Source organism: Peromyscus maniculatus, chromosome 8 (assembly GCF_049852395.1).
Source record: "Peromyscus maniculatus bairdii isolate BWxNUB_F1_BW_parent chromosome 8, HU_Pman_BW_mat_3.1, whole genome shotgun sequence".
Lineage (NCBI taxonomy): Eukaryota > Metazoa > Chordata > Mammalia > Rodentia > Cricetidae > Peromyscus > Peromyscus maniculatus.
Genome location: NC_134859.1, coordinates 49,707,103 through 49,851,281, shown reverse-complemented (window position 1 = coordinate 49,851,281; position 144,179 = coordinate 49,707,103). Strand labels below are relative to the sequence as shown.

Here is a 144,179-nt window from a genome sequence, read left to right as displayed (position 1 = left end):
TGTGTTTGTAAATTCTCCTACTCAATACACTGATTTACCGCAGGCAAAGCAGAACTTCCAGTGAGTTCTTGATCATGACTGAACATGCAAAGTAGCAGAAAATGGAAAAAAAATCATTCAGTGTGCATGTTCCCAGCTGGTATTGAAGAAGGGCACATAAAGAGACAGTGAACAAGTGTCCTTTTTCACCATCTATTTAGTGTTGTGGCATTTGCATTTTCATGCTTTTGAGAACCCCCCCTCCCCATGTGCATATAAATATATGTTCCTATGTCTATGTGTATGCATGTGTACGGTGGCCACAGCTATGAAGTTTGTGTGGGCGTCAGAGAACAACCTCAAGTATGGATCCTCTACTTGCCCCTTGTTAGAGGCAGCTACTATTTGCTGCCTGCTGCTGTGTATGTCATGCCAGATGAGGGTCAGCAGGAGCCTCCAGAGCAGTAGTTCTCAACCTGTGTGGTCATGACCCCCTTGGAGTCACATATCAGACATCCTGCATATCAGATATTTACATTACGATTCATAATAGTAGCAAAAGTACAGTTATGAAATAGCAACAAAATAATTTTATGGTTGAAGGGGATCACCAGAACATGAGGAACTGTATTAAAGGGTCACAGCCTTAGGAAGGTTGAGAACCACTGCCCTAGAACCTAGTGAGTCCTCTGACTCTGGCTCCTATTCTAACAATTACCTCCTAGTCAGAACTTTACACAGGTCCTTGGGATACAAACTCGGGTCCTAGACCTTAGGAGACAAATGCTTCAGCTACTAAACTGTCTCCCAGCTCTTTGGAAGGCTTTTATTTATTTATTTATTTATTTATTTTTGGTGTGGATTTTTACCTTTACAACACTCCCCAAATATTCTGAAGACCCATCTCAATGTTCCTCTACACAAGGAGGTGTTGATCTGACTCACAGAGAAACTTCACTCGGGCATTAGTGACAGGCCTGGTGCCTGTGATCAGAATTCTGCATTAATGGATTATGTGATAAGATATTTTCAATGGAAGCATATAGAAAACAGGGCTGTGCTCTGTTCAGCTGGCAGCTCCTAGGAATCTCACCATAGGACAGACGATTGAATGTCCACCAATCAATTGTTCACAGAAAACATTTAAGAACATATCTACTGTAGCATAGATAAAATACAAGACTGAAATGCGCTATAAAAGAACAGGGGTGGCTGGGGGTTGGAATGTAAATGACACAGATTGGTCACAGTGACACTGTGATGAGGGTCTGGTTGTTCACTGTATTATTCCCTCAATCTTCGTATACATTTGAGAGTTCCCATAGAAGAAAGGTTTGATGATTGAAAGGGAGAGAGCAGAGAGAGGGGATAATATAGCAGAAACTCAAGCTTGGATTTTCTACAGGCATTAAAAAAACCCATTCGATGCATTATATAAAGAAATATAATTATTTAGAAGTTGGATGAATTAAATTTCATGCTAAGTATAAATTATCCAGTGCCATGAAAAGTCAGTATATACAAATCCACAAAAGCAGAAGACAGGGAGTGAGTGTGGGCTTTATAAATTGTAAGGTAATATAGAAACGTCGATGTTGTTTTAGAAAGAGAAAGGAAAAAGGCAAGAGCTATTTAAATAAAAGACTTTGCTCAGCCGTTCAGCTATAATAGAACTCAACTTCCAACCTTTGGGCTTGTTTATCTCTTATAAACCTACCTCAGACCTTGGGACAGCCTCACTTTGAGAGCATGTGACAGGTCAAATCAAGGGCAAATGCCCTCTTTTAACCCTACCTGTCTTTCCTGGGGTGCCTCGACTTACCCTCCAGCTGTGGGACAGTTTTGCCAATCTAAAGCCTCCCTCTCCTGGCCACTACATTCCAAGTGCTGCTGAGGACCCTGACACTCCACAAGTTCTCAGTGTGATGGACAGGCCTGGTAGGAAGGAGGCTATTCTAATACTCTAGACACTGTGTCCCTGACTCTGGTTATATGGACTGTTGAAATGAAGCCCCCCATGTAACCGGAACTTCTACCAGGAACTTCCTCATGGGAGAAGGGAAAGGATGATGCCTGGCACCAACTAGAGGGACAGCTAGTCACACTGAACAATTTGTCAGGCCATCTTACAGGGAAGGCCATTGCCAATACAGTGATGGGCTAATGATGAGCAAGACCACACTTCGATCATGACTGCTATATTAAGCATGTCACTTGCTTTCTATTTCAATTAAGTAATTAATTTTGTGTGGCTGTGTGTGTCATGGTGAGCATGCAGAGGTCAGAGGACAACTTTCAGGAGTCAGTTCTTAGCCTTCCACCCGGTTAAGACAGTGTCTCTCTTGTTTCTTCGGCAACACAGCTTGCTCCAGAACTGGCCCAAGAGTTTCTAACCAATTCTCTTGGCTCTCCCTTCTGTCTCCTATAAGAGCTCTGGATTTACCAGGTAGAAACCACTGCATCCGGCTGTTTACGTAGGTTCCTGGCATGTAATTCAGGTCCTCAGGCTTGCACGGTAAACATTATTACCCACTGAACTATCTCCTGAGACCTTGCTTTATATTTCAACTCTGCTCTGATTGTCAGTATCCCAAAAGCAGATGGGGAGAGTAGAAGGTGCCTATGAATATCTTTGTCCCTGCTGCTGCCTAGGCTATACTGGATACATCTCCTTTTTCTGCCTTCCACTATTAATTTTGCTCTCTAGATTGGTTTATGGAGGAGGGATGCTGAGGCTGGCCTGTTAGGGCTGCCAGGGATGCAGACTCTGACACTAACTGCAGTAATATCAAGAGCACAGAGGGAGGGCTGGCCGCAGAGTCCAGGGCTGGAGGGAGGGCTGCAGGGTCCAGGGCTAGAGGGAGGGCTGGCCGCAGGGTCCAGGGCTAGAGGGAGGGCTGCAGGGTCCAGGGCTGGAGGGAGGGCTGGTTGCAGGGTCCAGGGCTGGAGGGAGGGGGCTGGCTGCAGGGTCCAGGGCTGGAGGGAGGGGGGAGGGCTGCAGGGTCCAGGGCTGGAGGGAGGGCTGGCTGCAGGGTCCAGGGCTGGAGGGAGGGGGCTGGCTGCAGGGTCCAGGGTTGGAGGGAGGGCTGGCTACAGGGTCCAGGGCTGGAGGGAGGGAGGAGGGCTGCAGGGTCCAGGGCTGGAGGGAGGGCAAGCTGGCTGCAGGGTCCAGGGCTGGAGGGAGGGCAAGCTGACTGCAGGGTCCAGGGCTGGAGGGAGGGTGAGCTGGCTGCAGGGTCCAGGGCTGGAGGGAGGGCAAGCTGGCTGCAGGGTCCAGGACTGGAGGGAGGGGGCTGGCTGCAGGGTCCAGGGCTGGAGGGAGGGCTGGCTGCAGGGTCCAGGGCTGGAGGGAGGGGGGAGGGCTGCAGGGTCCAGGACTGGAGGGAGGGCGAGCTGGCTGCAGGGTCCAGGGCTGGAGGGAGGGTGAGCTGGCTGCAGCATCTAGGACTTCAGCTGCTGCATAGCACAGCTCCACTCTTGGGTTTCATATTAGGGGTTTTGCAAAAGATTTCACAAGAGGGAAAAAAATGTTCTGCTTCTTAGGGGGAACACAGAACAAGCTGAGCTTCTGGGACTCATTTTATGATGTGGGCATGGAAAAGCCTAATGTATATATCTGCTGGCAGCTTCTGGTGGCTCCTGGCTGACTGACTTCTAGCTCATTCCAGGTGAGTCACTCACCCTTAGTCAGCATCCGCTGTTCTCTGTTTGACAGAAAATGACAATAACCAAAGCAAATGCTCGACACGAATGCAAATTAATGTGGCTTCTAGTTCCTTTGAAAAAGAGATGTGATTTCTTGGTCACTCCGGAGGAACTTGCTTTTTCCTATGGTCGGGGCATGTTTCCCCAAAGTTCCTGTGTCAGAAACCTAACTCCTCAAGGCAGCAGTGTTGAGAGGTGAGCCTTGGAGGAAGTTCTTTGTCACAGTAGCAGCGTCCACGAGTGGACCAGTGCCTGTCTTTTGTGAGTTTTCAAAGAACTGGGTTACAAGCAAAGACAACCTCGAGTTTTGCACGCTCTGTCTGCACAGCTCCATTTCTGGTTTTGTATGTTTGCTTGTTTCATTGAGGCAGGTCTCACTCTGTAGCTCAGGCTGACCCCAGGCTCATGATGTTGTGGCCTCAGCCTCCCTGGTTCTGGATTGGAAATGCGGGCCACCTCACCCTGCCAGTTTCCTTCTACTTTCTACCATGAATTGAAGCAGCCCAGGGCCTTCCTCATACATAGCCACCAGATATTAGCTGTCTTAATCCTTAGAATGTGGCAATATAAACCTCTTCACTTTATAAACTGTGGGTCTCTGGTGTTATATAATAGCAACGGAAAATGGAAAGGCTCTTCTTCACTGCAGTAGTAGTGTATAGAGGTAGTTGTGTAGTCCCAAGGGCTGTAATACTATTTGCACGTGGAAGACATTCAAAATGAATGAGAGGTAAACATGAAGGTGTGGAGTAGGTTTTTATAAGTCTTGGAGCTCTATTCATACCCAGAAAGTGTCAGCTCCTGGCTTATCGTGTACCATGAGGGATTTTGAGCAAATGATGACCAAGTCTGCCTTAGTCCAGTCAGCCTTCTAGTGGCTACTATCTGTAGATTATTACATGTTATTCTCACGTCTTAGTTATCCCAAATAGTTCTTTTTAAAAAGTTAATGAAAACCTAGAAATAAAACAAGATCAGCACAGTGTCTTTCCACACATCACATGGGCAGGATGAATACACATCTTCTCTTGGCTCTGGATGACACAGAGGCCATTGCCATTTACTCAGGGGAAATCTCTTTGAGTGGCAGTCCATGGGGTACTTTTGCTATGCTTCTGTAACTTTAATTTGGAAAATAGACATCTGTACATGGAATGGATCCTGAGAATCAAGTTCTTAACCTCAGATATCTAGGATGGTGAAAGGTTCGAACAAAATGCTAAAGAAGGAAAGCCCCATGATTCATCCATTACACCTCTGTCTGGTTCTGATCAATATTGGTTCACTTTTTGAGACAATACCCTTATATTTTCTCCACTGGGGATCCTAAGAGGATGTTTGTTTTACTTCTTCAAAGTAAGTTTTTAGGGGGGCTTAAGAGATGACTCAGCAGTTAAGAGCACTGACTGCTCTTCCAGAAAACCCAGGGTCAATTCCCAGCATTCACATGGAAGCTCACAACTGTCTGTAACTCCAGGGTCCAACACCCTCTCACAGACATACATGCAGGCAAAACATCAATGCACACAAAATAAAAATAAATAAATTATAAAAAATTTTGAGAAGATATCCCAGAATTATTAAGAAAATAATATTTTGGGGACTGGAGAGATGGCTCAGCAGTTAAGAGCACTGGGTACTCTTCCAGAGGACTGGGGTTGGATTCCCAGCACCCACATGGCAGCTCACAACTATCTGTGATTTCAGTATCAGGGGATCTGGTTCCCTTTGCACACACCCACATGGTTCACAGACACATGCAATTAAAACACTCTCATAAAAAAATAAAAATATTTTTAAAGAAAATATTAACACTTGGGAGGCTAGGGCAGGATAATTGGAAGTTCTAGAAATATTCCAGCAAGACCATCTTGGGGCAGGGCAAAAAGTAGAAAAAGAAGAGAAAAGAAAATAGAAAACCTTTGCAGACTATCTGGAATGAAAGCAAATACAGATTATTTATAATATATAATATAGGAGTCATTAAAATATACAGTTCAGTATTGAGAAGGTAAATATACAGAGCCATGGTTCCAAAAAAAAGTTTTTAATTCTTCGGTGTTGTGTAAGAGAAAGGGTGAAATTAATTTATTTGAATGTTTTATACAACTAAACTTATCCAAGATGTGGTGATGTCAACACCATTAACAGGATGAGCATAAACATTAAGGAGATTGCTTACATTTTTTTTCCATACTGAGCCTTAACAATCCTTGAGATTAGGATGGTGAGAAATCTCAGTCAGGAAAGTGTCGTTGTACAAGCATGAGGTGTCTGGCTTGACCCCAGCACCACATAAAAAGCTGGGTGTGGTGATGAGAGGGTGTTCTTGTAAATCCAAGCATTGAGAAGGCAGAGATGGGAGGATCACCCTGGGGCTCACTGGCCACACCCATCCTAGCCTAACAGAGAGGAGGTCCCAGTGAGAGGCCCTGTCTCAAAAGATACAGTGATGATTCTGAGGATGACAACCAAGGTTGACCTCTGGTCCCCACAGGCATACATATGTGTGTGCACACACACACTACAAATTTAAAAAGAAACTCTTAACTTCAGCACTTCTGAGTTTGGGTGTTAAATAGTCAAAGACCTCTCAAATGATCAAGTCTGCTTTGCACATTTTTGGTTTGAACATTTGTATGGACTGCAGTTTAATACCTTTCAGATTTCACTCCCTCGCTTGCATGGCACTGGTCATTATCAGTGCTCAGCAGCTCACAGGTCCAGTGGGTAGCACACTGGACAGCAGGAGTTTGTGGTGGGAAATAAGTAAAGATGTTAGGGAGATTCTGGGTGAATGGAATGGGGGGGGGGAGGCAGAGCCTGCCAATATATGGGGTACGAACTTCCAGGAAAAGAAAAAAAATCAAAAGGTGCCAGCGGTTCTGGAAGTAAGACTGCAAACTAGGATGAACATGTGATCTTCCAAGGAGTGACCTTGGGAAGGACTACTTACTCAAGGAGTGGTATCAGGGTACGTATGTATGGCACAAAGTTTCTAAAATATATATTGTTGTCCTTCTCTGGGGCTCATTAGCACACAACAAGATTCATCTCCTTTATGAGAAATAAGGAAAAGAGAAAAAAGTAGTCAAACTCTCTGAATGTGAACTCAGAATAAACCTGTAGGTCCTTCTGGCTTTGTAACAGCAACACCCAAGAGAAAAAAGTACAGAACAGGGTGGATTTCTGGATACCGCATGAGAGCAGAGGGTATTGCATCCTCTCACCCACTCTCCCTAGCAGGGTTCACGGTGGCCCTGTGCATTTAGCTAATCTCAATGTTATTTTCTGCTCGCAGTTTTCTGGACAGCTGACACCCTTGACAGTGATAGCAGAAGTAGGCTCCCAAATGGTGTGGTGCAGTCCACTCCGAGCCAAGCAAATGCAACGAAAGCCTGCCTTATCTCTCCTGTTTCTCAGGGGAAGTGAGACAGAGGCGTGGGAGCTGCTGAACAATCTCAACCAGGGACAGAGCGTCTGGCGGGACCAAAGGGCAGCTGGCTAGATGGCATCTCAAGTGGGCCCTATGCGCCCCAGATCAAGAAGGACCTGGAATGCACGTGAGGAGATTGAGGGACAAATACCCCTAACTCAGTGCATATGGAAGACCCCTTGTATCCACACTGTGCAGAGAAAACAAACTGCCTACTGTGAGTGAATATTGCTGAAATGAATGGATCGACAGGTAGAGAAAGCAAAAACAGGCTCGTTGGGGTGATTAGCTGAGATTTTGAAATTTCCTTTAAGCAAATTTCCTTTATTAATTTGCATTCGTTAGAAGCTGTGAAGCAGAGGGCAAGCAGGATGGTTCAGGGGGTAAGGGCACTGGCCACTGCTGTGGCAGAGGACCTGCATCACACCCTCAAGACCCTCAGAGTCGGGGGACAGAACTCCTGAAAGTTGGCCTCTGACCTCCACAGGCATGTGGCAGCACACGTGCATGGCTACCCACAGATGAGAGTTGTGAAAAGAAAAAGTTGATACTTTTTAAAGTTTCATCCTATCTAGGCTTTAAGACCAGGCCCCTGCCTCAGCTGGTCCCCCTGAACTGAACCCAAATAAGAAAGCCTTGAAAGAGAAAGAAATCCTTTTATGTGCAACCATGTGGATGAACCTGGAGCCCCCAGTTCAGTGAATTCAACCTGATTCGATTTGACGAAACAAACCCTGCATGAGCCCATGGCTATGTGGAATCTGCAGATGTCAGACTCACAGAAACAGTGAATGGTGGGAAGCTGGGGCTGGTGTCAAGAGATTTGGGGAGATGTCAGTGAAAGGGAAGAAAACTGTGGGAAGAATCGGTCCAAGACGTTTACTGTACACAAGATAGAGAATGGTGCATCGTCCCTAAGATCACTTAGCATAGGTTTACAATGTGCTCTCCACAAAAACCAAAGCATGCTCTGAGAGGAATTAGGCCATCCTACATGTATAAGTGTTTCAAAATATCATGTGTATAATTTTTGTCAATTAAAAAATTCTACAAGGGTGAGAGTGTGCCTTCCTTCTCCATCAGCTGCCCCGGAAACCTCACTCAGAACATACACTCAGAAAATATGTGCGGAATGAAGAGCCACGGTCATGTCATAAGCCACAACTGCAAGGCAGAACACGTGAGAGAAGAGCAGCTATCTGCTTCAGGTGGAGACCTTGAAGCTCTTTCCAGACTCACCTTAGGAAAGAAGCTATCAGCAGGGCAGGAAGCTATTTTGCAGTTCATCAGCTGGCTCTAGATTTTTCCAGCCAAGTGTATGTGTGCGTGTGAGTGTGAGTGTGAGTGTGTGTGTGTGTGTGTGTGTGTGTGTGTGTGTGTGTGTGTACTTGCCTACAGCCACTCTTTTTTTTTTTTCAATGTTTTTGAGACAGGGTTTCTCTATGTAGCCCTGGCTGTCTTGGAACTTCCTCTGTAGCCCAGGCTGGCCTCCAACCCAAAGATCTGCCTGCCTCTGCCTTCCAAGTGCTGGGATTAAAGGTGTGTGCCACCACTCCCCTGTGTCTGCCTTGAGATTTATCAGTGCAGCCCTGTCCTTCCTGAAATGCTAACCTTGAGTACTAAGGTTACCCAAACCAGCAGCTGGTGGTTATAGAGAGAGAGCTGAGCTTGGGCTCTTCTCTGTCCTAAAGATGGGTCTCTTGACCATCTAGTCACACCTCATCTCTGCATCTCCTGGCCCTCCCTATTAACATCCACAATGTCGTCAGGTAGAAAGCAGAGCCAGCTGCATCTTTTCCTTCAGGTGGAAGGTTTCAGCTGAGTCCCATGACGGCTCTCTAGCCATCAGCCCTACCTGAGGACTGGGGCTGCCTCTAGAAGCTAGGGTTCTGCTCCAACTTGAGGGACCACTGCTGGTAGGGTAAAAGGAACTTCTCCACTGTGTGTGTGTAGGGGGGGCAGTAATCTTGAATCCAATCTTTACCTCACTAACAGCAGGACACCACTGTGAACGGAGCTAACACCTCTGGCCAGTGCTGTCTGGCTGGTCCCACCAATGGCCCCACTCCAAACTCTGGACCACCAACCCAGGTGGTCCCTGTCCCTTACGTATAGGATGGCCTTACCAACTTATATCTTGGATCACGTCGGCCTGTGAAAAGGAAGAGCGACGTAACAGTAAAACTCAAGCCAAACCTCGAGGATCTACCAGGGTGCTTCATTTAATGCCATTTGGAATCTTTGAAAGATGAGGCTGCTCCATTAAGGGCTGGAAAGTAGTCATGCCTTCAGGCATGAGTTAGCACACATGTGGAAGAGCTTGCCTGCTTAAACAGGATTAGAATCCTCTGCTTCCTTATTCTCTTCTGCTGGTTTTTTTCCCCCCTTCTGTCTGGGGCTCCTGAAGTCAGAATGACCCTGGAAGCGCTTGTAGTGTAGCTTCCTGTCTTTTCTGATTGGGTCCCCTACCAGCGTCTTTGCAAATGGCATTTCCATTAACATTTCTATTTCTGGCCATTCGGGGCACCTAAAGATTTCCCACCAAGATTGACAGCCACTATTTTAAGAAAGTGCTTTTAAAAAGCCAATGCGTTTGCTAAGTTTAAATCTGACTTTCTCAAGGGATGCTTAAAAGAAATACACAAGAGTTTTTTTTTTTTTTTTTAAGAACCTTTGCAAGTTCAAAATAACATTCCAGAAGGAGTCACTAGAAAAACATTCAAGGAAAGAGAGAAAAAAATCTTCGTTTCATTTGTAGCAGACCTAGCTTCGTCCTAATCTTCTATTTGTTTTTCACTACAGAAAAGTCTAATAGTCATAAGAGTCGGATGATAACCGAAAGAAAAATGTGGGAATGCTTCTCATAGCTAGAATATTTACAGCAGAGGGAGGAGCCAAGGCTTTCCGCAGCCATTATCCAGTAAGCCAGGTAGAAACCGGTTGATTGACAAAGTGGGGCTCAAAAGCAAGCTTTAGGGGTCTCCCGGACCTTGCAGAAGCAGTGCCAGCCCTGCTCTTAAACTCTGCCGACTGGAACTTTCCACCAAGCTGATGACCTGTGATTTACCAATGCCATACCCTGCCTGGAATGCCTGATATGCTTGGGCAGCTGCCCTACAGGAAGATAAGCCCTGATGACAATTTCAATACAGCCTTGGAGTCCAAGGGATCTGCCTAAGCAAGGCAAGAGCCAGACCTCTGCAGGTATGGCCAAAGAACAGTGTATTTGTTAGAATTAGGGTGTTATTGTTGTTGAACTAAAACACACTGATAAAATAGTAGAATAACCATAAACAGAGTCCAGAGGGAGGCAGTTGACTGCTAGCATGGTGGAGCCAGGGTGCCCTAAGTGATCCAGGCCCTTAACTTTCTCCTCTATCACTTTCAATATGTGGCTTCCATTTGCAAGGTTATCTCACCATCCTAGATAGTTACTATCAGTCAGGTTTTAAGTCTAAGTGCCCTGGTCCCTCAGGAACCCCCACCGACACCAAGATCCACAGATACTCCTGTCTGTCAAATAAAATAGTACAGACATTCATTAAAGTTATGTGCATCCTTACATCTACTTTAAATTACCTATATATTACCTTTAATAACTAGAAACTGCCTGGACTGAGTCTATCAGGTTGATCTCAGTCCTCGGGGGTGGCCTTGATCTGGAGGTGGTGGGAAAGGGGGGTGGGCTGGGGGGAAGGGGAGGAGGGCAGGAAGGGGCAGAACAAGGAAATCTGTGGCTGTTATGTAGAACTGAATAGTATTGTAAAATAAAATAAAAAAAAATAAAAAAATAACTAGAAATGTAAATATGCTAATCAATGTTTAGTACAGAAGCAAATATTTTCAGATTTTGCCTTTGTTTTAGTTTGATTTGATTCTTTATTTGTTTGTTTGCGTTTCACTCTGTAACTCTGGCTAATGTGGAAATATCTTTGTGTACCAGGCTGGCCCCCAACTTGAAGCAATCACTCTGCCCCTATCCTGAGTACTATGAGGACACTCTTGCACCATCACACCCAGCCAGAAGCAGTGTGTGTGTGTGTGTGTGTGTGTGTGTGTGTGTGTGTGTGTGTGTGTTTGCTATATGGCTGGTTAAATCTGTGGATACAGAACCTACAGTCTCAGAGTACCGACTATAGAGGAATAAAATGGTTCCCTGCCTTTTAAGAAGGATTCACAGAAGTCAAACACAACCCATCAAGTATGCGTTACTCTCCAGAGCTTGGTAACAGAGCAACTACTAGCTAAGCAAGAGGCTTGGGGTAGCTATTTTAAGAACGTGCCGACAGCCTGTCTCACTGATAGTAACTATAGGGAACATTGCTGAATCTTCCAAAGCTACCAGTTTGCTAGATTCCCTATCTGAGATATAAGAGCCTTTATGAAAGTTCACTTACCAATGGACATACAAAACAACCCAGATTTAGAAAAGAATGTTGGTTTCCATGAACGAAAATAAACTGCAAGTTTTTACCCTTACAGTAGTAGGCAAATGTGCTATCCTCAGACATGAGGAGGAAAAGGAAGGCCAATCTCTACATTCAATAATGGTACGGTGTCTTAAACTCACTTTTGAAGGGAACTGAGTGTCCTAGAGAAAAAAAAAACAACAACTTCTGTCTGCCCCCGCCCACATGCTTTTGGTTCTCACACTCAAAGATCCCAAGGGCTCTGTGATTCTGCACAGGAAAGAATTTAAGGCACACACACCTGCCTGGACCGGTGGGTGCTAAGAGGAATCTGGGAATGGCTACATTTGGTTATAAATGTATCCCCAGAACAAAGCATGGCCCCATGATGCACTTAAAAGCCCTCAATTTGGGGCAGAGTTCCAGTGCAGTGGTGCCGACCCCCAGAACAGACAATCATTCAAGGCAGCCCTGCACAAGGAACCCATTCAGTATGTCTATTGGTAAGGACTCACAAAGAAAGGGCTAGCCTCAGAACTAAGCTGGGTTCCGAAAGGGAGAGGAAAGAATTACTGTCTCTCGGTCCTGAGTTTGCCTGTCTCCTGTGACATTTGGATGAGTCTCATTATTTGTGGAAATGGTGTGCTCCTTAGGCAAAAATAACATTTTATAAAAAGAAACTTCTCCATCCTCTCCTGGAGTCCTCTCAGAATGAATGAAAGATTTCTCATAAAATGGAACCCTTTACTCCGCCTGAGTGGTTCTTTGTACATGTAGCTATGCCGTGTCTAATCGAGGTGACTTTAGGGCCCAGAGAAAACTGACTGAGATGTAACGATGAGGTAGTGAGAAGAGAAGCCAAGCTTAGAACCATGTTTTCTATTTGAAGCTACACAGCCATGGGAAAATCTCACTGGCGGGTCATAAACAAGCAAAGGGAAACAATTGAAGGAGAATATAGAACACTTCTCTGACCCGATCGTAAGTTACACACAAAGGAAGCTGTGTTGTAAATCATACGTTAAGACGTTGTCTGTCAACTTTCATGTATTATTTAACTTTTGAGTGAGCAGCCACTGAAGAAAAGAGAAGGAAGAACAAAGAATGAGAGACAGAAAGGGACGAGGCAAATGGGGGGGGTGGGGGGGCACACGTGGGACAGGGGAAGCATCTGAAAGAAATAAGTGCATTTGTGTGGGCAAGGCTCTAAACCTACCTGCTAACGCTTTCAGTCGAAGGACCAATGCAGTCCATGTTATTCCCTCTGAAGAAGTGGGTCACGCAGGAGTTAAAAGCTCATCAATACCCAGTGCACTAACAGGAGAAGGAAATGAGACTAGAACCAATGCAGTCAGGCTCAGAAGCCTGTGACCTTGGTAACAGATGTGGCAGAGGGGTGCGGAAGATGGACCTGTCCCTTCAGCAATGCCGCCCCATACACTGTTTGGAGGGAATCCAGACCGCTGCCTCCATCCCCATTGTCCACATTCCCGCTCTACACTGTTTATCCATTCCTCGTGTCTATAGACACATGATGGGCCATTTTGAATACCCAGGGAGGTCCGTCTCTATGACCCAGACCTCAAAACTGTGAGTTATGAGATCTTAGATCCTGCCTCTCTTGTACCTGACACCTTCAGTGACTGAGTCACCAACAGCACCATCACAGAGACTTCATGGCGACTTCATGGCCATCCCTGATACACGAGAAGGAAGCTGGGGGCCTGCTTCTCCTCACTGGTTTTGGTTTGAGCTGAGAAGTTTTGAGAGCAATGTAGCCCCCTATGAGACAACATGGAGAAAATCTAATATACGGGGTTTGCTACCCATGGGGATCTATATGGTGAAACTGGAGGCTGCGGCTGATGGATTCGGACACTTTCGTTTGTTGGTTTGTCTTCCCTTATTTATTTTGTGTGAGTGAAGTTTTCACAGTGTAGTCCAGACTGGCCTTGAACTCTCAATCCTCCCACCTCAGCCTTCCACGTGTTGGGATGACAGGTACACACCACATGGCCAGCTGATTTCAGACACTTTAATCTCAGTGCTATTGAAAACTGGGTGTTTCAGCTAAGCCAGAAGATTCTAGCTTCATCAGCGGTGCCCTTTGCAGAGGGGAAGAACTACCCATGGTAACACCAATGTTCTATAACTTCAGCATCATCCTTGCCAGGACCATGTGATGAAGGAATTGTGGGTACTGTAGGCACTTCACTCTCTGTAGGTGTCCATCCACAAGAGTTCTGACCCCCAGTTCAGAGTAAGGCACAGCTGGCAAACTCCTGGACTCAAGGTCATTCTGTTGGGGAATGTGGTGGATATCGCATTGTGATTCTCAAAGCCCCCGGCTGATGGGAGTACTCGGGGCCATTGCACTGGGCTGTACCCAACCCAGAATTGACAGCTTCCCTCAGGAACATGGACCTCTGGTCTGGTCTTAGAAAATAGAGAATAAAGGAGTCCAGCCTCCCTGCTTAGAACAGGGCAACTCTGCAGGATGCTCCCTGCTCCAGGGCTCCTTAGGCTCAGGCCGGGGACTAGGATGAGGTCAGTGGTGTGTTCTTCTGATGCAAAATGTTAAGTGGGCACCTAAAATCCTAGGGAAAAGATGGCTAATATTCTAATGGAATGCTTGAAGTTTTTCATGCAAAAACCTTAATGATAAATTATTAAAATGTTTTATAAAGACAGATTGGCATGAAGCCAGGATTATCATGACGTGAATGAATTGAACAAATAGTGCATTGGAGTTTGTCTTTATAGTATTTAAGTTTATTAATTTTTTTTGCTAACATGGATTCTTTTTACATTAGCTTAAAAACTTGTGTTGCATTACAGTATATATCTTTTGGTTTTTGGTTTTGGTATATTACAGTATATATCTTGATAACTGAGTGTTTAGGAAACCTACAAAAGTTGTCCCAAGGCAAGCTGCTGGAACCTGTTAAGGCTATTGGGATCATATCACAATTAAATCCTTCAACTTAGGCTCCTGTTTCAGTCACTCCTAAAGGAATTATTCCTCAGCCATTCCCAGTAAACCTTTTATGTCTGAACCCAACATGGTCTTTGTGAAGAATGGCAGCCAGAAATAGGGAGACAGCATGGTGATTTAGAACATTTATACAATAGACAAATTGAGTTTGAAGCTCAGTCCTATAATTCACTAAAAGTATGAGAGACCCATGCCTCTGGGTCTCTGCCTTTGCTGCAAGATGACAACCATGTCTCCTCTCTCTGGGTTACTGTGAGGGGTAAGTACGTTATTCAGGTGAAACTCAGCCTAGTGGCCATCAAATAGCCCTCCTTTAGGTGACATTCTTAGTCCCACACTCCTTGAGGCTCCCCATTCGTGACACCTTCCAACAGACTGATGGTGGTTATCGCCTTTCAGATACATCAACGCCCTGTATCTTTTGACAGATAAAGGTCCACTAGCCACTTCCTGGTAGCACTGTAATGTGTGAGGTCTTCTCAGTTAGTTGTTTCCAAACAACTGTGATTAGGCACAATTAGGAGGGGGAGCCTGCCATGCTTCTCCCTTCAGCCCAGGAGGAAGCCCTGGGGGGAGTTATCAGTAGCCAGGCGTCATCTGTCAGCCGAGGTCTCCGGAATCCAGGACTTACTCAGACACAACATCTCAATATCAGCTTCAAGGGCTTTATCTGTGCTGCCCAAGTGACTCCAACTGTTTGTGTCCCATTGGCATCTCATTTTCTCAGAGTCCAGAGGCTCATAAATAGTAGGAAACTAAGATAAGTATTATGGAATGTGGGTACATCAAGAAATAAAAGGTTACAAGCCCTCCAAGCTGCTTCCTACAGTTCAGAGAGTAAGGGCATACATGAGGGACAAGTGGCCCTACAGAGTTAATCATGGGATGTACCCAGCTCCCCTCTGACCACCTGTCAAAGCCATTTAGAGCTCCTAGGCTACCAGCAACAAGCATTCTCTCCCTGCCCCTGCCCCTCTCTGCCCCAGCTTTCAAGATGGACACTTGTGTCTGAGTTATATTTTATATTCATTCTCTTCTATGGTATTTTCCACATGGCAGGTGCTTTAGTAATTGGTCTGGAAGAGTGGCTGTGCCTGAAAAATCCAGGTACCATGACAAAAGATGACAACGTTCTGTTTCCCAGGCAAGAGATTTTCAAGGCAGAAACAGATGCCTCCAGAGCAGAGTTACACACACTGGTGTCCCAGAGCCTCATGCAGCCCAGATCCACATTCACTGGACTGGTGTTCTGAAAGGTTTAAATGGAGGTGCTTGTGTATCTCCCATTCATATTGACACTGAGCTCTACCTCCTCATTCACTGGCTGCTCTCTGCATCCATGCTACACAGGCAAACAGAAGCTCACTGCCCTGATCACTTCTCTCTCTCTGGCTTTGCAATCCCTAGACAAAGCATGCTAAAAGTTGAGGCAAATCTGTACACATTTTCCTCATTTCTTTAGATACCTCCTTAAACATGACTTAAGATACTAGTTTTTGAGGGGCCAAAACATACCCGGAAAGGAAAGGGACATGGCAATTATTTTATTTAATCCTGATCAACACCTTGAAATTAGTTGTTACTTCACCCCATTTCCCACATATTCAATCTGAAGCTCCAGGAAAGTTAATTATCTTCCCCCAGAGCTACAGAACTGGAGAGCCAGAATCTAGGCCTGGATCTACAATGGATACAGTCTGAAGTTGCCAGGGAAGAGCGGCCACACAGAGCCCCCACAAGCACACACAGACTTGTGGAGTAAGGTGTGACCTATGTGCAGCACAGCACACAGGTCTGCATACATGTAATTGCTATTTATTTGAAGCAAGGCAGATGAGTCATGTGTAGATAATCCAAAAAGAGTTTCTAGTTTTTCTTGGGATAAATATAAAGTTTTGGCACCAGACACTCCTTTCAAAGTGTGTTTGGATTAACAGCTACACAGAAAGGCGTTTGTGTTCTGAGGACTTGCCAGCTAATGGACAGAAGGGAACTAAGGATGGTGTCCGTCCCTTCTTCCTCTCCAGAAGACTATGTCCATCCACAGAGCTGCAATGATGTGCTGGGACTGCCCTGCATCTCCACCACCTTGAGCATGAAACCCATTTAATCATGCTCTCACCTCCTGCAGGAAGAAACCAAGATAGTGTTAGGATGTTCTAGCCCAGGCCATGTGGCAAATCAATAGAAAATGGGATAGGAATCTAAGCCTTTAATCTCATCTCTTTCCAAGGCCCACCTCCTCTTTGAGGGCAGACTGCCCCGGGGGTAAGGAGATGCTGACGTGTGGTTCAAAGTCTGGGCCCCAAACAGAAGAAGATGGTGGGTGCCGAAAGTATTCCCACTCCAGAAGCTGAGCTCCTGTGGACAGTTCTCCTCTGTTCACTAAGTAGGAGCCCAGAGACAGTGGTAAGACAGACACATGCACAGAGCAAACAGAGCTGAACCACGCAGTCAAGCAGACCTGGGGAACTTGGAACAGGTTGCTGCACCTCTCCTGGCCTTTGCTCAATTGAGAAGTTCAGTAACTATGAGAACTCAGCATGCTTCCCACAGAAGCACCTGGCACACACAAGAGCCTCCAACAGATAGAGGGTCTTGTGGAAGGTAATAGATTGTTTCTGCTCCAAACTCTTCCAGTGAATCTAATTCTCTTGAGGCAATCACTGACTAAAAGTATCCATTTGGTGATTTCCTGAGTGGATCTTTGTATTAGCCAGCTTGTTGTTACCAAAATAAAATGCCTGAAATAATTAACTTACAAAGGTAAATCTAATTCTGACTCACCCAGACTTAAGAGGTTCTAGCCCATGATCAGCTAGACCTATACTTTGGACTTCGAGTGATCACAGTGGGGTAACTATTCATTTCTTGACCAGGAAGTGAAAGAACAGAAAAGGAAGTTATCTAGATCCCATACTTTTTAAGGGCAGACCTTCCAGTGATCTAAGGAGTTTCCCACTGAACTCCATCTTCTCAAAAGTTCCCCAGTCTCCTGAAGTCATCACCTTGGGGTTCTTTAACATGTGGACCTTTGGGAGACACTCAACACTCTGACCACAGTGTTCCCTAAAGTGTCTTTCTTCCAAACATTTGCAGTGGGTGGAACTAACCTAATAAATCAGCACAAACAGACAAACAGGATCTACCCTCCTTGCTCCTGTGACTCAGAGTTTAGATCTCCTTTCCCACCATCACAGTCGAAGAGGGAAGCCCCAACAGAGCTGGGCAGGAGTGTGAGAAAGGAGAGAAGCAGGAACTGAGGCTTCCCTAGAGCGCATCCTCAGGTAGAAGGTAGACCAAAGATGCCCAGCACTAAGAGATCCCTTCTGGCTGTAAGAGTCAGACCAAGGAGTGGCCATGTTGTCATGGTAACAGACCTGGGACTTTTGATTAGCATGCTTTTCATAGTCCCTTTCTGGGCTCTTAGGTGAGACTTGGGAATAGTCAGGCAGGGTTTAGTAATCTTAATTTATAGGCATGGAGACTGAGGCTCAAGGAAGAAAAGTAACTTCTCCAGGCTCATACCACCTGCTTGAGGGCAGAGGCTGTACTTCATTACCTTTATCTCTTCAGTGTCCAAGTGACAGAGGCTTCTGTAAGCCTGTGTTCAGGGAAGGACACCCTGCCTATAATGCTAGCACTTTGCTTGTATTTGAATAAGCCAGTGTTATCCATCACCTTATCTCACACAGTGTGGCCTCAGAAAATGTCTGTGATCACAAACAGAGCCAAGTGTAAGTCAGAGACGCAAATACTAAAGGCAGACTTTTGCTACAAATGTTCTCACATAACTGTAACTCACCAGTCACTTAAGATCAATTGTTTGCCCAATTTTAAACATAATCAAGAGGTCTGCCTGAGTTATAATTCTTTGGGGAAAACTTAAGTAGCACTACCTAGTGGCCCTTTTGATTTAGTAAGATAAATTGTATGCAATTAGGAAGGAACAGAATGGACAGTTGAACCAACTGTGGCTGTCAGAGGAATTAAAGATGCTGGTTTTGCGATTCTGTGAAGAGCCCCAGGCTCACACTTTCACAGCTCTCTAAGATGGTGTCATTTGGGACAAAGGCAATATTCTGTGGGGAGCAGACAGAGTGCTTTGTTCCTTATGTGAAGATGTCTGTATGTTCTTGTCTGAAGGCTTGGTCCCCTGTCTCTGATCTTCATGCTCATCTGCACAGGATTCTTCTTCCTGCTCCATTCTCTCATTCAGTCTTTGTATGGACAAAGCTTGAGGGACAAATGTCTGAAGACACAGCCATAGGGTGGATCAGTCATTTTGCACTATGAAATTATACTGACTAGCCCTGGAACACAGAACCTTTCATACAAACCACCCATGCAAGCTGACAAGTAAGAAGCAATTTCACTTGCAGACTCCACACTATGCTATGAAGACTTAGAAAAGTCCCTGGTTGGCATTCTTGCACATGATTCTGTCATCTGCCAGGAGGGCCTCACCAGAGCCAAATGATATGGCTCTTGATTCTCCAGAACTCTGAGCTATATAGACCACCCTCCTTTATAATGTCAACCTGCCTGGGAATTTGTCATTTTAGTAATGAAAAAAAACAAAAAACAATGAAGAATACATCTCATCCCTCAATGCCGGACAAGTAATTTATTTGTAAGAATGATCATGGGTGAGGCAGAAAACATGAGAAAATACTCAACCATCTTCAAAAAGGAACCTGATCTATTAATGGAAGGGAATGGCCCATTATTTCAATAGCAGTTATTAGAACAATTGTAGGCAACCTGATCTCTCTGAAACATACTCAAGACAATTAAGGAAGAGTCCACATTTATAAAATATGTCCCATAAAGGCGGGAATGGCTTCAGAAAATGTTTACTAGCAATTTTAAAATGGCAGATACCTTTTAAAATGAAATGAATGTTGTACAGAGCAAACGGATTTCAAATAAAATAGAATAATTTAATTATGGTACAAGACGTCTTCCCATAACTGGGAGTATAAGAGACAAACATGATAAAGGATTAAGAAGATGAGAAATACAGAGAGAATGACCCAGATGTCAGTGTTATATGTAACAAGAATTCCTGAGAGGTTAGAGTATTAAAAAAAAAAATTGCCAAAGAAATGAAAGAAAGTTATCCTTAACTGGGAAAAAGATGGGAGCCTTTAGTTTGAAAGCATTCACCAAGTATTATATAATATAAGCCGAGACATACCAATATATCTTACTTATGTTTATATATACATATATATGTATACATATACATGCACACACACGTATTTTTGTATATGAATGTTCCAATTTTAGGGGAAATTTTTTAATCACAAAAAGAATCTAAGTCTACATCTGCCTTAGTCACTGTACTATTGCTATGAAGAGACACCATGACCAAGACAACTCTTATAAAAGAAAGCTTTTAATTGGAGTCTTGCTTATAGTTTCGGAGAGTCAGTTGATTGTCCAGGTTGGTGGGAGAGCATGGCAGCATTCAGGCAGGCACAGTACTAGAGCAGCAGCTGAGAGCTTTACATCTTGATCTGTAGGGCAGCAGCCAGAGATAGGGACACTGGATCTAGCACAAGCTTTTCAAAGCCCACCTCCAGGGACACACTCCCTCCAACATGGCCACACTTCCTAATCTTTCTCAAACAGTTCATCAACTGGGAACTGAGCATGCAAATATATGCGCCTAAGGGAAGCATTCTCATTTAAACCACCACAACATCTAACTTCTCTGCAACACTGAAAATCCCAGAATCACATCTATAATTTTTTGGATAAACATAAAAAAGTGATAGAGACTAGACTCAAGAGATAGATAACAGACTCAAGAAGATTAAGTCCCCTTCCTGTTCACCTGCAAAGCAGACCAGGGAGAAAGAAAGAAAACACTCATAAATCTAGATGGGTAAATCTAGAGAATGTACAAGAATGAATAAGGCCACATGTTAATCTATAGTGCTGAGAGATAAGAGCAATATTCAGACAGTTATATTTCATATTTTGAAAAATTAATTTGAGGGCTGGATAGATGGCTCAGTAGGTAAGAAACTGTTTTTCTGAAAATAATATTCTTGATCCTTTTAACAAAAACTTACAAGACAGGGCTAGAGAGTTGGTTCCGCGGTTAAGAGCATGCACCATTCTAGCAGGCCAGAGTTCAGTTCCCAGCATCCATACTGGATAATTCACAATCACCTATAACTCCAGCTCCTGTGAACCTAATGCCTCTGGCCTCAGAGGGCACATGACCACACACAGATATGCATACATGCATGTAGTTAAAACTTTAAACATATAAGTGAACTTAAAAGATGTCAAAACCAATGCCTTGAAATCCTCCCACTTTCCTCGTTCTCACACTCCCCAGGTGCAACCCTTCTCTCTGTGTCTGCTGGGTGATGAAGAAATCCCTAACTGCAAGCCCTGCCTCCAGTGCCATACACCTCAAACTTCCCAAGCACAGATGAAGTTTCTCAAAAATGTTATTTTTAGCTTGCTGTTGCTTTAGTTTACTCAGGGTATGTATACATGTTGAAATCCACGTGCCAGCTTGCTATCAAAATCCTTCTGAAATCTGAATGATCCCAACTTTATTACAGGCATGCCCTATGGTGCTTCACACAGCCACACAACCATTCCAACAAAATTTACATCACTGATATCTCTGAAATATGTATCATTTCTACATCTATGCCTTTCTCAGCTAACATCTGAAAACTCCTGGCATCTATTTCTACTGTACTTCCTCTCCTAAAGCAATCCATACCCTTCTCCTTAAATGCTGTCTAGCCTGGTCTATAAGATACGTCTTTTGTAAAAAAATTTTATTCATTTATTTATTATTTTAATTATGTGTATATTTGTATGTCTGTTTGCGGATATGTGTGAGTACAGGTGTCTATAGTGGTCAGATAAAATGGAGTGTCAGAACGCCTGGAGCTGGAGTTACAGGTGTTGTGAACTACCCAATGTGGGTGCTGGGAGCCAAACTCAGGTTCTCTGCAAGAGCAGTGCATGGCACTTAACTGTGGAGCCATCTCTCTAGTCCCAGAAATTGCTTCTAAATGTCCAGGTAAGCTGTGCTGTGGACTGCTCTTTGACAAACAAATCTTACCTCTAATGATTTACCACGTACCTCTGTTGATCGTAATATCAACCATCATTTTACATTCTACTAAAAAAAAAAAATCTCTGCCATTTCCAGAGTGATACTCCACCAATTTTGAAAGGCATTACTTTTTCAGTAACAGAAAAAAAATGTTCATGTTAGGTTTCATGAGATATGGTAAGTAGTTCGCCCATTCATATTAATATGTGTGAATACATCTCCAGATGAAAGCATTTTCTTATTTGCCTTCATACACCCAGCACTGTGTGAACTGTGCCTGTCAACAAGGCTTACCATCCCTCCACACTCACTGCTCTGCATTAGTTTCCTATTAGGCTGTGTCTTTGGTAGCAAGTCACGTTTCTCCACTTTGCATGAATGTTTAGTGCATGCAGCGACGAATGGAAATGCTCATGCGGCAGAGCCCACTCAGGTGCAGGAGAATGTACAGAATAGTAAGAGTAATTAGGTTAGAGGTCTCTGAGCATCATGAACACTTTTACACTGATTCATAAAACAGGAGGAAAGAAAAGATTTGCAAAGTGGAAACTATGCAAGACTATTCTGAGGCTGTGACTATGTGTGGATGGTGGTTGCCCCTGAGTGACACAGATGAATGGCAGACTAATTAATGCACTACTCACACCCAATTTTCAAAAGTACTTTCTTCTCTGTTAATTAACTCAGTGGGTCCTTAACATGGATTGATTTAATTTTCTTTTATTTTACTGTTTCTGAGTCTGGAGAGCATAATAGCTATAATGTGGCTTTCTTCATGGGGATTATATCACCAGAGATGAGGTGGCGAGCCAGGAGGGGCACACACTTCTACCCAATGACATTTCAATAGCCTCCTTTCAGTGGGATTTGGGAATTCTGAGAGTCTCAAAACAGCAAACGCAGGCTTTGAAAACACCAAGAATTTCTATCCTCAGTGCCCAGCCCCTATATAGTAAATGAAAATAAAAGCAATAAAGAAGACACTAAGAAACCATTGTGAACGGATTGAAGCCAGCTCTTCACTCTGGAAGTTCATCCCCTCTGACTGAATGCTTGGCAGAAGAATACTGACGATGGGAAACCTCTGAGGCTGCCATGGAGGCTCACTCATTCAATCAACAAACATCAAAGGAGGCTTGAATATGCCGGGCTGGCTAGATAACTGGTCACCTACAAAGAGGTACAAACTCCTGGCCATTATCTCTGGGACTGGAACTTGAATGCTTTCCACTGTTCTATCTCTTTCAGATCTTGATCCTCACAATCACCCAGGGTAACAGCAAGAACATATCTTTGCACGTGTGAAAATTTACATCTTGTCATTTTTAGAGTTGGCAAGAATTCCCACATTACTGTCATGTTATTTATTGTTAATAGATGTGGCTGTTAGTGCTGCCAATCTGACAGGATGGAGAATAACCGTGATACTAAGAAACTAAGACTATGAGGTTCAGATTCATGCACCAAAGAAACACTGTGCTTGCCTCCCGTCTTCCTGTTACCTCAAAGGAGTGGACCCGTGTGACTGTCAGCTGGACGTGCTCTTCCGCTCACCTTGCTGAAGCCAAAGTGTGCTTCTGATCGAGTTGTAATTAGGATTCATCCAAGGTGCAGCAGACTCCTGTGCAGCATGGGTGAGGTCGGAAAACTACCCACCCTTCTCAGAGGCCCTGCAGACAGGTTCATGGGCTGTTGAGAAAGAGCACCCTGTCTAGTCAACACAGTGCTTAGCGTTTTCATCCTCAGTCCCCGCTGGATTCAAAACTGGAGGAGGCTGTAAGGCCAGCAGCAAGGCATCCGTGGATTTGATGTCTGCTGAGGGTTTGTGTTCTCGTAGACTGTGCCCATGACTCGCCCCTCACACAGAAGGATGAGGCACATTATGTTGTGTTTGTCCCTTGTTACAGGTGACACATAAACCAAGGCTGGGAGACTAGGAAAGGGCTGTGCAAGTGTGGGGGACTGAGTTTGGGTCCTCAGACCCATGTCAAAAGCTGATGTGTGAGATACTTCTGTAACTCCAATGCCAGAAAGCAAAGACAGGTGGATGCCAGAGTCAGACTAGCCAGAATGGCAAACTTCAGTTTCAGTGAGGGACCTTGTCAGTAAAAGTGGAGAAGTGATTGGGGAAAACATCTCATCATCAACCTTTGGCCTCCACATCTGCCTGCAGAGGTTCTCTCTCTCTCTCTCTCTCTCTCTCTCTCTCTCTCTCTCTCTCTCTCTCTCTCTCTCTCTCTCTCTCTCTCTCTCACACACACACACACACACACACACACACACACACACACACACACACACACACACGAGCAGAAATGTAAAAGGCCTCCCAGATTCTCCCTTGGTTGTAACATGAGTCCTAATCACAGAATTCAGTGTGTGGAGAGAGGGGAAGACAATGTGTTGGATGGAATTTCAGAGTAAATCCAATTACATCCTCCATCGTGCTCCAGAAATACCATCTAGCTCCCCACCCTAAATGCAAAAGTCAAACACACACGTCAAAGAGTCCCAGCCAAACCGAGCATCCCCAGGTCTAACAGCAGTTCAACAGAGGGTTGACTGGCCATCTTTTCGTCTCAGCCCTCAGGAGGTGGAGGCAGGAGGATCTTGAGTCTGAGACTTTATCTCAAAAAGCCAAGGACTGGGTGTATGGTTCAGAGGGAGAAACCTTGCCTGGCATGGAAGGCTCTATGTAGGAAACAGAGAAAATTTGGTCCAAAATCAAATAAGAGAAAATTCTCTGTCTGCAAGGGCTCCATTTAACCCTCTGCTCTTGTCTGTGGCTAAATCCTGGCCAAAGGGCTCCAGATGGGACAGATAGCTTCTGGGTTCAGCCACGGGGTGTTCTGTGATAGGAAATGGGCCTACTGCCGGGCTGGCCTTCCTTCTGTCCTCCTGAGTGACCGGAGCCCACTTGGGCTGGATGAGTTATTTAAATGTTGTACATTACTAGTTAACAGACACAACATATTGAAAGTTTTACAATCAAATATTTATGCTGCTAGAAAACATTGTACATTATCTTTAAACAGCCATGTCATCTATTTATTTTCATTCTCTGATCTTTCTGTTTTGTATCAGAATTGGAGAATTTAGCCTATTTACCCAGAAGTAAATATTATGATGAAAACATTGGGCGGCTCAAAAGTAGACCTAGGAAAATGCAGAAGTAGTTTTTGTTATTATCAGTTGCACAACAGCCTCTGCATACTAATAAATTAAGCAATTTCTTTGGAACACTTACAGGATGGAGATTAAGTACTTTACAGTTACTTCCCCGCTACTCACCTGCCTGGTCCCTGGTTGAGCAGCCCAGCTATTCCTTCTGGCCTTCTATTCATTTTCTGCAATCGAGAGAGAAATTCACTGGGACAAAAAAGATGTCATGTGCAGGTGACACCAGTCAAAAGAACACACTGAACACTAAACCTTGGTCTGCAAGTAAGAGATTCCTATCAAGGGCCTAAATACTTTGATTGACAGCCAATGATGACCAAGGCCTTAGCTTGGCTCCCTCTTTCTGAGTCAGACACTACTGACTTCCACAAACTTCTCCCCAACTCTGTCCCGATTCACTGCTTACAGGATCTCCAGATCCAGTCACCTTGCTTCAGGATAACTTCAAGAAAACCAAGTCAGTATTTTGTCCTGCTACTGAGTTAAGGGGGAAGATTCTGCTTACCTACTAGATCCCCTTGCCAAAAGTATTTCCAAAGACCTTCGAAAATATGGAGAAGGGGTCAGAAAGTTACAGTGACCCTCCATCCCAAACTCAGACTTAAAGTGCTTGCTATGGCTTGGATGTTGTTGGACCATGTACTAGAATGTGCTAGAGGCTTAGTCCTCCATATGGTTATAGCAGAGCTCATGGGACATTAAAGAATGGAGTCTAGTGGGAGGGTCTGAGGTCATGGGGGAGCTGTTCTCCAGTCTCACTCTACTCTTGCGTGGATTCCTGTCATTGTCATGAGGTCTTCCCCAAGATCGGGCCAGTCTGGCCATCGTTCTCTAAATGCCCACAATGGTGAGCTAAGAAAACCTCATTCTTATATATATAGTTAACCTGCTATGGGTACCCTATTGAAGCAATGTGAGGCAGATAAACCCAAGATATGAGGCCCACTTTCTGCTTCTTAGCTTTAAATTGGTTCTTTTATGGACTCTGGTCCTTGGACTCCCTCTCCACCCACATTCAGTTGTCCAAGCTCAAGCTGAACTGCTCACTAGAGTCTGTTTTCAGTCCCTGCCTTCACTTTGATGTTGGATCAACTATATCTCTTGCCTTGACTTAGCAGAGTCTTCAATAAACTTGAGGAACATAGGAGGTGAGTTTGAGGTGACACCCATATCAATATCCATGACATCCTCTCAATAGCCCAAGCAATCCCCCAGCCTCCATGAATGTCAGTTCTTCCTCTATAACAGGAGAACACCTAGACCATAGTGTTGGTATGGAGAATACAGAGCTAAAGCACCGCCCACCGAGCATGACCTCAGAGTGCACTCGCCAATGAAGGACTGTTAACGCCTGTTGCTACGATTTATGCTCTTCCTCGAGTCTCCTCCTGCTTTGATTTCCTCTGTCTGAGAGCGAGTATTAACTCTTAATCAATGACTCATTGCTACAATGAAATGGGAAGACAGGAGGAAGAAAAGAGGGGGTTGATGATAGAGAGAAAAATAGATTGGGACCATATGAATTAGAAAATCCATGCCATGGGTTAAATTGTTCAGTGTGGTAAAATACATACTCAGTGAAGAAGATAGCCCTAGTTCTACAAAAAAGACAAGACACAAATTAATGGCACATTTAGGAGGTACTGATGGAACACCCCAGTTCTATCCCAATGTGAGTTCCTGAGAAATTCAACCCAGCTTCACCACTCTTAACTTCCTCACCTATAAACGAGATGATGCAACTAGATTCATCCAATAAACACTTAGCCAAGACTTCCTAGCCGCTGCCATGTGCAAGGCTCATTTCTAGGCACTGAGGTTACAAATTCGCAGGGCAGACACAGGATCCTGCTCATATTCCAGTACTGGGACTAGGAAAACAGGGACTTGAGTAGATAACTAAATAAGACAGTTCCAGTTAATCCTGAGGCTTAAAGGGAGTCAGAGTCTGGCAGTGGGAAGCAGATTAATTAAGACAGGGATGTCAGAGAAGACCTTTCTGAGATGCTCAGGGGAGTGGAGTTCTGGCAGGTGAAGACCTGAAGGGTTCCATTAGCACCTCCTAAATGTCCCATTAATTTGTGTCTTGTCTTTTCTGTAGAACTAGGGCTATCTTCTTCACTGAGTATGTATTTTACCACGCTGAACAATTTAACCCATGGCATGGGTTTTCTAATTCATATGGTCCCAATCTATTTTTCTCTCTATCATCAACCCCCTCTTTTCTTCCTCCTGTCTTCCCATTTCATTGTAGCAATGAGTCATTGATTAAGAGTTAATACTCACTATTAGACAGAGGAAATCAAAGGGGCTGGGGACTGTGTTCTGCATGTAGCATGATAAGTGCTTTAGAATGTACGTGGAAGGAGAGCCCACAAGGTGACTGGCAGACAGCAGGCAAGCTTAGAGCAAGGTTGGGAGTTTAGGCAGGTGCCACACAGCAGGGACTTTAAGGCCCGTTAGGAGCAGTAGTCATGTTGAAAACTGGAGGCAATTTGGATAAAGGGAATAACTGCAAAGATGTAGGTGGGATGAGGGCCCCACAGAGCCACATGGAAAACTCCCAGGGGCCGGATTGGCAGGACATCCTGACCATGCTGAGGACAGCAAGAAGAGGAGGGAACTGGTATCAGGAAGGCTGCGGCTGGACTGGGGACCTCACTCTGCACTTCCTTCCAGTTCCTGCCAGAGCCTCCCATTAATTGGGCACATCCAGAAAGCAAAGGGCAAATGAGCCTGCAAATGAGCCTGCTAATGAGGTCATCGTATTTGGCCACCCTTCCGCAGTAGCTGCTGAGAAGAAGAGCTGAATGGAAGAAGAAGAAGCTGGAAGAACCAGAAGCAACAAGAGGAACTGGCTGAAGATGGTCTGAGGGGCAATGAGAGGTGCTGGGTTCGATCCTAGGGACATTGTGGGGGAGTTAGAAAGCTCTGAGGAACATGAGCTAGTTTCCACTGAGTAGGTCACTATGGTGGCTGTATGGAGAATTGATTTCAAAGGGATAAGGTGAGATGCCAGCAGAATATTTAGGCAGGGATTTTAGCACCCACATGAGAAGAGCATGCTGAGGTCCGCAGTCTAATACGGGGGTCAAAGAGAAAGAGAGAGAAAGGGATTTCGCATATGCATCCCAAAATTTTTTTTCCTACCATGGCTCTAAGCTAAAAGAACAAGTAATGGAAAAATAAGAACATATGCATGCCATCCACACTCGGACTGAAAGCCTCGATGCCAAGGCCAACTCATGTTGATTTTACAGTACAGAATGCATTAAGATAAATTTATCAGCTCTATGCTGTTTTTATTTATAAGAAGGAGACAGAAAATAAAAGAATTTTCCAAGCCTGGCATGTAGAAAAATGATTTGTCCGGTTGACCCAATAAATAACAAAGAGTAAAGTCTTCTCGTTTTATGGTCGCACTATCATAAAGAACAAGCCGTGCTTATTATCTGCTTAAAGGGGGTTAGCTGCGTGTGATGTTCGAATGAGTTATCATCTTAATAAACAAATAGCATCGTTCATTTCTTAATTCCTAGTCATGAATGCCTCTCTCCCCCCTCTCTCCTCCTTCTCCTCCTCCTCCTCACCCCTGCCATCTCTCTGCTTTGTCAGACATCAGAATTCCCCCCAGATGTGTTTCCAACCTGAGATCTGTGGAGTGGTTTTTGAATGCCATTGGTGCCACCATAGTGGCTGGTGTCCTCACATCAACCTAAATCATGAATCCACTTCTGAGAAGTTCCGGTGACCCAGGAGCAAACCTGCACAAAGTATGACATTCCTATTCTTACATAAGGTGAGCCAAAAGCAGACCATAGTCAAAAAGCAAAGGAAGTTTGATCCCCGGCACATAAAAGATTTGAAAACCCGAGGCAGATTGAGGAAACTGTCCATTTTTGTAAAATTCACATATAAGGACAACAACCAGTGGTATCTTTAAAAATAAAGGAAAAATTTGTATTTCAAATATATCTGGGCCCAGGGTCCAGCCTTGTCTCTTAACAACCAGATGATCCTAGTCACACTGTCACTTCTCTAGACAGGGCTATCCCTTGACAGTTTGAGGGCTTTGGGCACATAGTTTTTGCAGGACTCATATCTATATAAAACTTTGAGTTATTGAAACAACATGCTGGGTTCAGGGATCATGGAGTTAGTCTGATCTAGCTGCCTTGAGAGGCATGTGTCATAGGTTTTTCAGGTTAGAGTCCATGGCTCTGGGGACATTGCATGCCTTTCAGTTTCTGAGAAATGGAGGCACCCCTTCAGGCAGCAAAGCATTCAGACTGCCTTCTGTTTCTCTGTGTTCCCCAGACGTCAGAGAATCTTATGGAAGGAAGCCTGATAGGACAAGGGTCTTGGGATATTAACTGCCATTATATTTGGTTTCTGATATGGGTCTAAAAATTCTGATTGCTGACAATAAACTTGTCTCAGCCTCAGTCTTTTTGTTGTTGTTCTTGTTGTTTGTTTTTGTATTTTGTTTCTTGTTTTTTTTCCCTTTTAATTTTTATTATTAAGAAATTTTCTATTCGGCCGGGCGTTGGTGGCGCACGCCTTTAATCCCAGCACTCGGGAGGCAGAGCCAGGCGGATCTCTGTGAGTTCGAGGCCAGCCTGGGCTACCAAGTGAGCTCCAGGAAAGGCGCAAAGCTACACAGAGAAACCCTGTCTCGAAAAACCAAAAAAAAAAAAAAAAAAAAAAAAAAAGAAATTTTCTATTCATTTTACATATCAACCACAGATCCCCCTCCCCACCCTCCTCCTGACCCCCAGCCTTCCACCCCAACCCACTCCCCATTCCCACCTCCTCCAAGGCAAAGCCTCCCATGGGGAGTCAGCAGAGCCTGGTACATTCAGATGAGACAGGTCCAAGCCCCTCCTTCCTGCACCAAGGCTGTGCAAGGTGTCCCACAATAGGCACTGGGCTCCAAAAAGCCCCCTCGTGAATCAGGGACAGATCCCAACCCCACTGCCTAGGGGCCCTCTAAACAGTTCAAGATAAATAGCTGTCTCGCCTATCTAGAGGGCTTAGTCCAGTCCCATAAGGGCTCCACAGCTAATGGTCCACAGTTCATGAATTTCCACTAGTTTGCTCAGCCTCAATCTTGCTGAGACCCTTCCATCATGGCCTGGTTTTCATTTCTCACCAACTTACCCTGGCCTGGTAAGTAAGTGCTTTCAGTTGGGTACCATTATGTGAGCCCACCAAATAAACAACACCCCCGCCAGGGAACTGTATCAACACCAGGAAGCCTCCTGAAACGATGCAGGCCAGACAGCCAACAAGACTTTAGTCCTGACATGTCTAAGTATCTGGTAGACCCACTGCAGGGACAGTTCATGGCCATCAGGCCAAACAGAGAAATGGAGCAAAGAATGGGGCCCATTCTGCCACCTACCCTCACATACCACCTCTGGTCTCCTCAGATGCTAGGTTCCACATGGAAAATGCCAAGAGAGGTTAGGCCTTCCAAGCTCCATGGATGACCCTGAGATGTGATGTTAGTATAGACACCCTGGTGGTCTTATTTTAAGGTCAATTCTCGCCCTGAGCCTCAGTTTCCCCATCTGTAGGAGAATAAAAATTGTACCCACTTCCAAAAATTGTGAGCATTAAATGAGATACTACAACCATTCAAATATCTAGCACAGGAGACCGCTCAGTGGCAGCTAATGGTTCGACATGTATGAATGCATAAGTGCATGCTCACAATACAGGTGCTGTAGGTGAAATTGAAGAAGCTGTTTTGGGGCAGTGCTGAGGATGAAACCCAGGGCCCCACATGGTGGGCCATCATTCTGTCACTGAGCTACACTCCCAACCTCAGAAAACTTGGATGACATATGTGTCTACTAGCTTTTAATACCTGTCTCTGTCCCCTAGAAGGTGTCATGGCATGTCTGCCTTCAAACTTACTCACCAACAAGACCAAATTATAGAGAGAGGGGGAAGGGGACTTCGGAGTTTTTAATTCCAGATTTATTGACTTCTACCCTGGCAAATATTTCAGTGGGACTTTTCTTCCCAAATAGGACAAAACTCAAACCTTTGTGACTGCCATTGCTTTGGTTATTACAATTTACATCCAGGCATTTCATGACATTATATTCCTCAGGGAATCATCATTCAAATAAAATAAGATAAAGACTCAGCTGGGCTGTGTGCAGCCTCCCTGGCCACACGCCTTCTCACGCAGCTGCAGGAAGACCACAGCAGCCATAGGCAGAGTTCCTTTCAAAGACTTGTCGCTGTGTTGGTAGAACACTCTAAAATGCATAAGGTGCTTCTGTGTACTGGAGCTCGGCCTGGAGATGAGCTCATAGGTTCTGGCACTAGGACTCGGTGTCTCACCACCATCTTCCTGCTCGTCAGCACTCTGCCTCCCATTTGCCACATGCCAGCCTCTGGGGGTACTTTTCACATTCGTATCCCTTGAATTCTCTCCATACAGATAAGGCAACTGAGATGCAAAGAATACAGAGGTCAAGTAACTTACCCCACCGCCATACAGGCCATAGAAGATACAATCAAAGGAACTGTGTTTGAACCTTTAGTTCCAAAACTCACAACCTTTGCTCTAACCAGCCTCCGCGACAGTACAGCTACTCTGCAAGATGAAGGACCATAACATCACCAGAGTGGTTGGGTAGGTTGGATGTCTCAACCCTCCTTTTAAACCCAGCCCAACTTCAGTCACGTAAATCTCCTCTGACCATTTTAAACAATGTTCCTGTCAAACACATCAGGATTTCCTAGACTCCTGTCTTGAAAGTCTCATATATACAGTTACTGTTCTTTAGTTTTACATGATAATGTAACAAAATCTCTGAGTTTTTTTTTTTTTCATTGAATGGGTTAGTACCAAGGTCAGTTCATAATAAAGAACTTTCCAGAAGCCCCCACCACTACCAAAGCCAACAGGAATTGGCAATGAACGCTTAAGAAAAGGCTACACGAGCCAGGAAACAACTCAGAGATGTTTAATTTTCCTGACATGAGCGCTGGCCACCCAGGGGGATAAAGGAAACACCTGTCCCCGGTGGGCAGTGGTTCTGTGGGGCATGTGGATGTCCAGAGAGCTGCTGATGTGTCTCTATCGCCTGTCAAGTTGGAGACAAACCAATCTGTGGAAAGAGTGGCTTCACAGAAAGACCTCAGACCCCAGCCTGGGACTTAGCTCTGCCCCTGACTAGGAAGGGGCCGCTAGAATCAACTACCCTGCCTCCTGTGTCATCTTCTTCCACTTTAAAAAAAAAAAAAAAAAAAAGCATCTTAAATGTCTCGAAGGCTTTTTGGCAAGAGTCAAAAAGGAGGCTGTGAGGGTTTGAAAGTGAAAAAAGAAAAAAAGTAGGAATGAGTTTGGGAAAAAGTATGAAAACAGAGCAATTACAAGACAGGAAAATCCTCGAGAAGAGAGGCATGATGGAACAGCCTGAATGCGGAGGTTCAGGGGAGGGTGCCTGGTGAATTCCCGTAATGCAGGACACGTCCAAGCCAGGTTCATAAAAAGTCATTCCACTGCACAGGGGTAGGCTCAGTGTGAACATCCCTTGGCTGTTTGCTCAGTTCAGTCACTTTAAAAGTTTCCTTTGACTGAACACTGGGTTCCAGAGACCAGCTTCCTGAGGGTATCTTGGTAAACAAGCCTCCCACCACGAATTTCCTCGCTGTTACTGTAGCTGGTTTTAATTGCACTTGGGATTTTTCCGTTTCAGACAATCACACTTAAAATGTACTAATTTCTTAATGGTCAGATGTAGGTTTGAGAGAATGTGTTTGAACTCCCTCAGTGAACCATGTTGTTCCTGAGGTAGATCTCTTTCCCAGACATCATCCCTTAGGACAGCAAGACCCCTCTTTGATTCACACACAGCCTTGGAGAAGTGGGGTGGTGTGAAGAAGAGGTTTGGCAAGTCTTGACTGACTGCCACATCTGCAGCTTGATCCGTCATCCTCTCACCCCTCCCAGTTCTGCAGGCACTGTGGGAGGTGCTCAGTCATGTTTTAGGCAATACCAAGCATCCTGGATTAATGAGAATGTTCACATGATTTGTAAGGTCACCTGATTCAGGGCAGAGATTTATGGGACGCCGTTCTGTTATCTGGGGAGTAGAGAAGATGGCAGGCTAGTGAAACTCAGAGACACAATGTGACCAATGGCACACACACAGAAATGTTGAAGGAAATAGCAAACTCCCATGTCACACTTTATGAACCAGAAGTTGTTTCGTCAATTCTGGGAAGTACAGACTGCTATAGCATGTCCAGGGTGATTCAGACAAACAAAATTATCCCTCTGCTGCATCCACTAACCAACCCAAGCTGAGCAACACTTTGTGAAAGCAAACCACCGCCTGAGATTTCTCTGGAGACTCAAAGAAAGTCATATCCTTATCAGCCTCAAGTTTATAAACTAATTTTAGAAGGAGGGGAAAACAAGAAACACTGCTCAATATATAATAATGAAAATACAAATATATCAAAGGGTAGTTTATTATGAGAAGAGAGACAGAAAATTAATGATATTAAAAGGGAAAGCTAGACCATGAGTTACTGATGAACGTGGCAGCATTATTCCTGTCCTTCAATCTCCCACAGATGACTGATAAATCTTTGTGTTGGAAATAATTGATACTCTGGCATGCTCACACAGGCCTGCCATCCCAGATACTTAGTTTCCATTTCCATCTATCTATCTATCTATCTATCTATCTATCTATCTATCTATCTATCTATCTATCTATGTATGTACCTTCTGTAAGTAAAGGGTGTTGAACCAAGGGCAACATGTAGGTTAAGCAAATGCTCTACTGCTGCGCTACAGTCCCAACACTCTTCCTAGCTACCTAGGAGATGGAGGCAGGAAGATTGGAAGTTCCAGTCCAGCCCGGGTTTCATAGCAAGACCTTGTCTCAAAGCAAAACAACACACTGACTGTCACAATAACACCAACACACGTAAGATAAGCCAGTAGCAAAGCAAGGGGAGTACAATGGCATCTGATTTAGAAGTATGACCTTGATGGCCACATGGAAGCTGAATTGGAGCAGGGGAAGGTCAAGAGACACTTGTAACAAAGCAGGAAAAAGCCAAGACCTGAAGCATAGAAGTACTAAGGCTAAACGAAAGGAGGACTAGGCAAGGAGCCTTTAAGAGTGGGTACAGATGGGGCTCTGAGATAGATGGAATAGCAATGGGAGGAGGCCCAGGGGGCAGCAGTGGGCGCTTCTCCAAGCTAGAGTCAGGCAAGTGGTTTCCCACACACTTGAAAGGGCAGGAAACTACAGCTAAGGAGACACAGGGACGGGAGGAGGCTCATAGGGAACACGGGACAGAGGAAGGTAAGTTTGGTTTTGTACTTGGGGGTTCAAAAAGCTTTGAGGAAATCAAAGTGGAGAAACATGTGATTACATTGGTCTAGAACAAGATTTTTTGGGTTTCTTCCATTCAGTGTCATTTTGCATGGGAAATCTTTACGTGACATGTTATATCAATAAATAAAATATACCTATAAATCAAACACTTACTGAAAATAAGTTTTAAATAGAGACATTTTTAAAGTATTTGGTATATATAATGCTAGCATTTATTAAAAGTGGAAGCACATTTTCATATTAATGAGATAGATTGCTCATTTATTTTTACATACAGAATTAAAGCTTCATTAAGTATTTGATACTGCAGGATGCAGGGAGTCTTCAATGTTATTCAAACTTGATCAGTGTTTTGTTTTTACAGTCATCAATAATGAAAATGCCATTTTTCCATAGATACATAATAAAAAAATCTGGTTGAAGCATGTTTAGGGACATCTCAGAAGGCTACGGAAATTCCATCTTAGTCCAGAGTCAAAATCCACTGAGTAATTTTTAAGGGCACTCAAGTGAGCAACTCAAATATAACTTTAAAATCAAACATTCTAATATAATATAGTCCAAAGATCTACTAATTTAATACATGCTAAGAAACGATGGTAGGGAAAAAAATCAAGTCTGTTTTCTGTATCTAAACCGTTATGCTCTGTAAGAGCAGAAGCCTTTGTATTCAGAGTAAAAATCACTGCAGTTCATAACATACGAAAATCTTGAATGTGAACTGAGACAGTTCAGGCAGTATTCTCCGGAGACCTGTGATGCGGACACATGCGCAGTATAAAGCCCACACATGTGTTCAGAACCGAAGCTGTGAAGATGCAGTATGACACAACACTGGCAAGCTCTTCCTGAAACACCTCAGACGGATCACCAGTCTTATTTGCATGGATTTTCAGTTGTTAAGTGTCCATGTCTTAGTTACTGTTCTGTTGCTGTGAAGAGACACCATGACCTAGGCAACTCTTATTTAAAAAAAAAAAAAAAAGAAGGTTGGCTTACAGTTTTAGCAGTGCCCTGATCATCATGTCAGGAAGCAAACTGTCATAGAGCTTTACATCATTATCCAAAGGCAGAAGGCAGAGAGAGTAACATTGGGCCCAGCATGGGCTTTTGAAACCTCAAAGCCCACGCTCCGTGACACATCCCCTCCTTCAAAGCTGTACCTACTCCAGTAAGACCACACCTCCTAATCCTTCTCAAACAATTCCACTAACTGGGGACCAAGGATTTAAATATATGGGGCTATGGAGGCCCTTCTCCTTCAAACCACGACAGTCTACAAACCTTTTACTATTGCCAAAATATTGGTTCCAAATATTTTGGACCCCCACATTCAATTATGCCATAACACAGTTCAATAAACTGTGGTCCAGCATACAAGAGCAAAACTTCAGAGGGGCATAGGGACATGAGATGGGTTTTATAAGGAAGAGGGAAATCAGCAATGCTCTATCTCCCAAGAAAATCTAGAAAGACAAACATGTACCTGTGCTTGGATAACTAGCAATCTTCAGTCATTGTACTGGGTATTTTTCCCTGTCATCTTGACTGAATCTGGAATCTTATAAGAGATGCACATGTAGGCACATCTGGGAGAAGGTCTCTAGAAAAAGGTAAAGAAAACCCTTTCTAAATGTGGGTGGCACCATCCTACGAACTGGGGACTTGAGAGAAGAAAACAAGCTAAAAAAAAATCAGCATTCATCTCCCTCTGCTTCCCAAATGAGGGTGCAACATGACTATCCTCCTCACCTTCACTCAAGTTGCCCATCAGACCTCCCATGCCATGACAGACTACAGTCACTTCAACTGTGAGACAAAATAAACCCATTCTTAAATTGTTTTTGTAGGTTACTCTGGCACCCTCAAAACCCAAACAAGCAAAAGAGCTTCTCTGAGTTTTGTGGAAACCAACAAACAAAAAAAGAGTTGAATATGTTGTTGCGTGCAACTCACACTTAGCTGATGGTGGCTTAATCACTGTTCTAGGCTTTTCCATCTTCTACATGCTCTAGGACAAAGGGAGCAAAGCAATGAGAGTTGTCCTAGGCCGACCCTGGGCCAGAAGGATATGTCCATTGTAGAGCTGTAATTCAAAGTAGCTTGAACAAAACCTCTGTGCTCTGTAACCTAAACACTAGAAGGGGTTGGAAAATGAGTGGGGCTGATTCAAAAGCTGCCAGCAGACTCTCTGCTGGTGTGTGGTCTCTACTCCTTAAAGGACTAGCAAGGACACTGAAGGACAAAGTAGAGAGGATGCAGGGCCCATGACCTTTCAACCCTGTAACATCATCCTCTCGCCCAATGGCTTCAACTTGGCTTCAAGTTGTATGCCCTTTGAGGAGGAGGCAGGATGGGAAGTGTTTCTGGCAGGCAGGGAAAGAAAGGTTTGTGACAGATTCTTTCAACTGAAACTACTTTTTATTTTAACATTTGTTTAAATTGAAGTCTTTGTTTAAGTTAGGAAAAAGTCCTTTTATATTCAGTTTCACAAAAGAAAGCAGGTTCTATTAGCTGTGCCTGACATGAGTTCCACCTGAGACATGATGACATTAACTAGCACGGTGCAGTAATGACCCCGGACTCAGGTTTGTTGGGAGCCTACGGAAGACCCATCATTGTCGTCTCAGCTCAAGGTCCCAGCCCCTATCTGTTCCATCTTTATATTCCCTTTGCTGCTAGAACACAGTTGGTGCTGAATAAATATTTCTGGAATTGAAATAAGCTAGTGACCAAGGCTGCATTCCTTCAGTCAGTGACTCGACCTATTTCCCCTGCCCAGCTAGAGTTTGAGTGGTTTTTCAGAGGTGAGAAGTTAAATTGCTTTCCTGAGGCATCGAATCGTGGTGTGGAATTACCACTCAGCCTGAGGTCACAGTGGGTGTGCCCTCATGTTCTTTTGACCAGAGGTTAATGCAGCAGAGACGGTACCCACTTCCCCCTGCACAGGCCCCGGGGATGCTGGGAGAAGCTGACAGCTGACAGCATTCTAGATTGAGAAGGGGAGGCAGTTAGCAAGCGTTTGGACTTGGCCGCTTCTGCTGCACTGACTGAAGCTCTCAATCTCCCATGCCTCTGTCAGCAGTGAGCACAGACATGGTATCATTCGGTAGAGGCAGTTGTTCTTACACGACATATCGTATTTACAATGTTACACCCATTTTTTGAATAATCTGCACGTCCCCGCAGACCAACCGGTCATATAGTAGGACACATGTTATTGCTGTTTGCTGCTAATTGTTTGTGTTTTCAAAACCCAGTGTTTTACACCTGGATTTCCGATTCTGTTCAGTTGTTGAACATGGATCTGTATTTCCTCCCCAGTGGCCACAGGCATCTGGGCAAGCTATCAGCTGCCCCATCTGTTGCATGCTACCCTTCACCCCTACACTTTTTTCTCACCTTCCTACCACTCAGCTCATTTGAGTTTGCAAATCTGCCTGACAGGGTACTTGCCATGGGGACTCAGGCACATCCTGGAACGTATTTTCAGAGTATGTGAAGCAAGAGCAAACGGTCCTCTGATTGCTTGTCAATCAGACCCATGAAAGGAAGAAGAAGGACTGTAGGAGGGAAGAGACACCTGAATCACAGACTCTTCAAGATCACCGTGAAAGCTGATGCCAGTGGGAGAAGCAGAGACCAGGCTAAGAAGGAGCCTCCTCCAGGGAGGAACTGCAAGTCCTCAGCCTGTGTAGGTGTGCTGACTGTGCTCACCACACTGCACCTGCCTGTGACCTAACTTTGGGCCTCAGGCTGTACTCAAGGAAGAAGGTCTGGGATCAGAATTCAAGCTGACTTCCCTGAGCCATGCTTTGGGCTCAGGCCCATGAACACCGCCATTGCCATGTTACCTTCAGGCTGAGTACCACAGCTATGACTGATGACTCTAAAGTGAGCCTGCGGTGATTTCCACACCCCCCTTGTATAACAATAGTTCCCCTTCACCATGTGCTGTACTGGTAAAAGTGGTAAGCGGCACTAGACGGAGCAGAGCGCATTTGGTAAAGATGAGGCTTTTTTGGGGGGAAGGAGGTGGATAAAGATGGACCCATCTCTACCTGTAGCACCACAGACCTATGAGCAGTGCACTGCCCTGCAGCCTTTGGGGCAAACCATCAACAAAGGACAGAGAGGATTGCCGTTGTCGTTGCTTGGACTTTTTCTTTGTTTGGTTTTAATTTTTAGACAGGCTCTGCTATAGCCTTGGTCTGAACTCCCTCCTGCCTCTCTCTCCCTTGCGTGTATGTGTGTGTGTGTGTGTGTGTGTGTGTGTGTGCTTTACAAGGAAGCACCTTCACTCTCCATTTAGCAATAGAGATGGTTAATTCTAACTTTTAGTTAGAATTTATTCTTTTCATCTCTATATAAGAACTTACAATCTTTTTTTTTTTCTTTCGAGACAGGGTTTCTCTGTGTAGCTTTGCGCCTTTCCTGGAACTCACTTGGTAGCCCAGGCTGGCCTCAAACTCACAGAGATCCACCTGCCTCTGCCTCCCGAGTGCTGGGATTAAAGGTGTGTGCCACTACCGCCCGGCAAGAACTTACAATCTTAAGGGAGCACCCTTGCATATGGGTTCTACTCGTCCATGGTAGATTGAGCCATCCTTATGTGTCACGTGACTATAATTTCTGACATAGTAAAAAACAAAACAAAAGCAAAAACAATTGACTAACAGCAAAGTAAAAAAAAAAAATCAAAACAAAATTCCATGAGAAAGGGGAAGGACCTTGAAAAACTACCGGTGAGGAGTCAGGCTGCACGGGCAGCCATCGCTGTGCTGTGCGGCTACAGTACATTCTGACAGCAGCTGTCTGAGATTCCATTCTCCTGGGGAACAGCCTGTCCAAATTCCACCCAAAAAGTCATAAAAATATTTGACCGCAGAGGGCAAAGGATGAGCTTCTATAATGCACATATTTATATCCATAGATATGCCAAGCCATAAGGGCTAGAAATCCCAGAGGGCAGAAGTCAGCTGCTCCACACTCTGGTGGGAAAAATGGAAGAGGGTTGTGGTTATCAGGATTTCCCAACTCACACCAGAGTCGGTGGCGGCAGAGGTGGCGGGGGGTGGGGTGGGGTGAGGCCAAGAGACAGAGAGACAGGAGACAGAGGAAGGAAGAAAGGAAGGGGACAAAAGGAAGAAAGGGGGTGTGGTGACACAAAGGTTTAATCCCAGCACTCCAGAGACTGTGGTCACAGAGGCAGGACTGTGGTCAGCCTGAGCAGGCTCCACGCCTGACCTGAGAGTAGTTTAGCATTACAAATCGAACACAATGGTTTTCAATAAAGCAAAAGAGGAAGGAGGAGAGGAGGGAAAACAGGAAAAAGAGGAGGTGACCACAAGGACAACTCAAAGTCGGACGGGTAGGAAGGTAAGGAAGATGGAGAGAGTAGATCTGGATTGGCTTGGGGGAGGGAGCATGAATATGCTCAAAATTCATGATGTGAAATTCTTGAAGAATTAATAAAAACATTATTTTAAAGGTTAATTAATAAACTCCTTTCGAGATGGACACGGAAAGAATTCCAGTGTAGCCTACACTCATTCGGGAGACCTCACCTCATTAAACAACAACAATAAAAGAAAACAAAAGAGGGACTTGGCTCCTGTCTCCAAGCACAAACTCAAACACACTCCCTCCCTCTGGGTCAGGAAGACCCCTGGGTTGGAGCCTTCCCTGGATTTCATCACAACCCCCCACTAAACAAGAATGCCCCATTGGGCTTCTGTGGGCATTATCTCAGCTTCACCGCCCTCAGTGTCAAGACCTGCTTGGTTCTTTTCTTCACTCTTTCTTTTGAAATGTTGTTTTCTCCACGGGATTTTATAATGCTCCTAATACTACTACCTCTTTTCTCTGGAGTAGCCCCTGCCCCACAGCCCCACGCGTCTCAAACCTGCTTAGGGCTCTCCTAGACTCCTGAGCTTGCCCTTCCCAAATCTTCCTGTTTTATTTCTTTTCATTGAAGACCTGGATGGTGGGGTTTCACTACAGCGAAGAGAAGCTGAGAAGACAGCCACTCTGTGTGACCCACAGTATCACACCCTCGCCTTCATGTTCTGTTTCCAGGCATCAGCGACCCTGTTACATTCCATAGCAAATGGGAATTAAGGTCCATCATCAGTTGGCCTAACAGAGCGTTTCCTTAAAGTAAGGTTAACTCACTCAAAGAGAGATACAAAAGGTGTGGGGGGGGGGAGGGGGAGTTGTTAGACTGATAAGATGGAACGAGAACTTGACCCACAATTTCTCTTTTGGAAGATGGAAGAACGGGCCAGAAGCCAAGGAACATGGGTGGCCTCTAGTAGCTGGAGAGGGAAAGGAAATGGATTCTCTTCATGAGCTTCCAGAAGGGAACACAGCTCTGCCAACACCTTGACTTTAACCCAGTGAGGCCCGTTTCTGACTCCCAGCCTTCAAACCTGCATGGTAATGAATCTTGGTGGCTGTAAGCCCTTAACGCGGTGGTGGTGGTTGGTTCCCACAGGAACAGCCCAGTCCTGCACTGCTTGTGGAATGCGGGCTTCCGCAGGAGGCAGCCTCTCACAGGCCTGGGCTGCCAGGAAGCTGGGTAGGGCGGCTCCACCTCCTCTCTGATTAAGTGGCGGGGAGAAAGTTGCCTGTCCCAGAAAACGTAATTCATACCGACGCTGGTGCAGCCCAGGGAGTGAGGAAAAGGAAGGTCTAGTCCGCCTAGCTGGTCTTCAGCGACAGAAGACAGAGGCAGAAGCCCCCTCCCCGCCCCCCGGGATCAGGACAGAGATTAGCCCCAGAAGTTATCGTCACTTCTTCCAGCTGTCGCTGGCTGATCTTTCAAGAATTCAGAGTTTTGAGCCAAAAGTGGAGATGTAAGGAATGGTACCTGGGAGCCTACGTGCACAGAAGGCTGCAAATAATAGCAAATTGTATATTTTTATGTGTGCACTTCGATTTTTTTTATTTGTGCCTTTGTCTTACACAGAATATTTGTTGTACTTAATGACGCACGTGTTACCCCCAAAGGCCCCTAGAAACGTGCATTAGCGCCGCTTTGGGTGCGCGGTGAATTTCCCACTAGAGAAGGCACTGGGAAAGCCTCTGCACCTTTCCAACCTGGCATGTCCAAGCCCCCTGTCCTACCCCCTGTTGAGAACCCAGTAGGGCACTCGACTCTTGCACCTTCCCCCTCTGTGCTCAGTCCCCAGACACCAAGTCTCTTGTGTCCCTAAAGAGGGCATCCATCCACAGCTAAAGGCTTTCGCCACCTTCTCGGACTCTCTTGGGCGGCTATAGCTGCTGCGAGATGTCCGGTCTCCTTGATGCACCACCGCTCGGATGCCAAGAAAATGCGAGCGCTCCCGGGCGTTGTAAGCCCGGCTTCTTGGGCAGGGCTCCAGCGGGTTCTGAGGGTGTCCCTTCCCGAGCCCTGCAGCAGACTGGAGACACCGGGGTCGTGCACAGCCAGCGCCCGGTACGTTCCGAACTCCGGGCGCCACCTGCAGCCTCCAGGCAGCCGACGTAGCAGTGTCAGTTCAGACTCCCGCCCGGGCCAGCAGCCGCTGCTTAATCTTCTGCAAAGAGTTAAGAGCGGGCTGCTGAGGCTCCCGGGGCCTCGCCGGGTCCCCCCAGGCTCCGCCAGCCGCTCCTGATTGGCTAATCTCCTGTCAGTAGTAAAGAGGATCAGATAGCAAACTTGGGACCTTCATAAAGGCGTAGTGGCGATACTCCGCGACCGCTGGCAGCCTATGACATCAGTCAGGAACGCCTAGGATGCGGCAGCTCCTGGCCACCCTGAGAGGAGGAGGGTCCTGCCTGCTGGGAGTTAATTAGCCTCGCGCGCGGCGAGGGGGGAGGTGCCAGTTTTCTGGGGACACTGGCGGCCACTGTGCGTCCTCCTGCCCAAGGGAGCTCCCTGAGAGTTGGATGAATTCTGGGTTGTTAGCTGCTGTCCTCTGGGCTCCCGGGAGCCAGTTTCTGGTGGAAAGCAGGGGGCGCCTGGCCAGCGACCAGCGGCTTGCTGAGACTCACCATGACACTCCTGGGGTCTGAGCACTCTTTGCTGATTAGAAGGAAGTTCCGATCAGGTAGAGTAAGGCGTTCAGTACTCCTTAAACTTTTCGTTTCTACCGCTCTCCACTCAACTGCTTTCCAATGAATGCCTCGGGCCTGCGCTGGCGGCCGCCACTCTGTTCCCCCAAAGTGAACAGCTGTGTTTGACTGAATGAATGCCTTCAAATGTCTTCCCTTTCACCTGTGTCGAGCGTGAGTTTTGTTTATGAATAATCCAATGTCTTTATTTGACTGTATTTCTCCTCTATCGGTGAATAGGAGTTTTCGGGGGGACTATCCAAAGGGAACAGTGTTGAAATGGGCAAATACGGGATCTGAAGTTAAGAGAGCGGCTGCGTTATCAGCTACAACTGCTGAGAAGATGAACCTAGTGTTGTGTGTCAAGTCCAGGGGTCACTTAACATGTAGCTAATCCAAACAAATGTATTTCCCAAAAAAGTCACTTGGAGGAAGTAAAAATAGCGAATTTGGAGCACACTAAGAATTTAAAATGACATCACCATGGGGGAAAAAAAACCCCAGTGCCACAAATATTTTTTCCCAAACCATCTGATATTTATAAATGGACAGTTTTCCCTGAAATTGTTGTATTAGTGGCACACAGAGAAACTTCAGATGGGACAGTCCAGAGAGGTGAGTAGAGAAGGAAAGCGTTTGTCTGGAGGCCTACAGAAGGTTCAGGAGTGTGGGTTCCCGCATCACTATCCCGGCAGGGCCACATAGCTTTGCATGTTATTGCTTTTGTAACGGTGGTAACAGACCATTCATTGATGGCGGAACACAACTTCTAAGAAGGATCCTTTTGATGAGAGTTCTGGAGGGAGCCTTCTGGGTAACAGGTGTCGGCTGGATGCTGGTGTCCTTCCTTCTCAGTCGCTTTCCTTGGTGCTTCTGAACGGGCTGCACAATTATTTGACTTGAGACGGGTGGTTCAAAAGTGACTACAGTGGCTGATGGAGCCTCTGTGACTGCCTTTGTTACTCCTGGTCCTTAGGTGTCTGTGGGACCCACCACAGATTTTCTAAGGCTCTATATAGTGAGGCAAGTTGAAAACTCTAGGGCTTAAGTGGCCACAAGCCAGGGTGCCCCTGCAGCTCTGGGGCGTATCTCCTCGCCACTAGCCATCAGTGTTAGCCATGGATCTCATCTGCCCTCTCCTTTCCATGGTGAGGAGAAGGTGGTTGTTCATCAGAGACCTCACATGCTTGGTAACTTGCTCAAAACCGCAAGGCAACAGTGCCACCTTTCTGAAGAAGCGAGGATGGCCTTTTGTTTTTGCATTAAGCTGAGTTTATTTCAAATGCTCCTGTATGGTTCAATGGGGGTAGAGGGAGAGATAGAGAGAGGCTGGTTCATCTCTAAAAGAATTTGGTGATGCTCTGGAGAGTGGGCTTGCAAAACAGATCTATCAAGGAACCCCTCAGCTCACATAGAGTGGGGAGGAAAGACAATGTTTGCACTATTCCAATCGCCACCTCTGCGGATGTGTGGAGGCCTGAGGCCTCCAGCTGGACCCTGCAGATCTTTATCCTAGAACTTTGGAGAAACCCAACCTTACTTCTTTTCAGGCCGCTGTGTCATAAGGAAGGTAGTTTTGGGAAGCATGATGCAGAAGCAGGAAGTTTAACCCTCCATCTTTGATAAATGGGGAAACTGGAATCTGAGATGGCCAAAGCAAGTTGTGTATTTGAGATGCCGTGGTTGATAATCTCATACAAAATGAAGAAAACATACAGCTTGTAAAATTGTAAATTGTGATGGGTGGGTACTGGGTACCTTTTCTGGACAGCATGACCACAGTGGACAGATGGCCAAGACCTGGCTGGCAAGGGGACTTTGCTTCACTTTGTGACTAACAGTGAATGAGAGGGCTTCCACTTTACCTTAATTTCTGTCTCTCTGTTTCTCTGTCTCTCTCTGTCTCTGTCTGTCTATCTGTCTCTCTGTCTTTGTCTGTCTGTCTCTCTCTCTCTATCTGTCTGTCTGTCTCTCTCTCCCTCTCTCCCATCCTTCCTCCTCCCTCTCAGCCACCCTGTCCTGCTTTTTGTGCCTCTTCTTATTTCTTGAGGGACTCCAGCTGCAAGCTCAGAACCTCCGATGTGGCAGTGAATCGTCACTTCAATAGTAGACTCTGGTATTATGATTTTAAAGTTAATATTTCAAAACTAACTGAAACCCGATTGCTTTGCGATGCTAGCAATGGGCACATTCACAGCCCGCACAGTTCCTTTCATTCTGAAATTGGCATGGATAGCAACAATGTCTTATCAACTTTCCACTGACTCTGTCCAAGTAACCTCGTGATTAAGTGACTGGTCCGCCATAGGAGTTGGGGACTCTGAGTGTTTACATTTGTAACATGTTTGGTGATGTAAATTAATCTTACCTGACAGAGGCAGGGTGTCATAGCCCAGTGCTGGCATCTCAGCCGGAGTAGCTGGGTTTTCAGCCATCACCTCTTCTACCTTTTGGCTATACGACCTCTGACCCAGGCCAGAGTCATAATTCTCCCTGTCTTACTTACCTCACACCTGAATAATGAAGGTGTTGCTAGGGTGCTTATAAGAGCTAAATCTGATACCACAAGCAGATTAGTTAGGACACAGACCAACGCTGGTGTGCCCTCAGGTCTAATGCTCTTTGGCACTGGGATCCTCAATCTGCCATTGCTTCCCTCCAGACCTTGGTTACTTAACTTGTAGATGTCCAAGTGGAAAGAAGTGGTTTCTTAGGCTCTGGTATTATGCATGGCTCTTGGAAGGCATAAAGATTGTATGGGAACAAGCGAGATGATGAGGCTGCATGGCCATGGGGGGTAACTAGGAGGCAGCTTACCTACACTTAATATGGTTATTTTTAAACTGATCACGTTTTTTTTTTACAGTGTTTATTTTCCCACTGTTTATTCAATACTTGTAATTGGTGTCATTTTCTGCAGTTTTTCTTAATATCAGTCTCTGTGTCCGCAAAACACAAGGACACACACAGAAACACAGGGGAATCGAAAATAACGAGGTTCCCACCTGGTTTTCGTTTCAAACAAAAACCATGCGTGTCCAGGTTTTCCCCCCTTTTGTCTCCCGCTTACCCATCTCAAACAGCCCAAACCAAAGCAGTCTCGGGTACCTGGGGTTGCCAGCCTTACCTCCTCATAAATGTAGACTTGTCAGATTCAGCAAACAGAACACCCTGTTCAGTTTTAATTTTGAACAAACAATGATAAGCTTTCAGTATTTATCAATATTTAGGACAAAGTTTTCTCTGAAATGCACATTTCACTGTGCCTGTAATATTTTCCTTGGCAATCACCTACAGTCCCGGGACTGTTTCTCCAATGTTCTGCTGTCCTGTCCAATATCCATGAGCCTCTTGAGATTTTGAGTCCCCCAAATTACAGAATTCATATCTCAGCTAGGACTCAGTCTGAGGTGGGAGCAGCATGAGAGGAAAGCTAGGTGATCAGGGACAGACCTAGGATTCAGAGGGAAGGAAGCCAGCAGGTTTAGCTCTGCCTTCCTGGCAAGGAGGAGGCCTGATAGCACACAGCTGTAGCTAAAAGAATCTTGGGATTATCAAAACAGGCAGTGAAGACCCGGTGCTCAGGATCCGGCCTCCCATGCATGTGAGTAGTTTCTTGTCCTCCAAGAGAAAGCCTGAAGAATTCTGGACCCTTCCTGTCCCTCTGTCCTCCACCCTGCAGACAATGTAGGAGTTTTACTAATTCCCGCATTAATCTAGACCCTTAACAGAGATTGAATTGTGTCTCTTGTGAGCTGAGGCCATTAGATGGAGAGATTGGTCACCGATTTACCATCATAGACACTACTGACGGAATGTCCACTATACACTAGAAAAATCCTTGTGCTGCCTTGGCTGTGAACTAGTCTTATCGCCCTAGACAACACATTTAACCTAAAGGAAGGCCTTTTCCATTACATATAACCTAGATGGATATGGATTTCATTCAGCTTCTTCAGATCTTGTTTTTATCAAATGTGAAGCAGAAAATTAATTAACTGATTCATCTCTGGTTATTCCAGCCTGAAGACTTTACTTCCCCTATACACACCCCCAACTGAATGGCCTTAACTGCTTTTGTAAAATTTTAAACACTATACACATTAGATTTTAAATAATAAGGCATTATCATAAGAGACTATAATTAATTGGACTTTAACTAATGAATTTTATTTCAATTTTTAAATGGGAACCTTAACTCATCTTTCAGTTGTTTATTTACTTTGTTCTTAAACCAGGTCACTCTCTAGGCCAGGCTAGCCTGTAACTCACTATGTAGCCCAGGCTGGCTTAGAGCTGTGGTGATCCTCCTGCTTCAGCCTCCTGGTGCTGGGATTATAGACATGAGCCTCCATGCCCAGTGATACTTTGCATCTTTTGGAAACGGCAAAGACACTTTCAGTGTCTGACCAGGGCCACCTTCTTGAGACCATTGCATTTCCCTGAGTCCGGGAGCAGTGGGTTTTTTCACAGAGCGTGTGCTTCTCTATCCCAGACTGAGTTAGAGGCAAGAGCCCCGCCTAATGCCTTCCCTATTTTTATCCCCTATCCACTCAAAACCTTTGCACAGACTAAACATTTTACTTATTTATTGGTTTATTATTTTCCTACGTGTACAAGAAGAGTTCTTGCCTGCTTTTGGGCCACTGCTTTTATGCTCTACCACCTAGGCCAGGGCTCGGCATGGAAAAGGCACCCATAAAACATGTGCTGAGAACGGGGTGGGGGGGCCGCGGGGGTGTCACTCAGTAATACAATATGTATTCAGCAGACTCAGGGTTTGATTCCCAAGACTTCTGCTAAATAAATACTCGTCTTATTTCTCACAAAGACTGTTCAAAAACAACTAAAGTGAAGGTTATCTGTTTTGTAGGTATGTGGGTAGGTGTTGAAATTAACTTAAAAGGGGGTGCGGAGATATAGGTGAGCACAGCATTGTGAACTGCAGCTTGCTGTTATCTCCTTCACAAGCAATAATTAATGCCCAAAAAGCAGCACAGTGTGTAGGAATTTCAAATCCAGAGAAGTGTCAGAGCAGGGGGGGGGGGAGGCTAGGAGAGATAGGTGGAATCCAAAGTAAGGATGCTCTGGAGTTTGGAAGCCGTGACATGCATAATTACTATAGGCAGATTAATTGAAATTACTTCTTGGCAGATGTTAGAAGTGTGGCTATGTACCACACACCAGGGGCTGTGATAATTGAGTTATGACCTCTGTTCCTTTCAAAGAGGCTGGAGATGGTGCCAGTGTGAGGGGGACTTGCCTAACATGCAGAGGGGTCCAGGTTCATTCCCCAGCCCTGGGAGGGGCATGTGACGGGGTGGGAAGTGGGTGTGCTTTTAAGGCCAGAGCACGTGGCATTCATTTTATCTGCTATAGGGTATGACAGGGATAGTCAGAAAATCTTTATATCGAATGGTATTGAGCTTGTTTCAGTGGTCTCTAACCTAACATAGATTAAATTGAAGAAAAACAGATATAGAGCAGAAGCCAAGTCCTCAGTCCCAGGGTTAGAATTTGACATGTTTAAGAAGAGCCTAACCTGAATGAGAGCAGCTGCAATTTACCCATAACAAGCTACTAACAGATGGTGAGCAGGCACCTACCGTCTCTGTCCAGGTGGGGATGGAGGAGCAGCAGGTGCATTCTGCAGGCACCTGCTTCCCATTACTATTCCCTCTACCCTGTAGGCAGAGCCATGTGGATGACACTATATCTTCCCTGACGGCATGATCTTGGGAAAGCCGGCTCTCCTCTCTGGGCCTCCATTTGCATGTGTGCAAAATGACTCAGGGTCTCTGCAGCTGCAGGACTCTTTGAGGGGACGATCTCTGACAGTTACTAAGGACTTATTTTACAGGGAGAAATCTTACTCTCCCCATGGGAATGGCTTGCTTGACACACTGGCATGTGAGTTCCATAAGAGAGAAACATGAAGTAGTTAAAAGATCTTTAAAAAAAAAGATCTTGATGGATATAAATAGGATTAACAACAATAACAGCCATTAGCCAAATGGTTTTGCAATCTTATACTATAAGTCCTCACATTTTTCTACTTTATTAAGCAGGTAGTGGTTATTTTTCCCCAAAATTGTTAATAAATCAAGCTTTACTTAACTAGATGTGGATCACTATTCTTAGACAAAACAGAGAGTTCGCCAAATTGTGTTCCAACAAGATGTATCGTTTATCCCCAGAAATCTACAATAAATAAGGCTCATTGCTGGCTTGATTTTTCCAGAATGCCCCCCAAATGCCCTCTAGAATATTTGAAGGGAGAACAACATCTTCCTTTTCTCCTGTAGATGAGGGAAGATAAACTCTTCCACTCTTTTCCTGGAGGACTCAAGTGCAGTGGTCTCTCTGGATTGACATTTGCTGTGTTCAGCCATGTTACCTCCCTACCAGGAGCTGTAGATTCAAAGTAAATGAAGTCCTTGTAACATTGTAAAATGTGTTTACTGGGTGATCTCTCACATAGGGACTTGGTGACCCTTGGTATGTGTAGCATTGACAAATGGACACACGTCTCTCAAATATTTACTATGTTAAGAACCAGCACCTCTTGTCTGCTGCCCTCTTGAATGAACCCACAGGTAAGGTTTCCCCAGCTGCAGGGTACAGCTCCCTGCTGGGGCCTTTATTGAGTGGCACAAAGGCATCCACTCTTTCTTAGAGAATGTAAGTGACCTCGTGGGGCATCTCCGTTGCACAGATCACATGTGACACGATGAAAGAAAGTATCCTGTAAACGGTCCTGCCTTCGCCTGTTTCTAGAAACACACTTCCTTTAGGAAGCCAGTGAGCCTTGGAGTCTGCATGGCTGTGGAAAGGGTTTTAGATACAAGGCAAAGTTCCAGAAGTTTCAGTGAAGCTCAAAACAATAAAACAAAACAAAGCAAAACAAAAAAATAGCTAAACACAGAAAGTGTTGTTCAACATGAATGGGACAGAAATCTCCTTGAAACTTGAAGGGAAAGGCCTTCCAGAAATTTGTTATAATAAGAGTGTTAGTGTAAGGCTTTCTATTGTTCAGCATAATGTAGATATTTCCTTCTGGTTACTCAATAGAAGCATAATTCTGTTTTAAGACTCCATATTCCAAAAAGCATGTGTGTGGTAATTTACTAATCACTTGTATTGGAAAATTCAGTTACTTTTGATTTCATGTATGCATACTACTACTCTGAAAAATCATTGTCCATAATTCTCTGAAACCCTTTAAGAGAGTGCTTTGCAGCTTGTGGGTCGTGACCCCTTTGGGGTTGAATGAGCCTTTTGCAGGGGTTTCCTGAGATCATCAGGAAACACAGATGTTTACATTATGATTTGTAACAGTGGCAAAATTAGTTTTGAAGGAGCAAGGAAAATTATTTTATGATTGGGGGTCACCACAGCATGAGAAACTGTATTAAAGGGTTGCAGTATTAGGAAGGTTGGGAACCACTGCCTTAAGAACAAAAAGGGATCTTTACCTTGGCTGCTCTGAGAAGTCCTCATTAAATAAGCACCTGAGTGTGGGAATAATGGAGTTGTTTTGTTACCCACGGTGGTGGCTGGCATTTTCATACCTAGATCAACCCTGACCTACTTCCCCAGGTGACAGATACTTGCCTTCAGTAGAAATGACTCGTCCTGTGTTCTTTTCCAATGGCAAGTGGTCTTCAATGAGACTTGGGTCTTTTCCGGGTTTGTGTAGAAAGCCCTGCATTGTCTACTGTTTAGGAAGCAGAGACTACGAAATATAACAGACAACTTATTGAAGAAGAGGGGTAGGAGTTTCTGAACCTATGATCCATGAGCTTGTCTGTGGTCTCACCTGGGCCTTAAAAAAGACTCGCGGGTGGGAATGATTCTCCCCAGTTACAAGTGAAGAGGGAGAGCCTCAAGATGGCAAATGACTTGGAGACCAGATTTGAATCTGTGTGTCCCACTGCATTGGGGTAATGTCATCTTCCCCTCCTGCCCCTACTGTACACATACACACATGCGTGCAACACAGTCACATATATACACACACACATACATATATACATACATACATACACATACACACAATACATTATATACAACACACATATACAAATATATGAACATCAACACATACAAACACACACACACACACATACACACACACACACACACACACCTAAACCAATGGGTTTAGCAGACCTTCTTGCTACAACTCCAAATATGGCCCCAGTTATTATCATCACCAAATAGTTACTAATGAAGCTACTTGTTTTAGTACTATTTAAGGCATTCATACCACTCCTTATCTCAGGATTTTTATCCAACTTAACTAGTAAATATCATTTTTGTTTTGGAAGATAAAATTTCAAGAAAATTTTGGAAGCTAATTAAATAATGAGAAGAGACCTACTCTAAGACATTATACATAGATGTGTAAGAATTATTTAGTAATTAAGATTCAGAATAAAAGAGCAAAATATTAGCCGTAGGCCAGGATCACATATGTGTGATCCTGCATACACATGTACACATACATATGCACTACCTATGCATATATTTATATATAGAAAAGGGTATAGACTTACTCTTATGTGATAGCAGTTGTTCAGAATCACAGAAAAATATGTAATGAAAGTCTGCTGGAAAAGTTGATATCCATAAACTTTAAATAAATTCCATATAGATTAAAGAGTATGTGAAGTCTGTAAGATATCATAAAGGAAACAGTAGAGAACAATTTTGTAATCTTGGCATGGGGCAGCTTTCCCATGCCTGCCTCCCCAGCCAGAGTAGAAATAAAAATGGATGCATTTGCCACTTAAAATAAAAAACTTCACATGAACAAAAGAACACCCAAAGAAACTTAAGTAGGTTGAAAAAATAATTCTGGAAAGCATATTCAAGACAAATTTTTTGCAAAGATTTCTATTAAAAATAAGATTAAAAGCAAGCAACACGAGAAAGAATTCAGAGGGGAAATGGTCAGCAAACACACAGAACACACCAACCTAGTATCCAACCCACGGCCCAGGGACATGTGGCCCTGGACAGTTAAGGACATGGTCCCACACAAAATTATAAACTTATTTAAAACAGTATGTGTATTTTTGAGTCTTTTTCCTGTTTGTAACTCAATTGCACAGATCTTAAACATGAACTTTATAGATGACAATATTGAAGCCAAAGGTCAGCTATCCCTATCGATTCAAACCAAAAAGTCAGGATGCCGTATGGTTTGCAGGTCAAGTGAGTCAAATTTAAAATCTTGGTAACATTAAGTGCTGTATAAGTGTGAAGACATGGGTACATATATTATATACTATTGGTGAGATATCCATAACTATAAACAATAATTGACATAATTTTGTATGAGTCTCACAAGACAGATTTTTTTGTATGACTCTCATAATTAGCTATGAAACTTCAGGGTATCTAATATAAATTGTAATATATATATACATATACATACACATATACATATATACATATACATATATGCATATATATATATATATATATACACACACAGGTACTTGGGTTTTTGCTCTTGTTGTTTTTGAGATAGAGTATTGCTGTATAACCCATGTTGACCTATGTCTTGAAATCCTGCCTCAGTCTCCTAAGTGGTGGCATACCTGTTACATCATAGTTTATAAGCCAGTGCATACCTATAATTCCCAGCACTCAGGAGGATCAATACTTCAGTTCTAGCTTGGGCTACATAGGAAGACCCTACCTCAAATAAACAGCAACAACATGGTTTCTATTGTTTAACTTAAGAAAGATGGAAGCCACATAAGCATTCACCTACAGAGACATGTTTAATTAAATGATGTTAAATGCATATGATAAAATATAATAGAATATAATGCAAAGTAGAAACTGATTTTAAAAATACCATGTGGACTGATGCAGAAAGATCTCCAAGATTAGCTTCTTTTTTAGCATTTCTTTTAGATTTAATTATTTTATTTTATATGCATTAGTGTTTTATCTGTTCCTAGGTATATGCACCATGTGTATGCCTGGTGCCCAGGGAGGCCAGAATATTGCCTCAGACTCCCCATGCAACTGGGGTTACAGGTGTTTGTGAGACATCAAATGTGTTCTGGAAATCAAACCCAGGTCATCTGGAAGAGCAAAAAGTGCTCTTAACCACTGATCCATCTATCTCTACAGCCTAAGATTTGGAATTTTTAAAAACAGATTATGAAATGACTGGGCAGCATACTTTTATTTACACTTTTAAATTATGCACTTAAAAATATATTAAAAGGAAAAGAGTGTGTCACCTAAGTTAGAAAGACACCTGGACTCAGGCAGAGGAAGGTCTTTTCCATTTGAATCTGTTTAAGATATGAATGGATTTGTGTTTACACAATTTTCAAGTTTGCCTAAAACATGAGAAACTCATGTCTTAGTGGAGGCTGGAAATACCTTATTTCTACAAGTCTTTAATCATGTTGATAAAACTTCAAGTATGAATTAGAAGATATAAATAATGTAATTAATTGGATTATGTATTTTAAGCCTCTGGCCTAACGGAGAATTAGATGACATAGACATAGAATATACATTTAATACACACATACACATGTCAATAAATTCTAATTGTTAGATTCATTTCTTGACCATAAGGCATGAAAAGAAAAAAAAGTAAAGAAGATTATTGTAAAAGCTGAAATACTCTTAACAAGTTAGTAATCAAAACATAACCACAAATATGTCAACGTAACTTGTCCTTCCCGACTCCGTTTATTTTGGTCGATTCTTGAGTGTCTCCTACCCCTTCTGTAACACACAGGAATCACTTGGTCCTGGGGTCTATCTGTTGATTTATTTTTAGGCCTTGGTGTGCTACATGGGGGAGGGCAGGCATATGCTATCTTTCAGGAGCAGTGGGATTGGCTGGATACCTGGGAAATGTATCGGTCCTCAAGTTCCCATCAACCTCACAGGGCAACCGAGAGAGCCTTCTCCCCAGTCAAGAGACTGAAAACACACAGACCCTAATATTAATTGACTGTCCCCCTTTCTCACCCCTTATCCAGCATCTTGCTTTCACAAGTTTTAGTTAGCCACGATCAACCGTGATCTAAAAATATCAAAGAACAAACTCCAGAAATTAAAAAACTGCATACTCTCTAAGTAGCTTTTAGTAAGATATATTATGATTTTTCTATTTTAGTGAGGTGTTATTAATATGCTTCTGTGCCAAACTTGTAACTAAATTTTACCATAGATACATTTGCATAGGGAAAACAGTCAATACAGGATCCAACATTATCAGAGCACTCAAGCTCTGAGGAAGCATAAATGCTATGCATAAGGTAATAGTACTCAATGCTGAAAATTTCTAATTTAAAATGTAAATTTAAGTCATCACTAGAGTCTGTGGGCTTAGATTAAAATTCTAGTGTCACTCTGCATGAACCAGGCTTCATTGCAGCTCCCCTGACGCTCCATGTTCTTTTGTAAATGTGGGGACCAAGATGCCCCCTCGTGGAGAGTTCAGGAGGCTTTAGTGAGCAAGCATGTAAAAAGTGAGAAAGCAAGGCTGTGTTTCTGTACTCAGGGAGCCACAGCGATGTCACATGCATGATTGGCATGTGACATTATATCATTATATCAAGGGGTCATTCTATGATACTGTTAATCGTGTGTTAACTTACAATACTTAAGATTATTAAATGTCATTATAGAGATATTATTATATTAAGTCTGAATAACAAAACATCTGTCACAGACATCTCTTATTACTTCCCAACTGGCCCTTCTTTATCATGTGTAAGTGCAATATAGGTCCTTAGTGTCATCACGGAATTTATCCTTTATTCTGTCAGGCACTTTTGATCACTTGTTCTCTCCCTTTCAAACAAGTGTTTGAAAGAGTTCTTGTCCTTCTTCACTTCCATAGGGAAATGGGTGACTCTATCCTAGATCTGGTTTGTATAGCTGTAGAGAGAGATCCAGGTCTGGTCTGGGTTCTGACAAGGTCACCACCGGCTTATCGGCATTGGCAAAGGCTCTTTCTCAGGCACTGCCTAGAGTCTGAGCCTCTTCTACTATAATTGAAAATACTCTCCTGTCTAAAAATAGAGCCAGAGAGAGGAGCTCTCTCCAGAAAGAATCAAGTTTTCGGCATGGCACCTAATACTTTCTGTTTCTATGATGCATTTTAACCCACCCTTCCTCTACTATGACTAAGTCATGTCAATAAATGTTTATACTCCTACCAACTCTGAGAGCACAAGGCTGGCTATGTAGTTGGGGAGAGTAGTATTCATAGGCATGAAGATAAGTCCAAGGCCATGCAGAAGAAAGGAAAACCACAGCTGCCTTCCAGCTTCCCACAAGGCTGGCCGAGAAACAGCCGTGAGGGAGAAGCAGAGGCAGGGGCAGGTGGTATCTGGTATCCAGACCAGCTTCTCTCTCGACAAAGCGTCCCTGGGCTTAAAGCTTTCACCATATAGCAGCAGTTTGCACTGGGTTCAAGTCTGAGGAGGTGCATTAGAAGGTGGGTGGAGATCCAGAGCATGTAACTCAGTAAGGGCTGTGGCAGAAGAGAATGAGGCGTGACAGTGGCAGAGGGATGCTTGGCTAAGTGGAAGAGCCAGCCTTTGCCAATGGCCCCACTGTTACACGTGGATTAGAAACTGACACCGCAGAATGTTCTAGATAGAAAATGTTCTGAAATCTTCTCTTTGCTTCAAAGCCTGGTGTTTAAACAGTAGAGCCACCATTATTTTCTTCTCTTAAAATATTATCATTAAATATCATAGTATCTATTAAGCATGTTATAATTTTCTACATTAAAATTTTAGTATTCCTATATATTGTGCACATGCATATATATGTATATAGCATACACATACTATGCGTGTAACATATAATAAACTTATCTACAACATGAGAGCATTAAAGATTTATATTTATATATCCTGCATAAAAAAATTATTATGGGAAAAACCTGAACTATCCAATAAAGTGGAAATATCCTGAAAATAATATATAATGACTTATAACTTATATATTAAATGCATGTTTTCAAAGAATAATGAGCTGTAAAAATTGTTATAGTGGTAGGTTATAGATAGAAGATTTCAAAATTGCACACATCATACAACTCCAGTTCTGGTTGGGCACCCACCTCAATCACCCTCCACCTTGCTTTTTGAAGAGGTGTCTCTTCTGGAAGCTGGCCTTGCCTGGCCTTTGACATGGGTGCCGGAGATCAGAGCTCAGGTCCTCGAGTGTGTGCTTTATGGACCAAGTTATCTCCTCAGCTTTATGTATCAGGGTTTTAGAAAAGTTAAATCTGTGTGTTCAAAGACCACAGTCATGGGGGAAAAGGAATCTCCTCTTCATTAAGGAGAATATCTTTGCCCTTACAAACCATACCCTTGTTTCAAATTCTAGTTCCCTCTTATTCCCAGTTTTCTCTTGACTATAAACTATGTTAGTCTTGCTCATGTTTGTTTAGTTATTTGTCATGATTCAAGAGATCTAATGGTCCTTATTACCCTATACTGTGAGTGTGACGATTTAGTCTCCTGGGGGATGGAGGTCCGAAAGGGGTGTGCGATCTGCCCAAATCCACACAAGCACAGCATAGTAGAGCTGGACTTGAACTCTTATCTTCTGGCACCAGATCATGTGACCTCCCCATGAACAAATAGATCTGAAGCATGAATCAGAGTCCCTTTGCGAGAGGACCTCCCTCAGCAATGGCTTTCAAGGAAAGCAGGTCAAATGGGAGGTCCCCCGCTACCCCACCCTTCCTGCTGTCCTCTCTGGGGTGTGTGCATGCTGTCTGCTTAATTCACTCATGGCTCAGCGCCACAGCACACATAAACAAGTGGGGAAAGCCTCTGGGAGGAATCTTGGTGCCCAAATGGAGCAATTTGTCTTCTGAAATTATTGTTTGAAATTGTTTATGTCAGTTGCCGAGTTTCTGTTCTGTACTTCAGGACCTGTTGGCAACGGAAGAAAAAGTGCCCCACAGCTGAGTGGTTTGCCTGGGCAGAGGGTTCAGGTGACAGTGGGACCTGTAGCCTGCATGTCCCCCGTGAGATTCACGACAACCCAACAGAGCACCCTGAGGATTATGGGGTCCTCGGTTAACCTACTTAATCCTCATGCTGTCCTATAAGGAGAGACTGACAGTGTGCTCACCATCTCAGGTGAAACAGAAGCAATGACACAGGACCCCATGACCTGTAAATAGAAAACTTGGACTTGAATGTGAATGTCCTTGGCTTCAGAATCCATGCTTTCCACTTCCCTATGATGCCTCCACAGGCGCCTAAACCACCAGGGGCAGGGAGGGGGCAGAGAGCAGAATCCTAAACCACTGGACTTTTCCTTCTGCACTGAGGACACACATTGCAAATCCTGCCTCCTCCACCTCTGTGACATGCATGCCTCTGAGTCTCTACCGAGGCTCGCCTTCCTCCACCCTCTAATGCCTTGACATATTTTAGCATGAAGGCTCTAAGCCCACAGACCTGGCAGCTTTGTGAGTGAGAGAGAATTCCTTTTGAGGCATGAATTAGTCTTCTTCAAATGTTTTGACAAACCCAGAGTGTGGTGCTTAGAGGAAAGAACAGCTTCGCAGTGTTTGTGTGAACAGACATCTCTCTGAAACAACTTGAGCCTTTGCGTGAGGCGAGGTCATTGAAGGAACTGCTTGGAGATCGAAGGCCACACTCGGTTGGTATTCTGCTTGTGTTGAACCTCCAGATGCCTGAGCTAGAAGTGGGCCTAAATTAATGTCTCGTAGTCTTCTGAAAGGATGCAGAGAGTCAGGACACCCCTGAGGCTGAGGAAAGGGTAGAGGTCACCTGGCTTCATTCTTTCTGTGTGTGCATGCCTGTGCCAGTCACTGAGCCCAGTCCTATGCCCTGATTCTCCCACACCCTTTCCTTTCAAGGGCTATACGAGTAATCTGGTCATCATGTTCTTCTCACAGTCTACCCCTAGCAAGAGGAGTGGACGTTGGGCCCCTGTCATTTGTAGTCACTGTGACAACGTGACTGTGCAACAAGCAGGCAACCCCAAGTCTTTCTGGGAACAATGACAGGTGTCTGGTGCCAGGAAGTGACAAGCCTGGGCTCAGCCATTAGTACTAAACACAAAGATAAATCCCTGACTCTCAGACTTGTGGGTAACCATGTCCAGGATGGAAACAGGCACTCTAACTGTCCATTCCAGTTGCCCAGCTTTGTATCAGCCACCTCACTTTCTCTTTTCTGAGCGATTCGATGATGACATTATGCCCCATGTAGGAACATGGGAGACCCTCAAGTGCCACAGTGGCTTTTTCCCGGAGTTAGATAACGCCAGAGAGAGGGCAAAATTTGATAGGGGGAATCCACCCATAGGACGAGCAATGGAGAGTGTTAGTGTGATATGTGTCTGTGTCAACATCGAAACCACCAATATGTTGCTCCTGCTCAGTCTGCTCAGGGATTCGCCCATCCCTGAGCAGACTGTAGCTTTCCCAAAAGTCTACCCACAGTGCCTTGGAAGGCAGCAGCAATGCCAAGGGCAGGAGAATGTGAAGATGTATCCAGCTTATCCCAGTTCAACATTAGCACAAAGAGAATGGTGAAGGCCTCAGTTAGACATAGTCGTGACTGTCCTTCCAGAGGGAGGGGGGCGGTCTTCAATGGGCTGCCTCCTCGCTGTCATGTTGACGGCTTGTGATTTTCCCATGTGCTGCACAGAGCAGAGGCACTGTCAGCAGTCACCTGAGAGACTTTTGTTCCTGCTTCCTCCAGGCTCCTAAGCATGCCAGTGGCCTTTGAAATAAGATAGTCTTGCCGGTCAGTGGTGGCGCATGCCTTTAATCCCAGCACTGGGGAGGCAGAGCCAGGTGGATCTCTGTGAGTTCGAGGCCAGCCTGGTCTCCAAAGCGAGTTCCAGGAAGGGCGCAAAGCAACACAGAGAAACCCTGTCTCAAAAAAACCAAAAAAGAAAAAAAAAGAAAAAAAGAAAGAAAGAAGATAGTCTGAGGCAGGGGGATCACAAGTTTGAGCCTAGCCTAGCTTGGTTCACACAATGAGACACCATCTCAAAAAAGACAGAAATTAGATTAAATAGAAGGAGATCTCAAAGCAGCCCTTGGTGATATAGATGGTTTCTGCCACCAATGTGTCTCTTTACTACTAACACTGGGGATCTCTGTGGAAAAATAAAAGAAAAATAATAGGAATTTTGAAAAGCTGGCTAGCAACAGAACGCTATCTCAGCTGTGCTGGTGTACCCTGTGAAACTCAGGGGACGTGCCAGGACTTGGGTGAAGATAAGCTGGAACCAGAGGTTGGATCCTTCCACAACTCTGGGAAGTGCTTGTCCACCCGGAGCCCCCCACCCCCACCGGAAGACGGACCAGTTTTAGCATTGCTCAGTTCGTATGGTGGAAGCAGCCATCGGTTCACACGGCCAGCCAGAATCAGTCATCAGACTTCTCCTAGCTACATTCCCAAACTTCCCAGGGAAAGCTAGTCCGGCTGGGTGGCTGGCCAGCCTCAAAACACAAACTATGACCAGGAAGAAAGGCCACCAAGGAAACCATCGGAACTACACAGAGACTGTGTGGACAGCAGAAGAGACAAACATTTCCTAACAAACCTACAGGGAAAATATGCCAGAAAAGAGTTCGAGGAAGGCAACATTCCTCACCATTTTTATTTCCCTTTCTGCCTCTAGCATACCACTCCCCACATACAAATGCACTACAAGAGACAGAGGAAGACTAGAAAATGCTCCCTATTCCCAACTATTCTCAAATTACAGGCAGATCCCCTTACCCAGGGCATTCCTACAACCATGATTTTTCATTTAACATCTTTTCTCCTCTCAAAACTATAATAATCATCACATAAGTGGAGCTTTAATCACAGCTGGATCCCCCTGTCTGAAAGTAACTGGACAAGCAGTGGGTGGTCAGCAAACACTGCATGGATGGATGGATGGATGGATGGATGGATGGATGGATGGGCAGATGGATAGATGGATGGATGGGTAGACGGATGGATGAATGAACGAACAGGAGCTGGAGAAATGACACAGCAATTAAAAGCATGCACTGCAGTTCCCAGCACACACATCTGTGCAACTCACAATCTCCAGTTCCTGAGTAACTTATCAGCTCTCTCCTTTGAGGGCACTGCATGCACTCAGATGTACATACCCACACACATAAACATAATTAAAAACATGGCAATACATCTTTTAAAAGTCTGTGAGAGAGAATATCATGTAAGTTTGGTTTCTGTATGTTTCTGCCTTTTTGTTTCTGTCTCTTTTTCTGCTTCACATTATGTCCACTCCATTCACCAGTCCCTAATTTATTGCTGAAACAAAGTGTGTGTGTGTGTGTGTGTGTGTGTGTGTGTGTGTGTGTGTGTGTGTGTGTGTGTGTTTGCTCTTTTTCCTCACATCCACTCTCTTTTCCATTCCCAAGTGGACTTTCAAGATTTATCCACGGATAGTGAGTCTCCAAATCAGCTTTGTGTCACAGTCATGTCTACATCATATTAGTGTTCCAAAAATATCAATGTTGCCATATTATTCTGCAGGAAAAACTGTAAACACTTAAGAGGAACATCCCTGTTCTTCCTTGGTATCATGTGTCCCACTGCCCATGGGGACTTTCCCTCAATGATGCCAACTAAGAGGCAAGGTTTACTTTGTGGATCTCAATGGAAAATGACAATATTAGGTCTTTGTTCAAAAATGATTAAGAATTTTTAAATGATGGTGGCATGATAATAAGCTGAGACTGGGGCCTTCTAAGAATGGAACCCCATGACAGCGCAGGTCACATACACAGGAAGCTAGCCCTGGCCAGGATATGCCATGTTTATTCCAGAATTCAAGTTTTATACATGCTATTCCATTGGTCAAGAATTCTCTATTCAGAGGGCTAGAGAGATTGTTCAGTGCCTAAGAGCACTTGGTGCTAGTCCAGAGTTCAGTCCCTGTACACACATTGGAAGGTTCACAACCACCTGTAACTCCAGGTCCAGGGGACCTGGCACCCCTTTGTTATCTCTCAGGCACCCATACACACATGACACACACTTAAACAGACACATAAATAAAAAGTAAAAATAAATAATTCCCTCTCTCATGTAAGATCTTCCTCATGAAAGTTTTTAAGGCTCAGACTTTTTGTCCTTGGTAGAGACCCATCTTCAATCACCCATGACCTAACACTTTACTCACCTAACTCCAATGTATATTTCCTCCTCCCCAAGGGAAGATGCAAGCCTTGATTTCTTTGCATCATCCTCAGTATCTAGAGAGAGCAGCCAAGAGCACAGAAGTTTGAAAGACTCTTTGGGGCTGAGTTAAGGTCAGGAATGTATGACCCTCTGCAGGGTCCTTGGGACCTGGCTTTTATAACTGGCCCCTTAGAAGCCAGAATAGAGCCCTGCAGTTGGGTCTCGCAGGCTTATCGTGGGCTTTGAATGTAATGTTAAGAAAAATTACAAGCAATAAGATAATCTCCTGGTGGAAAGTGCTGGAGATGAGGGGAATCTCAGAGCTCCAGATCTGGAGGCTCATAAAGAGAGAGCCTTGTCAAAAGCAAAGCCAAGTGGCATGAAGCACCGGCCCTCCAAGGAGCCTTGGAGCTCACCACAAACTCATCTCTCTCCTTCTACAGGGAAAACCAAAGCTGGTGAGATGAAGCATACTAGCCAAGGTCACATGATGGCTATGCGGGAGGAGGGATGGGAACTGGTCTCCTGAACTCACACATGACTTGCCAGGTGCATCTTGATGACATAGTGAAGCAGACAGAACTTGGAGACTTTTTCTAATCACTACTCATATATATTTTGCTTATTCGCACAGAAGAAATTAAATGTATGTGCAGCTTATTTTTGACAATATTTCAATTGATTCTTTGAGAATTCCATACAAGGTGTTCTGATCATATTCACCCCCTCAAACTCCTATTATAACCACCTGTTCCACTTTCTCATCACTGCCCACTCAATTTTGAGATTGGCTATTATTATTATTATTATTATTATTATTATTATTATTATTGTCATTATTATTTTCTCCACCACATTTGTTTCTATTTGTCCAGGTAATCTTAGGAATGGGGCCTGCCCTGGTGTATAGACAGCCTATCAGGGGTCACATAATTAAAGAAAACTGGTGCAACTCATTTTAAAATATGTAGCCTTCCAAATTCTTCTGTTTTCATTCCATGACATGCTATTTTTCTTCTATGTCAGATTTCAATTAAATAAATATTTTTTAAAGTTTGAAATTGATACAGTAGCACACACCTATGTATTGTCCCAGCATGTGGAAGACTGAGGCAGGAAGACCTGTTTGATGGCGGCCTGGACTACATTTCAGGCTCAGGACCAGTCTGGGTTAGATAGTAAGATTACATCTGCAAAGGAAAGGAAAAAAGATACTGAAAGTCCCAGTCATTACAAGCTCATATGTAAGGAGGCTGGATCCCAGAGAGATATATTTCTCTTATTGCTATTATGAAATATTACTGGAGTGCACAGATTTCCTTAGTAACATTTGGAAAGTTATTTTCCTCTTTCTGTATTTATGAGAAAAAGGCATCCCTCAGACTGCAATTTGTGGAATACTGGGAAGTAAGACTGGGAAATGGCTTTGTGAATGATGGGCTATGGGATTCTTACACATCTTCTATCAGTCAGTCACCCTGTTTCCATAACTTTTATTTTCCTTTGTTCATGAGGTGATATATTACATGGGAGAGAACTTTAAATTATGTTGTGATCTTGATAAGATTTCAGCAAAAATTAATTTGTAAGTCATAAAACGTATCTTGTCAGACCAAGTATTCAAGTGTTTCTCCAGAGAAGATGAGCATTCTCAGAGACCATGGAAGTTGTAATAGGTAGAGTTGCACAAGCCTGCCAAGCAAAGACAAGGGGAACTCACAACAGATAGATCGAGGGCAGACCTGTGGGGCAAAAGTGAACATAACTTGGACAGACATCAGTACTATAATGATGTGGAGGAAGCAGCGTATCCATGGGGACATGGTTGGGCAAAGGTGATGCTGTTGGCAATGATAGCTTATTTGGTGGAAGAAATAGATTCCAGGAGTGTTGGTGATTGCTTCATGATGAAACATTGTGGAAAGAAAATGGACAATAAGTATTAGGGAACACAGAGGCACCTGGTATCATTGTGGAGACACAGAGAGACCTTGTATCCTTGTATGGGGACAAGAGTAAGGGTAAAAAGCCCAGCCACGCTGCATGGAGAAAGACAACTGTCTCTCTCCATCTTGAATGACAACAGAGAGGCTTCCTGGCTTCTGTTAGACCTCCCAGCTCTGTCATCGCAGCCAAAATCGAGGCACGGGTTGCTATTAAACCCATGCTTATATAAGTGATTCTTGTACCGCCTGCCGCTTCCGAATTTGTCTAAACAGTTGACCAAACCGCCAGCCATTCTGAAAACCGTACGACAAACTCTTGCTGTGGAAGCAGAAGTCGGTTTTCTTTTCTTCCTTTTGTCAAAATCAAACAAAATTGTAGGGATGAATTTACAATAAAGGAACTTTGTGAATAAACAATGGTGATCTGGACAGAGAGAGAGAGAGAGAGCAGAGTGGCATCTCCTGGGTCAGATCATAGAGAAAGCTAAGGGTGTATTAGAACAAGAATCTGAGTGGTTCATTTTGAATGAAAACTCATTGGCACTTCAGTGCCTGGGGGATCTGGCAAGCCTCGATTGGCCAGCAAGGTGACAACTGTTAAGTCTTACTGTGGCAGTTGACAGTTCCAAATCATAACTAAGCAACGATCATCTTAGTGGTTGACTTCAGCACTTCATTTTCTTCCTATGGCCCTCGGCTCCATTTCAGTGGTCTGGAGAAGAAAGGACCTATTTTGTATAACGAAGGTCACAAGCTCCCCTCCCCCATCTTTCTCCTTCTTCCCCTACTCTTCTTCCCTTCCTTTCTTCCTTCTTCCCTCCCTCCCTCCCTTCCTTCCTTCCTTCCTTCCTTCCTTCCTTCCTTCCTTCCTCCTTTCCTCTCTCTTTCTATTTTTAAAAGCCCAAGATCTAAGCATGATGGTGCATACCTATAGTCTTGACTACTCCAGAGGCTGAGGCAGGAGGATTGATTGAGCCCGATACGTTAGGACCTGTTAGGCCATGTACAACTCCAAACTCCATTTTTTTTAAAGATTGCTATCCATTCCCTGTTAGAGGGGAATAGCTCCTGACGGGAGTGACAGTGTGGCCTTACAGTTTGGACTACCAGTACCCTTGGTCTGTCTCTCAAGTCCCTCCTGGGGTGGGACTTGGTGTGCTCCTCATTTCTAGTAAGTACACACAAACTCTCTCTCTCTCTCTCTCTCTCTCTCTCTCTCTCTCTCTCTCTCTCTCTCTCTCTCTCTCTTCAGACACACACACACACACACACACACACACATCTTGTTATTATAATTAAAAAGTTAAAACTGTCTCCCTATCCTGTGTGTCCCCTCTCCTCTTGTCCACTTCCTTATTCTTTCCCTTTACACCCTCTTCTCTAAATCCTTAGAATGTTCATAACTAACTCAGATGCAGATTAAGTCCCCCTGAAGCACCTCTACCTGTGTTTGTAAATACTTGAGGCTTACTTCTGTGGATTCATTTGCAGGAATGAGATAGGCTACTCACTATTGTTTGATCCCCGAGATCTTGTTACTGCTAGAAATGGTCCCCAAATGGCTTGGGACATCTAAAGTATAGCTGTGTAACTGGATGAGGGAAAGGGAGGTCTAGTCTATCCCAAAGGAGACTGCCACACTCTAGTGTATAGGATATATTGAAATCAGATCTAAACTCAGCTACCATCAAACAAAACTAGGCATTAAGGCCAGAATATGAAGAAAGTTAAAAAAAAAAAAAGGTTGAAGGTGTAGATGTTGAATAATACGAACCATTTAATATCTAAAATAAAATTAATGTTTGAAAACAGAGCCTTTGGTAACACACTATACTAAAATTAGTTCCAGACAGATTGGAAGTCAAATGCAGAAAACAAAACCATAAAAACAGTCTAAGGTTAGAGTGATGGCACGTCTGTAAAGCGGTTGGCACACAAGCATGAGAACCTGAGTTTGGATCCCCGGCATCCATGGAAAAGCTTCCATGTATAGCAGTGTGTACTTGCCATCCTAGAGCTGGGGAGGCTGAGACAGGGGCATCTCTGGAGCTCAGAGGCCAGCCAGCCTAGATGAACTGGTGATCTCGGGTTCGCTGAGTAAACTTATCTCAAAAAATAAGGCAGGGAGTAATCGAGGAACACACCCAAAGTTGACATCTGGTCTCTACATACAACAAATAAACATGTACATACACACTGTACACACAGACATGTCACACACTGCGCACACATACAAAAATATGTATGAGGAAACTCAAATACATGAAATCTCATGTATACTGAAATGGAGATCTCTCTGAGTCTATAGCAAATGTAGAAAACATCCAAGAATTTCTTAATTTTTAAAAGATTAATTGTATTTTTATTTATGTATCTGCAACTAACTTGTATGTGTGGGTACCCACAGAGGCCAGAAGAGGGCTTTGGATCCCCTGAAGCTGGAGTTACAGGAAGTTGTGAGCAGCCAGGCATGGGCACTGGGTACTGAATGCAGGACCTCTGGAAGAGCAACTAGTGCTTTTAGCTGCTGAGCCATCTTCCCAGTCCTTCATAAAATAATTTTTAAAGGACTGCATGTAGTAATGTTAAATGTCCCAAATCATCGAAAATAAAGTTGAAAGACAAACTGGAAACACAGGAAAATTTACGACACAGGTGACTATGCTTAATTGAACTTTAAATATAAATAGCTTTCCCAAATCTATATAAAAAATATTCCCCAGGCCGAGCAGTTGTGGCGCACACCTTTAATCCCAGCACTCGAGTTGCAGAGGCAGGTGGATCTCTGTGAGTTCGAGGCCAGTCTGGTCTTACAAAGTGAGTTCCAGGAAAGGTGCAAAGCTACACAGAGAAACCCTGTCTTGAAAAACCATATATATATATATATATATATATATATATATATATATATATATATATATATTCCCCAAAGAATATTTGGCCAAGAATGTTACTGGGAAATTTGCCAAAAGGAAAAAAATACTAATGATCAAAAGATACATTAAAAACATACTTGATTCATTAAAAGCCCTTCAATAGGATACCACAATTACTTATTAAGTTAGCAAAGCCATTTTTCATTACAGCATCTTCTGAGACTATAGAATGTTACATCTTTACTTATTAGAGAAAGAAAGTAAACCTAAAATAACAGAGACTAGAAGTGGTGTACAACGAACTTCTAAGTGGTCATTAAAGACAGATGCATACACATAAGAAGTGACACTACATTATAGGTTAAAAAGCAGGACACTAAGTATTTTGAAAACACATCTTAGGTGGAGATGTAGCTCAGGGACAGAGCCCTTGCCAAGCATGCTGGAAACCCTGGATTCCATCTCCAGGATCAACCAATACTCACAACTCCATTTTCATACACTCTATTTTTTTATTTATATATTTATACACTTATGGATGCATGCATGCATGGTGCCAGGCATGGAGGTCAGGGCCTGTGCATGTTAGGTAAGTACCCGACCACTGAACTACATCTCTTACTAGCATTCCCATTTCTATATCTGCCTGTTGCTCAAAGCTTATTCTCGTTTAACCCCAGACCTGCTAAACAATGCTCTACAAGAAGGGACCCAGGGACACTTATGGTTTTTGTCAGGGTCAAAGGTACACTGGAGAAATGTCGATAGGATCTCACCCCGCCTCTTTCTTCAGTGTAGCTGTATCTGGGGTCCAGTGAGGCAGGGAGCTGTTTGAGGCTATAGCAAGAACAGTTTCCAAAGATGCCTGTGCTGTCCTCCAAATGAGCCATCGCCCTCAAGAGCCTCATTTTTATTGGGATATAACCTCCTCCTTCTGTCAGCCAGGTAACAGACTCAAGCCCATTGTTCGGCTTTGGGTAACAATCTTTCTTTGTTGATAGCAAGTGGAAAGTTTTCCGTTCCTTCCCTGTTCCCTAGCAATGTGACATTTTCAAACAGTAGCACAAAGCTCTTTAAATAGCCAAGATCCATTTCCACTCTACCGTGACTCAGTAACAGCCACAGGATTCTTCTCAAACTTTCCTAAAAATGTCATCTTTGGGCTAGGCTCAAGAAGAACATTTCAGCCGTGGAAGCACATTTTCCACTCTGTCAGGAATGAGGGAGAGCCTGGGCTTGGAACACAAAGTGTTTTGCAATCCTCAGAAAAGCAACACTTCTCACCAAAGCCATAGCAACCACTCAGTGTAATGCTGTCACCGCCCAGTCACTCAGCGACTTATCAGCGTGTTCTTATCAGCGACTCTGTGGGGACCATCACCTGTGGTCCTCGGAACAGCTACCTGGCTGACTGTGGGCTCCACAGAGAATGGCACCCCCTGTGACTGTTGCCATGGGGATACTGTAGGCAGTGATTCTAACCAAGCATTCTTGTGCTGAGTTGCCAACCGGGCAGGTAGCATGAAACTTGCCAAATGTCCTAGGGGCACCTGATTCTTTATTTAAGAAGAGTTCTCCCGCCCCCACATGGGAGATATAGTAAAACACCAACTATGGGACTGGAGAGATCTCTGCTCCCACAGAAAACAGGGGGGCAATGGAGTTCAGCTCCCAGCATCCACATCTTTAGCTCCAGGGGCTCTCTCATCCTCTTATGGCCTCTGAAGGTGGGGTGCACATACATACATGCAGGCATTCAAACACACAGATAAAATAAATAAATCTTTAAAAGACACACACATACAAAGTATGGAGTGGTCACAGTTAGTGTTTTCACATCGAAATAGTTCTACTTGAAACTTGCGCCCATGAGGCCAAATCTAAATGTCCCAGAGCTCCCTTGGAATTTGTCCTTTCTGAACTTCCACAGCTTTAGCTAAGCTGTTGATAAGCTCTGGGGCTCAGGAGCTGTGGTGTGGGATGATAATGCCCATTCCTACATGCTGGTGATTGGAGGACTCTTGAGGAGGTAATTTTTATCTAACTCCTTCCTCCAAAACTGAGGTTTTCCCATTCTTGTTGGTGACTAGTCCCTTAGTTTCCTTACCAGAAATAATCAGCATCAGGAAGAAGAAAAAGTGGATGGGAGCCAGCTCCTTCTCTCCACCCACCTCCTGTCTTCCCAGCCCTTTGTGTGAGCCAGGTTACACGTGCCTTCAATTCCTGCTTCTTAGAATGGTGTGTCCTCCTTCTAGACAGAGTAGCCCTTGGCAAGGCCCCTAAGAGACATGCTTCTTTTTGAAAGACCTGTGATTGTTTCCCCCACTGTGGCCTGAGGTGTCTGTTTCTCAGATTTCCTAACCAGAAACAAGCAGGGAGTTTTTCTTCTGTGGCCATTTTTTTTTTTTTTTTTTTTTTTGCTTTGCTTTTTGAGACAAGGTCTCACTATATCCACCAGGCTGGCTTCAAACTTCCTGCCTCAGACCTGTGAGGGCTGGTTTACAAAAATATGCTACCATATCAGTGAAGACAAGTCATTACCATAAGGCTATTATTTGATAACCTTGCAGAGTTCAGGAAAAGGTTAACTTGTCCAATCCTGCCACTACTCTTGATCACATTGCTCTAAAGATGAGAATATTAAAACTTGAAGACACCGTCACTCTGCCTAAGCTCGAGGAGGACAGGCGGAGTCTGTCTTCCACCCCATTGCCCTTGCACCATCACACTGCTTTGCTTTGGCAGCAAGAGAAGCCTGTCCAGCAGCATTTGGCACATAGAAGAGGGGAATGTTTATATGACAGGAGAAATGTCACAATGACCATCGCTCCTGATATTCTCTCTGACTGAGAAATATCTCAGGAGACAGCACAGTGGCACTTGGTCCTCCTTCTTCTTCCTGGGCACAGACAAGTGTCACCTCCCAGGTCACAACTTCAAGCTCATGCAGGTACTTTCACTGTTATTCACAACTTGGATCCACCAGTCCCATCCCCAGATGCATGCAGGAGTCTAGCCCTACATATCTGCTATATTAGACCTGCATGTGTGTATGCATCACTTAATTGTCATTCCACAGGAAACTACTTCTCTGACTGAGTAGGACTATGCCTCTTCTTCGGTGAAAAAAACTATTAAAGAAACGTAGCTCCCCTCCTTTGGGGAGGTAGGTACTTGCAATGCTAGAACCTGCCACTTTGTTCTGAAGATCATTTGGAAACCTTTTTATAAAGTACTTCTCAAAAAAGAAAGTTTAAGGCAATTATGAGATTCTTCCTATCAGACATGAGAAATTTCCCACTCGTCTGGGATAATCTATTAATAACTACTGTAGCCCCTGAATTCTGAATAAAGAGCAATTTGAGCCCTACATGTGACTTCCAATTCTGATGATGATGCAGAAGTAGACAGCAAATTGCTTTAGTTCTGGAAGCTGAGAAAGACTGACTCCCACATGGCAGAACCACACAGCTCAGTCACTAGTAAGCTCTTACCTAGCAAGCACAAGGCCCTGTTTCAAATTCTAGTGAAAACAAGGGCACATGCACATACACACACACATACAAAAAAAAAACACCAACATTTGTTGTTGTTATTATTATTATTTTATTATTTAATGATCTCAGATAAAGCACTGGGGTGAAGTGGGTAAAACCTCAAGAACTGTTCTTTACCCTCAAGCTGCTTGAAACCAGTAGAGCCTGAGAGGAGATGGAGCAGAATTCTATGAACACCTGCTGTTTGCAGGAAGTGGAGAAAAGGATGAGACAAAAAGCAACACTGCTGAGAGTATTTTTAGCTACAGTGCATCACCCAGGGCTTGCCAGGACCTCAAGGGTCACGGGTGGCCACAGCAAGCCAAAGGGAAGGAAAGAAAATAAAAAAAGACTCCCAGGAATAGGGCTAAGCAATGGCTGGGCCCAGAGGGAAAGGCAGCTTCACCAGCTGGCACAGGCAAGGGGTGGCATGGTGTCACCATGAAGCTACAGAGCTCTGCGTAGGCCATGTGAAACAGACATGGGGAGGGATGTAGCCACTGAGGTTTGATCTGCAACCTCCCAGCTTTGGTAAACCTGGAAAAGAAGCAACCCAGGACAGAGAGAATGCCCTGGCAAGCTCACCCTGGGCATGGCTCTAGGCTGGAGCTGTGAGGCAGTGAGCTGCCACTTCTTAACCTTCAGAGGATGGAAGAATCACAGTGGCTCAGTGAGAAAAGACCATCAAGGTGGAAGGACCATGCTCACAACATTGTAGTGGAAAGAAAATCAGAGCCACCTTTAGAGAGACCTAGCACTTAAAGATTTCAAGTTTTGCATTTCCTGTGACCAAATCACTCTACTTCTAGGTTCATTCCTATAAATATTTTAAAGTACTAGGAAAAAAACACATGATCAACAAATAAGACCCTGATTTTAACCCCCAGCATCACCAAAACTGGAAAAGGGAACTTGCAGAAACATAATTCCAAAGAATGCTTACTACTGTCTTTATGGGTGAATGATGTGAATTTTCTTTGCAACATTCATTCAAAAATCTAGAAGCACAGATTGTGAACAAAAATTCAGCAGTTGAAATTCCTCTTCTTTTGTTAATTTTATTGTTAAAGTTATTAATTTTATTTCTGGTAGTTTTTTTTATTCTAACCAGAAATTTTCCTACCAAGTGTTTAAAAAGTGAGATGCCATGATGAAAAGCATTACTTTGTATGCTAAACTAAAAATTAATTTTAAAAACATGAGAAACAATCACAAAACATAAAAGCGTGGAAATGAACTAAATATGCAATGGCCATTCACAACTTAGATGGTAGCCAGAACATAAACCAAGAAGGAAAAAAAAAACTTTTGGAGTAGTGCATTTTAAAGGGTTTTAAATCACATGGGAAAACATTGTGATATCTTACCAATAAAGAGCTGAGAATGCAGGAGAACTCATGATGCTTACCACGTTTATGACACAAAAGCTTAAAGCCTCACAAATCAGATATTAATATGACATATCTAAGCTGAAAATAATGCCTTAGTCTATGAGACTGCTATACCAAAATATCTGGTGTAAACAAGAACATGCCCCTGTGGGAGAGGCCAACCTTCTCCAGTACCTCAACTAGCTGCCCTGTTAGTCTTGGCCAGTCCCATCTTCACAGTGGAGGGTCCTGAGCCCCTGACTTTCCATCATTTGACTTTCTTTTTCATATATCATAGGTTAGTTTCTATGAGTAAGGATTTCTTTGTTTTCCAATATAGATACAGACTTTTCTCTCAATTCTGCTACTTACAAGAGTAAGTGTGTGCTTAGCTTACCACCAGGACACAGAAAAATAGTTAGTGCTTTTGATGCTTAAAACGAGAAGAAATGGTACAAGACATAAATTAACTCACACTAGAACTTAGCTCCTAAAAGCAGATCACGGCTGGTGTTAAAGCTTTCACAAATGAAGAAGACACTGCCAATCAGTGGACACAGGAAAGTGTTTAGTAAACATCAGTTGCATGATTTACTAACCACATGATTCAAATTTTGTGATAAATTAGAGTTATTGTCTCAATGGGCCTTCCCAGCTCCACATGGTATACTATCATAAGGCAGGGCAAGGTCATATCTGTCAGTATTAGTCTTAAGAGGAGACAGCCTGATGCAGAAGAGAGTCAGTATAAGAAATAGAGCTGTGTGAAAGAAAAAATAATCAGATACAAGGAGGAAGAGACTGGTAATGCACTACACAAAGCAATCCTGTACAAATTGAGCTTTGGGGTAACTCTCTTTATGACATTATATGGACACTACTAGTAGGCAGTATGCTGATCACATGAGAAGATGTAAACTAGGTCTGAATTAAAGAATATTGTTAACATTTGAAGACTCTGAAGACTTCCAGAAATCTGACAGAACTCATATACCCATCAATAGAACCATGTACTTGTATGTACGTACACACACACACACACACACACACACACACACACACACACACACACCATGTGCAATTCTTTAGTTTCAGAGCATTTACAGAGCTTTTCAAAACCAGACATCTTTGGGGGGAAATACTCAAAAACAAAAATACTAAAGAAAGCAAAAGAAAAGGATGGGAGATAAAATAATCTTCTATTCAGGGAAATTAAGTTTATCTCTCCACCTAGCATGTTTAAGCCATGAGACTAGTAACCACTGGTCTTATTCATTATGTGCTAACAGTGAACAGTGCCAGTCACTTAGTAGGCAATCAGATACTGTTTAATGAGTCAATGCTTTTCAGTCTTCATGACTAGTAAAAACCTGCAAATGATTTTGAAAATGAATAGCGTCAACTGTCACAACTGTTGCATATTATACGAGATGCATGGAGTTAATTTGCTCCCTAGAATTTTTTAAGCATCTTTACTTTGTTTATAATGCAATTTTATCACTCTTTTTTTCTTATTATCTCTTTCCTTGGATAATATATCCCTATTACTTTAGGAATTCTGCCAAGATGATACCCAAAATCAGTGTCCTAGTTTTGACATCTGAACTTTTTCAAGCCCTGTAAGTGACAGTAAGGTACCTCGTTTATGATTTACAGGGACCTCCAAAATTCAGATGATCTAAAATTAAGCTCATCACCCTTTTCAAACTACTTTGTCAGCTCCATGACTCTAATGCACATTCTAAGAATTCTTGATTTTTTCAGACTCCTGCATTAGTGCTCTCAAACTCCGGAGGCCTTGGCTCTGTTTGGGAATCTGATGAGCACTGTTGTTCATTCCCAAGGGGAGAATGTATATGTAGATCTAGTTCCTTCTGTCAAGGAACCGCTGAGTTCCTACAGCATCGTGAAGGATCTCACATTATCAGTCTTCAGAGAGAGAAAGGTATATTTCTCTCTTTCATGACATCAACTTCTGCCACTCCCTTTTCTAGAGTTTCTCTTTTGTCTCTATTCTGTTGTCTTCATTGAACTCAATCCCAGTCAAAATAGCTTAATGTCTAAAGGATTGAAACAGATTTCAAACCTGCTGACCTTAACAGAGAGTGCTAAATGCTTTTCTTTGTATGGTTAAAATTCATGATGTTGAAAGACTAAATATTCTCATTTACAATTGCGGAAATGAATAGAATGTGGAGGCTGTTCATTGGAGAACTTGAAAGATAAATTACTCTTTTAAAAAGATGCTTATTTAATTTGCCTAAGTGTATATATGTATATCACATGCATGTTGAAGCCTGCAGAAGTCAGAAGAGGGAATCAGATCTCCAAGAACTAGAGTTAGAGATGGTTGTAAGCGACTATCTGGCTTACAAAAGGTTCTGGAAACCAAACCCAGAGTCCCTACAAGAGCAGTAAATGCCCTTAACTGCAAAACTGTCTTTCCAGCTTCCCAAATAATTTATTCTTACAGCAACATTTGGAAAAAAATCACTACCAAAATTACCTAGCCCTAGAGGTGTTTATCAGTATGCAGGGTGGGTAAGGTTCTGGTTATCAATGTTCTTTAATATATGTTATTCAGAATTTCTGCCTATATCTGTTTTGATAAGGTGTAGTTTTTAAGAAATTTGTCCACTTATTTGAGTTGCTAAAATTATTGGCACAAATCTTACCTTTTCAATGTCTATGATATGTATTATATTCCATTATTTTATTCCTAACATAGGTCGATTTTATCCTGCTTTTCTAGATAGAAGTTTGTTTATTTTTATCAGTCCATCTTGGGGAATCCACTATTAGCTTTGTTAGGTTTCTCTACTATGTATATGCTTTCTTTTTTTAAGATTTCTCCTTGTCTAAGTCACTGTTTTATTGCTGAGAAGAGACATCATGACCAAGGAAACTCTTATAAAAGAAAGCACTTAATTGGAGGGCTTACTTACAGTTTCAGAGGATTAGACTATTATCCCCATGGCAGGGAGCATGGCAGCAAGCAGACATGGTGCTAGAGTGCTAGCTGTGAACTTTACATCCTGTTCTACAGGCAGCATGTAGAGAAAGAGACTAGGCTAGTGTGGGCTTTTGAAAAAAACACCAAAGCCCACTCCCAGTGACTCCTCCAACAAGACCACACCTCCTAATCCTTTCCAAACAGTTCTACCAACTGGATACTAAGCACCCAAATATATGAGCCTATGGGGGCCTCTACCAGCTGGTTTTGTACCAACTTGACACAAGCTAGAGTCATAATAGAGGAAAGAGCCTCAGTTGAGGAAATGCCCCTATGAGATCCAGTTGTAAGGCATTTTCTCAGTTGCTGATCAATGGGGAGGGCCCAGTCTATGATAAGTGGTGCCATCCCAGAGCTAGTGGTTTTGGGTTCTATAAGAGAGCAGGTTAAGCAAGCCAGGGGAAGCAAGCCAGTAAGAAGCACCTCTTCATGGTTTCTGCATCAGTTCCTACCTCCAGGATCCTGCCCTGTTTGAGTTCCTGTCCTGACTTCCTTCAATAATGAACAGCAATATGGAAGTGCAAGCCAAATAAACCCTTTCCTCCCCAACTTGCTTTTTGGTCATGGTATTTCATCGCAGCAATAAAAACCCTAAGACAGGGCCATTTTCATTCAAACCACCACACTGTTTTATTCCTATTAATTTTTTATTGTATTGTTTGAGGCATCCTCCTTTTCTATCTTCTTAAGGTAGAATCTTGGGTCACTGATCTTAAGCTTTTCTTCTTTTCATACGAGCATGTAGACCTGACTTTCTCTCTGACGATGGTGGTTGCTGTTTTCCATAAATTACATCTTCTACTCACTGTCATTCAGGCCAAAATACTTTTAATTTCCCTTGTGCTTTCTTCTTTGGCCTGCGAATTATTTAAAGTGTATAGCCAAACATTTTTTTTTAGCAGCTTATCGCTCCTGATTGCTAATTAATTCCAGTCTGATCAGAGGACACGCACTGAGTGACCTAAGCCCTTCTGAAGTTGGGACCATTTGTTGCCTGCGGTGACTCAATGCAGTAGGACCCCACGCCCTTCAAAAGAGTGCCATGCAGTTGATGGGGGCAGTGCTCTGTAACTAAGTCAAGATACAAGCCAATTAGGATAAGATTGCCTAGACTGCTCAACTCCTCTGAGTTGCTGGGGATGTTTTTTTTTTTATTTAGATTAATCAAATGTTGAGAAAAGACACTCATTGCTTGATGAGACACTCATTAGTTGCTATGTCTTATTAATGATTGTCCATTTATAATTCTAAAATGCCACATTTAAGAATGTTTTTTATTTTTTATGTATGTAAGTGTGTGTGTGTGTAGGGGGGGTGTACCTGTGGTACCATATGTATGTACGTGGAGGTCAGAAGATAATTTGCTGGAGTCCTTTCTCATCTTATACTGTGTGAGTCCAAGGGATTGAACTCAGGTGGTCAGGCAGCTTGGTGGCAGGAACCTTCATCTGCTGTGCCATCTCCCCAGCCTCTAAAATGCCTTAGGCATCTAGTAAGCTTTGACTAGATGTCCATTTTGTGTGATAGTCTAACCATCGCTCAGGCTTTTTGACACTTTTTGAGTGGCAGACCTTTTTCAATTTATTTTAATCAGAATCTTTATACATACAGTGTATTTATTGTAGGAAATATAGACTTAACATTCTTTTAAAACCCATTCTAATGATGTCTTTTACTTTGGGTGTTTTACTAGCAAATTTTGATCTAATGACTGATTCAGTGAGGTCTAAAGCTTTCACTCACCGTATTATTTGTTCTCTGGTTGCCCCTCTTTCTTTATTCCAATATTTCCTCTTTTTTTCTTCCTTTGGGTTATTTTTCATAATTTAGCATTCTTTTTTGTTTGTTTTTTGTCTTAAAAAAAAAAAAAAACAAGGATTCTCTGCATAGCTCTGACTGTCCGAGAACTCACTCTGTTACCAGGCTGGCCTCGAACTTGGAGCTCCACCTGCCTCTGCCTCCCAAGTGCTGGGATTAAAGGCCTGTGCCATCACCACCAGGCAAGAATGTGCAGCCCAGGCTGTCCCCGAACTCATGGTCCTCTTGCCTCCACCTCTTTCAGCAAATCCTAGTGGTATACACCAACACAACCAGCCAGCCTTCCTTTTACTGGCTGTTAAGGTGTATTTCTGTTTTGGGAGTGGATGCTCTAGGGTTTATAAAATGCAGTGTTAACTTTTATCAATGAAATCATACCACCGCATGTGAATTATAGAAAGTGTATAGTCAATGGCCCATTTTAGTAAGAAGTATTGTTGCCAAGTACCTGAGATAACCAACATGTAAACAAGAGAAGATTGTCTTGGCCTGAGTCCTTGATCCATTGGCGCTGTTGCTTTGGGCCTGTAGCAAGGCAGCATAGCATGATCGGAGCATGCGGCAGAGGAGCATGCGGCAGAGGAGGAAGCGCATCTGAAACAGCAGGAAGAAAAAGAGAAAGAAGGGGCCAGAGCCCAATATTTCATCCGAGCACAACACCCCCCCCCCCCAGTGACCTAACTTCCTTACTAGGTTCTACCTTCTGAATACTCCACCTCTTCCGGAGCACTCAGGCCACAGACCAAACCTGGGCCACGAGGACCTTTGTGGGAAGCTCAAGACTCAAAAAAGTCTGCTTTGCATTCATGCGCCTTGGAAACAACACCAGGTGGTGCTCCGTCTTTCTTCCAACAGTCACATGCTCTTTAAATTAATAGGAAAGGAATAAATCTGAAATGTTTTCTAGATAGTGTTGCTAATATTCTTATTCCTGAATATCCAGGTTTCCTTTCAGCCTTAATTTCCATAATCAATTCTTGAAATGACACGAGCTAGCATAATGCTATTTTCCTTTATCTGAACATCACTCGATTCCACCTTTGTTCCTGCAGGGTGCTTCTGTTTGGGCTGGGGGCCTCTGGCTTTGTTTTGATCGTCCATCTTCCTGGGGTTCTGGTGAGAAGCCTGTGGCTATTCACTCTGACATGACCCCCCGAAACATGCTATTTGGCCACCGTTTCTCCCACTGCTCACCCTTTGGCACTCTTAATTCCTCAGAGTCAGATGTTTGGATATTGTTTTATACACCCCTGAGAATCTGCTCACTTAATCCCCTCTGTTTTTCTTTCAGTGTGATGGGCCTCTGAGTTTACAGATCTAGTAAACCCATTTTCCACAAAATAGTGTTTTTCAGATATTCTAGTTACATTGTTAGTATTCCCGTGCTGTTTCTTTTTACGTGTTGTAGTCTGATTGCCCATCCTGTCTTGCATTTTGACCATTGCTTCTTTGACTTTACTGAACAAGGTTGAAAATCACCCCTTTAAAGTCCTAGTCTGATAACCCAGCACTAGGATCATCCCAAGTCCAGCATTTGGGTTTGTTTTATTTTGCCGTTTGCACTTAGCATGTGTTCCCACGACTGGTTTCTTTGTGTATAGAGTAATCTTAAATTGTTCCCCGGACACTGGACCCAAACCCCGAAGCCTGTCACTGTCCTCTGGAAATGCAGATTGTTCTGTGTTTATCATAGCACACAATTCGCCCACCAAACACAAACTAAGCTGACTCTTGCCCAGGTGTCTAGAGTCTGTTCCATGGAAACAGTAGGAATCAGTGAGAATCTGGGGGACCCTGATGAGCTAGGGGCCCCCACTCTTACTGTCCTCTTGTTTGATTTCCTCAGCTCACCCTGGCAGAACCTCACTCCCTGACACCTCTGACCGGAAGTTTGAGTTTGGTTCGCTTCTGGAGTTCTAGTTGTCTGAAATTGTCACTTTTCTCACTGCAGCTACCTCCAAGCCTAAGCTTCCAAAGTTGGAACCTGAAGTCAAGTCCTTAGTCCCCTCTACCATCTGTTTAATTCATGTTTGCTATTCTTCAGTGTGTGTGTGTGTGTGTGTGTGTGTGTGTGTGTGTGTGTGTGTGTTGTATATGTGTGTGGTGTGTGTGTGTGTGTGTGTGTGTGTTGTATATGTGTGTGGTGTGTGTGTGTGTGTGTGTGTGTGTGTGGTGTGTGGTATATGTGTGTGTTATGTGTGTGTTGTATATGTGTGTGGTGTGTGTGTTTGAGTGTGCTGTGTGGTGTGTGTGTGTGTGTATGTGTGTGGTGTGTGTGTGTGTGGTATATGTGTGTGTTGTGTGTGTGTTGTATATGTGTGTGGTATATGTAGTGTGTGTGGGGGGATGTTCAGCATTTACTGTTTTTAATTAGAGAGGGGGTTGGTTTAACCTCTGCATGCACAAGCCAAAACGAACCCTTCCACTCCACGGTGTTTACAAAACTCAGGTATTTTATCACGGTGATGGAGGTTGACTAATACACATTCTTATTCCCGACAACTGAAGCCAAGGGCCATGATGGAAAGCCAGAATCTTCCTGAGGAAATAGAATATTCATGAGGGGAAAGCTGAATTTCCAAAGGCAGAATGTGTTTGAGGGAGAGGCGAAGATTGTAAATATTCTACTCATATTTTAACAATCCTGTAATAATTCAATGTTAACATTTTGCAGGTACATGTTTTATGCATAATCTTCGTGTTATGAATATCTAATGCATGTACATAATATAATGTTTGGGTAATTTATATGTTTTTCTTCTAAGAGAGGCACTATTCCAATAACCTTTAAATTCCCTTAAGAATCCCAGAGTCTCCCAGTACTAGCACCTAACAGAGGCATTGCTGACAGATACTTTGCTGAGCTGTGTGCATACACTTGTTTTATTGGGCTTTAAAGCAATGCTGACAGGCAGGTGTGGCTCCTATACCAAATGAGAATCTGAGGCTCCAGCAGAGTAAGCAGTGTGCCCAGGTGGACATTGAGTGGTAGTGATGGGGCCTGGGTTCCAACGGGTCTTCGAGGCTGATGTTTTCTTCGCTTTGTCTCCCTTTGGAGTCATGGGCCACTACCCAAAAAGCACTGGGTCAGCTCATACTACATCTTGGAAACAGTGTAGTAGAGAGGGGGAAACACCATGTGGGGTGGGGGTGGGGGAGGTGGGGGGTGGGAAGGAGTCTCTTCAAAGGAGTCCGACATTCTAGTTTCTGTAGGCTCTTAGCACTGTGAGTGTCCTGCTCCTCTCACACTTCTCTCTCTGTCTGCCTCAGAAATAAACATGGACTTCATATTGGACATTAAAGCGGAAGGGCTAGGAAAGTGTGATGAAAACATGTGATTGTAATTCTTCTGTCCCAACTCACCATCTCATGCTTGCTTTTCCAAGTCTTACAGTTACGGCTTCAACAGCGAAGGACCCAGGAGCAGCTGGCTAACCAAGGCTTAATACCACGTGAGTACTGGCCACTCTTCCTCATTTACTCAGCATTGTGATAGCTGGGAGACTGCAAGACCCTAGAGATCAGTTAGTCTAAATTAGTGCATCTCTCAGACAAAGTCCCCAGGAATCTGAATCTGCAAACATCTAGACCATGGATTTTTTTGTCCCCTACCCTTACCTACATAGAGGTACATAAGACTCTGATATGGTAGATTTACTCTCAGGGTAAACTCAGTTGATGATGGGCATCCCTGGCTCTTCTCCTACTTTTGAAATTGGTTCTTCTAGAAGTACCAAATGTATGCTATTTTTTTTCTTTCACCTTCTTGGGTTGGGTTCAGCTGTTTGAACCCACAATTATTTGAATGTTGTCAAGCATTTCCTTTCTAGAAGATTTAGTTGCAATACTGTTCTAGCATGAATACTATAAGATTGAACTACTGCCCAAAATATGAGTCAAAGAAGGATTATCAGGGGTTTTCGAAGATTATTTGAAATGTCTAACAACTAAAGCTAATTCTTGGTTGTCTAGGGAAATACAGGGGAAGGTGTTCTAGACACATGATATCAAAGTTCAGATCCTTCTAGGTCATATAATTCTCCAAATAAAAATTTTTAAATAATCAATGTTCACAATAACACCCGCAGAAATTTGGATTGTTGTAACGATACTGATGAACCAGGCTTCAGTGTTCAGTGCACAGCTCTTGGACTTGTCCTCTAGACAGACTAGGGTGGTTAAGGGAGGCTTGCCCAGAAATGAGAGTCTGCAAGCCTTTTCTTTTGTGAGTCAAAAGCAGCCTTCATAATAGCTAAGCATACAAATGGTGAGCAGCAGGGAGCTTTGGAGCCAAAGCATTTTTAGAGTTTTTCCTAAACACAGAAGGGACAGGTGGTCCCAGACTCTCAGAACTGCTTCAGCAACACCATTCTGCTGGTAAACTGAGGCAGCGGGTTTGTGTCTGGTGTTTTAGTCTGGCCAGTCTCCTGAAAGTGAGAAAGATGGGAGATGGGGATCTGAGACTGGATAAGGCAGAGAAAAAATGATTTCCCTCAAAGCTCGTGCCTGTCTCCTGTTTTGGAAGGGCAGATGGCTGACGCACGCCAGAACCTTTTAGTCCATCCAAGTTCACAACTGATTTAAAACAACATTTAGCCCACATGCCCAAATGCTGAGCCTGGATTTCACAGCTGGCATTTGGATAAGAGTATTTTTGATGCCTATGGAGGTAACTCTGGAAATAAGTGAAAAATGATAGGCCAAGACAGCGATGACTCCAGGGATAGAGTTTAAGTCACAGCTCTCATGTCAGGTGTGGAAGCAAAGCATCTCTCCCTGTGGAGGAACAGAGTGGAGATGTAATGTTTTCTTGTCTGGAATGTTCAGGCCCAAGTCATGTAGATATCAACAAAACACTATTAAAGTGTTTACAGAGAATTTGTGGCTAGCCCATTGCATCATCAAGACAATTTCAGGGCAGGGAAGTCCTGCAAAGAATGAATTATTTCACTTGAGACTCAGCCAAATGATAAAGGTTTAGCCACCTCCTCCCAACCAGAGTTTCTAACAGCTCCTGCTGTGGCAAAGTGTGTGAGTGTCTGGCAGACCCTGTGGGATGGATCGGTTCTGCTCAGCTCTCTTCAGAAAGCTGGAAGAAGGACCAGTCTCTTCCCCTCCTGGTGGGTGAGCGCAGAGCCCTCATAGGAGACTAAGCTGCCACACAGTATGCCAGGGCATGCCTAAAGGCAAATGATGGCAGAAGACTCAAGAGGCTCGGCTTCTCCTGGATTTAGCCTTATTTAACACATTTGATAATTAACTGTACAGAATCCAGAGCCATGTACTGAGAGGCCCACAGTAATGATCAAGACGATTCCTGGGAGGAATTCAGAATGCTTAGGGGAGCTGACAATAAGTCTACCTCAGTGGGGTCTCATTGTCTGCCGCGAGAAGATCTTCTTCCATCATTTCCATTTTTTTAAGAGAAAGAAGAAAAGACAGGAGAGAAAATGGTAGAGCTGATGATGATCTACACCACTCCCTGGGTCACTCCTCGTCTCTCTAGAAACTTCAAAGTCTCCTCACTAGAGTGGTGTTTTTCTTCAGCAGAGGTTTGAAACACCCACAGTATCAAATCCTTACTTCTAGTTAACATTCATGAAAATGGAGCTGAAGGTCTAGGAGAGTTTTCAAACGTCCTAAAGATGATCCAGTGAATTCCAGGTCCCTCTCTTTTTAACTTGCAAAAACTTAAATATATTTAAGATTATTTTAAAAAAATCTTACTTTTCCCAGGTGTGGAATAACTGTAATTCTCTCTGAAAATTTTACAACTTCCTATAAATTGCCTACACACAAGACCAATAGCCACATTAGTGGCTTGTTCTAAATCGTCACATATACCTAGTTAAAAGTAAACTGCCACTCTTTGGCAGAATTTGTCTTATTTTATTTTATTTGGGGGGGGTTCTTTGTTTGTTTTTTGTTTTGTTTTACATTGAGTTATCTCCAGAGCCTGGCCACTGCAGAAATGCCAGCCCTCTCTTCATGTAATAGAGCTGAAATCAGAACCTGTGATGTCCAGTGCCTACACAGACTCCATTTCTACCTATGATGCTCAGGCCCCACACAGACTCTTTTTCTCAAATGTTTAAGAGAAATCATTTTACATTTGTAAGAACTTAAAGTCATTGTGACAAAATTATTCAAGTAGCAAGGTGGAGTGTAGCTCATAGTGGAACACCCACATCTCAGGCACAAAAGACCCTGGCTTTGATCCCGAGGACTGTAAAGACCAACTAGGAAAATGTGAAGGATGTTCCAATAGTCTCAATGAGATGTTTCACCCTGACCAACTATGAATAGTAAATTACTTGTTAGCCTCTGACAGATCTCACTTTTTCTCGAAGTGATGATGAAACTATAAGTTTTCTCTTCTCTGACTCCAGTGAGCTGAGATGTGCCTTCCAGTTGACTAGCCCACCTTAGTTCAACAGGGTTCAATTTTCTTTCCTCTTTGTGGCCAAACATTGTGCAGGCTATGAGGTTGCTGCTAAGTAACAAACAGTCCACACCAGGAGCAACAATATTTGCTTTTCAATGCCTCCAGTCACTTTAAAAGCATTCATGATGTCCTTGTCTGTATGAGTTTAGGGTGTCCCCTCTTCTGGTGCTTTGACTGAAATTAAATGCACCACTTTCTGACTAGAAATGAAGGCAGATGTCTTCTTGTATTCTTAGGCCAATATAGAACCTTAGAACAATGTAAAGAAGAAAGTGTTCTTTGGACCTGAGTAGGAGGCTGAGCCATATCCTAAGATAGCTTTCACAGTGAGTTGTGAAGTTCATGTTTTCTAAACAGCCGTGAAATCTAAAAGCTTTATTGTTTTGACTTATCTCCCAGAGCTACATATGATTTCCCAAATGGAATTGCCTGATTTTCCACTGAAGCTAAGGTTTGAAAGGGTGTCTTCACCAGGCCTGCAGGCTCAAGAATGCAAGACATAATGACAGACAGCACACTCTTGGGGCTTGAGACAAGGACCCCCTCTTCCCTTGGAAATGTCAAGGGAGGGTGTGTGTTGGTCATTGTTTTCAGTCATTTCCTCCATATACTTCTTATCCCTGAGCATCACTCTCCCAGGCAGATGCATTTTTATTTTTAAATTTTATTATTCCATAGTTGTACTAAGTGTTTTGCTTATATTCACGTTCCATCCCCCAGCTCTTCCCAGACACACCCTGGATTCCCTATTCAACCTACTTTGTGTCATTTTATTTAAATCCATCAAAGACCAACTTGTGATGCTCAAATATTCTTGGACATGTAGGCTTCCAATGGAGCATCATCAACTTACCAGGGGGCTACATTCTTAGAGAAAACTCTCTCCTTCTCCCAGAAGCTAACCATTATCAATAACTCCAGAGCTAGAGGTAGAGTGTCACACCCAACTCCCATCTCTGTGCTAGGATGTGGTCTAGCTTGAGCTTGCTCCAGTCTTGAATTCAGAATCTTTGGCACCATCTCATTCTGACCCCTTCCAAAGGCCTCACATAGAAGATTCTCAGCCTCCTGGGCCAGATGCCTTAGAGTTATGAGTATCTGTGAAGAGTAAGGCTATATGTGGGGCATCCACGTGGGAATCAGACACAGTTTCTGAGTCAAGGGACTTGTAGTCAATAGGAGCTAGCTCCTTTAACTGTTTCTATTGATAACTTGGGAAAAGTACAGAACCCTTCTTGAGAGTGAGTACCAAGGGAGTTGGGGGGGAACTTGAATGTCCCCTCCTTCTCTGCTGCTAAAGAGCACCTAATGAGGATCAACTCAGGGAATGCAGAGATACAGCTGTCTTCCCGGAATGGAAAAGAAGAGGAAAGAACTGGGATGGATTTTCGAGGACCTAGGGACCAGAAAGGTCATTGTGTGCCCAGTTTCAGAGAAAGCCATGTCTGGCTGGAGTGGGATTACTGGGCAGCTTGAGTTCAATGATCTGATCTATGTAAATGAATGTCAAGATACAAGGAGCTCTCTGTGAATGGTGCTGCCTTTATTTGTTTTGCAGACTAATCCAAGCTACATCAGCCACATACTTACTGCAAAGCCTTGGTAAACCCCTGAACTCTGTGGCACTCCTGAATAGCCAGAAGAATGATGGGCCATCCCCGCACCCACTGCCCATGCAGCCTCACCCTAGTTCTGAGACATTCACAGGACAGAGTCTCTCTGCCTTTTCCCAGTGCACGAGCTGACTTGGCTTCTCCCCACAGCACCTACCACACACTGTTGGCTGCCTGAGCAGAACGCGGCATGAGAGGATTAATCTGTCTGCCTCTTCCTTTCTCCCTACCATCTCCCCCTCGGAGCTAGGGGACGATACCCTGACCTTTCATGCCAAGCTGGATCAATTGTGACTTCTCTCTTCTCTTTCATCTCTCCCTCAATTTTTCCAGTTGCCTGTTTCTTCAGAAGTTGAAAAGCAGTCACTAGAGACATGCTTTGAATTTGTCTCTGTATCCACGAGGCGAGAAACTCCCAAGTATTTGCATGTGTTAGGTCAGACTCGATAAGTGTACATACCCGGTCTTAAATCCTACAAGCTACACTGGGCAAATACACTGTTTTTAAACCCCTAAGTCTATAATTTGAGCACAGAATAAGCAAGCTATTATCAACTTCCCTTCAGAAAGAGAGAGAATAATTTCCAAGTTGTTATCACCCACATAAAGACTGTATCCTGATTGCTCAGGGAGAAGTATTCGATATCTGTTCTGCCTTTCAAAGCAAGGCAAGGTGAGCAAACACCATGAAGCCCATTTTATAAGTGGGAAGCCCAAAGTGCAGGAAACCTACTGGATTAGTTCAAAGTTGTATCAACAAGGAGAGGTCTCAGCTAGATGGGCCCTAAATTCTTAGGTACCCAGGATGCCTTTAATCCTACAGCGCCATGAGTCTCATGTGTGGGAGTAATTGTGTCACCCTCTTCACAGAGAACCCTGTAGAGGGCTGGAGATTGGCTCATCGATTAAGAGTACTGGCTGCTCTTGCAGAGGACCTGGGTTCAATTTGCAGTACCCACGTGGCAACACACAGCCATCTGTAACTCCAGTTCCAGGGGATCTGACACCTTTTTCTGGCCTCTGTGGGAAGCAGGCACACACATGGTACACAGACATACATGCCGGCAAAACACACAAACACACAAAATTAAAATTAAAAAAAACTAATAAATATTCATAATCGACCCACATGTCTATTTTCAACTAACCAGTGAGCTACAAATTTTCTAGCAAAGGCTTTTTCACTGGAGCTAGCATTTTTAAACTACACTGCTATGACTCCAGGCAGCATGGACCAAAGAGACAACGTCATTCACCTGAGCATCCTATCTGGGAGCTGGAGACTAAGCCTGACAGTCCTGGTCCAGTGCTTCTCCTTAGAACTCACTGTTCTAAGTGAGACCCTCTGTAGGGGCACACTGGCCTTACAAGCCCCACGGCTGTTGTTCTTAAACCTGGGTGTCAACATCACCTGGAGCGTTTGTCCAAAGTCAAATTCCTGTGCTTCACCCCCAGAAACTCTGAGGCTGTGGTTCTGAGGTGGGGTTCAAGGGCTGGAACGTCTAACAAGTTCCCAGTTGATGCTGGGAATTGCCAGTCCTGGGGCCTGCGCTAGGAAACCGTCTGTGGCTCTTGGCATCTTTTTCTGTCTGTATTCAGTGGAGTAGGATAGAGTACCAGGAGTTCTCTCCGGGCCTGATCATAAGAGGTCTCCTAGAGGGGAATCAGCGCTGCAACATCCTGGTGAGCTACCACTCAACGCCAAAGCCCGGCCCTACGCAAAAGAGCCCGCACACACCTCAGCCCTAAATGAATTGTCTGCATCCAAGGCCTCTTTTCTTCGATGGATCCCACTGGGGGCCTGGAGTCAGTCGGAGTAGAGCAGAAAGGACCGCAGGAGGCCTGTTCTTATCTAGGCGAATGTTTATCCACACAGCTGACCCAAATTAGCTGGAGCTGTAGGGACAGAAATAGGAATAGCCTGCGACTGAACGCTGAGGCGAGAACATGAATTCCCCTGTGAGGAGCGATTAATCTTCCTCCAGGGGAACAAGTCAGATGTGTGGCTGACTGGATTTATAGCCGAATTCTAATTTGAAATCACATGGACTTATTTTTTTAATTTAGAAATCCAAATTCCTTTTCCATCTTAAATGTCAGTGTCCTTTAAATATGAAATTTTGCCATTTGATACTCCCTGGGCTGGCAGCAAAAGTGGTCCTTTGTGTATTTACAAAAAAAAAATCAACTGAGGGAGGCATTGTGATTTTTGGAGGCCTGTGGGGGACAGGGCTAGAGCCCACATTCTCTGGAGTCACGGAGTAGGCAAACTTCAACCCCAGGGCCACTCCGCTGGGGAGTTTTCCACAATGTGACCTCAAGCTGGTGCCCCATAGCACACCCAACCTGCACAGCAAGCCCTGGGGCTTGATTTGGTGAGGGCAGCATGTAGACCTCTTCATATTCTTACCAAGACCTCAATAAATGGACATAGCTTTCCACCCTTCGGTAGAAGGTTTCGGAAGACCTTTGTGCTCCTAACATCAGAGGACTAAAGAGTTTCAACCATTTCACAGGAAAGGGGGTGATACAGTAATGAAATGTGGTTTTGTAAACCAATCCAGGAAGCACAGCGTTTTTTAGAAAAGGGATAAGCTCTGCTAGTGAGGCCTGAATCATTCAAGGATGCAGATTCAGTAAATTCCTCTCATGTCCAATTAGAACCAGTTGTATGGACCGGCAAGATGCTCAGTGGCTAAAGGCATTTGCTACACGGATCTGAGAGGCTGAGTTCAATGCCCAGAACGTACATCATGGTGAAAAGAGAGAGCTAACCCCACAAAGTTGTCCTCTGTCTTCCACACATGCCCCTCGGCATAAAGCCCCCACATACACATCATACATACAAATGCACACACAATAATAACAATGAATTTTAAAAAAAAAATTGTGTTTAGAATGTGGGCAATAGCTAAAGAGTATGGTTCCCTTTGTGGAGCTCCTCCAGGAAAAAACATGTTATTCTTCCTAACCACTTAAGAAAGGTCAGTTCAGGATCAGTTCCTTTACTGATGATGAAAGTAATTCGGCCATACTAACATGTAATGCTTAATTCCATGGACACCGGGTGATGGGACAGAGGTAAAGACATATTGCTGCAGAGCTCACACATTACAAGGGTCCAAGTAGATTCTGTGACATGGTAGCCTGATGAAGGGAGTGTCACTCCAGACATTTCCAACGTCAAGTTCCAGGGATCAGATATCAGAAAAGGCAAGCCTCCTTCCTAAGAGCACTGAGATTCCTGTAGAAGAGAGCGCATGAGCCACAATAGCCCTCCACATTTGTTTCTCCGAATCACATGGCTGGGGAAAAAGTAAGAAAGAAGGAGGGCCCATTTTAAGACCGAAAGCGACCATCTCACAGAAGCTGGAAAAATCGGCTTCCAGGCCAGTGTGAAATGTGATATTCAAGCTAAATATTCATCCTCTTTCCTTTGAGAAAGAGCCTCTGTGGCTCCAGTCTAAGTCAGAATGGAGTGTGTCGACTGTATTGGGTACAAAGCAGCCAGCTGGGACAATTTTGGCATGGCCTTTGGTCAGCATTATTAATGCTTGACTGAGGCAGGGGAATTGATAGGGTATGCCCAAACAGCATCCCACATAGAAAATAATATGATCAAGCACCACTACGGTGCCTACCAGGTCCTGTTAGCATCACCTCCACCAGGTTAGTAGGTGAGTCATGTAGTTTTCAGGGCTAAAGTGCATGTAAGGGTAGACACACACACAAACACACATACACACACATACACGCATGCATGCATACACACTGACTTAGCCAGAAACCAATTCAAGATTTGGAAAATGACTTCCTTGTCTGTAGCATAAGAATGGACACCTGCTATAATATTTGTAGAATCTGGATCATGTGTTTCATAAATGTATCCAGACTGACAACTTATTTTTAAACAATGCAAGGCAATTCTGTACTTGGTTCAACCTCTTCCCTTACAGTGAAACATGATTGTCTGTAGCTTCTGGCTGAGATTGTTCCCAGGAGGCCAGAAAGCCAATACAAGAGGCAGACAAGTGCAGAGAGATGTCCTGTCCTTTTGTTACACTGAGTTTATGGAACCATAGTGAAGAGGTGCTCTGAGGAGAGATGGAAGGACCCAGAGAGAAGAGTGGAAGTACTGACTGGTATAGGCTGACTATTCCGTGCTACTCTATGCCCCTGGGCATGACTGCCTGGATAGACCCGTGTCGGCTGACAGAGAATGATTGGAAAACCACTCCTGGAAAAAGATGAGGGAATCAGAGGACCCAGGATCCAACTGTGTGCTCCTGGACAAGTCAATCCATTTCTATGGACCTCAGTTTCCCGGCTTGGTTTAGGGTTGGGACTGGAGTTCACTGTCTCCGTGGCCCCTTCAAGCTCTCATATTCTGAATCTCAGTTTCTCACTGGACACCCTTGGCTGCCTGTTTGTGGTCAACCAGCCACATTCTGTATCCCAAGAAGTCTCTTCCTCCAGGATGCCCCCATGCATCCAAGACTACAACCATCCCCCAAGCTTTTAGAACTAAGGGCTTAGCGAAGTCAGTGAGGGGGTTAGTTGCCCCACTTAGCATCTCCCCCAAACCAATGTTATTCTAGCCCCCCCCCCCCCCGTTTCCTCAGAAACTTGGCATGGCCTGCCTCCACCACTTCTCTTGTTGCAAAGCCTGCCTCTGCTGCTCTTCCTGGTTCAGGTCTGAGTTCCGCCTTTCTCTGTCTCCTGTGGCTTCTGAGCAGCTGGCATCCTCCAGGCCTTCCTGCCTTCGTTGCTTGTAGCCCGGTAGAGGCCGTCACTTCCAGACTGTGCATAGCTCAGCAAGCACACGGCAACCCTGCGATACTGACCCTGCCCTCAGCCGGCCTCTGCTCACCTCTGTATCTTTCTGTTGCAGCACTGAAAAGTCCAACTGAATTCCATGACCCAAGAAAAAATTTGGATAGTGACAAGGTAATTTTTGCAAACCGCCTTTGCTGAATATTGCTGACTGGGTGTAGATATTGCATGCTCAAATTTTGGCTTACGTGTTGTGTAGGATTTCTACAACCAACTCCAAATGGCCACATCCCTGGCCTCACACCATATGGACTCTTGCTCTCAAAAAAGCAAAGGCAACTGTGAAAATGACATCTACCGTGTAAGCTTTAAGAGTGATAGGTCAGAGCTGAAAAAAAAAAAAAAGGAACGTTCTTAATCACTCGATGTTGGAGGACAGTCACCAAAGATATGCTAGAGGTCAAAAGGTCAAGACACCTTTAAGAAGGGAAGTAAGGTTGGCCTTCCCACTGATTTATCTTTTTGTACAGTCAATCTTAGCAAAATCTGATTTTCCTAAGTGGGTTCAGTGGAAGATGAAGGCTGTGAGTGGGGTTTATTTGGAGCCACCCAAAGAGTGGCATTCATTTGATTTTCTCATCTGGGGGGCAGGGTTGTTTGGTTTGTTCTGTTTTTTCATTTGAAGAAAAAAATTGACGTACTCATCAGGCACCTTCATCAGAGATTTCTGCTCCTCTTTTATCAGTGATATAAATGCAATGGAGGAGCCGTCAGCACCTTCCATGACATGGGAACGGCAGGCTGGTGTCTCTGCTTGCCTGTTAGTTGCAGCCTTGCAGCCTGTCTGTGAATAGGCAGAAAGAACAAGATTTTGTGATTCTTCCAAGTTGCCTTGAGGAGCTGTGATTCTTAGCACCACAGAGTAATGAGCAACAGATGTCATCAGCACTGGGGAGACCAGGGGCAGACCTAGAATAGGGAGAGGGAAGAAGGAGCCAGAGGCCTGTGATCTTCAGTTGGTTTGAGCCTAGCCTGCCATCCCTCCAGACGGCTCCTCCATGACAATGAGGTGTGGCAAACCATCCTTCCCTAGGTGCCTGCCAAAGTCTGGGTCACAGGTTTCACACTTCACCATGTCAAAGACAACTGGCAAGGGCTGTGTGGAGTCCTGTTGTAGTGCATGTTTGTGCAAGGTTTTATCTCTGACCTTGGTCGCTTTGGTGACTCTTAGGCATGACTCCAGGTCAACTGCCATATGAATATCACTAGAATGTCTTTGTATTTATAGCCCTGAACTCGGGCCCAGGCTTTTTTTTTTTTTCTCTTTTTTTTTCACCCCTCTGCACCCATCTTTCCCATACTAAAATTCTAAGGGAAATTTTTGTGTTTCTTTGCAAAAACATGGGAGAAGGGGTATTTTCCATTCACCACTCATAGAGAACTTTTCCCTTTTGAGAGAAATTGAGAGTTTTGTGCTTTTCTTCCACAGACTGAAGATTCCCTGAGGCGCAAGGGCAGAAACAGGTCTGATCGTGGCAGCCTGGTTAATATGCACATTCTCCAAGGTAAGGAAGGCTACATAAATCATAAACTAGGAGATGCCTGCCCAGCAGGGGGCCTGTCTCTAGAGTTGCCTGTCTCTACTTGCTAAGTCTTTTTAAAGCCTTTCCAAAGATAAACTAATTAACGAAATAAAATAAAAATATTTTAAACCATAGATAGATAGATGATAGATAGGTAGGTAGATAGATAGATAGATAGATAGATAGATAGATAGATAGATAGATAGATAGATAGAAATATCTCCATCCCAGCCTTGTATTAGGTCATTTTGAGCAGTCATCCACTCATTCTTAGCCACATAGAAGGCTTAGAAAGCCACACATTTGTTTCGGATTTGATTTCCCGTTTTACCTACTGTTGTTGAGTGTTCAGTTTTGGGCTCTTTAGGGGGACCCAACACCCAGCTCCCAAAAAAATCACACACAGAGGCTTATTCTTACTTATGAATGCCCGGCCTTAGCCTTGCTTGTTTCTAGCCAGCTTTCTTTAACTTAAATTATCCCATCTACCCTTTGCCTCTGGGCTTTTCACATTCTCTTACTTCTGCAAATCTCAATCTTACTCTGTGGCTTGCTGTGTAGCTGGGTGGCTGGCCCCTGGAGTCCTCCTCCTTCTCTGCCTTCTAGATAGTTCTCTCCTCTCCCAGTTTTCTCCTTCTATATACACTCTCTGTCTTCCAGCCCCGCCTATCCTTTCTCCTACCTTGCTATTGGCCAGTTCTTTATTAGACCATCAGGTGTTTTACACAGGCACAGTAACACAGCTTCACAGAGATAAACGTAACATAAACAAAAGTAGCACACCTTAAAATAATGTTCTACTACAACCTACCCCTCTTCTGACTCTAAGGCCAGGCGATTCCACAGTTTCCCTGAGCACCTACAGAGTGTCCTTCTCTGTTCATGTGAGGAGCCCATCTAGTTGTTGCCCCAATCACCGAGTAGCAGTTTGATCCTGCCCTGTGGATGTCTTTATGTTCTAGTGCAATGGTTCTCAACCTGTGGGTTGCAACCCCTTTGGGGGGGGGGTCAAATGACCCTTTCACAGGGGTCCTCTAAGACTATCAGAAAACACAGATATTCATATAATGATTCATAATAGTAACAAAATTACAGTTATGAAGTAATAACAAAAATAATTTTATGGTTGGGGGTCCCCACAACATGAGGGACTGTATTAAAGGGTTGCAGCATTAGGAAAGTTGAGAACCACTGCTCTAATGGGTGGGAAATAATAATCTCCGAAAAAATCAGTGCTGATCTGCGAAGTTTTTCCCTGGGATGCTGCAACCATGTTGGGAAAGGGGAAACGAAGCAAACGCCTCCTTGCCACCTTAGTCTGACACCTGAGCAGGGGAGAGGCCTTTCCTGCAATGGAAGGCTCAGACCACTGGTGCCCAGCCTCAGAGAGGCTCAGCTTCTACTTTGACATTTTCTATGAACTATTTGATCAGGGAGAAAATGCTGCACTGACGATTGCAAGAGACTGGCTGATCTTGTCAGTGCAGAGATGAACAAGATGTCTGCCCTTAGCGAACCCTCCCAGGGTAACAGAGAAGGCAGACATGAGAATTAGCATTCACCAACCAGCACAAGAAAGAAAATGTCTGGTGTTATGAATGCGTGGTGTGTGAATGCAGGGAGGAGGCCTCAGAAGGGAGAGATCTGACTCAGAATAGACTGGGGAAGGGAAGGGAAGGAGCTGGGATACGAAGTACGGAGCAAGTTCAGGAAGAAGGAAGGACATTTAAGGTGGAGGTGCAGCATGCACCCAGCACCCGTGTGCTCTCTCTAGAATGCAGATTTCCTTCCACCCCCAATACAAGCTGTACAGGGTAGGAAAGGCCCTGAAACAGAGAGGAAGTTGTGAGTCTGTCCTCTCTGATCAGCCTCACCTCTGACTCTCCTGGCTTCCCGACATTTCTACAACGTAGAATAACTGAGATGCTGTGAGACAGACAGCAGACAGCACAGGATCTGGAGGGAAGCCTCTAAAGAATCCTAAGGGCTCTCAGGCACAAGTGACACACTTCTTACCTCCTTTACAGTGACACCTCTGAAGACCCTGGGACCCGTTGCTGTGTTAGCACAGAATTACAGCTATACAAACAGACCAAGAAAGGCCATTCAGTTGAGATACAGACTTTCAGCGGTCCAGTTAGCAAACGAAAATAGATATTGCATGTGGAAAGAATGCACGAGATGCAGGCATCTGTACTTTGCTGGTAGGGTGCGACCGGGTCAGGGTTTCTACAGGGCACTTTGGCAGAGTGTATCAAACTCCTTGACCTTGCATCTAATCTTGAGCTTGCAAAGGTTTGCATGCAAAAATGGTGTCTAGCAAGGAATTATTTGCAGGGGAAAATACGGAAACTGGTAAAATGTTCAACAATGGGGGGGGGTCACCAAGTAAATTTACTTGGGGATCCTGTGTTGAGTTTAATTCCACAGAGCCAACACAGCAAGGGCTTTGAAGAGTAATGACTTAATAAGAAAAGGCTTAGAAGATGTTTAGTGAAAACAGCAGAAAGCAAAGCAGTATTTATAGACAAATTCTGGGAAGACAAACTAAACATGTAAATATGTGCATTCGTGGTCCAGTTCTGGGAAGAAAAAGTATTGATCTAATAATAAGAAAAGACAGCTCAGAAAAGACTGGTACGGCATGGCGAGTCCCCTGCTTCTTTCACTTTCTCGTGCATAGCCTTGGCATTTGTGACGCCATGTGCACAGAGGTGCCCTGGTCTCAGCGCTGTGGCACCAGCTTGAATTCATCCCCAGCATGTTCCAAGAGTTGTTTCCCTCGTCACTGTCTTTGATATCACTGTGCTCCACCACAGCAGCCCTTGATCCTGTGACATGTCTCTTCCATGGAGGATTCTAGTCGCCCCAGTTGAACTAAATTAAGAATTAGTTTCCTGAAGTACCAAAAACCCACTAAGATGCCAGCAGCTCCTCTCTCCTGAGTTTCTTATTCAAGTGGGGACAGGAAATAGGGAAGAGACTGCAAAAGTGAGGGTAGAAGGGACCGGTGCCTGACTGATATGTCCAGGAAATAATTGGATCTATTCATGGCAGGCTTGGAGGCTGAGGGCCTGTGTGAGGAGAGGCTGAGAGGCTGTGGCCGAGTGTGTTGGAAAGTGTCAAAAGTGGAGACCAGCCAGGACCTGGATAACCACATTCTTATTTATTTTTTAAGATTTATTTTATTTTTTAATGACATGTGTCAGCAAGAGGAAGGAGAGTAATGTCTCACGAGAGCACTGGTAGAAGCCAGAAGAGGGTGTCAGGTCTCCTGGGGCTGGGGTTCTAAGCAGATGTGAGCCACCTGACCTAGGGGCTGGGAACTAAACTGGAGTCCTGAACTTCAAGAGCAGCCAGTGCTCTTAACTGTTGGATCATCCCCGTCCGTTCTTCCATGCGGAGCTTCTGGACAAGCATGATCGGCAGAATGAATTAGGAGATTTCTCTGCTGTGTAAGAAATGCGCAAACTCAAGCCCCCAGGTCTGGATTAGAGGGCTGGGAGAGGTGTCTATAAACACCTCATTGTTTAAACTCAGCATTTTGAGACAGACCCTGAAAGCCTCTTACCATACATTTCTCCACCAGAAGTGACAGGTTAAGCAGGAGTTTTCTTCATAATTTTTTTTTCACGGAAATCACTCACAGCTCACCCTAAAGAAGACATTTAGGGTCAGCCATAAAGGTGAGAGTTTAGAACACTGTACTTGACCTTCTCACCCTCCAAATGATGAGAAACTGCCTGTTGCATAAATTCAGTTTTTTTTTTAAAAAAAAAAAATTCCTCTGTTTAATTAAAATATCAACTGCAATTTTTTTTTTTTGCCTTTTACAACATATCTGAACATTGGACTCTCAGTCAGTATCACAACATTGACAAATCTAAAACCCCTAGAAAATTACACACACACCCTGCCACACCAACTATCACCAGGAGATGATGTTTACTGCAGTCCTGGCCTGTGCCAATCACTCTCAAAAGCCAGGAACTGAGGGTCAAGCAAGCCACATGGACCCCATGGACTGCTTGCTTACAAAATTGCCAAATTGCATTTTTTTAAAACAAATCCTCTCCAGGCGAGTTTCTCCAGCTTTCCTGTGCCTCTTCATTTGCCTTTATTTGGAAGTGTCTGCTCGCTGGTGCTAATCCCTGTGAAGTGATGATGCTCGCATTGAAAAATTATCAGGATGGTAGAGCATGGTGTGACAGTGTTGTGTAACCCCGAGCCAAAAAAACCCAAACCAAACAAAATGACATCAAATTCTAAAACGGATCCTGTCTGTTTCAATGTTGTAGCCTCCACGGCAGAAAGATCCATTCCAACTGCTCAGATGAAGCTGAAAAGGGCCCGCCTTGCAGATGACCTCAATGAAAAGATTGCTCTCCGCCCAGGGCCCTTAGAACTGGTGGAGAAGAACATACTGCCTATGGATTCTTCAGTAAAAGAGGCTATAAAAGGTAGTTGGGGTTGGGGAGGCACACCTGTCCCACACTTGTGAACCCCAAGGCAGCCACAGTTCTGACAATTAAGGAACCCCACTCTGGTTCTGAGCAGCTCACTGGATGAGCCATGCCATGGGATTGGTCCCCAAGCATATACATCATACCCAGAGGTCCACCCTCTTCAGCTTTTTATGTTATCAAGGCAGAGGCAGGAGGGATGAGATGAGAGCAGTTAGTAATGAAGTCTCACAGCCATGATTCCAGCACTTGAGAGGCTGAAACAGGAGGATTACCGTGATTTCAAGGCCAGCCTGAGCTCCATAGTCAGTTCTAGGCCAATCTGGCTTCAAGTGAGATCTTAAAAATCAAGTTAATCGATGAAGAGAGAGGTAGAGAGTGAACTAGTACAGTGGGAATAGCAGTTGACTGCTGTGTGCTAGGGTTGAGATAGGGATGATGATGTCCAGGCTTTCACAAGCCAAACTCATGCTATGACATGTGTGAAACTGACCATTCTTATGTGATGTCTGAGGCCACTCAAGAAGATGATGCACTCACCAGTTCCCTCAGAAACCACCTTAACTTATTTCATAGACCTTTAGACCAACCAACCTTAGGTGGATCCAAAGAGCCTGCAAGCACAGAGTTCAGCTGAGCTATGCTTTGAGTTGGGCCCTGGGTCAACAGGGGAGAGTGGAGTAGGAAGATGAACATTCCTATAGGCAAGTTGACTTTCTTCCTGTTAGACCCACAGGCAGCTCCTGGAGGCACTATTTACCAATAGATATTTAAATGTTTTAATATGTAGCCAAAAGCACATGTGAGGATATCTTATTCTAAACTATGGTTATTGTGAGTTGCCCTTGAGTTGATTCACATCTTGGTCTTACCCATCCATTCAGAGGTCATGTGGACACTGCCTTTGGAATGTGTAACTATGGAAATGGGAGCTCCAGGAGAGTCACTGGCTCTGCTCCCAGTGCCCATTTGGACATCTCACCATGGTTGTCTGTCCTTTTCACACCCAGTCTCCACATGGAATGTCTTGTGCCTGTGAACTTGTCCTACAGCTCTCAGGAGTGCTTGCTTTCATCACTGCTCTGATAGATACTTCCTCAGACAGGAAGAAAGTCTGGGGGAGAAAACGCCATTGAGTATCTCTTATCAATTCTTGGAACATTCTATTCCATTACTATAAATTGTCACTTACTTCTCTATTATAGGCAAAAGATTTTTAATCTGCACCTTTAGCGTATACTGACCTTACACCTGCCCTTGTGGTTATCCAACTGGTAGCCTTTTCTCTTTTCTTCCTCCTGCCTATGTTTGTCCATGTATGTACTACTTATACAAGGAAAGAAAAATCTATCGTTAGTGTGGCAGACAATTTACAATTTTACATTGCCTTGTGCATCCTGATTTTGCACACAGTACTTTCAAATTTCTCTGTCATCTGTTCATCTTTTTCTTCATAGTTTCTAAACTTGTTTTTATTGAAAAGAGTTCCCAGCTTGCCTGGCAGTGGTGGTACATGCCTTTAATCCCCCAACCCTTGGGAAGCAGAAGCAGGTGGATCTCAGTGAGTTTGGAGGCCAGCCTGGTCTAAAAGAAAGAAAGGAAAGGAAAATATTTCTGAGCTAAGAATATAGACTTTTTTCACTTAGATCATCATATACACACCTGCATTTTCACATTTAAACTGAGTGTCTCTGAAAATATTGCAGGACTTAGATTAAGAGGCACATGTAATTTTGCTTTGCCCAAAATTTTGTGGTGAGTTTTACAATTTGATTTCACATTTATCTTCAAAAACTTCTTTACATTAGCCTGCTTTGTCTGCTGTTTCCTGGCTACTTACCGAGGTGTATTGGAGATAAAACTTAGGAATAGTTTTTTTGGATGTTAATTTACTCCTTTCAAAATTTGTTTGAAAATGCAACACATTTATAAGTTAATTTGCAGTGGATTCATATGTTTAAAGGATACAGATTCTTCCAAGTCAGAAATACAAGGTTCCTTTCCATTTACCCAAACCTTATATTTCCCTCAAGACGGTTTGTTGTTGTTATAAGCCAGATCCTTTGGATCACTGTGACATTGGAAACATTAATTTTGCGTATTTCTTTTTTCTTAGCATCTTTGAAGATTTCCTTAAGAGTGCCAATAAGTTTCTCAGTTCACACTGTTTAAGTCAAAATGTCTATGTCTACAAATGAAACCTGTTTCCTGCCCCACTTTGTGTAATGACTGGTAGCTGAACACCTATATATTATATGATCAATGTCATCTTAGAACCGTACATGCATAGTAGCATTTCAATAATTCTTGCACTTCATTTAAGAATTCCAGTATGTATTACATTTGTAAATTATATCAATTTGATATCCATTATATAGATGATGCAGTGTAGTATACCAAACAAAATAAAATTTTACTACATACATATATCTAGCAGGATGGCTCTTTTTCTTAAAGAGCTATAGAAACACCTACTTTATGTATAAAATTATGTATATGGCATAGAAAGCCTATATAAATCATACATGTTCAATAAATAATGACATGCGAGATGATTGAATAATCATGTACCTCTTGCTTAGTAGAATCTTATTATTACTGATAGGTTGACAGTGATTCAAAGCAGCCAGGAGGCAGTGAGCTTGTGGCCAGACTGGGCTGTACAGCAAGACCCTGTCTGGTAAGGATGAAGTGATAATAGGTCAGGCTGTCTATGTTACGTTTATCTGCATCATGACAGCTTGAGAAGCACATGTTTTCATCCCATTTCTCTTTTAGCTGGAAGCCTTTATGTATGACAGGTGCTTTTGGTACAGGTAGTATAAGGATGTGTTCTTCCCTAAGGGTGATTTGAAGAGGATATTGAGTAAGACGCTTTCAAAGGATGCGAAACAATGATGTGAAAAGACAATTTCTGCCTGTGACAGCCGTGTGACATTGATTCCCTCCCAAATCACCCTGACATTCCTGGGAGCAACCTTTCATGATTCTGTTTTTAAAAATTACAAACATTTTACTTATACATTTGAATCACTTTTGTCATTGGCGTGTCATGGCATTTATTTAGTGTTCTAACAGCCCAGGAAGAGTTTTCCATTAAGAGGAATCCTCTGTGGCAGGCTCCTTAATCTTGTTGCCCCTCCCCATCCCCCCATCCTCCAAGGAAGATGACTCTTTTTCTTAAAGGGCCAGATAGTAAACTATAAGCTCAATCTGTCACGACTGCTCCACTCACTCTTGTAGTGGGGATGTAACCACGGCAACAAATAAACAAACAGGTATGGTTGTGCTCCAATAAAACTTTCTTTTAGAAGCTTGGAAGCATGGAGCTTCATCACCCTCTGGATCTAGCCAGTGAAATCTAAAAATGAATACCTTGCTTTCGCTCTGCCTCCTGTGAGACCAGTATAGAGGCTGAGAACGGTCCCCTGGTTGAGCTCCATCTGTTTCCCAGCAGTAGCTCCACACTGCAGAAAGGGGAGCATAATATTTGATAAACAACTATCCAGTTGCAGCATTCGAAAGTAATATTGCTTTCTACTGTATTTGTTCTATACTGGTCCACTTTAAATGTCAAAGCCATCTGGATGCTCCTTGAGTTATGGTAAGGTCATGTGCAAATAGACACATTCCAAACTGAAAATATATTTACTACACCTGAGAATCCCAGCCTAGAGCATCCTGCCTTGAAACACTGTGGGGAGTGGTTTGTTTCATGCTATGACCACAGGTCTGAATACAGTGGCCGCCAGCATAACCAAAGGATTGAAGAGGGCATAGTTGACCCAGGAAAAGATCAAAGTGCAAATTTCTCAGTAAAGTTCCTCCTGAAAGACGATAGCTTTTGCACCATTGAAAGTCACCGCATCATAAGTCCAGGGTGATTTATCAGTATACATTTCACAAAGTAATTGATAATTACCTCTGAGACTTTTCTGAGTGACGGAAACTGTTAAATGTGGTCTCATGATCAGCTTCATGAGTTTTTTCTCATTCACATCTCCGAAGCTGAGTCCCTGTCTTGGGAGTTGTTCTTTCGTGACTTTCTATGGTGATGCTCATAGGTACGTGCATATTCAAATTTTTACCTTATATCCGCTGTATGATTTATCCCATGCTGGAAATTCTCCTCCTCCTGTATGTCAAAGTTCATGAGTCTCCAGCAGTATGTGGTGTTGGCTTGCTGTGCTTCTAAGCATCTTTGAACTCGGACTCCATTTTTCAACTTAAATACAATATTTAGGGTATTGTCTCTTCCTCTCTCCTTTACTTCACTAGAAGTCCGTCCGGTTCTTCTCTGAGAAAGGAGAAGTTGATGACTCTATTCTTAAAGTCTGTTGGTTCCATGTGTTTACTGGAATTCAATTTGCCTCTAGTCCAGTGTGCTGAGAAGTTTCATGAGGCGAGCTGGAGGCTTGCTTTGCTATTTGTTTTCTAGGGTGGTTGTTGTTTGGTTTTCTCTCTCTCTTTCTTTGTGTTTTTGTTTGTTTGAATGATTGTTGTTTGTTTCACAGTGGTGGTCAAATCCAGGGCCTCACAAATTCTAAGGCAAGTGCCCTGCCACCGAGCTGCACCTGTGATCACAAACCAGAGCTTTGCATGCATCAGGCTGGCTATGAACCATAGTTCTATGACCCTGGGCCACACACCTGTAGATACTGTCATTTCATCTCACTGTGACTCAACTGTCTCATCTGTAAATTTCTCCATTACAGTAATCACTATGTCTCGGGGTTGCTTGCCGCAAGTAGACTCAAACAACTGGTATACAGAATGAGGTCAGGGCTAGGAAGACTGCTCCATCAGTAAAAACCGCTTGCTGCACAAACATGAAAACCTAGTTCAATCCCCAGAGCCCATGTAAAAAGCCAGGTACAGAGGCATGAACCTATAATCCTATTGCTGGAGAAGAGGAGATATAAAGACCCCCAAAGCTCACTGGCCAGTAAGTCTAGCCAAAGTGGCAAGCTTCAGATTTAGTGAGAGACCCTGCCTTAAAATACAAGGTGCAGGGTGACTGAGGAAGAATCTGATACTGACACCTTCATTTGACCTCCTCACACACTCCATACATGTACAACACACACACACACACACACACACACACACACACACACACACACACAGAGAGAGAGAGAGAGACAGAGACAGAAACAGACAGAGAGACAGAGAGAGAGTACTTCCTAAATGCTGAAATCTCACTTACCAATCATCAGGAGCCCACCAATAACCCACTCTGAGGCAGGGGTGAGGAGGACAGAAAGGAAAGTGCTGGCCAAGTGATAGAAGCGGCTTACAGTGTGTCTTCCAAGCCGAGAGGCTCAAATTTTAGAGTTCTTCTTGCTCAAGAAAATGAATAAAACTGTTTTTCTAACGTCCTAGCTAGAGAAAACATCATTTTTGAGGGATAAGAAAAAGGTAGTGGTGAGCACAGGAAGGGTTCTGGTGGGTCCAAACTCTCTCTCTCTCTCTCTCTCTCTCTCTCTCTCTCTCTCTCTCTCTCTCTCTCTCTCTCTCTCTCTCTCTGTGTGTGTGTGTGTGTGTGTGTGTGTGTGTGTGTGTGTGTGTGTGTGTGTGTAGGTCAGGCTGTGCATGCAGACTAAACTGTATCTGTGGTGTAGAGTGGGCTTGTGAGAGATGGAAGAGCTCCACTGGGAGGCTGGCACACTTGTCTGAGGAGAGCTGACAAGCTGGAAAAAGTCCTGCATGTGTGTACAAAAAGAGAGAACGATATGGCCAACATTATATGACTCAATTATAGATTACTGTGCAACACACAGGCTTCTCTCTTGGGCAAGGTAAATGACGTCATCATTTATCAAGACAGGAATATGAATGGATGAGTAAGGTGGGGAAAAGTGACAAATTCTCACATTAACTGCTGAATGTGAGGGGCCCACCAACAATACAAAGGCAGACATTCACAGTCAGTGAATCCTGTGGCTCCTAGTTCAGAAGAAGGCACAAACTTGCAAATCTCTCATACTTACGGTGATTTCACCCGATGGATTAGATAAGATTGCCTTTGCATGCGTGCATTTCTTCACTAATATCTATTGATCCTCTTCTAATTGGCCAGACACCACTCGAAACTCATGGTCAGTGATCAGAACCTACAAGTAAATTAAGTATCATAGAAAAAGCCGCTTCATGTGGTACCAGGGCAGGGTATGAGTAATGCATAAAAGACTGTGGTGTGGTAGGAAATCTGTGCAGAATGCCAAGAACTAGCTGAAGAATAAGGCTGAACATACATTTGTTTTGGCCCAAGGAAATCCCAGAAATGGGTGCTAGCCTTGGAGAATAGAGCACTCATCCACACCCCCTACCTCCCTTACCCCCACCCCCACCTCGAAATCTCTGTGCCCCCTTCTGTACTTATGAGTCTCACAAGCAAATGAACATATGCTAAGAAACATCACAAGGCTGCTTGGAGTCCAGCTGTAGAAACAGCAGCTGGCACTCTCCCAAGCAGGAACGATGGATGACCCAGCTCGCTCTTGTGCCTGTTACTCCTGGGGATCACATCCCTTCTATGGTGAGATGGAGATGAGCTCCTGTGGTGCTTTTTCTCAGCCTCACGACCTCTGCTCCTTTGCCCTGCTCCATCCACGTGCCGTTCCACTTGTGTTTACACGTTGTGGTTCTCTCTCCAGCTGTGTTTCTGTGCCCCCGCCAGACTTGAGAGGCCGATTGTGTCATTGTCTCCCTCCCTGCGAGGGTAACTAAAATCTAAGAGAGAATGATCTAGAACCTTTAACACAAGGAAGGACCTTTTGACAGTGAGTCTTTCCACCTGCATTTTTCTCACTGCTCCCAGGTCACCCTCTTGTAGCTGACGGGCTCACCACACCAAGTCTTAAAAATAAATAAATAAATAAATAATAAATAAATAAATAAATAAATAAATAAATAATAAAGAAAAAACCACAGACTTGTCCGTCTTATAGGATACCAACTGTTGGTTCCACTTCCAACCTGGGAGTTTCTTCTCTGAATGTATAGTCTTAGAGACTCTAGCTGATCTCATTCACATCACTTTGGAATGGCATACTGTGCAGGAAGACAAGACTCAGGCTCTTGTGGTCACCACTCAGCGTGCACCTGACTGCCTATCATCCTTTTGTGAAAAACCTCATGAGGTCAGGACACGGCATATAACTAGCACAATCTCCATGGCTTCTCTACAGAATGTGGGATGCCTTGTTAGGCTTATGAATGGTCATCATTACTCAGGTGCTCCTCAGTACTGAGAGCCCTGGGTTCTTCTCTTCACCTGTGTTATTCTGCTCACTGATCATTGAATAGTTTCTTCCTGGGGTGTGAGCATCCTGCATGCCCTGGTTATAGAGATGGCAGTGTTTTATTCGGACGCCTGACTCCTGGCTTGAGTTAAACCAAACCCAGCGAGATTCCTCAAACAGTAGGAGGACTCTGGACTCCAGCTGCAATTGAAAAGTTTCTCACCTTGTGTTTGGACTGGACCAGATTTTCCATCTAAATCAGCACTTCAGTTTCTGTACAACCAGTGTTTTAGAATGTGAGCCCAAGTTAGTTGATTCTGCAGGTTTCCTTGTGGTATCCTTGACCGCTCTGGTTCCTACAATCCTTCCTCCCCCTCTTCCACAGGATTCCCTGAGCTCAGCCTAGTCAGTGTTTGGCTGTGGGTCTCTGCATCTGTTTCTATCAGTTGCTGGATGAAGCCTCTCTGATGGATTACGCTAGGCTCCTGTCTACAAGTATAGCTGAATATCACCAGGGATCATTTCGCTGACTTTTTTTTTTTTTTCCTGCTGGTCATGTTTGGTTCTAGCCTGGGTTTCTGAGATACCCAGCCTCTGGTTCCTGACTCTTTTGGTAGTGTCAAGGGTAGACTCCCTCTAGAACAATCTTTTAATATAGAAACCAGTGTCTGACCTGCCAGAGCTCTCTCAAGGGCCATCCGTTTCCAGCTGTCCTGCTTCTGAAAGCCTCTTTACCCATCATGTGTTTGTCTGTGACCCCGAGGCTTATTTTAAAATCAAACTCTCTTGCTCACGAAGAATCCAGTCCATGTTCAGAGACTAGGCATGTTGACACCCACCGATCACACATTTTAAAGGCAGACATACAACAGCCATGGCGCTGTGCCCAACGGTAGGGCTGTTTGCCTTGGCGTGACTTTACTTCCTCACGGACAAGATTCTATCATTCCACGATGAGAAATCATTTCCAAAGTACAAATGATCCTTAGGGTAAGAAAACACACCAGGACCTATATGTCAATTTGTTTTCTGAGGGAAAACTCGGGGGGAAATGGGATAGGGCTTAGAAAATTGGGGAACCAGCAGATTCAAGGAGAAAAGAGCGAGAGCTGAGAAAAGAAAGCAGCCTTTCGGCTCTGCAGGCCGCCTGGTGATCTGGATGACTAGTGCTGCTGAAGCCATGTTGGCATTGCTGGGGAGAAGGCAATTGGAGGTGGGGATATCTTTCAAGGTCTCCGAGGGCAGCTGGAGGTACTGGCAGGTGACTACAGGGACACTGAGGGTTTTCCCATAAAGACAGAAGGAGACAGCGGGAGTATGTCATATTTACACCAAATGACAGTCTTTGTCCCTTGGGTTTGACCTCTAGAGCTGATATGCAATAAATGTACATAGAAGTTAGCTGCATTTCCTGATTTATGAGGATCAGGTCAAGAGACTGGTGCAAGGGAAATTTCTGAGGTGTCATGGATCTGAGGAAAGGGCATCCATGTATCCTAGTACCAGTTCACATCCGTTGTATAACAAAGAAACATGATGTCCTTTGAGAGCAGTGAGTTCTCATTCTGGTTAGAGGATCCACCAGTCTATAGACCAGAGTGTGTTGTTGGGTCTCATCAAGTCTCCTTGGGCAATAGCCAGGGTTGTTAACATCTACATCTAAGTGAACGATCCATGACACGTTCCCCGGGGAAGCAGATCTTGCTTCATTCTTGTTCAGGAGCATGTTGGGGATGGACCGTTTGCCCTTGAATGAAAATAGCTCTCCTGCCATTCACTGGACTAACTTGCAAGTTGAAAATCAGGAGGTGCACTTTCATCTTTGCCCCACCCTTCCTTCACAGCCCCTGGTGCAGGTTCCAGGGTGACAGTAACCAGGGCTCCAGTTATCTCATTTAATCTTGGAATTTTGAATGTTTGCACAGAGGAAAGTACAGCTGACTCATTCATTTAATCACTTCCAGGGCATGGGGGAGTGAGGGTCTGTCGCCAGCCTAAGGTCCCCAAGGGGCCTGTGCCCAGAGCCAGTCCTGTGGGCATACCCAGAGGATGATGTCAGGGCCTCCCAGAGCAGGTCCTTGTCATCACACTGCCTGACGTGTCTGAGGGGACAATAGCCAGCGCTCTGCTCTCCAGCAGCTCCCAGCCAGCCTCTTGTCGTGGGAGATTGGAGCAGAGGCCCCAGGTCACAATGCAATGCAATTGATGTGACTGTTCTACAGGAATACAGATAAGGTGACCAGAAAGTGACCTGTGTCCCTCTCTGCCGCAGTGTGGCTTGAACTGGGAAAGAGGGAGTAACTGGTGGTCTTTCCAGGACAGGCTCTCATCTTACTCTAGGGAAGCTGACTCCTTCTTTCTCCAGAACAAGTCTCTCAGGACAAACGAGTTTTCCTTTCTGTGGAGACACACTGACCTTTGCGAGGCTGACCACAGAATAAACTGCCTCCTGGGTGGTCTTCTTGTTTCTGATAATAGCAAACTGGAGAATGGCAGATGCTAACAAAAACAGTATCGGCCACCGTAACTGCTAGACATGACTGAACAGTTCACATCAGGCCATGCACTCAGTGCTCTGCAGATATTATTTCTTGGAATCTGGAGAGGTAGTTGCGTTCATTATTCCCATTTTAGAGATGGGAAAACCTAGGCCCGTAAGTTCCCAGTGTTCACACTCCCACTGACATGGCAGAGCCAAGAAAAAGAAAATATCCCAAGTACCCATGAATGCCTCGTGCATCTTGTGGAAGTAAGGCAGCATGCAGCAGCAGCAGCAGCAGCAGCAGCAGCAGCAGCAGCAGCAGCTCTGGCAGGGGCGAGGAGGGGGAGGTCGGAGGGGGCTCCTCCACTGTTCCAGCTCTTGCTCTAAGCCCGAACCAAGCAACTGTGTAGCTGTGTGGAGACTCCTTTCCCTTCCCTCCTCTTCTGCCCCCACAGTGGCAAACCCAAACCACTTGCAACCCTGAAGGGGTAACTGGCAGGGTCCACATGATAGCACATCTCATCATGGTCCTCAAATGTACCTGTTGGCAGAGGGTGACACAGCAACCTCATGCTTTCTAGGTACCAGACAGTCACATTAGGGGCCTTGGCATTCACCCTGCTTCTTTGTGTGAATGGGAACAACTTCCTTGTATTTGTTTGTGTGGACTCATGGCTTCCTCCTTCCACTGGCTTAAGCAGGGAGCCTCTAAATGATTCGCAGATGATTTGATGATGTAGTCTCCTAGGTTATGACTCTGTAGGATTTGGCTCCTGAATAATCCTCTCCCCTGACTAAGGGACTTTCTTCCTCACCCCTAATTCTGCTCATCAACCCCTTTGGTATCTCTTCATCTCTCCATCTTCACCTGAGATGCTGCCCCCTCCTGTTGTCCTGTCCCTAGCAGGCAGTTATTTCAGGTTCCACCCAAGCCCTCCTCCTCTTAAAGAGTTCTCAGACAACTTTATGTTGCTATCTCCTCTGCCTCCCTGCGGTGGATACTCTCCAGGCCACGTCTCCTTGACAGATTCTCTGATTATTCCAGACAGATCCACAGACAGCCTCTTTCTCCTGACTTTCAGCCTCTTTACCATATCTTATCTGATCACCTCAACTCCTCTTGGCGTGTGAAGGGTAGAAGTGAGTGAAATCATTGAGAATCCCCTCCCTTTAGCCTGACAGGGGAAAACAGAACTAATTACAGAAAGTTGATCCTCCATATCCACAGAGGATTAATTCCAGGACCCCCCACAGATGGCAAATTCAGGATACTCCAGTCCCCCCTGTAAAATGAAATGCCATTGGCACATAATCCATGCATAGTATTCTCCCTTCTATGTCAATCATTGATGTATTAACTGTCATGTTTAGTTCCATGCAATTTACAATACTGTGTAAAAAGTTACTAGACTCACTTCCAGGGGAGCTATAGTGAGAACAAAGCCTGTATATGTTCGAGACAGATGCAATTGTGTTAAGCCCCGTGAGTGCCAAGAATGTGAAACCTACAGATGGCAAGCTGATACCATCTATGCCCTTATTCCAAACTCTCTACTTCTAGACATTTTATTTATTTTTTAATCATTGTCGTGTCTTGACTTGAGGTCACCACTTGCCAGCGATTAGAGTGGGAGCATCATCAGTGTATACCTTGTACAGAAGCAGATCCTTTGTTGGTCTATTGCACTCCCTGCCCAAGGCAGGCTGCTGAGTCTCCCTAAATTACTGGTGACTCCACCCAAGGGCTTTATGGCTAGCAGGGAGGATGGTTGTTTAGCCACCCTCTTCTGTAAAGTGACTTTGAGAGTCCAAAGGCTGGGAGTTCACTCTCAGTAAATAATTGCATTAAATAGAACTTTCAGTATCCCCAGCAGTCAACCAGATTTGAGAAACTGTGGATGTGCCTGGGCTCCCTGTGTCTGTTTGAGGATTGACAAATCTGTTTTATTCTAGTTGTCACTGTTACACAAATCTGCCCCCTCCTCTCTCTCATGCCCCCCTTAGATATCATCAGGTCATTGTACAGTAGGAAGAAAAACATTATCGCTCTTTCTCCCTGCTTTTTCTAGCATTTCTACCCATATGTGAGAAAGTGGGACAGTTCCACACTTCAGTTCATTTCTCCCTAATTTTTGCACATTTGGAATGCCATATTCTGGTTGACTGGTGGGAGGAGGGGGCATTTTTGTCACATGAAACATCAGAACGCACAGAGAAGGCCCGGTCTCCTCCTAGTGAAGGAGATGGGAAGAGACATGAGGCAATGAACTTCTCAGAGTGTTCTGGTGGGCAGAGAAGATGGTGTTCCTGAGGGGCTGGTAAGACCACATGCAGGAGTCTCTGAGATGGATAGCAGCATTGGCTTAGGGCATGAGCCAGGTAGATCTCAATGACATGCTGTGGTCTCCCGAGTGGGTGGGCAGCAGCGAACATCACCGCCACCTTCTCCTGTCTACCTGAACCTCAGTGCGCATGGAAAGACTGTAACAGGAATAAAACCTTCCATTATATGTATAAATTGAAACAAAAATACCAATGAATGATTTTGCATGTATCTTCCTGTGTCCATACAGTTAAATCTAGAAGAGACTACTGACATTCATTGTGAGGTAGAATATGTACATTAGGTATTTTTATACTAGGTGAATTTTTTATCACGAGCCTTCCACTCTGCTAATTATAACAGCAACATTGACTTCTACTCATGACCCATGGAGCAGGTGTCCTGGCATGTAAGGCCCTCCAGGTTAATGGGCTTCCCACTGGGCTAGTTGCTGGAGTTTCCACTCACTGTGTCCTTGTCTGGCCTCTTTCCTGATTTGACACTGGGATGTCCAGAGAGTCTGCGACACATGCCAACAGTGGTTGTGATGACAAGCCCCAAACCACATTTGTTCCATTCCTCCCAGCTCCTCGAGGCCTTTGCAATCGCCACAGTGAGAGCCCAGCCGCTTATCTATACCGAGCAAGAGTCAAAAGTTCTTGTGATGGTGACTGCAGAACGGGGGCTGCAGAAGCTCCTGATAATGCTGAAATTCCTTTGGAAGGGCTGCGCTGGGAATGGGGTCAGGGGAACTCTGTGGCTTTGGCACTTTGTGTACTGTTTAGCTGGACAACAAACTGGAGAATAGGTGACGTCAAATGTGGGAAACAGGTCAGGAGATTGTTATAGACCTATCTGGGCTGATGGCTTCTGTCTCCAACACAACTTCTCTATTGCCCTAGAAAGATGACCCAGGAGACAGAGGAAGGGTTTGGAGGTGGGTGGTGGGTGCTGAAGGATTCACAAAGACACAAAACATTAGACATGAAATAAAATCTATGTATTGAGAAAATAAGAGTCAGGATGAAGTCTCTGAGGTAGATTTTTGGCTTTTCTCATTGCTGGTTGCCTTGGTTGGGTGGCTCCTTGGACGTGAACTTTAGTGATGATAGCTAAATGTGACATCTAGGAATTTAAACTTAGTAGCTGGCCTCACTTCTCCTTATTAGCGAAGTTTGCTAAACATTTTGTGCCCATGTGCCCTGCTTTATCTTTGAAGATGAAGCAACTGGCAGGCTGTCGTTTTGATTCCCTTGTGCCGGAAAGCCCAAAGGAGAGGGGCAGTCATTCCACATTATCTTCCAGCAGCCTCACAGCACGCTCGTTCCTTTGCCTTCCCTGATTTATTTTCAAAAGGACATAGGCTCCATAGAAAGCGTTGAGAAATGACTCAGCCTGGAAATAAAGTTTGGTGCATGGCGAGAAGCTTTGCTACATCACCCGTTTTCCCCAACAACAGACTTCTTTTTTTAAACACATGTTCTCGTGTAGAAAATCTAATTGTTTAAAATACATTTTCACTCTTCCCTGAACTTACACTACATTGGAGAGAGAAGCATGTGTTTCAGCCTGGGACAATACTTAGCAGGGCTTTCCAAAACAGCTCTCTGATGCTCCAAGCCACTGGTCCCCATCTTGGTTTTCTCTCGCTCAGGTACCGAGGTGAGTTACTCCAAATCAGCAGACGCCTTTGCCTTTGAAGAGGACAGCAGCAATGATGGCCTTTCCCCAGACCACACTCGGAGCGAAGACCCCCAGGGCTCTGTGGGATCGCCCCCAGATATCAAAGCCACCGAGGCTCCTTTGGCTGGCCCTCTGGACACAATCCAGGTAAAACAAACAGACCGCCCCTGACTCACAGTCTTGTTTGGTCTCTTAGATTTCATATCAACCCTGCTATGGCTGAGGTTGCTTACAACCCCTGTCTGCTGCTGGTGGTGGTTTTACCCTGAGATGGTCTCACTGTGTAGCATAGCCTGCCCTCAAACTCCTGGCTCAGGCTAAGTGGTGAAATTACAGTGTATACCACCACACCAAAGGTACCCGATGATGTATTTTCTTAATGTCCCTTCTCAACCTATTTGGTGCAGGTACTTGTGGGTCATAGAAACATTGAAAACCCTCCTGATGTTAGCTTTTCACTTACCTTGTAAGCAAGTAGATTAGTTTACCTCCATTTCACAAGGTAAGTTGACTTAGTGAGATCATATGATTGGTCAACCATCAGCTGGCAGGACTGATATCAAACTCAGAGGGCATGAGGGGAGGGGCTGGTGGGAAGATGGAGGTGCTGACTATCAGCAAAGCAGGAAACACCAGTAGCTTCTAACCCATGCCAGCCTGAAGCCAGCACACCGCCCCCACTCAGCTAAGTTCTCATTCTTTCTAGGCAAACCCACAAGGACTTAAAAGTGAATGCATACAAAAATATGAAGCACCCTTATAAAGAACAATGATGCGTTTAATAAACCACATCTCCTGCTCACTCTGGTCCCCTGCCTACACTGGGCACTTCATATCTCCTCACATGAGATCACAGTCCCTGACAGATGAGCATCACTGATACCAAGGACCACAGATAAGGAACTATTGCTCCATACGGTTAAGTAGCTGTGTGGATTCCAGGATCACACAGAATGTCACTGTCTCACAAAGCCACGTGATGGGAACTATCCTCAGACAAACATGATGTCATCATAGAACCCCTAAGAGATGTCAGTGGTGGGGGGTTGGACACACAGTGGAGAAGGAGAGCTAGCACTATGGACATGTGATGTGGAAGTGCTTTTTTTGTGGGGGGCAGTTCAAGACAGGGGTTCTCTCCATGTAGTTTTGGTCCCTGTCCTGGATCTCGCTCTGTAGAGCAGGCTGGCCTCGAACTCACAGAGATCCACCTGGCGCTGTCTCTGGGATTAAAGTCGTGTGCCACCACCGCCCAGTGTGGAAGTGCTTTTGACCCTGGTTCTGCAAACTCTTCTCTAGAATGAAGCCTCTAGGCCACTCCCTCCCCTCTCAGAAGACTTCACTCTTCCTGGTGACCAAGGGATTATTTTATGGACTAGAATTAAACATCTACTTTGACTATCTCTTACCCAAAATGCTTGGGACCAGAAGTGTTTAGATTTAGAATTTATTTGCATCTGTTCGTGATAATATGTCTTGGGGATAGGATCCAAGTCAAAACACGAAATTCATTTATGCCTTAGATATGCATACATACCCATGGCCTAACTATAATTTTATATAGTACTTTTCATAATTTTTGTGCATGAAGCTAAGTTCTACACTGTGGCATTTTCTTGTCGGCCTCAAAAGGTTTCAAATTTTGAAGCGTTTCAGATAATGGAATGTTGGATCAGGGATGCTCAACTTGTATTTGAAGTTATTTTCCTACTGGAACGTCCATCCAGAGGGGGAGAAGTTTGCAATAGTGTTTATTCAGGGTCCAGTTTCCCGAAACCATGATGGTCCCTGGTCACTGTCGCTCCTGTCTCCACTCCGTCAGGGCAAACTTAAAGCTGCCAAGAAGCAAATGTGAAGTGGGAGGGAACGGGAGGTGTAAGAATCAGGGCTGGGTGTGCGCTCCTTGTGCAGGGGTTCAGCATCAAGGCATCCCCCTGCCCCTGCACGCCCATGCTGAGCTTCGCAGCTGAACATCAAACAGTCCATCAGACCACTTGCACATATTCTTCTGACAGCAGATTCCTCGGCTTCTGACTGAAGAATGGTTTTGAGGAAAAGACAAGTTCTTTTCTGCTTCCCCCAGGAGAGGGGGGAGAAGGGGGCAAGCACTGAACAACGCAGAGAAAATGCAGCAGAGGTCTCGTGTCTTTTCTCTCGGCAGCCGTGTGTGACAGACAAGGACACCGAGGCTCTGGGAGAAAAGCTTGTGACAGATGCCAGGACTCAGGGGAGAACCAAGAAGCTCGGTTCTGCACCCCCTGGGGGGAGGGGTATAAGGACCCCCACCCCTTTGTGCTGAGTCATGGCATAGGAATGTAGGAAAGGAAGGGAAGAGAATTATACTTTTCATGGAACTCTCAGCAGACAGAAACATACCTCTCATAAAAACATGTTTCTTTATGAGACACACACAAATACATGGATCCATGTTAATACATATATACACATGCACAAACACACATATGCATATATTAACTTGTTTTGTATTCTGCCAATTCTTCCCCTTTCATAATTACCTGCTATAATATACATTGATACAATTTGCATATAAAAACATATGCACAGGCACACATATACACTCAGATGTGTACTCATACATACATAGATATTTATATATTTATACATGAGTGGACATGCATAAATACATATAACCAATACATGCATACACATGTGGGTACATGTATGATCATGCATATATGCACATTTAATCAGCACACATGTACACATACATACATGCATGAATGCATGCACATGCCCAAGAAGGTGCAAGGTGTGCATACTTATTACTGCACACACACACACATAGATTCATGAAGACATGCATATACACTGAGACATGTGTGCATATGTGCCCAGACATGTACATTTACTAATAAACATGCATATACTCCCACATATTCCTACACACTGAGACACATACTCATAATTTTATCTATTTACACACATGCACACATACAAACATTCCCATATGCTGAGACACATATGTAGTTCTATCTTTACACACACACTTGCACACCTACTCAGGCATTATTCTTACTTCTGCACACATGCCCTTCTCCCCATTTTGCGTGTTCTTTTTTTTTTCTCAGAACTTTTGCTCCCACTCTTCCCTTTTCCTTTCTCTCTCATTATTCTGTAGAGCCCTCCTTCAGGGTGACCAGATGTCCCAATTTGCCCAAATCAAGTCAGAAGTACACCCCATCTTCTGGAATTGGTGCTGAGATTGCCCATGTGTCTCTCAGTGGTACCCTGGGGTAGGTGACAGATAGGGATGGTGGCCTCCTGCAGGGAGCACCTTATGTCACCAAGACAGGAAGCCAAGGTGAAAACAGCAGATCTTCAACAGAGTGATGCAACACCTCTCATTCTTGTGCCCTGGTAACACTACACCTTGGATTTCAGGATCTTGGACCTGGCGCAGAAAGTGACAAGAATGATGTGGCCTCCCAGCCAAGCAACCAGTCAGACTCCGGGAAGCAGGGGCTCGGCCCCCTCAGCACCCCTATCCCTGTGCACGCTGCTGTAAAGGTATGGACTGGTCTAGCACCCAGCCTCTGCCTGAGGCCAGGCTCACTGAAGCCATGCAAAGCAGGACTTCTCGCATCAGTCCTGTGGGCATGAGGAAGGTCACATGGACCCACACACAGGTTCAGGCACCAGAAATGTCACAGAGTGGCCTATGCCATAGATAGATAGATAGATAGATAGATAGATAGATAGATAGATAGATAGATAGATAGAGCGAGAAACAGATCCATAGATACTCTCAGCACTGAGGAAACCTGTATGTATCACTTTGGGAGTATAGCTCAGCCAACCATGTATCTGGCTGGGATTTCATTAGCCAAGCAAGGTAGTACATGCCTGTAATCCTAGCACCCAGGAGGAAAATAAATAGAAGAGTGAGTTCGTGGCCAGCCTGGGATACACAACCCAAAATAAAAAATGAAGATTTCCCAAGCTCACCCTGAGGAAAGACAGAGCTGACGGCAAGGCACGCAGGACTTGTACGGGCCATAGAGCCCATCCGGAGCAGTTGTGTTTATGTGGAGGGAGCAGCATTGAAGCCATGGGTGTTGCAAAGGTTCTAACACATGTGGGAAATGGCATGGGAGGAGGGGTCACACTCCCAGGAGACAGCAGCAGTTACAACTGGATTTCATACTTAATTTCCCCAGTATTACCTCCAGCTGTTCCCGAAGCACTGTTTCCTAATAAGCCACTGGGCAGTTGTTTGGCTTTCTTGTAATACTCTGCACTAGCTAACTCCTATTGGAGTTGGTTGGGGACATGCTTTTTCAGCTCTAATACCACCTTCAGTACCTGCCGACATAACTCTTCAGGGATTTTTTTTTTTTTAGGTTGTAAGTTAAAATGATAGTCAATGACAAAGTAATAGTTTTATCTTCCAAGTGGGTGGCCTTGTGCACATTAGATGGAGGAGAAAAAGATTCCCATTATCCGTAAAGCTGTGTATAAAGAGGAATTACAGTAATATTGCTAGTCAAGTACTTAAATTTTTCATAATTCAAATTAGTAAAGCTGCCAACATCCCCATACCAAGAAGATGGGCTAGGAGCTCAGAGGAAGGACAGATTGAAGAAAGAAATCCATCCCCATGCAAACTCCACTGCTCCACAGGGCTGCTTGCTTCTCCATGACTGCCCAGACCTTCTAAATGGTTAACACCTAAATGCCAATTGTTGAAGATGCGTCACCTCTAGGTTCATCTAGACCAGAGGTTCTCAGCCTGTGGGTCATGACCCCTCTGGGAGTCAAATAACCCTTTCACAGGGGTTGCCTATGACCATCTGCATATCAGATATTTACATTATGATTCATAACAGTGTCAAAATTACAGTGATGAAGTAGCAGCAAAAATAATTTTATGGTTGGGAGTCACCACAACATAAGGAACCATATTGAGTGGCCACAGGATTTGGAACAAGTTTGAGATACATCTAGAAAGCTTCTTAGAAGAAAGCAGTTGAGCAAGGGTAGAACCTCTCAGCCCAAGTAACTTGATATGATTCTCATGGGGCTGGAGAGAGACTTCACAAATCAGAAAATTAGAAAAATCCTAAGAGGAAGATACCTGGGAATCTCCAAGAGGCTGTGTCACAAACCAGTAAGAACATCACTCCATCCTCTAGTCTAGCTGGATTTTCAGGCCATCATCAACCATAATAATGTCCTGTGGAAGTATGAAAGATGTGCTGATAAGGCTTGGACAAGTACTTCTCTAGAGATATAGACGTTTTCAGGAAGCACATGGAATGTTCTCCATGTTGTTAGTCTTTAAAGAGGTGCAAAGTTGAAACCTCAGTGAAATGTCATTCCATGTGCATTAGGATAGCTATCAAAACCATCAAAACAAGGTGGAAATGACAGATGTTGACGAAGATGTGTGACAGCTGGAAGCCCAACACATTCCAGGCCTGAATGTAAAATGCTTGAACTGCTGTGGGAAGGTCTGCCATTTCCCCAGTGAATCAAACATAAATTTATCATGTGCTCCAGCAGTTCCACCTGAAAGAACTAAAAACAAGCCCCTGAGCCTTCAAAGCAACACCATTTGCCGTATTTACAAACTTGAACCAACCCAAATGCCCACCAACTGATGGATGAAAAAAGTTACGGTATAGCCAAGCCACTGAATATTTTTTTCAGTTATTAAAAAAAAAAAGAATGCCATATCAACAGCTGCACAACATGAGTTAACCCTGAAAACATTATGTCAAGCATAAGAAGTCAGACACAAAATACACTCATCTGGGTCTCGTGTATGAAATGCCCAAAGTAATCACATTTAACAAGATGGAGATTGGCAGTCGTGGGAGCTGGGGAGAGCCGAGAGTGTGGAGTGATTACATAGTAGTAAAGCACTCATTTGGAAGCAATGGGAATTTTATGGGACTGGATAGAGATGATGCTCACACAAAACTGCAAATGCACAAAAATGTTCCTTGCGTTTTACCTCAATCATTAAAGAGGCTCTCCTGCCCAGGCAGTTGGTAGCCTAGGCAGGGGGAAGGAGGTTGGATTTCATTCTTCCTCACTCCCTCAGTAGGTGATGTGACCACTGTCCGGTACCCTCAACATACTCAGTGAGGAGGGCACACAAAGCTTCCCAAGTTGGAGCCAGCTTTGAAAGTGAGCTGGAGTCAGACAGAAAGGTTGTCGCGGGTGACAGCAAGCTGGAAGGAAGTCTGCTTAGCTGGAGAGGAGACCCAGGAACTGGGGCAAAGAACTGCGTCCTGTAGCTGCCATAGGGCTGTGCCTCAACTTTCAGAGGATCACCAGCACATGATTTGTGGGCTGCTAGGGTGCATGTTATTTAGGAAAGATGTGTGTGTGTGTGTGTGTGTGTGTGTGTGTGTGTGTGTGTGTGTGTGTGTGTGTGTGTGTGCTACATTAGGAAGTCCTGCCATCTCTAGCCACAAGGTATCCCCTACCTTTTTCCAGTTGATGAATCTTAGCCTGGGACTTGAACACCACAGTGGATCCACCCCTGATCTACCTTCGGGAAAATGCATGTGGGTGCCTTCTGTGTCCTGTGTGCATTGTGAAGAGGAAAACAAATGTGCAAATAGACAGAGGCCAAGCATCCCCTGTGTTCACAGAAAGAATGAAACCATACAGTCCTCTTAGGTCAATAATGTTTGTCACTCACTAGCTTCTAGAATGTTCCTGTACCTGTGCTAAGGTAATAGAGGGGAACAAAAGCATCTCCAAGTCCCTTTCGTCAGCAATAGGACAACCCACCCCCTGTCAAAGCAAGTCTGAGGGGATGAGGTCTGAACAGTAGCTGAGCTGGAGGGAGCTGGTCACCAGACCCTGCAGAAACTCACCCAATACAGAAATATGATTAATTAACCTGAATGCTAATTGATTATCGAGTAAGGAAATACAACACCACCAAACTCATAGAAATATTCCCAATCATTATTCATTAGTCTCCAAGAGGAAGACTCAAAAGAAAGGAAGGAAGGAAGGAAGGAAGGAAGGAAGGAAGGAAGGAAGAAAGAAAGAAAGAAAGAAAGAAAGAAAGAAAGAAAGAAAGAAAGAAAGAAAGAAAGAAAGAAAACAAAAGAAAAAAAAACCACAAAAGTTCCCACAGCGATAGGATGTCTGAGTCAGAGTAAAGAACACTGTAGGCTTCTTGGAGGTCACACTCAAATGTGTTTTTTGTGGTTGACGTCTGGAAGCTGCTGTTGCTGGAGACTGTGCCAGGAGCCCCCTCTTCTGTACAATTGTGGAACTACACTTTCGTTCCAATTTGACGCCCATGCTAGCTCTCTCTCTTCCTTTCAACCGCCTGTAACAAAAACAGGTTTGGATTTTTTTCCTACTCAATGATAATAGACTTATTGCTTCCCAACATATGAAGGCCTTCTGCTTTCCAGAGAAGGTTATGTATAGAATTATCCTTCAAAAGGACATTTGTTACTTTTATGATCTTAACAACAGCAACCCCCCACGACTACTGTGTATGTATGTGTGTGTGTGTTTGTGCTTGTGTGTGTGTATTTGTACATGGATATATGCAACAATATATGCACACATAGCATACCACAGCATATATGTGGAGGTCAGAAGACAACCAATGTAAGTCAGTTCTTCCCACCATTCTGGGTTCTCAGAACGAAACTCAAGGCTTGGCAGCAAGTGCCTTTACCTATTCAGCTGGCTCCTATGATGATCTTTTTATGGTCTTTATATTGAAGGTGCAATTAAGGTGCAAATTAAATAATGTTTTCTTCATCTTACATGTGATGAAATTTAGAGATATTAAACTTACATGATTGCATCGCATTCACACATTTCTCTTAATCCCCAAAGTTGTGCCCTTAAGTCCCTTCCCTGTGTGTAGATCATAATGCACAGCAAGGAACTCCTGGAAAAGGTGCAGGGGGTGGGTAGCCCTCCTCATAGTAAAGGATCAACATTTCAGAGGGCATGGCTTTCTACCACGCATGGGTATTTGGTAAAGGTGAGGGGAAGACAAGTGTGCAGGTGTGTCTGGCTTTATGAACCACGTTCTGGATCAGTAGAGACGATGTTAACTTCATCTAAGCCCATGTCCTTAACAAGTCAGCTTATGTGTTTAACTGAGGTGCTTGCATGCACTGTCACGAGTGACCCCTCATCAGAGTGCTAAGCTATCTGTAAGTCTTACATAAACCACTGAATCTCAGGCTTCCACTGGACTCCACTCCAGGAAAGCTCTAAGAGCCCCTTGTATGACATAAGGTGCCCATGTGCAGTGAGGGTGAGGATTCCATGGCAGATCTGTTCATCTGCTACATGACCTCTGTTGGGAACTATGCACCATGCATAATATTTCCGGGATTTGAGAAAACCTCCTCACCACCATCACCTAAAGCCGGGGCCATGTCTCCCTTCTCTTCACAGTCCAAGTCTTTGGGTGATAGTAAGAACCGCCACAAGAAGCCCAAGGACCCCAAACCAAAGGTGAAGAAGCTTAAATACCACCAGTACATCCCTCCAGACCAGAAGGCAGAGAAGTCCCCTCCACCCATGGACTCCGCCTATGCCCGGCTGCTCCAGCAACAGCAGCTGTTTCTGCAGCTGCAGATTCTCAGCCAGCAGCAGCAGCAGCAGCAACAGCAGCAACAGCAGCGGTTCAACTACCCTGGGATACACCAAACACACCTCAAGTGAGTACAGCAAGCTGAGGTGTAGGCTTCTGGGCAGAGGTGGAAGAAGATAGCTTCTCTGTCTGAGGCCTGCAGGGTCCGCTGCTTGGGACCAGTGTGTCCTGTGTTACATCGTGTCCTTGTCTGGCATGTTTGGAACATGACTCTCTTTAGAAACCATGCACACATGTTCAGGACCATGTGGCTGAGTGGCAGCAAATAAAATCAAGGTCCTTTAGAGAAGAGGGAAACTCCTAGCATGTCCAAACTAAACTGTGGAATGTCTAAGAGTGCAGAGTTGGCTTTGCTGGAAGTTGGAGTTCACTGCTAAAGAGCTAAGTGACAGCTTAGGATATTGACCCCTGAGGCCGGGCTGTGTACTCGTATTGATAGATCCTATTTATATTCCAGGAAGACAACATCCGCACCCATACAGATAGCATGGGGGTGGTTTCACCAGTCTTTGGCCACCCTTGGGTCACAGTTTTAAATGTCCCCGAAGCTGAGTGTGATTAAGATTCCTATGGCACGCCCAGGCCTCTCCAAAACAGTGCGCCAGTGAGGTCATGGGTGGACACACATGCTTTGCTATGCCACAGTCTCCATCACCCCTTTCTGTGTCCTCAAAATGAACCTGGGGGGGGGGGTCTGCCATTGCTGCACAGTTCAGGTTATTGTTCCTCCCCCATCCTCTTCTCCAATTACTCTGAGTTTGTTCCAAGCCCCCGCACACAGGTCTGATTGGATTGTAAGCGACTCTTTGTTTTTCAGGGAACCAAATGAGCAGATGGTCAGAAATCCGAATTCTTCCTCAACACCATTGAGCAATACCCCTCTGTCCCCTGTCAAAAACAGCCTTTCTGGACAAACTGGTGTCTCCTCTCTCAAACCAGGCCCCCTTCCAGCAAACCTGGATGATCTCAAGGTATACAATTTGATTTATTTCTTCTTTTCTTCTTTAAAAAATAAAAGCACAGAGATGTGCTATGACCAGTTCCTTTGCCACCTGATTTCTTGAGTGAAAAAGAAGAAAAGGGAGAAAGTGTGGGATAGACCCAAAGGTGTTGCAGAATTTATGGTGCAATGGTCAAAACCAAACCTGTAGGTCCTGCCTCGGCCTCCCTAGGCTGTTCAAGCTCCAATCTGCTCTCTTCTGCACCTTAAACTCCTCGTTAGCATAAATAGGTTATTGAAGAATCAGTCAAGGTAGAGCTTAGCATAGAGTAGAGGTGTGCAGCTTATAAAGTTTCCAGAATGTTCTAAAGCAATGGACAGTTTCATGATGAACCTTTGGCAATCTCTGGTGAAATAGGAAAGATAGAAACCATGGGAACTGGAATTGCTCTTCATGTAGCTAAGGACAATCCACATAGCTAATGTGTTCATATTTCTTCCTAATGCTTTTGAGTTTTAAAGTAGCCTTTCCATTAGAAAATGCCTACTATACTGATGGAAGTGGGCGGTTTGGGTTCTTTTTATCCAATGCAGATATTGTTAAATAAGGATGTTGAGCCTCACCAAATAAGAAACAATTCGGTATCAGTAGCCTGCTGTCAGTAATATAATTTAAAACAGGGCTGGAGAGATGGCTCAGCCATTAAAGGCTAGGCTCACAACCAAAAATATAAAACAATGCCCTGTTGTTTCATGTTCCCAAATCTGGGAATGTCTGCCCTAAAGTGACAGCTTGTTAAATGACATGCACATGGGATCTACATCACCCAAGTGATATTGGATTTCTAATTGAACCTGGTATGTGTCAAAGCAAGTCTCAAAATTGACATGCTCACCCTTCCGTCCAGTATCCGCCATAGGACTGAACAGGATGGATGTAGTTTCCGCAGTGTATGAACATTATCCACCCCCTCATCACATTGTCAGTGATAACACTTGCTTGTCTGATTCCCACTCTACCTACTGCTCACCAAAAACCATCTTGTAATTTTTTTCTCTAAAATCCTGCATCTTTAAAGGTCCTGATAGCTTTCATTATGAGAATCCTGCTCATTCCTCCATTATCAGTCCTCATTATTACCCCCATTTCTATCCTTAACCCTTGGCTAGCAATTTGGTTTTTCTTTTGGAGGGTCAGGAGGGAGGTGGGATAGCAGTTATTACAAATTGAAGGATATCCTATGGCTTCCAAGAGCTGATAAGATAGATGCTATATGCTGCTATTATAGTCCCTCTGTTCCAGCAGGGCGGTGGTGGCGCACGCCTTTAATCCCAGCACTTGGGAGGCAAAGCCAGGTGGATCTCTGTGAGTTTGAGGCCAGCCTGGTCTATAGAGTGAGTTCTAGGAAAGGCACCAAAACTACACAGAGAAACCCTGTCTCAAAAAACCAAAGGAAAAAAAAGTTCCTCTGTTCCTTCTATAGATCAAAGAGGTTTGTTTCTGTCCGGCATGTGCACACCTAGACAGAGATGCTAAACTGATAATAATACTCTTTGGAGCCATGCGGTCACCTCCCTCCGTTCCTCAAGTTATAAGTCCATGGAGATAAAAGATGCCATCTTACCTGAAAATGTTATGCTAAGTGAAATAAGCCGAGTGCAATGGTTCAGACACTGGATGAGTTGTCTTACCTCACACTTGAATAGGCAGATTCATAAGAGACAGAAAGTAGAATAGAAGTTATCAGGACCATCCGAGGAAGACCATAAGGAGTAATTGCTTATTGTGGACATAGTTGGAAATTGGAATGATAAAAAAAAATTTCTGGGAATAGATGGCAGTGTGGATGTGATAGCTGAAGCTAAACTATGTAGTTGATAATGGCCAAATAGTAAGCTTTATGTTTACTTTCCCTTCATAAAGTTATTATTATTTGAAGCTAAGCAATTAAAGCATAAAAGTCCTGGGTCATGTAGGGCTGGAGAGACCCAGAGAAAGCATAGCCTAGAAGTGCTTGTGGCATTAGGCAGAGAATTCCCAAAGGTGGTTCCTTCGGTGCATCCAAGCTCAGAACCATTGGTTGGTGACAATTACGCTAATTAGTACAGGTCAAAGGCATGGTGGTGGTGCTGGTGGTGCTGGTGCTGGTGCTGGTGCTGGTGACAGTAGCTACCTTTTTTTTTTTTTTAACTAGCCACTCAATGTAGACTCCTATCTGGTCAGGTCAATCTCATCAGCCCCATTTTTAAAACTTAAAATAAAAAGCCAGAGTCTTAAAGGGGTTCAATGACATGCAAGTTAGTCAATTTGCAAGTAATGAAATGGAGCTCAAGTTTAAGTAGCTGATCGTAAAGGCTTTGCCATTACTGTGAAATATGAGACTAGAAAAAAGGGGGTAAAGGGAGGGAGCTTGGCTGGATTTGATCTCTCACTTGGTCTGTGGGGAGACATGTCCCTGAGTCCTGGGAAAGTTATACCAAGGGCAGAATTGCAGTGAGTTGAAGAAGAAGGACCAGAGACAAGTTCATTCAGGTTAGGAATGCTGAGTAGCAACCAAGAGAAAACCTAACCCATTTCTATGATAAGAAACACATTAATCTCACTTAATTCAGCTGTGCTTCAGGGAATAGGGGCATAAACTTTAGCATCCTTGGCAAAGTGGGAAAGCTGAAACTAGAAAAGTGAATGAGATCATGAGAGGGAAAGTAAAATTAGTGGGAAGGAAAGAAATGGGGGGTGGGTGGAGAGGAACAAAGGCAGCCCACAATACACTCACCTTTGCAGAAAGGTGGAATGAGGCATTTACGAAGGTGGTCCTCCCTGGAGATGATTGGGAAGGTAATACAGTATAGGCGGCGTTTCTTTAGCAAATGTTCCACTGTGTAAAGGGCACTGAGAGGGGTTTGGTTTCTCCTCGCAGAGATATCAGGGTTGGGAAATAGCTCGGTGAGAAAGTGCTGGCCGCACAAGTATGGAGACCTGAATTTGATTCCCCAATACCTATGTGTGGCATGATGGCAAACTTGTAACCCCCGCACTAGGGAGGCAGGCACAAGAGGATCCCTGAGACTGGCTGGCCAGCAAGTCTAACTCAATTGGGCAATCTCCGGGGCAATGACAGACCATCTCAAAAAAAAAAAAAAAGAGAGAGAGAGAGAGAGAGGCAGAGGAAGAAGAGAAAAGAAAAGAAAAGAAAAGAAAAGAAAAGAAAAGAAAAGAAAGGAGGTAGACCTCTGGCCTACACAGAGAGACAGACAGACAGAGATAGAGACAGAGGAGAGAGACAGAGTTAGTAGTGGTTTTTCATAGCACACTGACATTTTAAAATTCTATTTCTAATGAATTAAATGTGAGAGAGAGTGAGGGAAAGGAACTAAAAATTCTGAACACTGGGAAAATGTCTGATGGAAACTAAAAAAATGTCCATTTGAAGGTGAGCTAGATAGTGCTATTGTTCTGTGTGTTTAAGAGCACTTTTCTTTCAGAGCTAGATACAGAGTTGCATGCCAATTAAATTATAAAATTTGCCTCAGAACAACTCAAGAGAAGAAAGGGAAACAAGATTGGCATAACTGATCATTATTGAAGTTATTTGATGGGTATATGAGTCCCTTGCGTTTTTCTAGCTACTCTTGAAAATGTTAGAATTTTTCCATAAGAAGTGATTTTAAAGTCACCAATAATTAGAATAGCAGTGAATGTAGAGAAGAGTGATGTGCAAGCCTTCATCTCAAGCAAACCCACACAGCCAAATAATCTGAAATTTTTAAGGGAAATTGAACTAAACAAGTATTCATTTTATTGTAGAATGTGATCTGCATTATTTAATAATGTAGCCAAATTATTCGGTGCAAGAACAGATTCTAAAAATAAGTGCAGAACTCATTAATTTTAAGTAACTCAAAATTAAAACAATAATGAGTTGCCACCTCGTAATTTTTCAAACCAGGAAATTTGAAAGGAAAAAAAAAATTTGTCCAGCAAGACTTTGAAGAGAAGCAGTGTGCTGGATGCCAGCAAAGGCGGCCATGGTGCTTTTCTCATAGCTTTTAGTTGATTGTAAAGTGACAATTTCCAGCTGAAACATGATCGTGTATAGCAAAGGAAATGGTATTTTAATAGACAAGAGCCAGAGAAAACATGACATCATGCTTCTTCCAGCCTGAAATGCATGTGAACACATTTTGTTTGACAACAACTACTTTTAAACAATTATGCTACCCATAAATTTCTGACATGCTTTCCTTAACACACCATGAACATTTTCCATAACTTTTAATATTCAATAAAAGTTTTATTTTTAATAACAGCAAATCACTCCATCACCTAGTTAGCATTCCACTCCTGGACATTTAACTTGCTGCCAAATGTTTTGCTATTCAGAATAGGATTTCAGTGCCCTCTGTACATACATCTATTATTTTATCTGAATATTTCTCTCTAATAACTATATACATGTTATATTTCTGCTTTAAAATACATTGATTTATTTTTTAGCCTGGTGTGGTGGCACACACCTTTAGTCCCAGCACTCGGGAGGCAGAGGCAGGCAGACCTACATGAATTTGAGGTCATCCTGGTCTACAAAGTGAGTTCCAGGAAAGCCAGGACTAAATAGCAAAACCCTGTCTTGAAAAAAAAACAAAATAACAACAACAAAAAAAAAACAATAATTTTTTTAAAGTTCTTGAAGGATATTACCAGACTTCTCCCTCCTGAACAGTCTGCTGCACAGCCACATTTTGAAACAGCTCTACTCCAACATGAATGTGCCCACGTGTGTCCCAGTGCACATTAAGATGCAGACCCCCAGCTCAGTGGTGTGGGAGGGAGTAAGAGTGCACATCTCACCAGCTCCCAGACATTGTCGGGCTGCTGCTTGCAGGGACATACCTTAAACAGGAAGACAGTCAAGTCCTTCAGCTTGCCGAGGTCTTTATTTCACCACTGCTTTGCTCAGACAAAAAGCTGCTACTTACTTCTCTGCCATGGGGGTGAATCAAAATATACCTTTCATTTTCGTTTCATTACTTCTTAATTTGTTAATGATCCTACACATATATTATAGTTCATTTTAAAACTGTTTTTGTTTATAAAGAGCTGGGTCAGATGTCTTACTTATTTTTACATTAGGTCTCCGTCTTTTTTTTGTTAGTTTTTGTTTATTTATTTATCATGTATGTTTGAGTTTTTTGCTCACATGTAGATCAGAAGGTGTCAGATCCCCTGGAACTGGAATTATAGGTGATTGTGAACCACTATGTGGGTTCTGGGAATCAAACCAAGGTTTTCTGCAAGAGAAACAAGTGTTCTAAACTGCTGAGCCACTTCTCCAGATCCCCTTTTTCTTTTATAATGATAAGCACACTTGATGTGTTCTCATTTTGGTAACTTAATTGTTTATGCTGCCATTGATTTCTTTCTAAGGATTTCTATTTGAATTTGCATTTGGGGTATGCCTTTTTGATTCATCAAAGTTTAAATCTTGGTTGTGTATATTTTTATGATTACTTCATTTGCTTTTATGCTCAAAAACCCAGTTCCTACAGAAAAGCTTTCCCTGTGTATTATTCTGTTTTACAGAATCATTAGACCTTAGGTGTCTAATATGTTTCCTGCATTACTCACGGAAGTGATGTGTCTGTTTAGAAATGTGATGGGCTATTTAGAAAATACGGTAAAGAGTACACTAGCTAACATTTTAGCATATGTTCATCTACATAATTTTATAAGCAAGCATAAGTTTAAATGTATGCATTGTATGCATGTGTTATTTATTTAAAATATCAACTCAAACTTTCTTTCAGTTAGTAATAAACCATAAACAATTATCCATCACCCAGTGTCAACAAACTTTCATAGCTTTAATCTTGGTGGATCTTTGGTACCCCATCATTTGCAGTATTCTTTATTTAACCAGTCCCATGTCTGTATATATTTCATAGTTTACAACTTGTGAACATTATAAGGATGTGGAAATTAATTAGCTACATGTGTATCAATATAATAATAATGGCCTTATATTGCACAATCATTTTCCAGGCACTATTCCAAGTGCTTTCATAAATCTATGTATGCCCTTGCAAAAATGTATAGGCAGGGACTAATATCCCACTTCAAAGAGAAAGTACAGAGAATCAAGAATCTAGGAACAGGAGGGCCTGGTTTTTATCGCCATGTACTTTCTTCAACATCCAATTGCTCTCCAGCCAGTCATAAAAATTAAAATAGACCCAACATACAGCTGAGCATGGTGTGATATGTCTGTAATCCCAACACTGAAGAGGTGGGCCAGAGGATTAAGAGTCAGAGGCCAGCCAGACCAAACAAAAACAAAACACAAACTGAGGAAGTGGAGAGTAACTCAAGAGTAGACATCGGGTCTATGGTGTGCAAGGTTCCGGGTTCTGTCTCTTGAACAGACACACATTTGTGTCTAGGCACAGTCACATACACATGCACAATCTTCCCCACTCCCTACCCACCCACCCCCCTCAAATGATATTCACATTAAAGTCTTGTTCTCAAAGTCTGGTCCAAGACCAGCGGCATAAATGTCCTCCTGGGATTGTTATAAGTGGAAGATCCTGGTCCCTCCCGAACCCACCCCAGACCTACGGAAGCCAAACTCCAGGGTGGGCCCACAATCTGTGTTTTCTATCAGGCTCTTCAGTGAACTGGTGTATATTTAGGCTTGAGGAAGAGCACGTGGTAGATAGAAGAAGCCAGAATGCTGGACAATCGTTGCAGCTTTCTTGTGTCTAAACCCAGGCAGACAACAGTGTTCCACAGCACTGAAACAGGCTGATATAGGTTTGGAGAGCTGTGGGTTGGGTGATTTTACCATTGGATTAAGAAAAGCATTCCCATGACTGTGGGCAGATACGGTCTTCACGACAGGGGCTCCATGTGTGTTTATTTTTTCATTACAGTGATGTGAAATGATATACATTCCATACACATTATACTTGAACTTATTTTTGACTCGTGGGCTAGTGATAGCTGTCCGTCTTTTCTGTTGGGCAGCAGGAGTGGCCTCTGGGTTCAGACCACTGCGGGCATGGGAATGGCTGATGCTTCATTCAGGCCGTGTAGCTTAGTTGGCTTGTGCCACAAGTTGGGTGTAGTCCCTGTGTTTTTGAATTCATGATATTTTCACACTAGGATGGACTTATTAGGAGATAAAGTTTTAAAAGGATCTCTTAAAATTCCATAAAAGTGGTTTAAATCAGAGGCAGGAGAGAAACTACAAAGAGGTATTAAAAGAGAAATGGATACATATTGTGAAGTCCCACGTGCCTATCCCGTATCCCCAAACTCCCTGAAAAACAAACATAAACACACTGTGAGCACACTTCACCTGACACGGCACTAACGGAGGCCTTATTCCTGTAGGTGTCAGAGTTAAGGCAACAGCTTCGAATACGAGGCTTGCCGGTGTCGGGCACCAAGACGGCACTGGTGGACAGGCTTCGACCCTTCCAGGACTGTGCTGGCAACCCTGTGCCCAACTTCGGGGACATCACGACTGTCACCTTCCCTGTCACGCCCAACACCTTGCCCAGTTACCAGTCCTCCCCATCAGGCTTCTACCACTTCGGCAGCACCAGCTCCAGCCCACCCATCTCCCCCGCTTCATCTGACCTGTCGGCTGCGGGGTCCCTGCCAGACACCTTCACCGATGCGTCGCCTGGCTTCGGCCTGCATGCGTCCCCGGTGCCTACCTGCACCGAGGAGAGCCTGTTGAGCAGCCTGAATGGGGGCTCAGGCCCCTCGGAGCCCGATGGGCTAGACTCAGAGAAGGACAAGATGCTGGTGGAGAAGCAAAAGGTAATCAACCAGCTCACCTGGAAGCTGCGGCAGGAGCAGCGGCAGGTGGAAGAGCTGAGGATGCAGCTGCAGAAGCAGAAGAGCGGCTGCGGCGGCGACCAAAAGCCGCTGCCCTTCTTGGCCGCCACCATCAAGCAGGAAGACGTCTCTAGCTGTCCCTTCGCAGCCCAGCAGGTGTCTGGGAAGGGACAGGGCCACAGCTCCGACAGTCCCCCTCCTTCCTGTGAGACTGCCCAGCTGCTGCCCCACTGTGTGGAGTCCTCAGGTCAAAGCCATGTACTCTCATCCACGTTTCTCAGCCCCCAGTGCTCCCCTCAGCACTCGCCCCTGGGGACCCTGAAGAGCCCGCAGCACATCAGCCTGCCCCCATCGCCCAACAACCATTACTTCCTGGCCGCCTCCGCCGGGGCGCAGAGAGAGAGTCACGGGGTCGCCTCACCTAGCAGCAGCCAAGGGTGCGCACAGGTAAGAAAGGGTGGCCTCACTAAAAGTGTGTCTCAGGAGATGGACTCCTACCTCTAGAGAGCTGGAAGGGCTTCCTAGAAGCTAGGCAGTACCTTCCTGACTCTACCGACCTTGAGCCCCCAGAGCCAGTCTTGGTACCGTGGGCTGGCAAACTCGTTCTAGAAAGGCTGAGAAGGCAAATGACTGGAAATCATAGCTTCTGTGCCAAACTCCTCAGCTTTGCCCTTGTAGCAAACAAGCACCCACAGACAGTGTGTAAGAACACATAACAACTGCCCAAAAGAAAGTTATCTACAAAATCAGGCCCCAAGCAACATTGAGCTTGTGGGCTATTGTTTACTGACTAATGTTCTCAAAACAGCTTAATATCAACCCTTATCATAGCTCACATCATTTTATCAAGAGAGCCAAAAGGAAATCAGGCATGGTGGAACTGGCCTGGAATTCCAGCACTCTGGAAGCTGAGGCAGGGGATGGCTGTGAGCTTGAGGCCAGCTTAGGTTACATCCTAAGACCACATTTGGAGGCGTGCAGTAGGGTTTGGGAGACAGAGAGACAGCCTTTATGTGAGAAAGGACTTCTCCTTCTCTTACATTTTTATCGAATGTTTATTGAGACCTGCCATGTGCCACACTTTGTGGGGGGGGGGGTGACAGGTGATAGGTGGTAAGGAAATAGGAAATAGATGGTCTGTCTTGTGGAGAGAGTAGAGAAGGACTAGTAGGTTCTGTGAGAAGGCTGGAAGTTTCCAATGTCCTCTAAAGGGGTCAGGAATGTTGAAGGGTAACCTTGGAAGAGGTAAAGGAAGAAACATTGTTAATATTTGGGGTGAAGGTATGGGAGAGAAGCATGGGGTGGAAGTAGGACGCCAGAGGATCAGACAGAAAGCCAGTGTGAGTCTGGGACAGAAGAAAAAAGCTATAGAAGAAGAACAGTTCAAAGACTACACCCAACATGATCCACAGAGTCTTTCCTTTTGTTCATGAAACTAAGGGATTGTTAGGAAAGTGTGTAGAAGACTGTTTGAAGAAGAAAACCACATTGTCAGATTATAAAATCTAAGACAATGACCCACATTGGGTAACTGCCAAGACAAGTATCTAGAGGAATGAACAGAAGCCATCTGTCCACTGTCACAGCACCCTGTGGCTCCGGTTTAGTGTTTTTATTTGCCATTGAGAAAAATGAGATCCAGGAAGACTGAACTCACTGCCTGGAATGCCAGGATTAGTTGATTTTAAAGTTCGTAATGAAATATCGCTACCCTGGAAGTAATGAGAGTGTGCTTTCATAAACCTACCTGAACAAGGCATTCAAATTAGTGGTACCCACTCCTGAAGGAACATTCTAGGAGGCATGGGGACTAACATAGCCTATCAACACCATTCAGAAACATCTATTACATGCACAGTACCCTAGACAACAAAGGTTAAAAAACAGCCCTTGGGCCATGATTTTCCATTTCAAGGATATTGGTGCTATTGGGGAGGAATAAGATGGTACAATTTGTTTACAAAGACTCTATAGGACTGTAGCAATTTCATGAAGAGCAGATAACATGACTAATCTATGGCATTAAATAATGCAGCACAGATTGATAGTAAAGTTCTGGTAGAGTCTTGGAAGGCTTTGTGACCAATTTGTCCTTCACAGTAGCACTAAAAATGAGAAGGCTGGGTCAAAAGTTCAGTAGACTTGTCTTTTGTCCATGAAGCTGAAGGGTTTTTGGAAAGTCTAAATGGAAAACAGATACTCCATGTGAACAAGGTAAGTAGGTAGAATGTAAAAGGCATGGTTAGAGGAGGAGAATTCAGGTTTGTAGAACTAGGTAACACCTGTAGTCATAGAAAGTCTTAAACTCTTATACGGGTGAGGTGTGTGGAGTCTGTGCTGCAGATGTGTGAGAGCTAGTGGAAGTTTGTGACCCACAGGTGACATACGCCGAGCCAGATTTTAGATACGGTCATCTGCTAATAGAATTCAGGAAGCTTCGTAAATATCAGAAACCTGGGGCCAAAAGATAGGGGCCAGGAGTGTCAGCTAAAGCCACACTCAGGTATGCTGCTGGCCCTTTAATTTGCCACGTTTTCCTTTCTACAGAACTCGGGTGCACACGAAGGCCATCCTCCTAGCTTTTCCCCGCCATCTTCCAGCCTCCATCAGCCTTTCTCTGGCAACCAAGCAGACAGCAGTCATAGTGCTGGGCTCAACCCTTGCCCCAAAAGCCCAGTTATTCATCCAAAGGTCAGTACCAGAGAAGTTGACAACAAACCAGTTTCTGTGAGGCTTGGGATTGAAATGGGAGCCCCGGGGAAAAATAGAGTTGGCGACAGAGATGGATACATAGCAGATTAATGTTAAGAAAAATGGAAAACTGGGGTCCAGAGTCAAGTCTCTGTAGAGGATGTAAGAGAAGATACTCACAAGCTGGGGAAAGGAATGGGGATATAAAGAGTCAGGATGCAGGGAGTTCCCGGAGCAGAGAGTGTGATGGGAATAACACAGGCAAAAGGTGGACACACCATAACTGGGCCACATGCTTCACGTCAGTGAAGGAATAGAGACCCTCACAGGCTAGGCACCTATAGAAGTCCACACTCACGGTAACTGTGTGAAAATGACCCAGTTTAGAATGACTTGACCTAGGGAATGAATTGCTCTGAAATCCCTGGGTTAAAGACCTTCTTTGTATTGGATTGAACTCATGTCTCTTTCTTATTATCCAGTAGAAAATGATGTACCTGGTAGGTATGGGGGCACATGCCTTTCACCCCAGCACTCAGGAGACAGAGGCAGGTATGACTCTGTGAGAGTTTAAGGCTAGTCTGGTCTATATAGTGAGTTCTAGGATATCCAAGATTACAAAGCAAGACCCTGTCTTGAAGAGAGAGAGAGAGAGAGAGAGAGAGAGAGAGAGAGAGAGAGAGAGAGAGAGAGAGAGAGAAGACGGTACACTACACTTTAGGGGAAGAAATAAATCAGTGAGTTCCATGCTAAGATTCCATTAACAAATCCCCAGTGGCAAGAACTGGTGTTAACCTATTAGTGTTGTTCGCCATCTCCTCATCTCCATTGGCATTTTTTTTTTCAATGTAGCCTGTGGTTTCTAGAACACAAGCATTGTCCCTTGGGACCCATGGGTTGAATGTTGTTCTCTGGATTATATCCACTTGCAGATGACTGGCTTGCAATCTTCTGACAAGGTTGGGCCAAAGTTTTCAATTCCATCCCCAACTTTTTCCAAGTCAAGTTCAGCGGTTTCAGAGATAACCCAGCCTCCATCCTATGAAGATGCAGTAAAACAGGTAACCACATGGTTTGTTCTAGATGGTTCAATAAAAGGACCCAGCAGAACCAGCAATGCTTTGTAGTATTAAGCATTGCATGTTTGGTAGATTCTGATATTGAGTGGGCTAGGTACCTTCCCAATAGGAGTGAACAAAGTGTATCTACATGACCTGAAGACAGTGTTGTACATCTGTACAGATAGCTTCAAGTTAGGATAGCTCTGTTGATGACTTTTCTACTTTACAGTATTATAAAATGGTGCACATTCAATCCAACTTGCATTTTGAATTTGGGCTGTATTGTGATCTGGTATCATGTGGTACAGCATTCTGGGTGCTGGGCAGCCACAGTGAGCCACACTTCCTAGTCAACTGCCCAATCACAAGAGAAACCAGGTGCTCTACAGCATCCTGTGTTGCTGAAGTAGGGTGTGCTGTGGGCTACATGTGCACAATGCATTTTTGTCTATGATGATATCAGTTTAGGGTGTCTTTACCTAGCAATAACCCTGTGGTAAGCTGAGGATTCAGGGACAGCAGGCTGAACAGGCATTCAAAAGGCCTGGCCTTAATGCCAACTCTGTCATCTGCCACTGTCACTAAGGTGGATACACACTCAAGTTCTCTTCAAGAAAATACAAGTATTGACTCTGCAAGGATTATGGATAATCTAGTACTTACCTCATTGTTTGGTTGCTCAATGTTTGAGCATTGATAGGTCCTCAAATATGAGAGCAATTATCAAAACTATATTTTCCTAACATCTTAGCTTTAAAACTCAATGACCTTGAAATAGTGTTGATGGCTGTTGAACCTGATTAATAGATACAGGGAGGTTCATTGACTCCAACATTTACATTTGTGTTTAAAAATGCTTCAGAATTTAAAAAGTAAGAAAAAGAAAAACATGGGTGACGTCATACACACAGGCCTCTGTGTCTGCATGCTAGCAGCCATGACTTGAACACATCAGGGAAATAAGTCCTGAAAGTCCCCATAAACACCCCTTGAACTTGCTGCATGCCAAGTACAATGTTGAATCCATCCAAATGAAAGCGCTGTCTGTCTTGTCTTGAGTCAGCTTCTGGCCGTTTCACAGACCCTCTGTCTCTTCAGCATTTGCACTGGGAGTGCCAAGAGTCAAGTCTCACGTGCTATGTTAGGCATGCCACAGTTCCACCTGTATTGAGCATACACCCCTTCTTCTTGTCACCAGTCCCAAAGCCACACAGGACATTAGCTATTTTCACTACATTTACACAGTACTATGTAGCAAGCTCCAGAGATGACTTGCAAGGCAGGGAGACAGATGTAGGTTCTATGCAAATACTAAATCATTTTATAGAATAGACTTGAGCACCTGAAGATTTTGGAAACCAAGGGTGAATGCTCCTGGAAATTAGCTCCCAAGGGTACTGAAGGATGAGTAGTTCAAGTATTTTGAGTTTATACATGACACCAAATAACCATATTTATGTACCCAACCCAGAACAGAGCATCTATGTCAGATGCTGCCTGATATCTGGTCTCTTGAAACCAAAACCAAGGCAGTAAGGTTCCCTTTGCTATCAAAAGATAGCATGCAGTAGGCTTTCTCATTTCTGAAAACCTCAGGAGAAGTAAGACTGTGCTTAACCACTCAGAGGGCAGACTCACAGATTCTGCAAAAGGAACCAAGAAAGTTGAAGTCGACTTCCTGGGCCATATCCACTGCAGCCAAACAGAGGTAGACACAAGTGGCTTCCAAAGTGAGAAGGGTATATGCTGCATATTAAGATGCCTGCTTCTGGGATGGAAACTTGCCAGACAACTGACATGAATCCTGAAGCGAGGATCACTCTCCCAGCTTCCTCATTCTTGTTTGTTGTGTTGGATTATCTAGTTTAGTGGATTATCTGTGTACGATATACACGAAGATGTTTTGATCAAACATGGACCAAAGCCCTTTAGCAGGTCTAACTAAGCTCTTAACAATATTATTCACTTCAGTCAGAAGTAGAAGTAGCCTGAGTATCCATCAACAAGCAAATGGAAAAACAAAATGTGGCAGAGCCACACTCCAGAGCACCATTCAGTCCAAGACCAAAAGTAGTCAAATTCCTAGAGGAAGGAAGGAGAATAGTGAGTATCGGTGTTGGCAAAGGGCTATTGAGAGGTGTTGCTTGATGTGTGGAGAGTTTCAGTTTTGCAGATTAAAAGAGTTCTGAGGATACATGGTGATAATAATTGCATTAAAAAGTGAATGTACACTTAAAATGACTGAGCCTATAAGTTTTTGTTATGCTCTATTTTACTATGCTTTTTTGAATCCTTAAGTAAGCCTAGCCCAAAGCCCTACAATGCTGCTGCTACTGTCTCCATACTGAAGTAACCACCTTCTAACCTCTCTGCTCTCTTTTTGGCTAATTTAAAATAGCAAATGACTCGGAGTCAGCAGATGGATGAGCTCCTGGATGTCCTCATTGAAAGTGGAGGTAAGATGACCTTGCCACTGTCCATCAGGACCCTCCACAGCTGTACACACTCTAGGACACAGCCTCTTATGACCAAGGTCAGGGACACACTGAGTAAGGTACACCAGGTGATCTGCTGGTAGAGTTACTTCCTCTGAGCTTCAGGTGTGCCTTGTTAGCAGAGAAGAGAACCATGGTGGATTTCTCACCACCTTTATCCTGGAGATGCTTTGCATGTCCCCTTTCAACCCATCCCTGTCTCTATAAGTGTGGTCCATTATTACATCATTTTTCTGCAGTTCTAACCCATGTCTTCTTGATTACAAAAAGAAAAAGAATGAAAATAGTGAAAGTTTTGTGCTCACTACTCAAACTGAAATTCAACCAGCTATCTCCCACAGGATGCCCCATTCATGCTTAAATGTTACTCAACTTAGCAATAAAAGTAGCCAATGTGTACTTTAACCCATTCATCCATTTATGTAAGAACTGTCACAGAATGTGTGCCTAGAATCTGAAAACACACAAAGGAATCAGAGGTCTGAAGGAGCATGTGTGTAGGTCAAACAAGAACATGGGGCTGAACTCTTAATCACCAGCACTTGTAGTTTAACAGGCAGGAGTCGATGACTCAGAGATGGAATGCCAAGCATCATGTTAAGCTCAATTCCCCACCAGATAATTCTGTGGATGCAGTCTGGTAAGGGAGGTAGACAGGGAGCAAGGGAACCAGTGTTTCTTATCATAACAAGGATGATGAGAGAGATGGATATAGGTGTACATGTGTATTTAAGTTTTGTGATGGAAGATGACTGTTCACACCAGGTGTTCCTTCTTTTTTATTGAAGTGTGTGGCAAGGAGGCTGAGTAGTGAGGACACAGAAGGGAGTGTGGGAGAGTCTAGGAAAGGACAGCCATGAGTTAGTCATGAACAAGTTGAGCTTTATAGAGAAATGCAAGGTTGTCAGGTTGAATTAAATGCAAGTGGAGGACTTGATGCCGTCAACTGACAGTAACTCCAGCCAGCCCAGTGGAACTGTTGCTCTCATTCTATATCCAGCTAACTTGGAGCAGGCTAACAGAAAGTGCATGGGGACTTACCAGGGTGGAGAGTTTTGCTAAGCTGGGAGAGAAGGGGTAAAGGGTAGGAATAACTACAATAGTGGGTCAGAGAATATGATGCAAACAAGGGAAGAAGTGATGTGGGAGGCACTGACATGCAATAGTCAATAGTACAGCCAGTAGATTAGGTGCCGAAGAGTGTCTTAGAAATAATCAGCTGGAGGCCAGGCGTTGGTGGCGCACGCCTTTAATACCAGCACTCAGGAGGCAGAGCCAGGCGGATCACTGTGAGTTCGAGGCCAGCCTGGACTACCAAGTGAGTTCCAGGAAAGGCGCAAAGCTACACAGAGAAACCCTGTCTCAAAAAACCAAAAGAAAAAAAAAAAGAAAGAAAGAAAGAAAGAAATAATCAGCCGGGTTGGTGATGGTGCACGCCTTTAATCCCAGCACTCAGGAGGCAGAGCTAGGCAGACTCTGTGATTGGTTTTGAGGCCAGCCTGGTCTACAGAGTGAGATCCAGGACAGGCACCAAAATTACACACAGAAACCCTGTCTAAAAAAAAATCAAAAAAAGAAAAAATAGAAATAATCAACCTGGAATACTTCATCCATGAGCTAGAAATGGGGAAGAAGAAGGACAGAGTGTGGGAAATCCTGCTTAAGATGGAGTTCTTGGAAGGCTGTGCTGTGCAAGGACAGGGATCAAGGTATCCAACAGAATGGGGATGCTGTCCTAACTAGAGTGGATGGGAAGGACAAGGAACTGAGAGGCCTGCAAGAGCAGTGTGTGATTTCTAAGGCTACTGTAATCTAATAAACACTGGCCTGGCAAAATGGCTTTGAACGAGGGTATAGTGCAGCTGGAGTTTTCTCCAGTCCTGCCCAGCCCCACGGACCCCATAACCACTTATAAAATAATCACTCAGAATCTCATATTAATTAATATCCTCAGCCATTAGCTCTTACACTTAAACTCAGCCCATTTCTATTAATCTATCTCTTGCCACGTGGCTTGTGGCTTACCGGTAACTTACATCTTGCTACTCATCACAGCGGCTGGCAGTGTCTCTCTGCCTCAGCCTTCCACTTCCCAGATTTCTCCTCTCTCTTTGTTCCACCTATACTTCCTGCCTGGCTATTGGCCAATCGGAGTTTTATTTATCAATCAGTCATCCACAGCAGGATAGTTTCCAAAAGATGAGCAAGTGTGAGCAGCAGACCTAAACTAGGAAAATGGGCTGCCCTAAAAACCACTGAGAGTGGTGGTGGTAGTGGGGGGGGGGCTATCAACATAAAATAAACTGTGGATGACACTCATCCCTCATTTGCTGTCCAACAGAGAATATGATGGAGATACAATATCCTCCAGTGACAGCTAGTGGTAGTGAAGGGAGTGAAGATACAAGCATGAGGAGTTTGGACATAACAGAGGGGAAGTTCTGAGGCAGGGGTATTTGGGGTAACCTAAAGAACAAAGAAATGGAGAAACAGCAAAGGTAGGGGTGAGCCCATGGTTAAGTGCTGAGCAGGAAAGCATGGCCATCTACCGCGCTTTCCATAGAGCAACTCGTTTATTCCAAGGACTCATCACGCGGCATGGCCAGTTTGAGGTAACTGAATAATTCCCACTGTGTTTTCCCAACAGAAATGCCTGCTGATGCCAGGGAAGATCACTCATGTCTCCAAAAAGTCCCGAAGATACCTGGGTCCTCCCACAGCCCTCCCACCATCCTCTCCAAGCCCTCAGCTTCCTTTGAACAGGCACCTTCAGGAGGTCAGCTCTCATTTGACCACTACGCCACCGACAGTGAGGAACACCTAGAAGTCTTGTTGAATTCTCACAGCCCCATGGGAAAAGTGAGCGATGTTACCCTCCTCAAAATTGGAAATGAGGAGACTCCTTTTGATGGAATCATGGATGGCTTCCCAGGGAAGGCTGCCGAAGACCTTTTCAGTGCTCATGAGCTCTTGCCTGGGCCCCTCTCCCCGATGCATACACAGTTATCCCCCTCTTCAGTGGACAGCAGTGGTCTGCAGCTGAGCTTCACGGAATCTCCTTGGGAAACAATGGAATGGCTGGACCTTACTCCACCTAGCTCCACACCAGGCTTCAGCAACCTCACCACCAGTGGCCCCAGCATATTCAACATCGATTTCCTGGATGTCACAGATCTCAATTTAAATTCCCCCATGGACCTCCACTTACAGCAGTGGTAAACATCTGAGGTACAAGCATTAAGAAAGCTTGATAGGAATTCCATGGGGAAAGCACACAACCAGAGATACTGTGTGATCCAAAAGATAAAGGGGAAAAAATAGGGAGGGGGAAAAAACAGCAATGGAGGTTTCTATGTCAATCAACCAGAACAAACAGGAGTCAGTCATTAAGATATGTATAATGTAATTTCTACCAACATTCAGTAACTGTTAATAACTTGAGTGATGCACTCAAAAGTGTGCTTTCTCAGGTTAAGAATGCCAAAACCATCTTTCACTGCCTTTTCTAGGCCACAGTTTGTCTCGGGCATTACTGGGACATAGGTTCACATTACAGTTTGTCTCAGGCATTATTGGGGGCATAAGCTCACATTGTTAGCTTTTGTTATGAATTTACTAAACTTTCTGTGGAAGGAAAATAAAGCCTCTGGGGAGGGCAGGGAAGCCAGTCCCTCACCTCAGAGGTTCTGGAAGCCATGCCCTGGTGGAGGCAACTTCCCACATGACCAGTGTCTATCTGTCAGAAGAGCAGGGTCCGTTCCAGCTGATAGAGTCCTTAAGGCAAAAGAAAGGGACAAAACCAATCCATTCCAAGAAAAGCAAAGCAACTCAGTGTCCCTCCACCCCAAAATTATCCCACTGGACTGGCAATCCCTGACAACAGCTAAGTAACTAGCATTGTCCAGAGAATCCATCCAGAACATGTTGCTTTTTAACCAGTAGCCTGATGGTTTCTGACATATCTATGCTCATCAGTGATGTATAGAAAGTGAGAAACCTGAATCACTAAAAACTTCATGCCATGGACATGGAGGCTTTGAAATATAACTACCTCTAGTTCCAAAGACTAGAAGTAAAACTATCAGAAAGTCAAAGGGAGGCCCAGGAAATCCTACTGGGACAAGTTAGAATTAGAGAACACTGTCATTTCACCTTCTGGGAGAGAAACACCATGGATTTCTATTCTAGGACTAATACACAGGGCCAACTTCTCTTCCTTCTCCTCTTCCTCCTCTTTCTTTTCTTTTCATATTATGGACAGAGGAAGTTCACCTCAGTTTATCTTCACTTCAGTTTATCATCCTCTCACTACTTTCCTTTCAAGGGATCAATCTTTATGGCTCTTTTGGTTTTGATGATCTCTCTTTCTGTCTCTCTCTGTCTCTGTCTCTCTCTTTCTCTTCTTTCTCCCACACACTGGGAAAGGTGAGATTCTCAGCTATCACAAGTTGCAATACTCCTATTAACTCCTATTAAAGCCTTTCCTCTTCTTCTTCTTCTTCTTTTTTTTTTTTTTTAGAACATTTAAGAGTCCCAACTCTCTTGCCAAACTCGTTCTTCACACGCACATTGGCTGCAAACAGAATTCACAAGTATTTCCTTAGGAAGAAACTGGGGACGTGGCCCATTGGTCACAGAGCTGGTTTTATTCTTGTTTGATTTATGGACAATCTTTGGTTTGTGTTGCTCTGGGGAAATTGGAAATCATTAGAGAGTGAAGATAAATCAGGATGACATCTACAGTGGAGAGCATTTCAGTCAGGTTTCCAAAGGAAAGCGTGCCTGCACATTGAAAACAATGGGAAACTGAAAGGCCATAGTCTTTCAGTAGCTCCTCGCAGCCCTGTGTTTGGTCAGGGCCCAGGGGAGACAGAGGAAGGCAACACAGATTGCAAGAGTCTCTTCCCAGGCTCGCTGTGGCACCAATTCTAGTAGTTACAATGTTGCATGCTGTAGAAAGTAGCTGTTGCTGTTTTTTGTTTTGTTTTAATTTAAATCACACAGGCACTGTTTTCTTCTTTTGTAAAAAAAAAAAAAAAGTTCACTGTGCACTTATATAGAAAATAATCAACAATGTTGTGAATTTTTTAGAAGTTGTCTTTTTGATAAACCAAAGATTTAGAAATCATTCCATTGTCAACTTGTTAAAAAAAAATGTTTGAACACTGAGTGTTTTTGGTGACTGCTACTCTGAAAGCCACCAGATCTTACTGTAGGGAAGGAAACACACAGATGTGCACACACATGTAGTTCTATACATGCGTGTATGGAATATGTGAATACACACACATGGACACATATGTATACAAATGCATATGTGTGCACATATCTGGAAGGTGACATTCAGAGTGCCTTAAACCCTCAGTCTGCTGTGAATGATGTGTGGCCTTTCTTACTATGAGTTGCTTATTAATCAACCAGACTACACATATATGACTGTATATGACTAAGGACTCCAGCCCAATGCTAGTAGCCACTTGCTACCGTGAACAAGCTCCTCCTGGCAATGAATATGGACATGAGAGGACAGAGCCTGGCAACGAATTTAGATGTGATAGGACAGAGCAGCTTCGCCATCAGTGGCTGCCAAGGCTAGTGCCTTCTCTTACAGAGAGTCTAAAGGGAGCATGAAATTTGTTCTGACATTCCTTGATCTGCATTGTGCTTGAAAGGGTCTACGTGCTAAACTTTTCATTGTGTTTGTATGTCCATCATCAGAACCACAAATCCAGAGGCAAAGCTTAGCATGAAGATGAAGCTATGGGGAGAAACCTTGATTGCCACATTCCAAACATTGGTTTGACCTCCAATGCTGATGTTTCATCTGAGTCTGGATGAAGCTTGCTGCCCTGTGTGTTTTTTTAAGCTCCAGCTGTTCTATATATGCTATCCCCTCCTTGCTTCCTTGGGAAACAAACCCACACAGTGTCCTGCTTCCAAGCCCCTCATCTGAGTGGTAATAATTTTCCCTTTGGGAATTCCTGCCTGAGCGATTAGATGGCTCTATTTTTAGCTAGACTGTGGGGGATTTTTTAAAATATTATTCAAGCTGATACACACACTTCACAGTGGACGAAAGGGAAGATGGCTGTGGTTTGTTACTGCAAGCCAATACAGCTAGAGTGGGTCCCTGGATACTTGGTCTCAGCCTGCTCCCACCATCTCCCCAGGTCATGTTTCCCCATCTTCATAGCACAGATAGGAGATTGGAGACAACCGGGAGAGGGTTGATGAAGATGGATCAAATACTCGGGTTTATTCTGCTGTCTTCTATTTTTTTTCTTTTTAACTTGAGGCTCTTTTAAACTGCTGTGTCCTCTTGTGGCGACAACATGAGGTATGCAGAGATGGATGCCCCTGGGTTTAACAGTGTTCCTAGGAACCCCAAGGGACCACATGGTTAAGATGCCTGAAATATCCCCATAGTAAGGAGAGTCTTGGCTACAGGACGGCAGATCACGCTAGATCTAAAGGAGTCCCGATCCCTTGCAAGCTAGATGCCTCTGCTTCTGACAGTGTTATCGAGATAAAAGGTATGGGGAGAAGGAGTGTGCAGGAGTAAGAAAGAGAAGGAAAAGGAGGGGGCAGGGGAAGGAAGGGAGGGAGGGAGGGAGGGAGGGAGGGAGGGAGGGAGGGAGGGAGGGAGGGAGAAAGGAAGGAAGGAAGGAAGGAAGGAAGGAAGGAAGGAAGGAAGGAAGGAAGGAAGGAAGGAAAAGAAGGAGGAAGGGGAAGGAGAAAGGGAGGGTGCAGGGAAGGGAAGGGAGAAGAAAAGACAATCAGGGCCCAACTTCCTGACCCATGAACCTCTTGGTTCAGCTATGATGTCAGAGACAGTGAAACTCAAACTTGGAAGAAGGAAATCCTTCTGAGCAATGGAGTGATTCCACCCATAAACAGGGACATCAACACAGCCTCCATCCAGAGAGTCTATGAAATGGCAGCCTTATGCCTTTCAAAAACATTAATTGGGGACAAAAATGAATAAAATCTACCCCAAGCTTTCAGAACAGTTCTTCTCAAAAGTTGCCTATTTTTTGTTCAACCAATCAGCTTTCCTAGAGCTAGTCGGGCTGAAAACTCCCATGTGATGTATACCATCCAGGGAGTGGCCACTGATGTCCATCCATCGTGTACAGAGTACAAGGACCTTCAGGGGTTGGTTCAGCACAGGTGTTGACTGTCTGGAGTGCCGCAGCTTCTCTAAGCAAGAATGCTGAGACCCTGTCAAGGCCTTGCCCTTGAATCCTCTTAGCTGTGATGAAGGGGTCTTGGTTTTTCCAGAAACATTAGACCGTTTTCATGAAAAGCTCTCACCACACCATCTTGTCTTTTCTACCAGGGTCACAGGACAGTAGAGTGTCTTGGAGCTCTGTCTCTCACCATTTAACCTGGGCAAAGTTTGCAGCTGTTTTACCAGACAGAAAAGCCCTTTGGAAACAAGGAAAGTGTAGAGGGAACTCTTTTTTTTTTTTTTTTTTTCCCTTTTTTGCCTGATCCCAAGTCACCACAGTAAGATCCCTGGACAAAAGGGACAGAAGTGAAGGATGTGTGTCCATGGTCAGCCTCCCTCTCTCCCTCCCTCCAGAGAAAAGCTTCAGAGAGACTAGAGGCCATTTGTCCCTGCTGCTCTGCCTCAGCTCCTCGCTGCATGCCCCACAGGAAGAAGCCCATGGCTGCTGGGGCACAGTTTGCTGTCAGATGTAAAGAAACCAGGAGTCCTGATTAGTCTAACATAAAACAGCAGGGAAGTGTAGAGGCAGAAACTTCTAAGACTTCCTAGACAGATGACATCAACAGACATGGAGAGTCAGGGTCCTGGAACAAGATGTTTCCATAGTGTCGAGAGCCGGTCAGTTGTGTCTAGAAGCAGTTGATAGGAGAGGACAATCTGTAAGGAAATGGTTTCAAGACAGGAAGAGATTTGGGAAGAGCTTGGTGGCCATCTGCCAGAGATATTGTACAAGCACCCACTGGATTCAGCAAGCATGAGTAAGGTCCCTTCTGATCCTAGGAATCCATGATACTCCCACAAGTGAACCCATGCAGGGCTCTGGTGCTCATTCTAAGTCCAGGTTCCCATGACGATGGGCTTTAGGAGGTTGTGCTCCCTCTAGATGGTTTAGATGTCCTAAGGTGCAAAGGGGCACAGCAAGGCGATCCAGGAAGCTCTTTGTTTTCCAAAGGAGCAAGAACCATGCTGCTTGTTCCCAGGGCTCAGTTCCAATGACCTTGTCAAAAGGACCAAGGGCAAAGGATAGCTAGGATGTGAAAAATCAACCCTCAGTGGAACACAAAGCGGTGTTTGGGAAAGAACAAGGAAGCAAGCATGGTTTTCTTGGCCCCAGTGTGGTCATGTTTTCACGTTGGTCTCCTTTGCTCTGTGTAGTATGAGAGAAATGTGGCTCACTGGGAGAGCGAAGAAGCAATGGCTAAAATACCAAAGTTGGCATGTGTCCTTTTTTAAGAAAATGCGTATATTTTTAAATAAAATGTTTATTTTAACGAGATGTAAACATTTTTTTCTTTGACCAGATAATATGGGTATGATGTTCTTTGTGTGAGTACTGTCTGTTCTCTGTTCAGCAGCTGGAGAAGTGGTACTACTGTGATTCCCATCTTGCAGGTGAAGAAACTGAGGCTCAGAGAGGCTACATAAATTGTCTAGGGTGCTATAACTAATAAATTAGCAGAGCCCAGAGCCAGACTTTGACTCACCCACCTCCAAAGCCCCTGCCTGTGCTCACCACTGGCCACGCTAACAAACACAATGAATGTGCACAGACCCACACGCTGCATTAGCATTGCTACTGAGATGCACGTGTGTGCACACATGTATGCATCCTAATCAAGCCGATGCTTTCGTTAGTTCAGCAACAGTGCAAGCTAAAGAATGCATAGAGTCAATTGGGGACCAAGGTGGCCTGTTGGATATACACACCACCCCTAAGATGTAGACTTTTGTATCTGCTTTTCTCACTTGAGTTTGTTCCCATCTGTTGTTTTCTCATTGGAGACTATGTGATCCCATGGAGGAGCTCTGATGCCATGAATGACCTTTGGCTCAGAGACAGCTCTGCAGACCTGGTTCAGATGAGAACTGTTCTTTCTCTGTAGGGTCGCCCTTGTTCTTCTCTCACCTGTTCTTCCCTAACACTGGGGTTGTTGCACAACTCATGCATAATTACAAGATCATGGTTAATGTCAACAAAGTGTAAAAATTTCAGCACAAGAGAACTCATTCCTAAGGGTTTCAGCAGAAGTTTCACTGTTGACTGTCAGCGTCTGAGTTTCTCTTGAGTCTCTGTAGCCTGGAGAGAATTAGGCACAAGTTCATTTTCATGATCCCCAAGTTAAAGAGTGGACCATTTAAATCTCATTGATAACAGAGGGGATGGTGGGATTTTATAAGGGAAAATTGGAATGCTGTTACTCCAAGGGGTGATGCAACCTGAAAAGCCCAAGACAGCTTCACTACATAACCCGTGTCTTAGTTACTTTTCTATGGCTATAATAAAATAGCATGACCAAGGCAACTTACAGAAGAAAGGGTTCATTTGGCTTATAGTCGTAGAAGAATAATAGTCCACTAGTGTCCAGTGGGGCAGCGGTAGTAAGTAACAGGGGCAAGCAGCTAGAGCAGCTGCTGAGACCCAAGTGCTCTGCGATGAGTAGGATGCCCAGAGAACAAACTGGTCTTAGCATGTGGATTTTGAAATCTCAACATCTACTCCAGGGACATACCTACTTTTTCTAGCCATGCCACGTACCCGAATCCTCCCCAAACAGACACCAAGTAGGGATCTAGAGAGACTATTTGGAGACTATCTCATTCAAACCACTACACCCTGCTCTAGACAAACTTTGCCTTTGTCTAGAGTACAGAGACAAATAGATACAGGATGGTATATTATCTGCTAAGTATATAGTATAGGCTTCCAGAAGGGTATTTAATATAGTCTTGGTGGAAATGAAAGGTGCACAAGAAGGCTCCAGAGAAGAGGATTTGACCAAGGTATGAATTACAGAAGAGGCAGGAAGCAAATGGGTAGAAAATATTGTGAGCAGAAGGTCCAGCCTATGGAAAGGCTTCAAAACAAAGGAAGGGACCATAGTCAAAGGACGAAAGACATGCTCATTGCATTATAGCTAGGGGATGGGCTGCTGTGATTGAAATGTGAAGGAGATGGGAAGAAAGTTAGGAGCTTGATTTGTTTGTTAGAATGGTCATAAAAAGGCTGGGTAGTTAAATCAGCAGAGATTTTTTTGGTTATGGAAGTTTGAACTCAAAATGTCAGTAAAGTTGGTTACTTGAAGAGTTGAGAGGGATCTGCTCCAAGCCTCTCACCGTGGCTTAATTTTTATTGCATTTGTTTATTTATTTGTGTGTATATGTGTGTTTATGTACAAGTGTGCACCTGTGCACACTTGTAGGAGTCAAAGGAAAATTTTAAGAGTTGGTTGTCTCCTTCCTGGGTATTGAACTCAGGTTGTCATATTTGGCAGGAAGCACCTTTTCCCTCTGAGCCACTTGGCTGATGCTTTCTTTATGGCTGTCTTCATGGGTTTGTGTGATATATCCCTGTATCTTTGAACTACCTTCCTTCTGTATGTTCCTGTACTCAGATTCCCCTGTTTATAAAGACATAGCCATATTGACTTAGAGCTGCCTCTAAGGACTTTATTTGCCTTAAATTCCCTCTGTAAAGACCCTCTCAGTATCCAAGTTAAGTAATGATGTCCCAGCTTCGAACAGAGGAGTCTAGTAACCTTCTGGCTACTGCTGGCCACCATAGGAGATCTTTAAAAGGTATGGGCTCCCTCCTGCTCAGGCAATGATGACCCTTGAAAAGTAATATGAAGCAAAGATGGATGTTGGATTTGGAAAGCATGGTCTTTAAGGCCAAATCTAAACCCAAGTTCTCTAGATACTCTGCCAAGCCCAGGGAAGGGCTCAAACACTCTAAGCTTCTATGGAATAGCAAGCTCATAAAGGTTCCTGCTTGTCATTTTCCCCAGGGTCTGCCAAGGACAATGTCCAATTGGGGCAATTACATAATTCATCACCTGGAGCACACCTTGTGGTCTGAGATTAAATACTAAATCCAACACAAGCCAGGACAACAGGCACATCCATGAATGTCCAAGGCAAAATCAGGTCACCCAAAATACAAGCCACCTTGAAGAACCTAGAACCCACGCCTGCATTCTTATACCCTCAGTATCCAGTGAACACACAGAAATGAAGGGCTTTCTGGTGTGAGGAAGTAATATCAACGAGGAGTTTGGTCTGTGCCCACCTGACATCAGGTTTCCTCCCCCTCCTCCCTTCTTTTTGAGACAGAGAGCATCATTATATTATTCAGGCTGCCCTGAATCCTCTTGCTTGAGCCTCCTGAGTGTTGGGATTACAGGCATGCAGCACCAGGTATCCTTTAAATCCAAGCCCCCAGACCCACAAAATTTATCTATGAATATTATTCCAGAACTTTATCATCTTGGTTTGTTCTGTGATCAGCATCTCAACAATGCACACAAAGATCAACCCATCCTTCTTCAACATGTTCTATAACAGGAGGTACTTGGAGACTCAGCCTACATGGACCTGGGCGACATTTTGAGTGACATACCTCTACATAATCAAGGGTATCAATAAGGTGAGAAATCATTCTCAGCAAAAGTATTCTCTGAAACAGAACACACTGTGATAGACACCCTACCATAAGGCAACTCCTATAGCAGCTAGTCTTTGTTTTAATATGTGCTGTGTAACATGCCTAGTGTCAAACAAATTCGCTACATACGAGCTTTTGCGTATGTCTCTAAACTCAGACATTAAGATTCTACCAGGATCTGTGTTATATTGTTTGGCTGCAGAAAGGCTGAATCAGTTATGTGGAAACACAGACCAATACCCGGGAGTTAAATAGATGGACATGCTTCTGAGCAGATGGTGGCAAAGAAGTATGACACCCTTTGTCACACTCCATTCATTCGTGGTGTCCTATCTGGCTGACCCTCACCTCTGAGAAAACTGTGTTCTACCCTAGGAAGGGCATCTCTAATGCTTGCTCTTATGTTTCTGCCATCCCATAGAACAACCCTCAAGACATAGAGTCCAGTCATAAAACCCACACTGGAGATTGTGGGTTGAAAATGGCACTGACAAATCTATCCCACTCCTGGCATTTGGTGTCTGTGTGACCTCTTGGACTCACAGTGTACTTGCTCCCTCAGTAGCAACAGCACTTTTTACATGTGTTAGGACGCACTCTTTTTACTTCTTATCCATATGCCTGTTACCTAAATTTATTCTTTCACATTTCTTGTCATGTATTTGGCAGTTTTGCCCATTTTGAACTTAAATCAAAGCCTCATTCCTTCCTTTTTTAAAAAATTCTAATGATACTGAAAATATTTAGATATACAAAATTCCTCCTGAGATCAGTTCTGATATTTAAACACTGAGATTTGGGGCACTGGAAAGATAACTCAGATAGTTTGTCCAGAAGATCCCAGTTCAGGTCCTAGCACCCACTTCAAGTGGCTCCCAACCACCTGTAGCAAAATTCAAGGACATTTCATGCCCCCTTCTGGCTTCTACAGGTACTCACATACACATACATGTACACATAAATAAATAATACATCTTTTTTAAAGACTGAGATTTACACAGTGTTCACAAATAAATCACTTTATGAATATTCACTAGTTATAGTGTTTATTTAATCTTTTCAATGGAAAGTGTCTTAGTTATTTAATCTTTAATCTATAGGATAACTTAGAAGACTGGGCTACAGTTTCCAAATGCTCAAGCCTCTATTTATTAATTTATACATGCAAACAAATTTTTTAAAATGTAATAGGCTTCTATGACTCAGTGGGTAAATATGCCTGATGCA

The 144,179-nt window shown here is 44.0% G+C and overlaps 1 protein-coding gene across 2 annotated transcripts; it reads left to right on the top strand.

Annotated features, from left to right (window-relative positions):
- The first annotated feature begins 41,712 nt into the window (after positions 1–41,712).
- Positions 41,713–135,292, top strand: Myocd (myocardin). 2 transcript variants are annotated; one of them, XM_076542616.1, is made up of 15 exons: positions 41,713–42,252; positions 78,408–78,473; positions 83,025–83,068; positions 87,971–88,026; positions 89,342–89,417; positions 93,734–93,895; positions 107,602–107,777; positions 111,033–111,158; positions 116,046–116,311; positions 117,062–117,215; positions 124,581–125,480; positions 127,581–127,724; positions 128,657–128,785; positions 131,184–131,241; positions 133,928–135,292. In XM_076542616.1, the coding sequence occupies exons 5-15, from the start codon at positions 89,402–89,404 to the stop codon at positions 134,497–134,499; spliced, it is 2,703 nt and encodes a 900-aa protein (XP_076398731.1). In that variant the 5' UTR covers positions 41,713–42,252; positions 78,408–78,473; positions 83,025–83,068; positions 87,971–88,026; positions 89,342–89,401; the 3' UTR covers positions 134,500–135,292. The 2 variants fall into 2 exon arrangements, with proteins under 2 accessions (XP_076398731.1, XP_006973583.2); XM_006973521.4 differs by lacking the exon at positions 83,025–83,068.
- Positions 135,293–144,179: the final 8,887 nt, after the last annotated feature.

Bases quoted from the DNA above. Each gene is read 5' to 3' on its own strand.
- Myocd (XM_006973521.4), top strand. From the start codon at position 42,198: ATGACACTCCTGGGGTCTGAGCACTCTTTGCTGATTAGAAGGAAGTTC. The intron at 111,159-116,045 runs GTATGGACTGGT...TTCTCTTCACAG, and splicing joins CTGTGCACGCTGCTGTAAAG to TCCAAGTCTTTGGGTGATAG. The intron at 125,481-127,580 runs GTAAGAAAGGGT...TCCTTTCTACAG, and splicing joins GCAGCCAAGGGTGCGCACAG to AACTCGGGTGCACACGAAGG.